The sequence below is a fragment of the Papilio machaon genome, chromosome 3, assembly GCF_912999745.1.
Source record: "Papilio machaon chromosome 3, ilPapMach1.1, whole genome shotgun sequence".
Lineage (NCBI taxonomy): Eukaryota > Metazoa > Arthropoda > Insecta > Lepidoptera > Papilionidae > Papilio > Papilio machaon.
In genome coordinates this window covers 6,120,209-6,253,238 of record NC_059988.1, presented here as the reverse complement: position 1 = coordinate 6,253,238, position 133,030 = coordinate 6,120,209, and the positions used below count along the sequence as shown (strand labels likewise).

The following is a 133,030-nucleotide window of genomic DNA, read 5'->3' as shown; positions in this document are numbered from 1 at the left end:
GATGCCCTCTCTCGTGTGTTCCGAGGGAGGGCATCATAGGGTGATGGGAGGGGGTGTTACATCCAGCCCCTCCCTACACGTGTCGAGCCCCTACCAAGGGGCTCCCCTAGCCGGGTCGTGGATAAACTAACGTAGATGCCACGGCCCGGTCAGGCGAAGGAGAACACCGCGGGGTTTAGTGGGTATTCCGGTCGCCTTCTGCGGCCGGCGAGTCCCACACGAAACCGTCCCTGCAGCCCCCGCCGCACGGACGGCGAAGTACGTAAATGCATTCCCCGCGTCAACAAAAAAAAAACAAAAACACTTTGTAACCACGTCTTGTTCCTCCGAGTATCTTCTTCAGACTGATCGTCAGACTGACGTGCAAGGGTTTATATAAGCTCAAGTCATGTCCCCACCACGTTTGAGTCAATGTGTATATTATTATTTTTTTCTGAAAATACAACCTAATTAATATTAAGAATCTCCCACCAACCTACCATTAAGTATATAGGTATATGTGACTCTTTGTCCTCTCTAGGACGATCCTGTAAGAGTCAAATGTGAAAGTTTTGATTAACAAAATAATTAAAAAATAATAGCACTTACATGATGACAGTGGCGGGTTCCTTGCGGTTGAGGCAGAATTTGATTTTTTCACTTCACAACACAACACAACAAAAACACTTTAGGGGTGCTAGGGTCGGAAACCTCCACGTTGGGCCGCCGCTTGGATTGTTCTGGGACAAGTCCCGGGAGAATGGAAGCGGTTGGTCCGGTGCACCCTGGACGGCGGCAGATGGGTTCCTTTCCTCTACGGGGGGGAGGGAAGTCATCTGTCGCTGACCAATATCTGGCCAGCTGACCCATGGAGGGGTCGTGGGATGGCGGACCTCCAAGGTCCGCGGCGAGGCGCTCTTTTAAGAGCGCCCCGCGAGTTGCCGGGTCTGCCCAGTGCACGGTCCGACTCTGTTTTCAGAGTCGACTGGTGAACTGGTGCAGACTGGCGTCGTCGCCGGCTTAGTCGGCATGGGAGCGGTGTTCTTCCCATTGTCGGTCCTGTTGGACAGCGGTCTTCGGACGTAGTTTCGGCGGGAGTATTCCGCGGCGCGGCGGTTCCCCTGGGTGTGCTAACCCGCACTCAGGGGGATGTCCTTCGGGACAACGTCGGGCAACCTGTCCCGGTAAGACTGTGTCATTTGATCATGTCTAGCGGCGTCGCCGAGACAGGGGGCTTGCCTTCATTGACAGGCCCAAGACAAGGATCAGTCACTAAAAACCCGACAGCGAAGTCGTTAAAACCTGCGGATACCAGCGGACCTCCGCAGTATGTACGCCCAGTCTGGGTACAGGGGACTCTGCCTGTCTGGAGTATCCTTTCCCCCACACTCGTGGGAACTATATGGATACAGAACACAAAAAACACAACGACGACAATGGCAACGCACAAAGGATAGAAGAGACGCACAACGATGTGGAAGCAGTCGAAGGCGGGAACAGGGCCGCGGGTGTGGCCGTCCGGGAGTTGCGGGTATCGCTCTCTCGGTGCGACTCGCCCATGGTCCTGGAGAGGAGGCAGCTGTCCGATACGGACAGTGGCAGCTGCGCCTTAGAGGCAATCGGGGGTGAGGGCAGGCGCTCAAGATCGCGCTCCCCACCTAGCCGATTTTGGCGAAAGCGGTCGCTGACGCCGGAGGAGGGATCGGCAGGCGCCAGAACAACGGCGCCGCGAAAGAGAGGCCGCGGACGCCCCATAACAACGGGGGAGTACGCCGGCCTGGCCAGAGCAAAGGCGGAGCTCAACGCCCAACGGGAGCGGGAGCTAGAGCTGCAGGCGGAGGCGGAGCTGGCGGCGCAGGTCGCGGAGAGGAGCCGGGTGCTGCGAACCCGGGCCAGGGCGGCGATGCCCGAAGGCGGCGTCCGGCGAGCACTCCGCCGAAGACCTCGCCGGCACGGTCGAGGCGGCGCTGGACGTAATTGCCAGCGTCGCCAAGAAATCGGCCAAAATGAAGTGCCAGCACATCGCCAGCGTCCGCGAGGCAGTGGCGACCATTGGCGAGGCAGTGCGAGCTCTACGAACCCGCACCGAGTCGCAGGAGGTCGCCCACCTGCAGGCCGAGCTGGCTGCGATGAGGGCGGAACTAGAGGCGGTTAAGCGGCAGGCGGCCGCCCCCCCGCAGATGACCCGGGAGGAGATCCTATTCATGGTAGACTCCCGGATCGCGGGTATTGGCGACCGCCTGCTACCCGAGCCGAGATTGCGCCCCCCGCTGGCTGCGGACGCGCATAATGCCGCCGCCGCCGCCACCGCCACCGCAGGAGCGACTAGAACCCGCCGCGAGGTGAAGCGCGCTGCCCCCGCCCCGGCCGTAGAGCCGGTGCCCGCCCCGACCCCAGTCCCCGCTGCGACATATGCCGCGGCGGCGAAAAAGGGGAAGGGGAAGGGCAAGAAGAGCCTGGCGGCCCGCAAGCCAGAGCCGGCGCCCCCCGCTCCCCAGCCCCAACCCGAAGAGGCCTGGAACGTGGTGGCGCGGAAGGCGAAGGCCCCGAAGCCAGCGGCCCCGGCCCCCGCGGCGCCCGCCGCCTCCAAGAAGAGGAAGAGGGCCCCCCCGACGGCGACTGCGTGCCCCTAAAACGGCAGCAGTAGTCGTAACATTACCCGAGGGGTCCATGACGACCTACGAGGCCGTCTTGGATAGGGCCGAGAAGTCTGTCGACCTCTCGGCCTTGGGCATAGAGGGGCTCCGGTTCCGCACGGCGAGAACCGGCGGCCGAGTCTTGGAGGTGGCTGGCGCCGACAAGGGCCAAAAGGCCGATGAACTGGCGGCCAAGCTGCGGGCGACCATCGGCGATGTGGCCCGCGTCTCCCGGCCGGAGCTCTGCGCTGAGATACGCATCTCCGGTCTGGGTGATGCGGCCACCAGCCAGGCGGTGGCAGCGCAAGTAGCGAAGTTGGGGGGTTGCCCTCCCGAAGGTGTGAAGGTGGGCGCCATAAATCGCCCATCTGGCCGCCAGGGCACCGTGTGGGTGAAATGCCCTGTCCTGGCGGCCAAAAAGATCGTCGACACTGGCCGGTTCACGGTCGGCTGGTCGACGGTGAGGGCAACCCTCCTGGAGGCGCGGCCGCAGCGCTGCTACCGCTGCCTGGTCCCCGGCCATTTGGGGGTGCAGTGCGACTGCGGCGTCGACCGCAGCGCGCTGTGCTTCCGATGTGGCCAGCCGGGCCACAAGGCCGCGTCGTGCGAGGAGGAGCCCTCCTGCGCAATTTGTGCGTCGGAGGGCGTCGAGGCCGGTCATCGTCTGGGACACAAGAAGTGCCCAGCGATGAACCGGCCCCCCAATAGAGGCGGCAAGAAAAAGACAGGCGGGGGCAATCAGGGACCCCCCGCCTCGTCGTCTACAGCAGCCGCTGACACGGAGGCGATGGACACCGCCCAGTAATAATGGCCCCCAGTGTCTCGATCCTGCAGGCGAACGTCAACCACTGCGTCGCGGCTCAAGATTTATTGATACAGACCGCGGCGCAGTGGAAGATCGACGTAGTCATAGACGCTGAGCCGTACTACGTCCGCGCCCGTGATGATTGGGCGGGCGATCGCGACGACTCGGTGGCTATCTTCGCCTGGAGACGCACGGGCCCCACACCCTTCAAAAGTATAACAAAGGGTCGCGGTTGGGTTCTTGCGTCGCTGGGCGGCATTGCAGTGATCGGGGTGTACTTCGCGCCGAGCAGGAGTTTTGCCGACTTCGAGCGGATATGCTCGCCGAAGTCGGCGCTCTTGTGGCCGATGCACACCCCACCCCTGTTGTGGACGCCGGAGACTTCAACGCCAAATCGAGTGCGTGGGCGCCGTGCGTGGGCGTCCCAAGCCGGGGACACGGCCGAGCATACGCTGAACGCGCCACACTCACTGGCGCAATAGGACGCGATCTGTCGCTGCCAGCCGTCGTTAGATCGATGGCCGGCAGCGAGCAGAGCTGGGCCGCAGTCGCCTCGTTTGCACGCGAGGTGATGGCGGCTAAGAGAGAAGCCCTGCGGGAACGCGAACGCGCCAGCGAAACGCTGCCGCCCCGCAGGGCCCCAGCGGGGGGCCGCCGGCGTACGAGGTACGCCGCGGCCCTTCAACCAATTTGAGGTGGCCACTCGCAGCAGGTCGGAGGATCTGCTGCGCCGAATGTGGCGGATGCCCTCTCTCGTGTGTTCCGAGGGAGGGCATCATAGGGTGATGGGAGGGGGTGTTACATCCAGCCCCTCCCTACACGTGTCGAGCCCCTACCAAGGGGCTCCCCTAGCCGGGTCGTGGATAAACTAACGTAGATGCCACGGCCCGGTCAGGCGAAGGAGAACACCGCGGGGTTTAGTGGGTATTCCGGTCGCCTTCTGCGGCCGGCGAGTCCCACACGAAACCGTCCCTGCAGCCCCCGCCGCACGGACGGCGAAGTACGTAAATGCATTCCCCGCGTCAACAAAAAAAAAACAAAAACACTTTGTAACCACGTCTTGTTCCTCCGAGTATCTTCTTCAGACTGATCGTCAGACTGACGTGCAAGGGTTTATATAAGCTCAAGTCATGTCCCCACCACGTTTGAGTCAATGTGTATATTATTATTTTTTTCTGAAAATACAACCTAATTAATATTAAGAATCTCCCACCAACCTACCATTAAGTATATAGGTATATGTGACTCTTTGTCCTCTCTAGGACGATCCTGTAAGAGTCAAATGTGAAAGTTTTGATTAACAAAATAATTAAAAAATAATAGTACTTACATCCCTCCAATCCTAACAAAAGAACAAAACCATTCTGCATTACCAAATAGAGATAGAAAGCAACTTCTGTACTTAGCTACATTTAACACGCTCTCACTGCGAACGGAGGAGAGTCTAAAAGAATTAATCCTAGCACTTAAAGATATCAAATGGAACATAATCGGCCTTAGTGAAGTGAGGCGTCACGGAGACAAAATAGAGGAATACGAAAACTTCATTTTATACTCCAAAGGTGAAACACTAGGAAAACATGGAGTTGGATTTCTAATTCACAAAAATGTTAAAGAATATATAGACGAAATAATAGGAATAAACGAACGCATCGCGGTACTAAATCTAACATTTAACAATGTAAGTTGGTCGATAATACAAATCTACTCTCCTACAGAGCAAGCTAGTAAAGCGGAAATCGACGCATTTTACAACAAACCTAACAATACAATAAGAGAGAACACCCACAAAAATATTGTAGTTATGGGCGATTTTAACGCACAGATAGGAGAAAGAAAACCAGGGGAAAACCTTGTACTAGGACCTTACTGCTACGGGAAAAGAACACGAAATGGTAATAAACTCCTCGAACTAGCCTACGAACATAACTTAAAAATACTAAATACCCTATACAAAAACCGCAAGCATAACAGATGGACATGGATTTCACCCGGAGGAAACTATAAGAACGAAATCGATTACATCCTTACAAATCAAAGTAGACAATTTCAAGATTGCAGGGTTATCAGTAATATCAATTTCAACAGTAATCATCGAATAATCAGAGCTAACCTAAAACTGCAAATGCCTAAAAAGCAAAGACCATACAGAACAAAACTTAACATGAACTTAGACAACGCAACACATTGTGAACTAAAAAGGCGACTCCAAAAATTTACTGAACTGGTGTCAGGATACTCTACTCAAAACAAATACGATGCATTGTACGACATAATTAATTCCTCAATCAACAAAAGTAAACAAGCCCAAACAAGAGGTAACATTTCTGATCCATTGAAAGAACTTATGGATACAAGAGCAGGACTTTTGGCAGTAACAAACAAATCGAAAGACATAAGAAATGAAATAACGAAAATAAGCAAAGAGATTAGGAAAAGATTAAGAAATGAAAGGAAAAGGCATAGACTTAAACTATTCGAAACCTATATAGCCAGGACCGGCGGTATCAAATCGGCTTTAGGCAGCTTAGTGGATAAAAAGGAGTGGATATCAAAGTAAAAAATAAATCAGGAGACAACATAACTAGACGTCAAGACATACTTGAAGTAGCTACAAAATTCTACAAAGAATTGTATTCTAGCAAATCAACGGAAAATACAATCGACTTATCAGACGACAGTGTCATTCCGGAAATACTGCCAAGAGAGGTAGAAAAAGCCATAGAAAGTCAAAAACGAAATAAAGCCCCGGGACACGACAATATAACAAACGAATTTTTAATGACATACAAAGAAGATTTGGTGCCAATTTTAACTTTCCTATTTAACGACGTGTTGACAACAGAAACTATTCCAAAACAATGGCAAAATTCAACGATTGTCCTCATTCATAAAAAAGGTGACAAGAGCGACATATCTAACTACAGGCCAATAAGCTTGATGTCAAACATCTACAAAATCTTCTCTAAAATAATCCTGAATAGAATAACCAAAAAATTGGATGAAAACCAACCAATAGAGCAAGCTGGATTTAGAAGTGATTTTTCAACGCTAGATCATATCCATGTAATCAAACAAATAATAGAAAAAAGCAATGAATATGGCACCACCTTCTACTGCTGTTTCATTGACTACTGTAAAGCATTTGATTCACTAGAACATATAGCAATCTGGCAAACCCTAAACAACCAAGGCATTGACAAGAAATATATAAGAATAATTAAAAATATATATAACGACGGTTCCGCAAAAATCAAACTTGAGCGCTAAGGTCAAGACATCGCGATAAAAAGAGGGGTGCGACAAGGAGACCCGTTGTCGCCAAAACTCTTCTCGGCGGTCGTAGAAGAGATATTCCGCTCACTAGAATGGGAAAATTACGGACTAAACATAAACGGCAAAAACTTGACTCACTTAAGGTTCGCAGACGATTTGGTTATACTTTCTTCCTCCCCGACTGAATTAACCGAGATGATAAGAGACTTAGATAAAGCAAGCCGCAAAGTAAGATTAACTATGAATGCACTGAAAACAAAAGTAATGACAAATAGCTTAAAAGAACCTATTGTAGTAAACGACACAGAAATTGAATACGTTCAGGAATATACATACCTTGGTCAAATAATCACACCAACAGGTCTAAACTCTAAAGAGGTAGAAACAAGAATAGGTAAAGCCTGGAAGAGATATTGGTCGCTGAAAGAAGTCATGAAGAATAAAGAAATGAGCGTACAAATAAAACGAAAGCTCTACAACGCTTGTGTACTTCCCGTATTAACATACGGCTGCCAAACTTGGGCACCCACAAAAGAACACTATAGAAAACTACAAGTTTGTCAAAGATCAATGGAAAGAAGCATGTTAAACATTAAAAAAACTGACAAAATCAAAAGCACATATATCACAAAAACAACTGGACTAACGAATATCATCACAACAATAAAACGACTCAAATGGAGGTGGACTGGCCACACACTACGTGGAGCGGATAAATGGAGCAAAGTCATTAATTACTGGTATCCTAAAAACGGTAAAAGGAAACGCGGAAGACAACAGAAGAGGTGGGAAGACGAAATAAGAGCTACAGCTGGAAGGACGTGGTCTAGGAGGGCAAAAATAAGGGAAGAATGGAAGGGATTGGAGGAGGCCTGTGTCCACGGGGCAAACGGATAATATATATATTATGTAAATATAAATGTACAATAAATCAATTTAAATTAATGTCACGAATATTGTATCCGAATAAAGGCTATACTATTATTATTATTATTAGTACTTACATGATGACAGTGGCGGGTTCCTTGCGGTTGAGGCAGAATTTGATTTTTTCACTTCACAACACAACACTACAAAAACACTTTGTAGCCACGTCTTGTTCCTCCGAGTATCTTCTTCAGACTGATCGTCAGACTTACGTGCAAGGGTTTATATAAGCTCAAGTCATGTCCCCATTACGTTTGAGTCAATGTGTACATTATTATTTTTTTCTGTAAATACAACCTAATTAATATTAAGAATCTCCCACCAACCTACCATTATATATGTAACTCTCTGTCCTCTCTAGGACGATCCTGTAAGAGTCAAATGTGAAAGTTTTGATTAACAAAATAATTAAAAAATAATAGTACTTACATGATGACAGTGGCGGGTTCCTTGCGGTTGAGGCAGAATTTGATTTTTTCACTTCACAACACAACACTACAAAAACACTTTGTAGCCACGTCTTGTTCCTCCGAGTATCTTCTTCAGACTGATCGTCAGACTGACGTGCAAGGGTTTATATAAGCTCGAGTCATGTCCCCACCACGTTTGAGTTAATGTGTATATTACACGACTCTGCAAAAAAATTTTCGTTCTGTGTCCTAAAGTTTATACTATTATTTTCCAGTTAGTTATGCACAAAAACGAAAAGAAAATACCTTTTTTCGGTATGAAGTTTGCTTTTGTGATAGTTATAATAATTTTTTTCCGAAGTTATCGGAAGCAAAGGTTAAAGCTGGGGTTTTTGTTGGTCCGCAAATAAGACAGATTTTCGCTTAAGAAAAATTTCCAACGTTGCTGAATCGTACTCAAAAAGCAAGTTGGAACAGTTTTAAAGCAGTAGTTTCTGGATTTTTAGGAAATAATAAAGCTGAAAACTACGAAAAGTTGGTTGAGGATATGCTTACAAATTTTAAGGCCATTGGCTGCAGGATGTCATTAAAAGTACATATGCTGCATGCTCATTTGGATAAATTTAAAAACAATATGTGAGCCTATTCCGAAGAGCAAGTAGAACGTTTCCATCAGGACATCATGAATTTTGAACAACGCTATCAAGGCCAATACAATGAAAACATGATGGGCGACTATATTTGGGGTTTATTGCGAGAAAATAGCTATGAACATAAAAGAAAAAGTAAAAGTGTGCACTTTTAAGTTATTTTCCACTTTTCTGTAAGCTAATTTGATAGTAAAACTTAATAAAAATAATAAACATTTTTATTTCAATAGTTTTATTTTCAATCAAAAATTAAAATCCGAGATTTTTAAAAATTTCGTTCAATCAGTCTTCTAAGCACAAAAGCAAAGTTTTTCATGCCATTTTTTTTTCCGTCTAATGACGACCTAAACTACCGAAATTTAATGCTTTGCAATCAAAGTCAAATTTCATGTTGACCCGTGTTATTATTTTTTTCTGAAAATACAACCTAATTAATATTAAGAGTCTCCCACCAACCACCATTAGATATGTGACTCTTTGTCCTCTCTAGGACGATCCTGTAAGAGTCAAATGTGAAAGTTTTGATTAACAAAATAATTAAAAAAATAACAGTACTTACATGATAACAGTGGCGGGTTCCTTGCGGTTGAGGTAGACTTCACTTCACAACACTACAAAAACACTTTGTAGCCACGTCTTGTTCCTCCGAGTATCTTCTTCAGACTGATCGTCAGACTTACGTGCAAGGGTTTATATAAGCTCAAGTCATGTCCCCACCACGTTTGAGTCAATGTGTATATTTTTTTTTCTGAAAATACAACCTAATTAATATTAAGAATCTCCCACCAACCTACCATTATATATGTGACTCTTTGTCCTCTCTAGGACGATCCTGTAAGAGTCAAATGTGAAAGTTTTGATTAACAAAATAATTAAAAAATAATAGCACTTACATGATGACAGTGGCGGGTTCCTTGCGGTTGAGGCAGAATTTGATTTTTTCACTTCACAACACAACACAACAAAAACACTTTAGGGGTGCTAGGGTCGGAAACCTCCACGTTGGGCCGCCGCTTGGATTGTTCTGGGACAAGTCCCGGGAGAATGGAAGCGGTTGGTCCGGTGCACCCTGGACGGCGGCAGATGGGTTCCTTTCCTCTACGGGGGGGAGGGAAGTCATCTGTCGCTGACCAATATCTGGCCAGCTGACCCATGGAGGGGTCGTGGGATGGCGGACCTCCAAGGTCCGCGGCGAGGCGCTCTTTTAAGAGCGCCCCGCGAGTTGCCGGGTCTGCCCAGTGCACGGTCCGGCTCTGTTTTCAGAGTCGACTGGTGAACTGGTGCAGACTGGCGTCGTCGCCGGCTTAGTCGGCATGGGAGCGGTGTTCTTCCCATTGTCGGTCCTGTTGGACAGCGGTCTTCGGACGTAGTTTCGGCGGGAGTATTCCGCGGCGCGGCGGTTCCCCTGGGTGTGCTAACCCGCACTCAGGGGGATGTCCTTCGGGACAACGTCGGGCAACCTGTCCCGGTAAGACTGTGTCATTTGATCATGTCTAGCGGCGTCGCCGAGACAGGGGGCTTGCCTTCATTGACAGGCCCAAGACAAGGATCAGTCACTAAAAACCCGACAGCGAAGTCGTTAAAACCTGCGGATACCAGCGGACCTCCGCAGTATGTACGCCCAGTCTGGGTACAGGGGACTCTGCCTGTCTGGAGTATCCTTTCCCCCACACTCGTGGGAACTATATGGATACAGAACACAAAAAACACAACGACGACAATGGCAACGCACAAAGGATAGAAGAGACGCACAACGATGTGGAAGCAGTCGAAGGCGGGAACAGGGCCGCGGGTGTGGCCGTCCGGGAGTTGCGGGTATCGCTCTCTCGGTGCGACTCGCCCATGGTCCTGGAGAGGAGGCAGCTGTCCGATACGGACAGTGGCAGCTGCGCCTTAGAGGCAATCGGGGGTGAGGGCAGGCGCTCAAGATCGCGCTCCCCACCTAGCCGATTTTGGCGAAAGCGGTCGCTGACGCCGGAGGAGGGATCGGCAGGCGCCAGAACAACGGCGCCGCGAAAGAGAGGCCGCGGACGCCCCATAACAACGGGGGAGTACGCCGGCCTGGCCAGAGCAAAGGCGGAGCTCAACGCCCAACGGGAGCGGGAGCTAGAGCTGCAGGCGGAGGCGGAGCTGGCGGCGCAGGTCGCGGAGAGGAGCCGGGTGCTGCGAACCCGGGCCAGGGCGGCGATGCCCGAAGGCGGCGTCCGGCGAGCACTCCGCCGAAGACCTCGCCGGCACGGTCGAGGCGGCGCTGGACGTAATTGCCAGCGTCGCCAAGAAATCGGCCAAAATGAAGTGCCAGCACATCGCCAGCGTCCGCGAGGCAGTGGCGACCATTGGCGAGGCAGTGCGAGCTCTACGAACCCGCACCGAGTCGCAGGAGGTCGCCCACCTGCAGGCCGAGCTGGCTGCGATGAGGGCGGAACTAGAGGCGGTTAAGCGGCAGGCGGCCGCCCCCCCGCAGATGACCCGGGAGGAGATCCTATTCATGGTAGACTCCCGGATCGCGGGTATTGGCGACCGCCTGCTACCCGAGCCGAGATTGCGCCCCCCGCTGGCTGCGGACGCGCATAATGCCGCCGCCGCCGCCACCGCCACCGCAGGAGCGACTAGAACCCGCCGCGAGGTGAAGCGCGCTGCCCCCGCCCCGGCCGTAGAGCCGGTGCCCGCCCCGACCCCAGTCCCCGCTGCGACATATGCCGCGGCGGCGAAAAAGGGGAAGGGGAAGGGCAAGAAGAGCCTGGCGGCCCGCAAGCCAGAGCCGGCGCCCCCCGCTCCCCAGCCCCAACCCGAAGAGGCCTGGAACGTGGTGGCGCGGAAGGCGAAGGCCCCGAAGCCAGCGGCCCCGGCCCCCGCGGCGCCCGCCGCCTCCAAGAAGAGGAAGAGGGCCCCCCCGACGGCGACTGCGTGCCCCTAAAACGGCAGCAGTAGTCGTAACATTACCCGAGGGGTCCATGACGACCTACGAGGCCGTCTTGGATAGGGCCGAGAAGTCTGTCGACCTCTCGGCCTTGGGCATAGAGGGGCTCCGGTTCCGCACGGCGAGAACCGGCGGCCGAGTCTTGGAGGTGGCTGGCGCCGACAAGGGCCAAAAGGCCGATGAACTGGCGGCCAAGCTGCGGGCGACCATCGGCGATGTGGCCCGCGTCTCCCGGCCGGAGCTCTGCGCTGAGATACGCATCTCCGGTCTGGGTGATGCGGCCACCAGCCAGGCGGTGGCAGCGCAAGTAGCGAAGTTGGGGGGTTGCCCTCCCGAAGGTGTGAAGGTGGGCGCCATAAATCGCCCACCTGGCCGCCAGGGCACCGTGTGGGTGAAATGCCCTGTCCTGGCGGCCAAAAAGATCGTCGACACTGGCCGGTTCACGGTCGGCTGGTCGACGGTGAGGGCAACCCTCCTGGAGGCGCGGCCGCAGCGCTGCTACCGCTGCCTGGTCCCCGGCCATTTGGGGGTGCAGTGCGACTGCGGCGTCGACCGCAGCGCGCTGTGCTTCCGATGTGGCCAGCCGGGCCACAAGGCCGCGTCGTGCGAGGAGGAGCCCTCCTGCGCAATTTGTGCGTCGGAGGGCGTCGAGGCCGGTCATCGTCTGGGACACAAGAAGTGCCCAGCGATGAACCGGCCCCCCAATAGAGGCGGCAAGAAAAAGACAGGCGGGGGCAATCAGGGACCCCCCGCCTCGTCGTCTACAGCAGCCGCTGACACGGAGGCGATGGACACCGCCCAGTAATAATGGCCCCCAGTGTCTCGATCCTGCAGGCGAACGTCAACCACTGCGTCGCGGCTCAAGATTTATTGATACAGACCGCGGCGCAGTGGAAGATCGACGTAGTCATAGACGCTGAGCCGTACTACGTCCGCGCCCGTGATGATTGGGCGGGCGATCGCGACGACTCGGTGGCTATCGTCGCCTGGAGACGCACGGGCCCCACACCCTTCAAAAGTATAACAAAGGGTCGCGGTTGGGTTCTTGCGTCGCTGGGCGGCATTGCAGTGATCGGGGTGTACTTCGCGCCGAGCAGGAGTTTTGCCGACTTCGAGCGGATATGCTCGCCGAAGTCGGCGCTCTTGTGGCCGATGCACACCCCACCCCTGTTGTGGACGCCGGAGACTTCAACGCCAAATCGAGTGCGTGGGCGCCGTGCGTGGGCGTCCCAAGCCGTGGACACGGCCGAGCATACGCTGAACGCGCCACACTCACTGGCGCAATAGGACGCGATCTGTCGCTGCCAGCCGTCGTTAGATCGATGGCCGGCAGCGAGCAGAGCTGGGCCGCAGTCGCCTCGTTTGCACGCGAGGTGATGGCGGCTAAGAGAGAAGCCCTGCGGGAACGCGAACGCGCCAGCGAAACGCTGCCGCCCCGCAGGGCCCCAGCGGGGGGCCGCCGGCGTACGAGGTACGCCGCGGCCCTTCAACCAATTTGAGGTGGCCACTCGCAGCAGGTCGGAGGATCTGCTGCGCCGAATGTGGCGGATGCCCTCTCTCGTGTGTTCCGAGGGAGGGCATCATAGGGTGATGGGAGGGGGTGTTACATCCAGCCCCTCCCTACACGTGTCGAGCCCCTACCAAGGGGCTCCCCTAGCCGGGTCGTGGATAAACTAACGTAGATGCCACGGCCCGGTCAGGCGAAGGAGAACACCGCGGGGTTTAGTGGGTATTCCGGTCGCCTTCTGCGGCCGGCGAGTCCCACACGAAACCGTCCCTGCAGCCCCCGCGGCACGGACGGCGAAGTACGTAAATGCATTCCCCGCGTCAACAAAAAAAAAACAAAAACACTTTGTAACCACGTCTTGTTCCTCCGAGTATCTTCTTCAGACTGATCGTCAGACTGACGTGCAAGGGTTTATATAAGCTCAAGTCATGTCCCCACCACGTTTGAGTCAATGTGTATATTATTATTTTTTTCTGAAAATACAACCTAATTAATATTAAGAATCTCCCACCAACCTACCATTAAGTATATAGGTATATGTGACTCTTTGTCCTCTCTAGGACGATCCTGTAAGAGTCAAATGTGAAAGTTTTGATTAACAAAATAATTAAAAAATAATAGTACTTACATCCCTCCAATCCTAACAAAAGAACAAAACCATTCTGCATTACCAAATAGAGATAGAAAGCAACTTCTGTACTTAGCTACATTTAACACGCTCTCACTGCGAACGGAGGAGAGTCTAAAAGAATTAATCCTAGCACTTAAAGATATCAAATGGAACATAATCGGCCTTAGTGAAGTGAGGCGTCACGGAGACAAAATAGAGGAATACGAAAACTTCATTTTATACTCCAAAGGTGAAACACTAGGAAAACATGGAGTTGGATTTCTAATTCACAAAAATGTTAAAGAATATATAGACGAAATAATAGGAATAAACGAACGCATCGCGGTACTAAATCTAACATTTAACAATGTAAGTTGGTCGATAATACAAATCTACTCTCCTACAGAGCAAGCTAGTAAAGCGGAAATCGACGCATTTTACAACAAACCTAACAATACAATAAGAGAGAACACCCACAAAAATATTGTAGTTATGGGCGATTTTAACGCACAGATAGGAGAAAGAAAACCAGGGGAAAACCTTGTACTAGGACCTTACTGCTACGGGAAAAGAACACGAAATGGTAATAAACTCCTCGAACTAGCCTACGAACATAACTTAAAAATACTAAATACCCTATACAAAAACCGCAAGCATAACAGATGGACATGGATTTCACCCGGAGGAAACTATAAGAACGAAATCGATTACATCCTTACAAATCAAAGTAGACAATTTCAAGATTGCAGGGTTATCAGTAATATCAATTTCAACAGTAATCATCGAATAATCAGAGCTAACCTAAAACTGCAAATGCCTAAAAAGCAAAGACCATACAGAACAAAACTTAACATGAACTTAGACAACGCAACACATTGTGAACTAAAAAGGCGACTCCAAAAATTTACTGAACTGGTGTCAGGATACTCTACTCAAAACAAATACGATGCATTGTACGACATAATTAATTCCTCAATCAACAAAAGTAAACAAGCCCAAACAAGAGGTAACATTTCTGATCCATTGAAAGAACTTATGGATACAAGAGCAGGACTTTTGGCAGTAACAAACAAATCGAAAGACATAAGAAATGAAATAACGAAAATAAGCAAAGAGATTAGGAAAAGATTAAGAAATGAAAGGAAAAGGCATAGACTTAAACTATTCGAAACCTATATAGCCAGGACCGGCGGTATCAAATCGGCTTTAGGCAGCTTAGTGGATAAAAAGGAGTGGATATCAAAGTAAAAAATAAATCAGGAGACAACATAACTAGACGTCAAGACATACTTGAAGTAGCTACAAAATTCTACAAAGAATTGTATTCTAGCAAATCAACGGAAAATACAATCGACTTATCAGACGACAGTGTCATTCCGGAAATACTGCCAAGAGAGGTAGAAAAAGCCATAGAAAGTCAAAAACGAAATAAAGCCCCGGGACACGACAATATAACAAACGAATTTTTAATGACATACAAAGAAGATTTGGTGCCAATTTTAACTTTCCTATTTAACGACGTGTTGACAACAGAAACTATTCCAAAACAATGGCAAAATTCAACGATTGTCCTCATTCATAAAAAAGGTGACAAGAGCGACATATCTAACTACAGGCCAATAAGCTTGATGTCAAACATCTACAAAATCTTCTCTAAAATAATCCTGAATAGAATAACCAAAAAATTGGATGAAAACCAACCAATAGAGCAAGCTGGATTTAGAAGTGATTTTTCAACGCTAGATCATATCCATGTAATCAAACAAATAATAGAAAAAAGCAATGAATATGGCACCACCTTCTACTGCTGTTTCATTGACTACTGTAAAGCATTTGATTCACTAGAACATATAGCAATCTGGCAAACCCTAAACAACCAAGGCATTGACAAGAAATATATAAGAATAATTAAAAATATATATAACGACGGTTCCGCAAAAATCAAACTTGAGCGCTAAGGTCAAGACATCGCGATAAAAATAGGGGTGCGACAAGGAGACCCGTTGTCGCCAAAACTCTTCTCGGCGGTCCTAGAAGAGATATTCCGCTCACTAGAATGGGAAAATTACGGACTAAACATAAACGGCAAAAACTTGGCTCACTTAAGGTTCGCAGACGATTTGGTTATACTTTCTTCCTCCCCGACTGAATTAACCGAGATGATAAGAGACTTAGATAAAGCAAGCCGCAAAGTAAGATTAACTATGAATGCACTGAAAACAAAAGTAATGACAAATAGCTTAAAAGAACCTATTGTAGTAAACGACACAGAAATTGAATACGTTCAGGAATATACATACCTTGGTCAAATAATCACACCAACAGGTCTAAACTCTAAAGAGGTAGAAACAAGAATAGGTAAAGCCTGGAAGAGATATTGGTCGCTGAAAGAAGTCATGAAGAATAAAGAAATGAGCGTACAAATAAAACGAAAGCTCTACAACGCTTGTGTACTTCCCGTATTAACATACGGCTGCCAAACTTGGGCACCCACAAAAGAACACTATAGAAAACTACAAGTTTGTCAAAGATCAATGGAAAGAAGCATGTTAAACATTAAAAAAACTGACAAAATCAAAAGCACATATATCACAAAAACAACTGGACTAACGAATATCATCACAACAATAAAACGACTCAAATGGAGGTGGACTGGCCACACACTACGTGGAGCGGATAAATGGAGCAAAGTCATTAATTACTGGTATCCTAAAAACGGTAAAAGGAAACGCGGAAGACAACAGAAGAGGTGGGAAGACGAAATAAGAGCTACAGCTGGAAGGACGTGGTCTAGGAGGGCAAAAATAAGGGAAGAATGGAAGGGATTGGAGGAGGCCTGTGTCCACGGGGCAAACGGATAATATATATATTATGTAAATATAAATGTACAATAAATCAATTTAAATTAATGTCACGAATATTGTATCCGAATAAAGGCTATACTATTATTATTATTATTAGTACTTACATGATGACAGTGGCGGGTTCCTTGCGGTTGAGGCAGAATTTGATTTTTTCACTTCACAACACAACACTACAAAAACACTTTGTAGCCACGTCTTGTTCCTCCGAGTATCTTCTTCAGACTGATCGTCAGACTTACGTGCAAGGGTTTATATAAGCTCAAGTCATGTCCCCATTACGTTTGAGTCAATGTGTATATTTTTTTTTTTCTGTAAATACAACCTAATTAATATTAAGAATCTCCCACCAACCTACCATTATATATGTGACTCTCTGTCCTCTCTAGGACGATCCTGTAAGAGTCAAATGTGAAAGTTTTGATTAACAAAATAATTAAAAAATAATAGTACTTACATGATGACAGTGGCGGGTTCCTTGCGGTTGAGGCAGAATTTGATTTTTTCACTTCACAACACAACACTACAAAAACACTTTGTAGCCACGTCTTGTTCCTCCGAGTATCTTCTTCAGACTGATCGTCAGACTGACGTGCAAGGGTTTATATAAGCTCAAGTCATGTCCCCACCACGTTTGAGTCAATGTGTATATTATTATTTTTTTTCTGAAAATACAACCTAATTAATATTAAGAATCTCCCACCAACCTACCATTAAGTATATAGGTATATGTGACTCTTTGTCCTCTCTAGGACGATCCTGTAAGAGTCAAATGTGAAAGTTTTGATTAACAAAATAATTAAAAAATAATAGTACTTACATGATGACAGTGGCGGGTTCCTTGCGGTTGAGGCAGAATTTGATTTTTTCACTTCACAACACAACACTACAAAAACACTTTGTAGCCACGTCTTGTTCCTCCGAGTATCTTCTTCAGACTGATCGTCAGACTGACGTGCAAGGGTTTATATAAGCTCAAGTCATGTCCCCACCACGTTTGAGTCAATGTGTATATTATTATTTTTTTCTGAAAATACAACCTAATTAATATTAAGAATCTCCCACCAACCTACCATTAAGTATATATGTGACTCTTTGTCCTCTCTAGGACGATCCTGTAAGAGTCAAATGTGAAAGTTTTGATTAACAAAATAATTAAAAAATAATAGTACTTACATGATGACAGTGGCGGGTTCCTTGCGGTTGAGGCAGAATTTGATTTTTTCACTTCACAACACAACTCTACAAAAACACTTTGTAGCCACGTCTTTTTTCTACTAAACCAAACCAAACTTTTTTCTACTACCCTACAAATTCTCCTATATCTTACATAATAAACTTTTTTCTACTACCCTATAATTACATAATAAACTTTTTTCTTCTACCCTACAAATTCTCCTATACCTTACATAATAAACTTTTTTCTACTACCCTACAATTACATAATAAACTTTTTTGTACTACCCTACAAATTCTCCTATACCTTATATAATAAACTTTTTTCTACTACCCTACAAATTCTCCTATACACTACATAATAAACTTTTTTCTACTACCCTACAAATTTTCCTATGCCTTACATAATAAACTTTTTTCTACTACCCTTCAATTACATAATAACCTTTTTTCTACTACCCTTCAATTACATAATAAACTTTTTTCTACTACCCTACAAATTCTCCTATACCTAATATAATGAACTTTTTTCTACTACCCTACATTTACATAAGAAACTTTTTTCTACTACCCTACAATTACATAATAAACTTTTTTCTACTACCCTACAATTACATAATAAACTTTTTTCTACTACCCTACAAATTCTCCTATATCTTACATAATAAACTTTTTTCTACTACCCTACAAATTCTCCTATACACTACATAATAAACTTTTTTCTACTACCCTACAATTACATAATAAACTTTTTTTTAATACCCTACAAATTCTCCTATACCTTACATAATAAACTTTTATCTACTACCCTACAAATTCTCCTATACACTACATAATAAACTTTTTTCTACTACCCTACAATTACATAATAAACCTTTTTTTAATACCCTACAAATTCTCCTATACCTTACATAATAAACTTTTATCTACTACCCTACAAATTCTCCTATACCTAACATAATAATTTTTTTCTACTACCCTACAAATTCTCCTATACCTAACATAATAATTTTTTTCTACTACCCTACAAATTCTCCTATACCTAACATAATAATTTTTTTTCTACTACCCTACAAATTCTCCTATACCTTACATAATAAACCTAACAACTCACCACCCCTAACAACCGCAACCATCAGCGCCAAAATGCAAAAATAAATGCAATGCCTTTGTTGTCTTCGCCTTTATTGCATAACTTACTAATGTGCACAAATCAATTAGTTTCATATTTTTCAGTCGTGCCGAAGGAAAAGAGTTTATTCAAAATAAAACAATTGAAAATAAGATGTGTTTTATTTAAAATAACAAATAACATATTTTCTTGCTTTATAAAAGCTTTTGTATAAATTAATTTAAAGAATTTAAAACTTATAATTACAGTATTACTACCAAAATTCCAATAATTAAGAATATTAACATTAAACTTTAGATATATGAAATATAAGTATCTAATCCGGATCATAAAAGTGTAGCAAAAAAAAATCCTTCGAAGTCCTTTCTGTTAGGGTGAAGTACAGAAAATTTGCTTCTATCCAAAAATATATATATATTTCAGAGTTCATTTAAAAAACCTGATATTTATTAGTGTATTAAGAAATACAACTTAAATTATTTTATCACGATTTTAATTAAAGTCAGATTCCATAAAATTAAAGTCTAGGCTTACAAAAAAAAAACGTTTTAATATATAAGATATAGTAAGTTTTTAAACAATATGCTGGTACAATGATAAACCAAATAATGTATTTCGTATGTCACATGATGACAATATTTATAGCATAATGATATTTTAATCTGTTTCGAACACGAGTTGGCAGCAAGAGAATAAACAACAATCACCTCTATACTGGACAGGCTATGACCCGTGGTATTTTGTGCCTCTTTGATTTTCTCCGTTTTGGTAACAGTTTTAGAAATTCAAACTAATATTAGAAACAGAATTAATAACACCAACTGGCTCTTAAATCTGAACTACGCGAAAGCCTGACCTATCCAGAGGATATTTATAGAGGTCAGTAATAAGTGGAATTGTGACTTGATTTAAAAATTCACAGGCCATCGCCATTATTTTCCAATCACATTCTCACATGAAACTTGCCCGCTTTTGTGATATATTTGACACCTTTGAATGGCTTGTATTTAGCTCCATACATATCGAGTCTGCTAACTCTGAGTCCGCTCACAGCTAGTTGAGGAATTGTGAAATGCACATTTATGCTTGGATTTGCACCTGACGTGTCCGCCCCCGCTGCTACAGATACCTACAAAAAAATATTGATAACAAAAAAATCTCTTTCAATTTAAATTTTCAACAAATTTGTTATTAATTAATAATTTTCAGAAACAAAAAAGTTACTTAAGTTGAGTAATAATTACGTAATACGTAAGTTAATTTTAAACGGTATCAAATATTAAAAAAAATCATTTCAATATTGAAGACAACGCCATCTATTTTACGTAAAAAAAAGTTTGTATAATTTTAGTAACTTTTAATAACTCTACTTAATGATTATATTAAAAATACCAAGACTACAAAAGTACTGATTGAAAGTAAATGTATTTTGTGTTTCCTGTAATTAAAAAATAACCTTTTAATATTTAACTCCTTTTATCTATTAAAATTAGTCATATCCTATGAATACTTACAGATCCTCTGATATTTGGTAGTTTGGGAAGTTCAATCTTTCCTATATCCCATAAAAGTACTTTACTGACTGGATCGTATGAGTATTTTCCTTGATTGGCTGTCAGAGAGCAATTCAACACACATTTAGGCATACAAATTTCTAACGCTACGTCTGGAAATAAATAAAAAAACGTTAAAAACAAATACCATGAATTATTCCTGTATTTTAAAATATAGCCAACAAAATTTGTTGTACCAATGGCCACACGACATAGAAGTAGGAGAACATAGGAAGGGAAAATATCCTATTTCTCTGTCCATCCTCTGTCAATTAAAAGTAGGCAACACATCAGCAATTGCTGATGTCTATTGCTGATGACTACTTGGTTGTTTCCTTACATCTCAAGTCTTACACTGTCTAGATTGTTATAATATTAAAAAAATTAGGTTTTAATGAAACAGACACTTATTTTTCATTGGTCAGTTGTATACTTACTTTCTAATGTCCGTCCCATAGTTTGCTTTGGTCCAACAGTCAAGTCTAACCTGCCTTGATCACCGTTTGAACGTAAAGTAAGATTATGCCGGACGTAAATAGGAATGGCTACGACACTTTGTGATCCAATATGGTAGGACATCAATCTAAAGTTACCATCGGGCGGAATGAAAGATAATATTCTTTCCGACTGAAATAATTAACCACATTATACTGAGACGATTTTTTTTTTTCTTTAAGTAATACAAATACAGTGTAGAGTTTAATATTAGTACAATGTAGTCAATATAATTTATCCTTACAGTTTTAATATTGCATAATTAAAAGTTGATTACTTTAGATGTATTTGAATTTGATTTATAGACGAGTTTGTGATAATTTTATTGTTCTTTTAGTTTACTTGCAACATTTAGTATTTTAAAGCTTTTTTATTTATTCATTGTTATACTCTCTGCAAACATTATGTCTCTTGGAATGTATCAAAATGATAAATACATTATGTTTTGAGACTGGATTAAGCATTCCTGCTAGCAATATCTTAAGTTACAAGCATTGAAAGGAGTTAAACTTACCTCCCATCGTTTGAACCTCACACAAGGATGGAATGAAACATCATCAAATAACCTCGGATTTACAAATGTTAATGTCAGATCTGGCATACCACTTAATTTGATGCAGCAGTCAATCTTGAAATCAAAAAAATATTATTATTTAAGACAAGAATTTACTTTATTTAATACTAGCTTTTTCCCGCGACTCCGTCCGCGCGGAATAAAAAAAAAAGAAAACGGGGTAAAAATTATCCTATGTCCGTTTCCTGGTTCTAAGCTACCTGCCCACCAATTTTCAGTCAAATCGATTCAGCCGTTCTTGAGTTATAAATGGTGTAACTAACACGACTTTCTTTTATATATATAGATAGATTTAAGGTAAGGCTTGAAATAATAAATGTGAAAAAAACTATATAAAATTAATTAAATGATATCCAAATAGAACATGTCCAATGCTACAATTTTCACAAACTAAAATAACTGGAAGGCGAGTTGGTGTTGAATGTGTTAAACATTGTGGACCCTTGTTTCTTTTCTAGCTACTATACAAGTATCTTGATAATTTCTTGTTTTGTTGTAATTTATTTATCAAATATCTTGGCGGCATAGAACATCATATGAGTTGCTGGGATACTATATAAGCTGCAGCGGATGGCCCGAGAGATACGGGGGAGGTCATAGCTGGCCTGTATTTATCAAATGAGTAAAGTTTATCATGATTTATAAAAATACTTACATATCCTTGTATTTCTGCTGAAACTGTTACACCACTTTTATCTATAATCGCATCAACTTCTTCAACAACATCAAAGTATGCTTCATTATTTGCATATTTCACACCAGAACGACGCCAAGGCACATTTGATAACTGACCGGATGGTAATATAGATGACACACTGTAATGTTTGAAAAATTTTAATTGATGTCATTGCATACAGATGTATATAATCTAACTGATCGCTCCAACATTTTTTTGATTTGATGAACTACACATAACCAGAAAAGTTTGTGATCACTACTAAATATTTTTTTAATCTTTGTTAAGTGAGATGGTTGTCTTAATTTTGACAAAATATAAACAAATTTTTCTTAATATAAAAAAGAAAATCAAGATATTAAAAATACATATCAACTTTTGCTAGTGATCGCAAACTATTTTAATTATGTATATGTTTATGATAGATTGTGTTTTCAAAAATGGTAAAACAGACTATGTTTGTGCAAATTTATTTGTGATGACTATCAAATAGTTTATGCCTCTAATAATCTTACTAATATTATAAATGCGAATGTTTGGATGTATGGATGGATGTTTGTTTTGAAGCACATTAGAAACTTACTTTGATTTTCCTGTAACTGTGTTTGCTATAGTTCTTAAAATATTTGGTGGTTTAATCAATTCTTTGAGTATATTGCTCTCAGTAGCCAATGGAAAACCATTATCCAACATTTCATCCAACAACTAAAAAAAAAACCGTTAAAACAATTCTCTACTCTATTATAACACACAAAATGTAAACACAAACTTTGTACCTCATAAACAACCACATAATTTTCTTTAATGATTGTCTCTGTACAATCTGAAAAGTAATCCTGAAAGAAAAAAGACAAAATCAACATGATTTATCTTTTTTACATGATTTTTTATAACATGTGATGGAAGTTGTATGAATAGTTTTTTATAATAAGAGAGAAGATAAAGAGTAAGCAGTTATTGATGGTCAGTTACCAGTGTTTTCTATAAACACCCACAAAAATCTTTACATAGGTGCCTTCCTTTATATAAAATCACATTCTCGTAATATGTTGTTGAGACCACAGTTTAGGAATGTCTCGGTCAAGTCAATAACAAGCAACAAATTTGATTTTATTTTTACTTATTAAAAATTTTTTTACATTTCTAAGATAAAATATAAAAACCTAACAAGTATTGTTTGCATTAAAGTTTAATTACCTGGAAAGTATCAACAACTCTGTGTAGAAATTCTATAACAAAGAGAGGGGCAACTTCCTGCTTGCTGACTGCAACAAGAGCTACGCCGCCTCTTTGTATGGATATTAAATAGTGATGAGGTGCTGCTAAAACTGGTGGCACATCCTGAAAGACATATTTTAACTTGTAAGACTCTTTGAATGTGGGTTTATACTTTTTTTTAACAAGATATTAAGTCTAAAATTGTAACATACATTAGGAGAAGCTCGCTGAGCTTCTAAATAATAGTCACAGACTGATCTTGGTATAACACTTCGCCAGTGTTTCTCAAGAAACACATCCCTGAAATCAAAATCATTTCATAAACAAAATCTCGTTTAATTTTTTTGAATAATTTTTAATCACATTCACGAAAATTAAATATGTAAATAAATAAGACGACGTGTAAGATACAATCATTTACCCAGATGGATTTATTATAAACAAGCTGTGTATCATTTTGCAGACACTGTACTATATATGTTTTTTAATTTCCTAATAAATGTGTACTTTAAACGAAAATATCTAAACACATATTATGCCGGAAAAAATCGTAAAATCCGACAAGAATCTTTTCTCAAGGCAGCTTTTTTTTTATTAACACTTGACAGGTAAAGGGAAGGGGCCGCGGCAGTTTTAGAGTTACCAGTTTACCAGTAAGCAAAAATTACAACTTCTACCGAAATTCTTCACGTTGAGTACAAAAACCAAACTATGAGCACAACGTTATGTTACTATAACAAAATGCGTTGTGAAAATTAGGGACTATTTTGCTTTCAGCGCTTACGTAGGCTAAACTATAGGAACTGAATCAAAATGATGAAAGGTTGTAGCTCTCAAATTGTAGCTCTTTAAAATAAAAGTCGGTGATAGCATATACCTGTCTTATAGTTGTCTCATAGTAATTATTTTTTTCTTTAGAAACATCAATTAAATTTATGCCCTATTTCCGACGCTGTTATTCGAGTTCAATATTACCCCTTATGTAAATAAATATGATTATTATCAAGAAAATTTAATGTAGATTATACTTGCCCTTGAAACTATATTATTCTGTCTAATAGTTTAGAAGATATCAAAAGAATAAAATTACGCAGAAACAAAAAATGCTACATTGCGTTACAATGAAAAGCACAATTATGCTTTCTGAACTTACGTAGGTCAAACTATATGACCTACATAAAAATGATGTATCTGTAGATATGTAAATGGAGTAATTGTAGGTCCTTAAATTTTCTAAATAAAAGTCCTTGGTGGCATATAAGTATCATCTATAGATGTCTCACAATAACCATGTTATTGTGAACAAAAGTCGTTTAAAATGGACACGAAAAACCGTCGTAAGCTTACGTCGCTATTATATTATATTCGATATGAATCCTTATCGAAATAAATATGTTTGAAGGCTGAAGAATTAAATGCAGATTATATTAGCCTTTCAAACTATATAATTCTGACCAATAGTTTGCACGATATCAAATGATTAAAAACTACGCGCATTCGAAAAATGCTACTGCGGCGCGCGGCTGCAAAAGGCACGCTAGTATGTATTCGTTCGTTAATTTTCAATTAGTATACCGATTTTGATAATAATTTTTTTGTTAAAAGGTTATCTGCTGCATTTTAAATTATTTTTTAATTGAAGTATACACATATTAAAAAGGAAAGACCTTTTCTTTATTAATTTGTCTTATTTCCGTCCTCTTACGTATTAAGGAAATTTCTAATCGAACTTCTAACTACAAAAATAGAGAAAAAAATAAATTTTTAAGAAAAAAGAAAGGCTTCATAAAAAAACAATTTCAAACAAATTGCACTAAAAAGTAACAAAATATTGTCGTGAAAACCCTCTAAAGTAAGAAAGTTCTCTTAGGCCGATACCGATTTGAAATAACAATAATTATGCAATATAGACATGTTACAAGAAAGAAGGTTTCAAGACATTATTTTGTTATTTTTAGTGCATTTTGTTTGAGATTGTTTTTATCATGAAACTTTATTAATTAACCAGCTGTTACCGATAAAAAGTTATTAATGTATATCACCAAGGTGAAAAGATGTACTCTCTTTTCTTCAAAGTGACACATTTTGTCCATCTCTAACATCTGTTGTACGAATGGACCGGCTTGCCCATTGCAATACCATGACCACACAGACGACAGGCATGTATAGCAATTTCGCGTTTCGTCTGACGATTGTGGTGCTGAAGGCCTCATTTTAGTCTTGTATCCCTTCTCACCTTTTTCTTATGAGGAAAGGATAGGCAGAGGATGGGGATTTGATAGAAGAGGTGACACGTAGGAAGAGGAAATATTCTCTTTTTGTGCATCTTCTCCTCAGTCAATTAAAGGTACTCTATAAATCGATGGCTTCTATGAGTAAGGGCCATTATGCAAATTGACTGCTTTTCAGAAGCTATCAAGTTTCTTGTCCGGATAGGCCCTTTAACTTCAGCAAAATAAAATTTACACCTGTAAATGTGTATTTTGTATGGTGCATGTTGTTAACTGAACTAAAAGCTTTTAAAACAAAAAAGAAAAATTGTCAATTTGTAACGTTGGCCCATATAGGACTCATTGAAAGATTCTCGTTTAATTTAAAATTTTAAATAAAACCTTTAAGTTTGAACTACTTCATTATTTTCAAATACAAATTAGAATTGTTAATAATGACAGAAAAAGATTGAATTAAAAGCCAAATATATTTTAAAATTTTATTGACCAATCCTTATGAAACTTAACGGTTGGATTTAGCAACACGCTCCAACTCATCCTTCTTTTTGATGGCATAAGAGTTTGATGAACCCTTTGCAGCATTGATAAGTTCATCAGCTACACATTCTGCAATGGTTTTGATATTTCTGAATGCGGCTTCACGCGCTCCCGTGCACAGCAACCAGATAGCCTGGTTCACACGACGAAGGGGCGAAACGTCGACAGCCTGACGACGGACGGTACCAGCGCGACCAATCCTAGTAGAATCTTCACGAGGTCCTGAGTTAATAATAGCGGTAACCAGTACCTGCAGGGGATTCTCTCCAGTCAAAAGGTGGATAATTTCAAAAGCGTGCTTTACTATACGAACTGCCATTAATTTCTTGCCATTGTTACGGCCGTGCATCATCAGAGAGTTTGTAAGACGCTCTACAATCGGGCATTGAGCTTTACGGAATCGCTTGTGAGCATACCTGCCAGCAGAGTGAGGCAGAAATTTGGCGTACTTTTCTTTAACAGATATGTAATCCTGGAGAGACATATCGGAAACCTGAACATCATAGCAGCTCCATCGTCCGAAAAGTTTGATTTCGGGAATGTCAGCCGGCTGGGGCAATGGCATGCTTTCCACAGCCATGCTGCCAACGTCCATGTTATCGTCGTTCCAGTTTTCTTCGGTCATATTTAGCGCCTAAAACAATGACAATTACTTTTTATACAATGTTTATTAATTTTTATTGATAAACACCACTAATTTAAGTGAATTCAAACCTACTTTTTGGCTAAACAGAAATTATAACCTCGTGTTGTCAAAAGTACACGGGAAAAAGGAAGTAGTTCGCATTACGAAGACATAGGAAAATTTTCGTTGGCAACACCTTTGAATGTTACCATACTTGAGCTTGACCATAATGGAAACAAAATACTTCATAACCTGAATTTACTACTAGTGGAATCTATACAATTTTATTAAAATTGAAACAATAATTTTCGATAAGCGAAAAGTAAATGAAAAATTAGTAAAATAATCATTGAATAAAAAAATTTGTCCCGGAAATAATGATTTTTGTCAAAAATATTAATGCTTAAAAAGTTTTGACTTTTATAAAATAAGGCCGATCAATTATTTTCACACATATAAATAATGTTAAAAACATTAACACAGCGCCATTTGGCCAATGCTCATTTTTTTTAAAGTCGCCAAACTGCACAGCAGTTTGAAGGCGACAGACACTCATTAACTTATACTTAACCTACTTTTTCTTATATTTTCAACTGAACAGTCCAAAAGTTACAATTAATGAGATGCTTCCAAATAAACATTTTACAACATTTACTCCCCTTTTAAGTAGTGCAACGGCCCACAGGTTATTTTCAATACAAACGGCTTTTTTAGACAATACGCACGGCCTGGTTAAAATTTTCATTGGCAACACTGATTTCAGGTTTTTAGCCATTATGATTGATTTGTTATCAATTTATATCAACATAGACAGTCGTCTTGCGCTTATCAGACTTTTAGATATAACTAGTTTTAACATTAACATTTTGAACCAAGCTATATATATTTTATCATCATTAAACTTATCTTTATATAAATACTTACCTTTATAAAGGCAGTTACATAAGTTTTGTTTTATCGATGAATTATAGGTTAGTTAGTGTTAAAATTTAAAGTAGTGAACAAAGTTCAATATAATGGCTGCTCTAAATAAAAGTAGAAATTTGTCCATCTTAAATGTTTTGTTTTATAAAGTCAATTATTGTCCGCGTGTGAACGTTAAGAGAAATCTTAATCTTCAAGAATATCATAGTAAAGACTTATTGAGAAAACATCAGGTTTCTATTCAGAATTTTCGACTTCTCGACTCTAAATTGGATTCGAAGATCTTATCGGACTTTAAAGCTAAAGAATATGTGGTGAAAGCACAAATTTTAGCTGGTGGCAGAGGAAAAGGTCATTTTGACAATGGTTTTAAGGGTGGAGTCCATTTGACTAAGAATCCATCCGAAATATTACCCTTAGCAAAAAATATGATTGGCCACAAATTAATCACCAAACAAACCCCAAAAGAGGGCATATTAGTTGATAAGGTAATGGTAGCTGAAAGTGTTAATATTATAAGAGAGACATATCTTAGTATTATTATGGAGAGAACATACAATGGTGCTGCACTGGTAGCTTCACCGGCAGGAGGCATGGATATTGAAGCTGTAGCAGAAAAAACTCCTCACTTGTTGAAGACTGTCCCTATAGATATTTATGAAGGAGTTACTGACAAAGTAGCCATTGAAATTGCAGAATTTTTAGAATTCAAAGGTGGCATGGTACAAAAGTGTGCAGAAGAAATAAAAAAATTGTGGAATCTTTTTATTAAGGTAAATTGATTTTTTATCAATTTTTACTATTATTATAGCCATGATGTATGCTTCTTAATAATTCTTGGTAATAAAATGCAAAATAATATAAAAATTTGGATATATGTTATAAACATCCTAGCTTGCACTCTTATGTAATCAATTTGATGAATCAAACTTTTAGTCATTGATAGCAGTCAAAGGAGTGGAACAAGGTCACAACATCAGTGTTTTCATCCAAGTATGATGTGGATGCCTTCAAGAGTAGAGACTAGAAAAGGCATTTCATTAACTACCATATACCATCTTTCAATTAACATTCTCCAAAACTTTGGTTTCAAGGTTGATGCTACACAACTTGAAATTAATCCTTTGGTTGAAACAGACGATGGGCGGGTTGTTGCAGTAGATGCAAAAATTAATTTTGATGACAATGCAGAATTCAGACAAAAGGAGATATTTGCTTTGGACGATGTGTCCGGTGTGGATCCTAGAGAAGTAAGTCTAACTAGTAAATTATTAAGCCTGCTCCACACCTTCAGTTTTAACTGAACATTTGAACTGTTCAGTTAAATCATATGTGTACAGCCAAATCTGAGAACTGAGTTTAACCAACAGTTAAAATTTTGCATACACACATAAATTATAACTATTTGACTGCTCAGTGAAAATCACAAGTTGGTAGCGGGCTTTAATCATCTGTTTTATTGACAACATAAATTACATCATACTGAATTGTTTTGCTACAAGAAGTGAGGTTATCCACAACAAGTGATATCTGTTATCAGTAAAACCTAATATTACTGGCACTATCTGTAATTCAAGGATATAAATATTGCAATGAATGTTCCAATGTCATATATTGTTTGAGCAAGATTTTTTCTATTTTATCTCAAATTATCTTTTGATAAAACACTATCTGTATTTTATTCAACATACAAAGTTAAAAAGCTGAGGGTGAAAGTAAGTTTAGAACAATGTTATTCCTTCAGTGGAATTACTAGAAAATTAACAATTTTCAAATAATTAACTTTGTATGTCAGGCTATTTCAAATTTATCTTATAAATGTCTTATTTAGGGCTTTTTAAGATGAGTAAGAAGTTGCGGGATACAGCTAAGAAATATTATGTTTAATAAAAAAAACATACTTTTCTATGAATCTAAATCATTGGTTAAAATACATAAATCAAATAGTGTATTCTTGATTTCTTCAGAGGGAAGCAGCATCATTGAATTTGACGTACATAGACATGGATGGTAGCATCGGTTGCATGGTTAATGGTGCTGGGTTAGCAATGGCGACGATGGACCTGATTATGTTGAGCGGAGGAAGGCCAGCAAACTTCCTAGATCTCGGTGGAGGAGTAGGCCAAGCCCAGGTGTCGGCAGCTTTGAGAATTTTGGAGTCTGATCCTAAAGTAAAGGCGATATTTGTTAATGTTTTTGCTGGTAAGTAACCTGATTATATTTATAATATACTATACATCAGTGAACACTGAATAAAGTGACATAGGTCATATACTGTTGTATACTATGAAATAGTGAATACTTTTAGTCCACTTTCCCTTCCTAACTTTTTGTTATAAGGAAATGATGGGAAAGGGACGCATAGGAATGGAAAATATTCTCTTTCTGTGCATCCCCCTGTCATCTCATGAGTGGCCAGGGATGCAATCTTTAGTCAATTAAAGGTAGGCAACGCATCTGCATTTGCAGAGTTGTCATTTACCACCTTAAGAAAATACACAGGTAATTTTCGCGTTGCCTCAAACCACTTCTGCTTGTGTGTTTGTTTCCATGGGACTATTTTTCAAGATTAAGTTGTTTGGTCAAGCGATTTCAGCGAAAAAATTACCAACTTGAAATTCTTTCTAAGGCATATTATACAGTGTTAAATTATTGTACAATTTCATTTCAGGTATTGTTAATTGTGCCACAGTCGCAAATGGCATAGTGGCGGCGTGTAAAGAGAGCCCCCCAAAATACCCACTTGTTATCAGATTGGAAGGCACAAATGCATCCGCTGCTAAAAAAATACTTGAAGAGTCCGGATTACCCTTCAAAATTATAAATGATGCAGATGAAGCAGCTAAAGCTGTGGTTAAATTGGCGCAATAATTGAATCAAATATGAAGTAATTCATGTTAAATTAAGCACAAATGACAAGATTGGGACGGTTTAAAATGGAATTATATAAAATATACAGTGAAATGCAGGTTAATAATTTACTTAGTTATTTCTTACGAATTATTATTTTTATTTAACTTTACTTTTTTATGAAAATAGTTTTGTTTTCATATAAGAGTAATTTCCACTTTAATAGTTTCCCGATGAGACTGAATTCATTCTTACTAAAAATTCATAACAGAAATTGTTTTATCTACAGATTTACTGCCATATAAATTTTAATTAGTTATAAGATATTGTATATAACACAGTAAAGTTATTTATCGTTATTTCGATGTTTTATTTTCCAATAGATTTTTATAGTAAGTTCTTACTGTAGTGTTTGTATCTATACAATAGATACAATACACTGTCTCACATACCACAATGGAAGGGACAGCTGTCAATGTTGATGTGTGAGGGTAGTTGAGTGACGAACGCGGTACGAAGCGGACGTGCGTCTGCGCTCCAGTGTGGTAGTAGTGAGTCAGTGTCTGTCCTAAATCATCTTTTAGGGATCGTAGGGTCCTACACGTTCTGTTAATAGATCCAAAAGATCACTTAGTTCACCTCTATTAAGTTCTTGCACCCGCCAGACGACCTTCATGAGCAAGAATCTGGTAAGAAACTTCTAGAATATACATAAAGGAAACTTTTATCTGAAACTAGCTTTTGTTCACGGCATTGTACGTGCGGAATTGAAAATAAATAAATAAGTAGCCTATTTGTTCTTCCAGACTATGCTTTACATCTGGGTCAAATTTCATCAAGATTCTTTTTACTGTTTTGGAGATACATAATAACAAATATCATTCCATCCGACTTTCGCATTTATAATATTAGTAAGATGTAAAGATTCATCTACTCTAAACAATCAAAGGCATATCTAATTCATTAAAAGAGATTTAAACTGTTACTATCTTACTAATGTCATAAATGCGAAAGTTTGGATGGACGGTTGTTATTTGTAATCCCACACCAACAGAATGGACCAGGATGAACAGAGATTCTTCTTAGAGTTTTTTTTTAATATTGCACTGAGTAGCGGGCAACACCTAATTATTAAATGAAATGTCAATAAAGCAATTAAAATTATTTTATTTCTAAACAATCAGCCAAAATAAAATTAAAATCTAGATCTAGAGATGAGTGCACATTTAGGCGCGGAATAAATTGAGACGTCTGCCCTGTGGGGACGTCTCGCTCTTGTTCAGCGACATATTCGCCTGGATTTCCTCGAATGTGGGCAAATGTGTGAGTTTTCCTCGCGCCGCCACCGCCGCACGCTTACTCAACATTGTAGTCGCAACACGAACTATATCATCTGCTGTTATTTTCTCTGCAAATTATATACATAACGATTGTATCCCATATAGATATATGAGCACAAAGAAGGATAAGGTGACGGTAGTGTTGCCATTTACATTTAAAGAAAATTGTATGAGACCTGTTTTCTCATATTTATTTTTGATTACTTAGTTTTAAATAAAGATTAATTAATTAGTCTTCATATTTTTAAAACGCCAATTAAATAATCTTATAACAAATATTTTATGAAATAAATCCATAGACAATAAATGACATTGACATATGTAAATCTGATGATTTGACGATTAGGAAATTAGTAAAAATAGTTACCGATTTCGTTGATGAAATATGAAGGTGGTTTCCTCTTGCCGGTTGCGAGCACCTGCCTGCCGACATCCTCAAACACAACCGGCCTCGCCTCCAGGTTCATCAGTAGCATCGACTGCAGCTGAGTTTTCGCTCTCTATAATGAATTATATATATTTATTAATATTAAAAAAACAAGCAAATGTGTTAGTTTTATATTATGTGTATCTGCAAAAAAAGGTTTAACAATTGGTATGAAATCAAAAATATGTATCGTGGGATTTACTAGTTTTAGTATAAAATTGAGAGGATAGTAAATTTTATTTATTATTTTATTGAGATAATAATTTTCGATTTTAGTCATTTATCCTTAACCTTACTGCACATATCTAAGAAGAAATTTAGTGTGTGTGTGAAGTCAACTAACCCGCACTGGGTCAGTGTAGTTGACTATGTCTTAATCACTTCTAACTTAGGGTAAGTTAGTTTTAATATTTTTTTATGTAATTATTTTTACCTCGACATAGTAATAACATTGTGATATTAGATTTAAGATTTTATGGAAGTTTACAATAAAGATAAACCAGCACCCCAGATTCCTGACCAAAAATATGTTAGGGGAATAAGAGAGGACATAGCGCTGATAAAAAAAAAATTAGGGTAGGCTATGAACCCTTCAGTGGGGACGCATAGTGAGCTGATGATAATGATGAGTATTAAATTAGTAGTTTATATATTAGACCAGTATTTATGTAGTCAGTATGTAGTGTTGCAAGAAAAGCAACCAGCCATTAGTAAGATCTAGGGTTAAAAGTGAGTGCTAAATCTAAAATGTAGGACAAAAAGTGAGGGTTAGGTGTAAGTTCGATGTCGAGGAGTACAACATACCCTGAGTTCGTTGGGGGCGACGTTGCCCGCCATTGCCGAGAGCTCGCGCGCAATGAGCAGCGCCGTGTCGTGCAGGCGGGCTGGGGGCGAGGCGGCGTGGACACAGAACACGCCCGAGTCACCGTACGCGTGATTGTACGCCGTCGCGTTAAACATCCAGTGATATCTAAACAAACACATTCTTTAATATTTTTTTATATCAAAAGGTAGCAAACGAGCAAGCGGCTACCTGAATTCGCTGAAATAACGAAGCGACCGTTGCCCATAGACATCCGCAAATGCAGACGCGTCGCCTACCTTTAATCAGCGGAGAAGGGGACGCACAGAAAGAGAATATTTCCCCTTTCTTTTGCGTCCTCTCTTCCGCCTTCCCATCTTTTCGTAATAGGAAAAGGATAGGAAGGGAAAGAGGACTCAAATTAGGCTGATCAGACGAAACGTGGAATTGCTTCCACTTCACGCCTGTCTTCTGTGTGTATTAAATCTAAATTAATCTTTCCACTAAACGACATACCGCCCCAGTGGAAATATAAAACGCGACAGTACGCCGCTTATTGTTTAGTTTCTTATTCGTGTTTCTTCTACATCGTAAGTCAGTCTCGAAGACGTTAGTGAGAACTTGATCGTGTCAAATCTACACGACTTGTTAACTGGGCCCTAAGGGAAACTCTTAGTAGGACTGTGACTGTAAGTAATAATTAAAAAGAAAGAATGACAATGATGAAGTTGATCAGTAGCCGTGGCAGGGTTGGTGGAATCAAAACTTACCTGTTGAGGACGTTAGTGTAGAGACGCGTGTACATGCCCTTGCCAGGTCCGCCAGCAGAGAAGGAGCCGCCTCCTCCCATCATCATATTGAGTACGCAGGTCGCCACAAAGTCAGGGTGACTGTGCGAACAACCTCAAACAATAACAGTACTCATTTTATTTCATTTTAAATCTTACTAATATTATAAATGCGAAAATTTGGATGGATAGACGGATGTTCTTAAGTAACTTCAAAACGGCTTATCAGATCTGGACAAAATATGACACAAAGATAAAACAAAAATGGGTAACTATTGCATAAATCTAAATTGTTATGTTCGTAATAAAACATCTTTTTTTTACACTGGGATTGTCCAGTGTGAGAAAAAAAAGTCTTTGGTTCCAAAAAAAGGCAAATTTACATTGTTACTTGATTTTTTTTTGTGTAGTACATATAAAATTGGACCCCTTATTATGTTATAACAAATAGTATTAGATTAGTTTAAACAACAAATATAAAAGCACTTACTCTCAATTCCAATAACAACATGAGATAATTCCGGCAGATCTGAGCCGGGGTACAGAGGGATTTCGCATTCCTCCTAAAACAAAAATAAAACATATTTTTATAACTAAACTAGCTGTCGCCCGCGACTCCGTTCGCGCGCAGTTAAAAAATGGGGGGGGGGGGGTTATGAAAAATAGATGTTGGCCGATTCTCAGACCTACTGAATATGCTCACAAAATTTCATGAGAATCGGTCAAGCCGTTTCGGAGGAGTACGGTGACGAAAACTGTGACACGAGAATTTTATATATTAGATTATTTTACATAAGTTATAATATAAAATACAAGTATTTGATTATGATTCCTATATATTATTCCTATTGAAAGCCTAAATTAAATAAACAGACCCACGTCAAATTTCAAACATGGCCGTTACAATATGTAACTGTTAGGGTAACTACACTAATATTATAAATGAAAAAGTTTGGATGGATGGATGTTTCTTACTACAGAGATATAGAACACCGGAAGAACAAATATGTTTATACTAGTAGTTAAGTTTTTTTTTTTTCAATATATTCCGAGCAAAAGTTAGTATATAGCTATGTACAAAATACAAAGGTTTCGTTCACCTGTACAATACCGCCGGTATACTTTGCAACTGATTTGTCTACATTTGATTTGATCAAATCATTGCTTTCAGAGTTCCACATCGGTTTCATATCTACAAAATATTTTTGCACATATTCAACAAATGGCCCGTGCTCTACCTGCAAATAGTTACAATAAAAATAAATTAAATCAAATCCTATTACAAACTCTTTCCTTATCTAAAACAATTACAGGCAGAAATCAGGTTGTGGCTTGCTCTTTTGCCATCATAGAATATATTAAAAAATGTAGGAAACTACAGAGAGACCGATTAGATGCCTAAACAAATTTATACAATTTTTCGACAAATACATTATATGTCAACTTAATCATGATTATTTTTAGATACACATCAATTTTCTTTATTTTAAAGATTATAAGTTGGCTAACAAACGGTCACTTGAATTCGACAAAATAGGATATAACTCCAGCCTGCATCAATGCATATCTATAAACAATGGCAGGATAATGAAATAAAAAATAATACTTACTCCGACAGCTGCAACAACCATTCTATCAGGTGTGTAGTGGTTCTTCAAATAATTTATAATAGTACCTCTGTCTATTTTGTGAACATTTTCTACGGGACATATCTTCGGCAAACCCAGTGTATTGCCTTTGTATGCTGCCTGTGATAAAAAGAGCAATTCTCAGTATTTAAACAACTCTATAAAACCTAAGAAAATAATTGGAGGTTAAAATTAAGTATAAGAAATTGATAAATTATAATAGCGTCGGAAATATGGCATGAATTTAATTGATGTTTCTAAAGAAAAAAAACGGTTATTGTGAGAAAACTATAAAAGATAGAATATATGCTATAGCAGACTTTTATTTAGCATAATTTATATGTAGGTCCTATAGTTTAGCCTACGTAAGCGCTGAAAGCAAAATAGTCCCTAATTTTCACAACGCATTTTGAAGCTAAAATCAAAATCTACTATCTACTAGTCATCTATTTATTTTGAAAAATTATGAAAAAATGGGACCCATCTGCAAGCACTGCCTTTCGATAAAAATATTTTTTATCAAAATCGGAGCACCAGTGGCGGATTCGCTACATAAATAAAATACATTCGAATTGATAATATCCTTCTTTTTGAAGTCGGCTAAAAATACATACTGCATGAATCATATCCATTAAAATAGTTTCTTGTTCCGGCCGCATTGAGAGTGTTTCAAGTTCAAATGCAACAGCTTGTCTGGCTGCCTCCACTTCATCAGTAGACAGCTGCGGTCTCAAGGTCACTTCCGCCAAAACCTTAAAGAAATATGTACATAACAGCTTTTCCTCCTTATTTCCCAGGTATATGTATCCCAATAAAGTTAAGTTTAAACATCAAAATTATATTAATGATTGTGATATTTATATCATTTATTATTTAATATTACTTTTTTTCTTACATCTACTTTTTTTTTCTAGATCATAAAAAAATTGTTATCGCTGAAATATTTAAGTGGTATATGAAAAAGATACCTGAGTTATAGCTTCGAGCCCTCTGGAATCGGCACTGGTGGCATAAACTGTAGTGTCACGGGAACCCTGACAGTCACAAATGCCACCATGTCTTTCCAATTCCCTCAGCATCACATCTCTTGTAGGGAATTTATGAGTGGCCTAAAATTTCAAATGTATTTATGTGTTTGTGCTTGAAAATATTGAATAAATCTCATGATGATAAAAAACAGTTGAACCTAGATAAGCAAGAATCTTGGGTAAATGAGAAACCTTTTTAATCAAGAAAAATATCACAGTCCCTTGGACTCTTGCTAATCATTGTTCCACTGTAGTAGATGTTTATGTGAACAGATTCAATGAAAAAAATAAGCATAGTTTTGTTTAAAATAAAATCACTGATATGGTTAATACTATTTGTAAAAGCCATACTTACGCCAAAACTTAATTTTTCAAGGAAATGACAGATGCCACTTGGATAATCCACTTCATATCTTGGCCCAGAATCAATTACCACTGAAAGAATTGAAACAAAAACTTTGAATAAACACCTCTAATATAGCTGAATCCAATGCAAATGACAAAGTGTAACAAACCTATCTAAACAATTTTACCTATATAAGGCTATAATCACAAACTTTTTAACAACTGATATGTTTGTCTCATCAATTTACTTACCCTAATTGTGAATAATGCAGATAGGTACATAATTATTTTGCATCTGTTATTTATATTATTACTGTTAGTTGTTCCAAATAAAAAACATATATCTTATTTTCATTGAACTCAACTAATACATACTTGTATATAATAAAGATAGTAGTTTTTTTTTTCAGCTATAGAACAATTAAATTAAAAACATTAGAAAAAAGAACTTAACCTCCTGCAGTACAAAATTGTCCAAATTTCTTTTCCGATGCAACCCTTAAACCATTGCCCAAAACTGTAACTTCAGTAAGAGCATCTTCAGATTTTGCCGATGAGTACACTATTGGTGGTAAATTTGGCACTGGCTCTGATAACGGTGGCAAAGGTGTAACTTGTCGTGCTCTATCAGAATCTTGACTAAAATGCCTCCTACTAAATCTGACACTACTTAATCTGAAATCAATGAATTTTAATTGTTACATACTTTGAAAAAAAAATCACACAGATTGTACAGATCTTAGCAAAACTATGATAATATAAGTTTTAATATTTGAATTTTTGAACCCACAAATTTTTTTTTGGTGTAGCTACAAAAAAGTGTAGCTTAACAGACAAAAAACCATGATTTTCTATATGAATAAAAGATTTTAAAACGTTTTTGAGGTATTTAAATAATGGAAAATAACTTTGAAACTTTGAAGGCCTCTAGCAACTTGATATGCCATACAAGAGTTGAAAAAGGTAAGTTGAGTAAAGGTAAGGTTATATCAGTAATAAAATTAAACAAGTTTTCAACTAAGGCATCTGTAGTACTCCGCTATAAATGTCTTTCCCAGACATCTAGTATATTGCCTCTTATCTATTATTGTAAGGCTTACACTGGTGGTCATAATTAAGATGGAATTATTATAATAGATGATTTTTCAAACTAACAAGTATAAACTGTAAGAATTTTTTGTATAAATGCATTTTAGCATAACAAAACTTTATTACACTATTGGGACATTAGTTAATATATATGGTTCCATCTGGATGGATCTGAAATTATCATACTTCTTATTGGTTGTTCATATTTAATAAAATGCTGAATGATTTATTTTACTCTTATTTAAATCTGGATTAGTATAATTCTTACACCAATTCATATTATTTGGCGCCATTTGGTGTTTTAAATATTATGTGAAGTTCTCTTCAGAAGATGATCGCATATACAAGAAAGTAATGACGTCGAATTAGGATGGGTACAAAGTTAGGGAAAGACCAAATAAATTATTGAGCTGAAAGAGTAACCCTTCTTACGGAAAATATCAGGCCGATGATGATATGAGTCCATACACAGGCTTACATCATAAAACTATCGTATTTGATAAAATAATATAGTGAGAATGTCCTGACCAAAATATTGAATTTTTCTTATTTGTATAATAGAATTTATAATATTAAAAGGAATACAATATTAAAGAATTCACTTACCCATTCTTAAAAGAAAACAACCTAGAAAAAAGAACTTTTATATCTGTGACATGAGACATGGTCTGGATAAATTGTAAAATATTTTCTAGAAAAGTATGTGAAGTTTATCATGAACATATATAAATTCGTTATTTTTGGGATAATTTCTAAAATTTTCATGAATTTTTATGGATTTTTTATTGTGGATAATTCTGCGGTATACGGCACAAATACAAATGAAATTATAATTCTGTCAAGTGACAAGTGTCATGTCAATTGAATTGACAGAAAAAAACAGGAACAGTAACATGACAGAAAACCGGTGTTACCATATGTTTCCACCCTCTACCCCAAATTCTGACGAGTTAATGTATATATCACACATCACACTGAAATATAACTCCTAGGGATAATAGATTCCCAAGTATTTAATATATAATAATTTCCAATAAATAAATGTAAGGCGTGACACTTATTGTCATCCCTCACATTCTCTTTGAAAAAACAGAGACAACAATATGTGTCAAAACAGTCGAAACCATAGCCATAGACCTTTATAATTTAGGTTTCATCATAGACCTATCAAATAGGTTTCATACTTCAGTGGGTTTCATACTTCAGTGGTCGAAACCCACAGCGAAGAGTACCTTAATAAATAAACAGAAACCAAACACATACAAACAATCATTCATTTAAGTTTCGATAAATTTATTTACCTATACAAGTATTACAAAGAGTTGACGTTTGTATTTTGTATATAATATTAAAACCATTGAAATATTATTAGGTATATACACATTTGCATTTAAAATCAAATGTTAAATTGTGCGTAAATCAGTTGTGAACCGGTTCAATTATTCATTTCACTTAAACTTGAACCAATGAGTTGCGACTCAAGAACTACATTTTCAGCTTCCAGCTCATGCCTACTAGGACCAAGTATATAACTATTCTTTATCTTAGCATGCCTATGTGAGCTGACGAGTTATTACTCTTAGTTCGCAACTCGAAATGCAAGTCATAACTCTATGCAAGAACAAAATGAGCTGAGCTGCGAGTCGGTTCACAGATCTGCTTCATACATGTGAAACGTGAGCTGAACTGCACATTACCATAATTTCAGGTTGAGTGAGCCATGACTAGCATATAATATAATCTAAGGGTAAAAAACAAATAATTTATGTCACCAAGAAAAAAAAAATAAGTGTAAATTAATGCCTAAAACCTTTAATATTTATGTTTACAATTTTAACAATAATCATAAGAAGATAGGTTCATTTCTCCATTCAATTAAGTAGCAAAATTTGATCTAGATTCTTCATAATTTTCTTGTTCTCGTTTTTTTGGTATTTCCTTTTCGTCAACGTCAATTGAAAATATATATTGCATTAATAGGAATAATGAAGCCATGATAATCTGTGAATTTTAAAATTTATTACATAAAATTTGTCTTATGCTAGCAAATTTTGAATCGTATATTATGGTTTTATCTTAGTATCCTTATAAAAGGTATTTTCTCCATTTCAAGAGGATTGCAAATGTCGTGAACGGCGGACACAGCCAGCGATTTTTAGCACAACTAACAAAGTGCGTAATGTTTTTCGCGCGTATGTAAGTTTGTTTTTATATATGTGGGTTTGTTTGTATAAAAAATCTATTGTGACGGCCTAGAGCCTACTCAACTGTACCTACCGATTTTGACAAATGAGGTTCCTTTTAATTCATATTCTTTCCCGTAGTGTCGTAGTCATAGGGCTACATCATCACAAAACACATATTTTTTAATGGACGTGAGAGATGAAATTCTAAATAATGGCTCTTTTTTTAGATGTTTCGAGTACCATTACATTTCATTTAGTTTATATTAAAAATGTTTTAAAAAAGCAGACAATACATTACGCTATTTCAACTAGAGCCTCAACAAGTGGGTATTTTATTTAAATTAAGGTTAGGTTATTAAATTGGGGACTGCGGAAGATCGAATATGTACACCAATAGATTTTTTCACAGCATCTACCTTATCATAATTTACTATAATATAATATATATATATATATATAACATATTTCGTGAACGTGATAAATGACCTATAAAGTTTATACATGATTGTGAAAACTGTATTTTAATCTGTTTTGTGTCTTAGCAGAACAGAAAACAAATAAACGTCACATAATGCTACTTTGTTTTATGAAATCCAAGATTAATTTAATGTAGCTGAAGAAATCAAATACACTAACCTCAAAAATAAATATGTACATATATTGATAAGTCTTTAATTCGTCGACAGTCAATTCCTCCCTTTTAATGTCAATATCCTCTGATATATGTATGTATGCTGAAAAATACATAAAACTAAAGTTCACATGCGATGCATATGTTATTTATAATACTAAATCTACTATATTTACGCTAGTCTATAATCTAGGCTACATCTAAGGGCCTTATCATACTAGCGGTTTGCGAACGGCTTCGAGGCGGAGCGGTCGCGCAGCGAATACGTCGCGGACGCGCAACGAATCCGCCCCGCATGCGCAGCGAATACGTCGCGGACGCGCAACGAGATCGCCACGAATAGCAGCGTGAACGTCATTTTGTACACTCTCGTACAAACGCCAGCCAAACTTAAGTCAGTTTGTATAAGATGCAACAACTCATAAAATGTAGGTTTTGACATTCGCAGGTAGGAACGAAATGTTTTAGGATTATATTTTATTAGTTTGCAAAACAACACAAAGTAGTCGCTCTCATCCAGTCGGATAATTGATACTGGATCCTCCCAAAATCGTCGATGCTTTACCATCGATGCATTACTATTTAGTAACATAACCAACAGCAGTGTTTCCTCGTCGGAATCCATTTTGTTAGTGATTGTACTATACGTCGTAAACCCGCTGACAACACGCGACGAAAACGTTGCGCGTCCGCGACGTATTTGCTGCGTAAGCGGGGCGGATTCGATGCGCGTCCGCGCATGCTACCGCTACCTCTAGTATGATAAGGCCCTAATGGTGAAAATTCTTTTCTAAATTCCAAAGTGAATGCTAATCAACTTTTAGTCCAATTTTTTGAATAAAGAAGTAATTTCAGAAATATCTATCTGGATCTATAGATATTGTAAGCATCTTAGTATTTCGAAGTAATTTTTATTTGTTTTATGTTTATTTTACATTTTTCCGATTGTCTACAAGAGGGGGATCTTTCATGGTTTGCCATCCCTGGCATAGAGCATACGGGATCGATGGGGACTTTTCAGGTTTTCATATATAATATAGGTTATGGTGTTTTGAACATTCCTACCTATCATTCACCTATCACTACTATTTTATGAAAGAAAATGTTAGTAATAAAAATAAAAAGTACCTCGGGCATAACATAGATCATATGCACCCTGAAAGAAAAACAAAGTTGAAAACTTCATTTTATCATTAAAAAAATAAAAATAAATAAGACTACATGCTAACTGGCTAGGCCACGGATTGTTTTTTGACAGCACTCGCTAGGATATTTAACCTCTCATTTCCAAAGGTAAACAGTAGTCTCTTTCCCGCTTTTTTATATTTCATATATGAGAAAGTCGGGAAAGGGAAGAGGACTACTGGATAAGGATAAGAAAGTAAAGCAGATCTTGCAGGGGAGGTCATGTACAGGATAGGGAAAATACTTCTTATGTACATTCTCTCCTCTATCCTTTAAGTGTAGGCAATCGCATCTGCAATTTTCAAACTTTGGTTCCTTCGCGTATATTGTTCAATGTTCGCTTTTGTTGGAATAAAATAACACAAAGTTTGATCTTTTGATCGGATTCGATGTATAACTTAAAATGATTACGTTTCACACACTTTATGGGTATGATTCTACCATCTAGATGCGGTCGCATCAGAAAAAAATGATTTTTCTTAAACCTCTGCCAGATGTTCTCTTATTTTTTAAGATTTCTAAATTATTTATTTACTGAACTGAAATGAACTTACCTTGATTAGGGTAAAGTTGTTAAAAAAGAGGTTTAAATATTGATCAAGCGTATTACCGGTCGGCTTTCTTTGCTCACGTAAATATGCTTCGATAGTATCTGTGGAGCATACTAATGACACCACCTGAAAATGTTGTTATTGTCAAACAAGAATATCAGCAGGGGGCTAATCTGGCGCACTTGAAACCAAACAATGATTACAAAAGGAAAAGCAAATAAATCCGATTGAATTATTACAAAACGACCTGACAATTTTAAAACGGTTAAAGATTTTACCCTGTGTAGCTGGTATGTGCGGTCACTGAGAAGCAGGACTTGGATTGCTATATCATTAGCTTACAACCCACCGTGCTAATATAACGGCAAAAGGAGATGCATAATAGAAAACCTAATTATAATTATAATTACGAGATAAATAAAGGAAGAAGGGAATTTAGACCAATAACAACAGCGTGTATTGCTTGAATGGGGAAGCGGAATAAACTTTTACAAAGACGGGCACAGCATTTCGGTCAACTACTAGGAAAAGAACATCTGGGAAGATCCGTACGAAAAAGCAACAATAAGGATTATTAAAACTAATATCTCGACAACATCCCTGGAGGAAGTTTCTATAGGTGTGAAAGGGTCGAAGAACAATAAATTTCCGGTATTGACATCATTCCTGACGAGCTTATAAAGTATGGCGGTCCAAGCAATTTACTTGCATCACATCCCTCAGTTACCCAGATCTGGAATACTGAAAAATTGCCTAGCGAGTAGAATGTGGGAACTATATGTCCATTACAGAAGAAAGTAGACGTATTAGAGTGTAAGAATTATCTAGATATTTCACTTCTATAAAGTGAATAGTTTTAGAGATTGTTCGACAAGATCATATCGAGTGAATTGCGCGCTAAAGTTCACAGAACCAAGTGTCAGCTAGCTCTAGAGAGGGGACGTAAGCGTTGATATTTGACAAGTCTAGTGCTGCGCCGATACACCGGCACAGTGTTGATTTTTGTCTCTAACAATAGATGAAGCCAGAGTACCTAAGTATGTTGTGGCGAGTAATTCTGAAGGTCGTCGAAGTTGATGGAGGTCAAAGCTCCGATGGATAGACGACGTGATTCGTGACGTGAAAAAAGTTGGCACAGCAAATTGGAAGTTTTTGGCCACGGATAGATCGAAGTGGAAAAAGTTGCTGGACTAAGCGGAGGCCTACAAAGGGCTGTAGAGGTAGAAGAAGAAGGATGCCTGGCCCGGTAAGAGGGCGTTACGATCGCTTTTAGTTGTCTCAGCAATTATGTAAAACCTCGTGTAGGTTCAATCAAATAAAGCGGCATAAACGAAGAAAAAAAAACATGATAGCTTCATAATGAAAAGAATCTTGAAACATTTTTGTGATAATAACAGGAGGGTCCTATTGAGCTATCGTAATTTAAGGTGCATTTAGACGGAGAGAGTTTATTGCATCGAAGATACCATTATCGAAATAATATAGAAAAAGTTTTTTTGGCTTCGAACATAATTTCAAATATCGAACTAAAATGAGAAATCTCGTACTCAAAACAGTTGAAACCGATTCATATGATATTCGTATGAACTTGAAAAAATGTCATACGTGATTTTATTTATGCCACACCAGATTCTCGTTAGTAAAAATCATTTTACTATGGTTTGGTTGTGAAAAGAGACGCGTGAAATCATCGCCTAGCCATCAATAAGTGACTTGCGAATCTTTTATGACATAATCGTAAATGAAAATGATTACTTGCGATAAAAATTCGAAAACAAGCGGGAAATTCTCTCCGTCAAAATGGGCCTTATGAAGATTCTTACTTATAAATATCTTGACCTGTAATTATAAATTGTTTCGTATTAATTTGTTACTTAGATTTCAAGTCGATCTAACCCAAAAACTTAAACTATAACTGGCTGAAATGGTACAATACCCACGTTAACAAAGATGGCTAAATAAACCATCAGTTTTAAAATTTCACTCCATATACTAAAGGATTTGTTTTTCAGAAACAGAGGTCTTCGATAGTGTAGTGTGAATAATTCTGCATCACGTCTGAAACATTAATTTAAGTGTAATTAACATTATGTATATTATATCATACTTGAGTGGGTACGTCGGGTAGAGAGATGAGTACGCTTGTTCCCGGTGTACTGTATCAAACGCCGAGTATCTGCTACAAGTATCATTGACAAAAAAAATAGCTATTGCCCGTTTCAGAGGTTACCCTGAATAAGTGTAGTTTTCCTTTAGGCAATATGGTGGCAAACAAGCAAACGGCCACCTGAATTCACCGAAATATGGAAGCGACCGCTACCGACGCGCCCATAAACATCCGCAATTGCAGATGCGTTGTCTACCTTAATCGACTGAGGGGCGACCAGAAAGGGGATATTTCCCCTTCATTTGAGTCCTTCTCGTTCAAATCCACTTTATCTTCTCATCGTATCCTTATTAGAAAAGAGTGGGAAGGGAAGGGTACTGAAATTAGGCCTCAGACACGCACACTCTTCAGACGAAATGCGGAATTGCTATTACTTCACACCTGTCTTCTGTGAGGTCGTGGTATTGCACCGAGTGACCCGGCCTATTTGAGCAACATATGTTGTTGCTGGCGTCTATCACTGCATTATTCGAACAGACAGATAAAATATCGTTAATAGGATGTATATCGCCATTTCCAGTGTATTTGAAGTTCTTCGTATTAATGGAATGAACGACGTAAAGCCTTGAAATAAACAAAGATCACATAACATTTCGGACTTTTACCAAAACCATTTGTTCAATCTTAGTTTTTTCGTTAAATACTAATATTCACCGTAGTTTGTGCCTTTACACTAACATATTCGTATTATGTACTTGTAAGTGAATAAACTGATGTCTTATTACGTTCACTAGCTTGATATTAGTAAAGCCATTAACTTAAGTGATACGTAATTAAATAAAAAACAATGTTAACCTCATGTTGTAGATATTAAAGAACAATACAAATATTATGGTGGGCGTACAGGAAAAACCGAAGGCGATGATAAAGGTGAGCTGAATTACTGAAATACAATCAAAAGGTTATTTAGATACCTAGATACCAGATATCTTAAGTTTACTTAGCGTAACCAAGAGTCACATATTCCAATAATGACAGCCATTAATATGAGAAAAATAAATAATGTAAGATGGCATACATCCTTGTTGTCTAATATGATTTGTCGTTAAATATAGATCACCATTTATTTTTGTTTTTTTTTGACTTAATTTAATAATGAGTGGTGCCAATCAAACGCTAATAGACTATAGAGTAACGTGTGTGGTCGACAACACTGGTACGAAGGACCAGTGTTGTCGACCACACACGTTACTAACCTAAAGCACGATTTTATTTATTCAATAACTAAAAATCTACCAGTCTTCGCAACTTTTAACTTTGGCTAGTAAGTCTTTAGATATAATTGTGTTCGCCATAAAAGCTACAATCGCCAACTCAACCGTCCATAATGTATATTTTAACCGGACGATGGAAATAGTGGGAAGGAGAAATGTATGATGACTAAAATCGGCATTCGACACGACAAATGTTTAGTGTAATTATTGTATTACCAAGAAAAATATTGATTCACAGTTAATTTACCAAGCATCATCATTTTGTTTGCTAGGATACTTTCTTTCAATCGAGGTAAAACGAATTCTCTCTCCCAGCAAGGAACGTTTTGGACGATCGCACGTTGATTATAATCAGTCGTACTGAAAAGAAGTGTAGCATGAGTTCTATCAAATTATAAATGTAAATTAAGATAGTAAGTATCAATAATACTCACAATTATTAACTTACCTCGAGTAAAGGGATAATTTTCTCAATATGACAAATCTTAAAAGTAGAACAATTGTGAATGCAATGGCAAGCTCGTTGATGCACGATGTCAACACACACGTTTCATCCAATAGAAATTTATTATCCATTTTATAACCACGCCAAAATTGAAATTCAAAAATTGCCTGTGAAATTCAAAAGAACCTATAACATTAAGCTAAAGTTCAGGTAGCGCATGACGCGTGTACAAAGTAAGTAGTCTTCCAGTGTGCAATTTGTAATGGTTATGCCCCAAACGTTATCCACAGTGGACAGTCTTTAAATTGGATCTTTTAATAGGTTGATAATAAGACGCAGTACGTTAAATGTTTGCTGTATTGTTTAATTAAACTTCTATAAATTATAACAACTATTTATATATCTCTTTTATTCAGAAACGATTTAGTAAGAAAAATTTAAAAGAAAGCAATAAAGCTTATAGCAGTATGATAAAAACTACCGAACTAATGGTCTATACGCGATAATCTTATCTTGATTGGTCACATTAAGTTAGTACATAGTACAAAAAATATACATAACTAGACCTCGACTGAATTATAAAACAGACTATGTTCTACAACTGTGCCAAATTTCATCAAGATCCGTTGAGCAGTTCCGGAGATACCTTCAAACAAACATCCATCTAAACATTCGCATTTATAATATTAGTAAGAAGTAAGATTTACCTTATGAAATCCATAGCACGCAAGTACTATCATAGGCAGAGAGAAACACATTATGTACTGGTGTTTTGTAAGCGACCGGTTGTACGATATATAGGTTCTATGATTTTCCATTCGAACTATATAACTCGCAATCTTTCTATGAATCTGTGAAATTGAAAAGATTTGTTAGAACGACCTCTGGTAATTGCGAATATTCAACTCTCATTATAACTAGTAAAGAGGTAAAATTATGGGAATTTCATACAACACGATGATTTTATAACCACAAAAATATTTTATTAATTAGAAGGGAAGAGGAAAAGGTGAAAATCGAAAAATGAACGTATAGAATAAAAAGAAAAAAGTGCAGACGTCGTTTCGTATTAAGAAGTCAAAATAATAGCTCAGATAAGATGACAATGGAAGTTGCTCTAACTGCAAGGACAATATCATAGTTGAATTATAAAAATTGATTAAAAAAATATAATAATTGCAGAAACATTTTTCACGACGATCTTGACAAACAGGTTGCGAGCGACTGTCTGACGATTATAGATAAAAATATCGGCGCGCTGTATGCGAACCTCTGCAGCCTTGAGACGGACCATAAATACAACGAAAATTCGCGTAAATATGTAAGGAGTTGGGCTTGTCGAGTACCAAAGCAAAGAGGGGTCGCGGTTGCGTTCCGCATGGAGATCCCGTGTCCACCCGTTATCGCTGTTGGCGGCCACCGTGGGGTTTTAGTCAGTGCAAACCCGACATAACTTGTCTGTCTTCCCCAGACAGATAAGTATGCGTTAGGCATTCCCTCACAGTAAAATAAAATGCGAAAAAAATATGCGAATCTCTATGACATTATTTTGCGTAACTAGCTTAGCTACTAAAATTGCTGGGTTTCGAAGATTTACGTTTCCTTGTGTACGAAGGGTCTTAGATTACAATAATTATATATAAACTTACGAAATCAATGATGAGAAGAACTGCGACGAAAACAGTCATCATGACCATCAATCTCACCATAAGTGCGTTTGGAGAAATAGTAAACAACGTTTTTCGACTTGCAAAGATAAATAAAACAAATGCATCCAATAAAATCTGTTGAAAAGATAAACTCTTTCGTATTACCAAACTTATAAGATGGAAATTATTATATAGAATATATACTCAGATACGAAAAAAATAGGTTAAAAATAGACTTAAATTCGAATGTTGTCAGTCAGACTCGGGGTTTATCGCGCATATGTTTTATGTACGTGGGTAAACAAAATAGCAATTTTATTTATGTAAAATTCGTTATGTTATTAATAATTTAATACTATAAGTTACAGCCTGTCAAGTTAAAGAAAGTCAATTATATTTGAATATTTTTTTTATTTTGTTCTCAAGTACGATATGTAAGTGTTGTTAAAGCCAACCAATTATTGGGCTGGTTGTAAAAAAGTAACGTGATAAACACAATATTTTAGGCGCACAGGCCTGGCTCTATACGAATTCTCATTTTTACAACTAAAAAAAAATATTAAAGTAAATAACCACAGGTGGGCACAGTTAATCGAAAAGTTAACTTCGTTAATCGTTAAATCGTTAATTAAAAAATTAACTTCGTTAATCGTTAAAGCGTTAAATTCTCGAAAATTTTACGAGTGTGGCGTGGCACGTAATTTAAACAAAATGACAGCACGTCTCCAAGTTTCTAATTTAACGATTAACGGACTTTTATTAACGGAAGTAGAGTTTAACGGAAGTTAACAAAAGCGTTAACACTTTTTGAAGTTAACTTAAAAGTTAATCCGTTAAGCAAAATGTTAACTTCGTTAATTAACGATTAACGGATTAACGAGTTAATGCCCAGCTCTGTAAATAACTAAAATCGCTGAACATAAATGGAACTTAACCGATAGGAATTAAGGTCCTAAACCTCCACAAAGCTTGTGATCCGTCACAGATACTATAACAAATAAAAATAATGTATAAAACTAACAATAAATAACATACTTACGACAGGAATATACCATAACAAGGTTTTAATTTTGGAACCGCGATGTATACCAATGACAAGGCCCGTTTTATTTGATTTTCGGGCTGTGTCAAGATTGAGGTGGAATTCAGGTCTGGATAAAAAAAAGGAAAATAACCGATTTAGCTAAGCAGTCATGCATAACTAATATAAACTAAATATATGTTCGATAATAATAAATTTCTATCATCATTTGATTATGGATTTCTTTCCTGCAATAAGGTTTCTATTCTCCTGGTCAGGCTATGATCCTATACCTGTATGTGTGGGTTCCAGATATTAATTAGTTATTACTGTACCTATATTAGATCTATCTGTTATGGATCTGACCAATAGTTACAAAATTACTTAATACCTATTAGAATAGGGTATTAAATACTACTCATGTATATACATGATGTTAGTACCTTATTTGATTTCTATTGAAGTTCTTATTACGCGTTTCCCATATCCAGTTAAAATATTTTTCTCTTCCAAACCAGTATGCTGTGAAAAAGATACCTACAAACGACAAAATCTTTAAAAATATATTTCAGTTCTACGAAGAAAAAATTGTCAACATTACTAACTTAATTTAGTAATGTGATATTGTTAACAAGCATTACGTCCCATCTCTTTATTAACAATAATTAGCGTTTTGAGTAACTAGTGAAAATTAGAAAATAAAATGCGCTAATTTATACGTTAGACAAAATGTATTAATAACTAACTAATTCAACTATTACTTTTGACATCGAAATCTTACTAATACTGCTATCTTACTAAATGCGAATGTTTAGATGAATAGATGGATGAATGGATGGATGTATGTTTAAAGGTGTCTTCGGAACGGCTGAACGGATCTTGATGAAATTTGGTACAGTTATGAAACATGGTCTGGAAGAACACATAGGCTACTTATAATTTAATTTTTTAATTCTACGTGGACAGAGTCGCGGGCGACAGCTAGTAATAAATAACACCACAAATTAAACAAAATGTTATTATATTATATTATCCGTTCACTTTATGCAACTCTATGTAATTCTCTGGTACCGTCATAGTTTTAGTATACAATACTAGACGGCGCGACGTGGCGGCTATACTAATCAAACAAATTTTTTGGCAATATCAGAAAATACTACTAATGTTTTATCTCAATATTATATTCAGTGGTTTAGGGATGCATAGGGAACAACCTTAGTTCATTTTTATTTATAAAAAAAACACGAATCGCCCGGCCTCGCTCGGGGGGCAAAGAATAATAGGTACGTACACTTTTCTATCATATCAGTTTAGTTTCCGGTGATGTCCTATCTATCTATTGTATAACTATATATACTTTTACTGTCTTATATATCTATAGTATAATATATAAAGAGGAAAGATTTGTATTTCATTATTGTTGTTCTTGTTTGTAACGAACAAACTAGAAAAAACTATTAGACCGATTTCAAAAATTATTTTGCAATTGGAAAGCTACATTATTAGCTTTATATTATATTACACTGTGTAATATAATATATATATAGTGACTTAAAATGGAACCGAAAAGGAATTAACATAGATGGGAAATACCTAAGCAACTTAAGATTTGCGGATGACGTAGTTCTTTTTGCAAACACATCTAACACATTAGAAGAAGTACTGAGAGAGCTAAGCAACGCTAGCAAAAACGTCGGTCTTAATACATCGAAGACAAAAATAACTACCAACGGCCCGAAAGACCCTATTACAGTAAACCAAATGCCTATTGAATACGTTGAAAATTATATATATCTCGGAAAACAAATATCTATAAAGAATACGAGGCACAAAGAAGAACTTGATAGACGAATAAAAATAGCGTGGAAAAAGTTCTGGTCATTAAAAGAAATACTGAAGTCGAAATTATCTCTCAAATTAAAGAAAAAAGTCTTAGACTCGACCATACTTCCGAGTTTGTTGTACGGCGCCCAAACATGGATCCTTGACCGTAATACTATAACGAAAATACGTTCCTGTCAACGAGCTATGGAAAGAAGCATTCTTAATATCAAAATAAGCCAAAAACTCAATAGTCGTACCATCAGACAAAGAACAAATTTAATAGATGCAGTACAGCAGGCGCGGCGCCTTAAATGGAAATGGGCGGGACACGTGATGCGCTCCGATGATGCCAGGTGGACGAAGCGAGTGACGCTATGGTCTGGTCCAGAAAGAGGCAAGAGGAAAAGAGGAAGACCCAAAGCCCGATGGACAGACGATATAGTAGAAATAGCGGGAAAAGCTTGGATGAGAACAGCTGCAAACAGAGACAAGTGGAGAAACATGGAGGAGGCCTATACCCAGCAGGGAACATGACAACCTCTTACTCATTAAAAAAAAAAAAAAAAATTGTAATAACTGTAGGATGGCATGTTAAATAAAAGGCTTATTATTATTATTATTAATATAATATAAATAGGCTATATTTGTTATGGTAGTAAATGCTCGAAAAAAATAAAGCTTTTCGTACTCTACCTTATCTAGGTATTATCTAGGTTTTACCGGTAAATCTTTGAAAAATCTAATTTTTACAGTGATATATATATACAGGGTTATTTAACAGGCAAAAAAATAGTTTCACTTATTCCCGCTACTTACTCTTATTTATAAAATAAAAAATGAAAATACACATCGAAAAATTATCCAAAAAAACTACTTATTGGTCTATTGCAATAAATATACCAATGTGCGTGCGCGCATACACAAAGATAATTCTTGTTATAGTTTTTTTTTTGGTAATTAGAAAATAACCCTGTATAAAATAATAATTATTGATATAGGCAAACTACTATATTCATTACAGCCAGCACTAGTCCTATAAACAATAGTAATAATAACAAATTTAACTCATACATTAAGAAGGCATTATTGTTATAAAAAATCGATTAATAAATAAGGGGTCGTCCATTAATTGCGTGATGTTTTAAACACCCTTTTGACCACCACCATCCTCTCCATTTAGGTGAGTGTGATATATTATGGTGTGGTTTTCACTACAGTCCTAAAGTAATATTGAAATTTTCAAAATATTAATAATTTATTCATTAAATTTAAGTCATCAGTTAGAATACAAACACACGTGATATCTTATTTTAACCCTCACCCTACTCGTGATACTTCGTGATTTTTAATGGAACCCATCTCACCGATTCGCGTCTCACGTAATTAATGGACGTTCCCTTATAAATAGTAAACGTACCCCAGAGAACGATAAATGTCGCGAAATATGGTGCATACTTATTATCCATTAAAACATTTATTTTATACCAATCACAAAAGTAAAAAAGGTGGTAAAAATAACACCCTACTATAACTTGAGTCTTATCAAAGCATTGAAAGCAAATGTCTAAATATTTATCTTCACATATCGGTGCTCTGAAAAGTAAATTTAATCCCTTCAATGTAATATTGGATACACACATCAAAAAAACTGCCAATCACTTGCACTCAAATATTTTAAAATGATCTTCGTCAAAAATTTATATAAGAAAATAAAATCTTTTATCTGATAATCTATACATACATATAAAAGGGAGTATTTTTATGTAATATCGAAAAAAATATTTCAATTTATTTGAGCCACTTTTAACGAAAAACCATTTTTAGCCGACTTCAAAAACAATATCAAACAAAATGCACTAAAAAGTAACAAAACAATGTCATGAAAACCCTCTAAAGAAAGTTCTCTTCTTTCTTGTAACATGTCTATATTGAACTTACCTCAAATCCATGTAGTTTTTATTAAAAAATATAGCTAAGAAGAGTGTTATAAGAGCCGCTAAGGACGCAATTGCTAGAAATAAATTGTAAAGTCCATAATAAGCGAAGTACAGAGCAACCTGGACAAACATGAAATATGATACATATAATACATCCCTTGTAATATGAGATATTACTTTATGGAAGAGGAAGTCGAACGATAAGTCGACGGCTACAAAGAACAGAAAATGTTGATGAGTTTAAACATACTTTCTTCATTTAAATATGTAAAAGTTATTGAATTTTCACGTTAAAACCGCTCTCCTGGAGACAAGAGATTTTGTAGATAACCGATTGTTGTTTGCGGCCGTAGAAGTATTTCATATTATTTTGAACAAAATACTGTTATCTGTAGACATCTGCTTACTTACCTTTGGTCCAAAGTATTCATGCACCACATTTAATGGCTGTTTCGTAAATATATTCGTAATTCCGACCCAATTATAAAATAGGATCTAAATAAAAAAAAATCCTCAAATGAACCAGAAGTGCAAGATATGTACACATCATCCTAATATTATAAATGCGAATGTTTAGATGGATGGTTCTATGTATGTTTGTTTCCAGAACGAACGGCTCAACGGATCTCGATGAAATTTGACATAGATGTAGAACATAGTCTGGAAGAACAAATAGGCTACGTATGATCCCGGAAATATGTACAGTTCCCGTTTACGTTTGATTCGTAGATTAACTCGATAATTCTGCAATGGGTTGTCATATTTGATTGAAAATTGAATTATTTATAAAACATAGTCTCAAATACCACATAGTACTACTATTCATTCTGTTTCTTTTTAATTTCGTGCGGAAGAAGTTGCAAAAAATCTAGTTTAAAAAAATATAAAGACTGTGACAACATCACGATATATAAAACAGTTTGTAACAATAAAACATTTAAGTGAATGTTTATCTTTGGTCCCGTGGATACAAGAGTGTATGAGTTTACCTGACGAGTATTAATACTTGTAGCGTCTTGCGTTATAAAGTACGGTCCGTCATGCAACGCGTATGCCTCTACCACAATATTGCGTTTCATTAATCTGAAATTATTTATCGAAAGTTATTTTCAGTTCTATACATTTTTAAAGTTAGTTATTAAATCGTTTCGGTGCGAATGTATTTGATTAAGCGTCGTCTTACCTTTCCAGTCCTATATAGTTTTGTCTGTCTCCAAATGGAACGTTCAGCAATGTCATATAAACTACGAGGCTTCTCTCCAAACTCGAGTATTGCAATGGTTGTGTGTACTCCTTTCTAAGAAAATTTATGTTTGTTATAAATAATTCAGCTGTCCGTACTGTTTGTTGGAAGCAGGCATATGTTATAATTGTATCTCCTTCTACGTTTATAATATATGAAATGATAAAAACCTTATTAAATTTATCCAATCGCGTTCTTTGTTTGACATTATGTGTTCAGCTCGAGCTATCTGAACGCACTTTACACCAAACGCATTTCCTAAATTATTTAGAACATCATTCGGGCAATGCACTTTAAAAAATACTAACTTCTTGTGAATCGGTAACTAAAACAAGCAAAGACAATCACAGATATGTACAAGTACAAGGTTATCATCAATAATTATGAACTATGACAGAAAAAAAGTTACTTACAACACCATTTTCGAATTCAATTTCTAATCCCGTTTTAACAATGTTGGTGAGAAACTTATTTTTCATGGGATCAGCTATAAGGTTTTCTTCATCTTTCACAACTAGGATCAGATCTATTTTACGAACTCCATCTCTGAATGTTCGTCCGGGATTATTTTTCGGAGGCACAGTACTCTCGTTGGAATCTGGTGTTGCACCGTCTACTGCTTCCTAGGGGAACAGATTTTACAATCTAAGAGATTCAAATAAATCAGCTCGAATGTTATTCCAAATGTCCAAACTACGTTAAATACCAAGGTATACAAAAAAGTTTCGGAAGCAAAATAAGTTTTGTAATCTTTTTACGAGTATTAACCACGATTTATTATACGTACTTAAATTTACGATTTTTAAAAAAGTTTTTAAATGCTCGACATAAAAAAGATCACAATTTTTATCTATTTTTATTATAAGTTGATAGATGGTAAATGAAATTCACCAAAGTTCGAGCTATTGCAATGTAGAATTTAGAACTAGCTGTCGCCCGCGACTTCGGCTGCGCGGAATCATTATCCATCCATTCATCCATCTAATTTTTTTAAATCTTTCCTGTCATAAGAACCTTCTCCTGACAATAACAAACACAACAAAAAAATGTGAAATCGGTCCAGCCGTTCACGCGTTATGGCGTGACCAAGGGATACGTTTGTATGGGAAATAGAAATGGGCTGTTCTTAGGGTTTTCCCGGAAATTATTTCGATTTTTTCTCGCCTTTTAAACCTTCCCTAGACTTCCACGAACATTGCAAAACTAAGATAAGATAAATCCGTTCAGCCGTTCTCGAGTTTTAGTAAGACTAACGAACAGCAATTCATTTTTATATATATAGATATAGACAAACCATCATCCTTTCCCTGCTCCATTCCTCTTTTCCAAGTTTATTACTCATTTCTAAATATTAAAATATATAAAAAAATTCTGATATAAATAGTATAACACAAAATCAACGATATCAATATAATATATTTTTGACAATTTTACGACGTAAAAAATGGACAGCACAGAGTTTTTGTCACTTTTCTCTAATGATAAATGGATAGGTTATTTTGCTTGTGAGCTTGTGACTGACAATTTTTGTTTCGTTGCGACTAGAATGCGCCTGTTGAAGTTTCTAACAGTTAATTTCGTCTTAGTTCAAATCCTAGCCACTGCATAATGGTTCGAAAATCGTGCGTAGTATAAAATAGGGACATGGGAAAACTAAATATAGTGTTATAGCCAATCCACTCATTTCATATTAGTGAATGTGGGTGTTTTTCTGCAATCTTTGACATGTAGATCGTGGTACGCTTTGGTGCAATTTAGCTGCCAATCAAGATTATTAGCCGACTTCAAAAAGAAGGAGGTTATCAATTCGACTGATTTTTTTTTTTTTATGTGTGTTACCGCGAATCTCCGCCCCTGGTGGTCCGATTTTGATGAAAAATATTTTAATCGAAAGGAAGTGCTTGCAGGTGGGTCCCATTTTTTTGTTTTTTTTTTTTTAAATAACTAGAAGACTAGTAGATTTTGAATATAGCTTCAAAATTTGTTGCGAAAATTAGGGACATTTTTGCTTTCAGCGCTTACGTAGGCTAAACTATAGGACCTACATAAAAATGATGTATGGCGAATTGTAGCTCTTTAAATGTGCTAAATAAAAGTCCGCGATAGCATATATCTATCTTTAATAGTTTTCTCACAATAACCATTTTTTTCTTCAGAAACATCAATTAAATTCATGCCCTATTTCCGACGCTATTATTCGAGTTCAGTATTAACCCTTATGTAAATAAACATGTTCATTATCAAGAGAATTTAATGTAGATTATATTTGCAATTGAAACTATATCATTCTGTCTAAAAGTTTAGGAGATATCGTAAGAATAAAATTACGCGGAAACGAAAAATGCTACACGAAAAGCACAATTTTGCTTTCTGGGCTTACGTAGGTCAAACTACATGACTTACATAAAAATGATGTATGGAGTAATTATAGATCCTTAAATTTGCTAAATAAAAGTCTTCGGTGGCATATATCTATCATCTATGGATGTCTCACAAAAACCATGTTATTGTGAACAAACTTCGATTAAAATGCACACGAAAAACAGCGTCGTAAGCTTACGGCGCTATTATATTATATTCGATATGAGTCCTTATCCAAATAAATATATTTGATAGCTAGAGTATTAAATGCAGATTACATTAGCCTTTAAACTATGTAATTCTGATCAATAGTTTGGGAGATATTAAATAATTAAAAACTACGCGCATTCGAAAAATGCTAGTGCGGCGCGCGGCTGGACAAAATTAAAGGCACGCTACGATGTATTAGTTCGGTAATTTTCAATTTGTATACCGATTTTGATAATTATTTCATTGTTTAAAGGATAAGTGGTTATCTGCTGCATTCTAAATTAGTTTTTGAATTGAAGTACACACATATCAAATAGGAAAGTCCTTTTCTTTATTTGTCTTATTTATGTCTTTATAAGTATTAAGGAAATTTGTAATTGAACTTCAAATTCACTAAAAATTGTGAAATAAAACAAAAATTTTAAGAAAAAAAATAGCCGACTTCAAAAAAAAACAATCTCAAACAAAATGCACTCAAAAGTAACCTAAAAAAACCAATTTCAAACAAAATGCATTCAAAAGTAACCTAAAAAAACCAATTTCAAACAAAATGCACTCAAAAGTAACATAAAAAAAAATTCAAACAAAATGCACTAAAAAGAAACAAAATAATGTCATGAAAACTCTCTAAACTCTAGTAGTTAGTAGTAGGGGCTCAGTTTTCCGCAACTCCACGACAAGCCCGTATTTTGCGTGTCTCTAAACTCTAAAGAAAGTTCTCTTCTTTCTTGTAACATGTCTATATTGTATAATTATTGTTATTTTGGAGTCGGTTTCGGCCTAAGTAGGGACATAAACGTAAGTATGTCTAATACATCTCAAATATAAAATGTCACCTATTTACTTCGAGTTTCGAGTTTAGAGAGTTTTCATGACATTATTTTGTTTCTTTTTAGTGCATTTTGTTTGAATTTTTTTTATGTTACCTTTGAGTGCATTTTGTTTGAAATTGGTTTTTTTAGGTTATGCATCAAAATATTGATAAGGAGTCTAAGGATTCAACTGCTTATTTATCTTCGAATTTTTTATTTTGTGCGGAATTATTTACTGATACGAACTCAAAATTTTATATTTTAATATTAACTTTAGATAAAAAAGATACTTTTTTAGGAACCAGTCACTGACCTGTATAATGAATAATATATGTCTATCGCCTCTTTGTAGAGATCAATGGATTCAGTAGAGATTTAGCCTTATTTGAATGTATAAAAGGATATCTGTTTTATGTTCTTGGAGATCCAAAAAGATTGTTACATTGTAAGACTGGCTGTGTAAGCAAGATATTTTTAATTATGACGTGTTTTTGTATTCAATCTTATATTCGAATATGAAAAAAGAAAAGAGACAAAATATGTTCTTGAGATAGAATTTTATTTTGAACAAAATATTGTTCGCTGTTGTAACATTAGGCTAGCCGCACACACACAATATTGTAAATGCAAGATTGTCAAAAATCTTCATCAATATTATGGCCTCGCATACTACGCAATATTATTGGCAATTTTTCATGGTAAATCTGACTTAGTCGCTCTGCAGCTAGATTCATGTGTGCACGTTTAATATAATGGATAGAAGGAAAAAAGGCGTTGCATTGAGTATTGCATTAATTTTAATAACTAAGAAAAGGCAATCAAGAAAGAAACGATGGATTAAGGACTGGATGAGAAAAAAAAGCCGAGCTAAATCACTTTAATTTAATAAATGAACTACGAGCTACAGAAGAAAATTGAAATCAATGAAAATGTTTGAAATCAACATTATATGAGAATGAGAGATAGCAGCTTCCAAAAACTATTATCTTTAGTTTCACCATACGAAACGGAAACGAAAAATGCTAGATGAAAAGCACAATTTTGCTTTCTGGGCTTACGTAGGTCAAACTATAGGACCTACATAAAAATGATGTATAGATCCTTAAATTTGCTAAATAAAAGTCATTGGTGGCATATATCTATCATCTATGGATGTCTCACAAAACCATGTTATTGTGAAAAACCGCGTCGTAAGCTTACGGCGCTATTATATTATATTTATAATATCTTCCAAACTATTGATCAGAATTACATAGTTTAAAGGCTAATGTAATCTGCATTTAATACTCTAGCCATCAAACATATTTATTTGGATAAGGATTCATATCGAATATAATATAATAGCGCCGTAAGGCTTACGGCGCTGTTTTTCGTGTGCATTTTAATCGAAGTTTGTTCACAATAACATGGTTTTTGTGAGACATCCATAGATGATAGATATATGCCACCGAAGACTTTTATTTAGCAAATTTAAGGATCTATAATTACTCCATACATCATTTTTATGTAAGTCATATAGTTTGACCTACGTAAGCCCAGAAAGCAAAATTGTGCTTTTCGTGTAGCATTTTTCGTTTCTGCGTAATTTTTAGCCGACTTCAAAAAGAAGGAGGTTATCAATTCGACTGATTTTTTTTTTTTTTATATGTGTTACCGCGAATCTCCGCCCCTGGTGGTCCGATTTTGATAAAAATTATTTTAATCGAAAGGAAGTGCTTGCAGATGGGTCCCATTTTTTTGTTTCTTTTTTTAAATAACTAGAAGACTAGTAGATTTTGAATATAGCTTCAAAATTTGTTGCGAAATTAGGGACATTTTTGCTTTCAGCGCTTACGTAGGCTAAACTATAAGACCTACATCAAAGTGATGTATGGCGAATTGTAGCTCTTTAAATGTGCTAAATAAAAGTCCGCGATAGCATATATCTATCTTTTATAGTTTTCTCACAATAACCATTTTTTTCTTTACGAAACATTAATTAAATTCATGCCCTATTTCCGACGCTATTATTCACGAAACATTAATTAAATTCATGCCCTATTTCCGACGCTATTATTCAAGTTCAGTATTAACCCTTATGTAAATAAATATGTTCATTATCAAGAGAATTTAATGTAGATTATATTTGCAGATTATATTTGTAAGAATAAAATTACGCGGAAACGAAAAATGCTACATCGCGTTACAATGAATAGCACAAATTTGCTTTCTGGGCTTACGTAGGTCAAACTATATGACTTACATAAAAATGATGTATGGAGTAATTATAGATCCTTACATTTGCTAAATAAAAGTCTTCGGTGGCATATATCTATCATCTATGGATGTCTCACAAAAACCATGTTATTGTGAACAAACTTCGATTAAAATGCACACGAAAAACAGCGCCGTAAGCCTTACGGCGCTATTATATTATATTCGATATGAATCCTTATCCAAATAAATATGTTTTATGGCAAGAGTATTAAATGCAGATTACATTAGCCTTTAAACTATGTAATTCTGATCAATAGTTTGGAAGACTTTAAATGATTAAAAACTACGCGCATTCGAAAAATGCTACTGCGGCGCGCGGCTGGACAAAATTAAAGGCACGCTACGATGTATTATAGTCCGGTCGCGGAGCACGAAGAATTTCGTACATTGAACTCGCATTACCTGTCTCTGTCACTCCCGCGTAAATACAATTAGTCTCGCTTGCACAGAAAGAAAGGCCGCCGTCCTCAGGGATTCTAAACTTTTAGTTTGTTTGTTTGCATAATAAAAATTTTATGGGCTCCGTTAGAAGGATTACCAAAAAGGTTAATTATTGGATAGTTCGAAATGAACAATCGAAACGAATATTTGAAAGACGAAAGTGCAGGCAACATCATCTATTTTATTGCCGGCTTTCCGATAGTTACTTTTTGGTTTTAAAATATTATGCAAATGAATTCTTCACTTCTCGAAATTGAACAATAGAGCAAAGTAACAGTTACTCCGAAACAGAGGAATCGGATTCTGATTTTTGATTTTTTATTATTAGATACTTGTCTAGATTTTTATTACTTGTATTATTAAATCTAAATAAATGATTTATATAATAATAATAACTATATTTTATAAGTTGGTAATTTTTCTTTCTCCTTCAAATAATTCATGTAAACCGCACTAAATACAAAATAGTTTGTAACCTCTGTCAGTAGGTAAAGAGGTCATTGTACGAAATTCTTCCTGCTCCGCGACCGGACTATAGTTCGTTAATTTTCAATTTGTATACCGATTTTGATAATTATTTCATTGTTTAAAGGATAAGTGGTTTTCTGGTGCATTCTAAATTAGTTATTGAATAGAAGTACACACATATTAAATAGGAAAGTCCTTTTCTTTATTTGTCTCATTTATGTCCTTATACGTATTAAGGAAATTTGTAATTAAACTTCAAATTCACTAAAAATTGTGAAATAAAACAAAAATTTTAAGAAAAAAAAAATAGCCGACTTCAAAAAAAAAATCTCAAACAAAATGCACTCAAAAGTAACATAAAAAAAACAATTTCAAACAAAATGCATTCAAAAGTACCTTAAAAAACAATTTCAAACAAAATACACTAAAAAGAAACAAAATAATGTCATGAAAACTTCTTTCTTTCTTCCTTCTCTCTTTCAAAAACCCTCTAAACTCTAAAGAAAGTTCTCTTCTTTCTTGTAACATGTCTATATTGTATAATTATTGTTATTTTGGAGTCGGTTTCGGCCTAAGTAGGGACATAAACGTAAGTATGTCTAATACATCTCAAATATAAAATGTATAATATTATATTTACTTCGGCCTTCTGAGCTACTGTCGCAAATCGCACACGCGTCGTGCTGGGTTAGCAGTACCTAATATTTACCGCTGAAAAATGGCTCCAGCTTTGTTTGAATAAGAGCTGTCGCCACCCGTTTTAAATACGAATAAAATGTATGTGTAAAGTGGACACACTCTCCAGTTTTGTCCAAGACTAAACTATGCTACTAGGTAGGCTACTTTAGATGGTAATTAAAAAAATCGGCGGGGTGTAATGTTATACTTTGCATGTGGTAATTTGCTTTACTACATATTTTATTTACCAAATATACTTGGTCTAAATTTAGTTAACTTATCAAACCAGCTGCCATTCATAAATTAGACAAGTCATTTTCGAGAATGACTGACGAAATTTACGAGTCATATGCCCGAATACTGAAACGTCACTTAAATATGTAAGAGCGTCTTAAATTATAAGACCACGCTTAAACTCCAATATGGAATTTTCGTAAGTCAGTTAAAGACGCATCTCAACTTTGATGCCACTCAAGTCGTACCATGCTTAAAGGCCACTCAGTATCACATTTCTTATACTGGATCGTCACTCAACGACATTTTGCTGTCAAAAGAACTGTCATGTCGACTTAAGTACGCCAACAATTTAAGAGTGGTCGCGGGCTATCTTAAAAGTGAAAATCTAAGGTGTTAACATGTCTGCTTCATCATAATCATCGCATTCGGACAAATAAAATTCTCATGTCACAATGTTCGTTCCCGTATTCCTCCGAAATGGCTTGACCGATTCTCATGAAATTTTGTGAGCATATTCAGTAGGTCTGAGAATCGGCCAAAATCTATTATTCATACCCCTATAAAGTTTTTTTTAACTGCGCACGAACGGAGTCGCGGGCGACAGCTAGTATTTATATAAAAATGCCGACTGAACGAGAATAATATATCGAAATCGCAAATAGGTTTGTAGCGACATCTGTCTGCGCCCGCTTAAACTACTTAAAAAGTGTCTTGATGACTTGATGATATTATGATTTATTAAAATTTTATTAATTTAAACTTGTCAAAACATAACGCCAGATGCTTTCCATTCTACAAAAGTATGGTCAAATTTTTTAATTTTTTTTATTTAAAAATACTTTAAACAGAAAGGATATTTTTTAACAACCTTCTTTGATTTTTGATTATTTAGTATTTTTATTTTAATTTTCTTTACTATTTGGGAATGAACACGTCTTACAACTATAGGTTGTCCAAGCCATGCTGCGTGAAACGGATACGTAAAGTGAATTTTAAGAAAACGTAATCGAGAACAAGTATTTTTTATACACTCTTTGACCGAAAACAAAGGATGTTGCCATGACGTAAAAATAATACGTCTACTTACGGAATCACGCGCTTACATGTCTTGATTTGCGTTTGTGTATACCACTTAAATTTTGACGTCTGTTAAATTGTAAGCAATGCTTACGAAAGGAGATATTTAAGTAACGTTTCAGTATTCGGGCATTTGTTTTTAGCCTCAGTAGCTGCTTTAGATAATGTTCCCATAGGAATTAACCCAGTATATATATTACTGTATTAATTAACTCGAAGTTCATGATTATATCATAATGAAAACTTTATGAACACTTGAAGACAAATATGACACTCACATAAACATACATATAAGTGCAATGTTTGTATATACTTGTATAGGAAAAGGTAAACTTTTATGCCTTTTTACTTTTGTTTACATAAAACAAATGGTGACCATATTTCATATAAAATAAAACAAACTCAAACATTATGAAAGCAATATTTTATTTATCATTGTATTCAGTAATATCCTGTAAAGCTTTTGCTTCACTTTGTTGTTGAGATCGTTTTCTTGGAATCTCTAGTTCGTCAACGTCAAATGAGAATATGAACTGCGACAGCATGAATATTGCAAACATTACAAACTAAAAAATGAAACATTTTATATTTCAAAAACTTAAACTAGCGCTCTCCTAACATCCTACAAAAGTTGGATCAAAGTCTGTGTAAACGATTTGCTTACGAACACATGGAGGACTACCATAAAATGTCGATTTGTAGATAGAAGATAATTTAAACTAGCCCATTTCTATCTATGTCATCATCATCATCATCATTAGCTGACTATACGTCCCCAGTGAGGGCCTCGGAGCCTACCCCAAGTTAGGGGTGACTATGCCATAGTCAACCAAGCTGGTTTATTTCGGGTTGGTTGACTTCACATATATAATTGAATTTCTTTTTAGATATGTGCAGGTTGCATCACGATGTTCTTCTTCACCGTAGGAATGTCGGATAAATGTACATATGTAAATTGAAAATCGAAAAACACATTGGTACATAGCGGGATTCGAACCCAGGACCTGCAGATTGCAAGTCAAGTGCTTAACCCCTGAGCAACCGACTATCTCTATCTATATATACGTTTAATAAAATTGGATGTCAGTATATCGAAATAAAAATTTAATAGTCGTATTCAATGGAAATGAAAAATTATAACAAACCTATCTTATCAGTTTAACCATTACTGACTGTAATCACAGACTTATTAAAAATAATTTAATTAGTAATTTTTAATGATAACTAACCTCAAAAACGAATATGTACATATATTGATAAGTTCTTAATTCGTCGACAGTCAACATGGTTTTATAACCTTTAAAATCGGTGAATTTATCATCTACTACATGAGCGTATCCTGAAATTTTTTGTATATTTTTTTTATTTATGTAGTTGACATCTAAAATAGAAGACCACAGATTCCTCGGTCTAAAATATGCCGATTTAACCCAACATACCAGCAACCAAATTTGCTTCGTTTGGCGTTACAGGGGTTATATGTTTAGGGAATTTTAAATGATTTTTTTAATATCTAGAAGTCTTTATTAGATGTGATTTAAATTTAAACCATTTAATACAATGAACTATATCTTTTTATAGACCGAACCCTTACGAGCCCTTAAGAGACCTAATTTAAAAATGAGCAAGTTGCCCGAAAATGTGTGTTATATTATTATCTTTTTCATAACAATTTTTTTCCAATTTACTCACCCCCCTTAGTATAATGGCGTGAAAATATATAGCATGTATGTGTGTTTACGCTTTATAATATGAGTATACAGATAATATTTATAAATGTATTGGAGCTTAACTCGAACTATTGGGAAATAATGTTAAATTTGTATTAAAATTTAGTTGAATACTACGAGGAATATAGAGATATAATAGGTTATAGAGGAGGACATAAACTATAGAGGAATAATAGGATAGGCACATACGTTTAATTATTCATTTTAATCAGTGAAGTGTCAGTGAAAGGATGGATGTTTGTTTGAAGGTACCTTCTTAACGGCTCAACGGATCTATATGTAATTTGGCATAGATGTACAACATAGTCTGGAAGAACACACAAGCTATTTTTTTTCTTTTCTTTTAATATCATGCGGACTTAGTCGCGGCAACAACTAGTTATAATTTAAATATAAACTTAAGGCTAATTAAAAGTTGTTATAGATAGATCAGTAATTGCAGATTTATAATCAGTTTTTCATTCGTTCGCGAAGAACAGCAGAACATAGTTAACAAACAAAGAGACTTGGTTTTATAAGATTTACTAGCTGTCGCCCGCGACTCCGTCCGCGCGCAGTTAAAAAAAATGAAAAATAGATGTTGGCCGATTCTCAGACCTACTGAATATGCTCACAAAATTTCATGAGAATTGGTGAAGCCGTTTCGGAGGAGTACGGGAACGAAAACTGTGACACGAGAATTTTATATATTAGATACAGGTGGTTCAGAAATGTGGAGGAATATTGTCTTGATATTCGTGTTACAAACAAAAACCACGGTATTGCAGACTTTTCGAGATATTTAAATATACATAATATATAATAAAATAACATTAAAATACTCTGGCGCCTAAACTACGCAACTTTGTATTGTTAAGTTGGGTTAATTCTCCATATTTTTGAGCAAATAATATTTATTGTGTACGTTTTCTCGTACATCCTGTAGTGCGATATTATATTTAAAAAAATTACCTCGTGTATTACAACATATCTGAAAGATTGAAAAAGATTGAAATTAATATTTTAAAAATTTTATTAGCAAAAATAATAACTAACACTAACTAACTACTAGCATTGTCTGGGAGTGTTTAAGCTCTCATCATCACTTTTGCAGTGGTAAATTGAATTGGGTTTGGCGGGAGAGGGGATGTATAGGAAAGGGGAAATATACTTCTGTACATCCTCTCCAACTTTTAAACTTTGCTTTGATCGCTAAAACAAAACCAAGTTTAATCACATCATTTACATGAAACTTTATGAATAATTTGTAACGGTTCATTATGTTTCACTCACTTCAGGTGACTGTGTTTACCATCATTAAATTAAAGGAGGAAAAAAATATGATTTGTATACTCAGTAAATATCGCTCGAATCGCCTTTTCTTATTTGGAGTAAGTAATTATTATTAGATATATTAGAAATTAGAAATATTAAAATAAATATACATAAGATGTGAAACTTTTATGCAGCGTATGTTCATGGCGAAAAAAGAGGCCCAAATAATAAAAAAGCGTTTGGTTATCACCGACCGGCCTTCTTTTCTCAACTAAATATGCTTCGATAGTATCTGAAGAGCATACTAGTGACAGAACCTGAAAATGTGTTTAAATTGTAATAAATCACGTTTCATTAATCACGAGTCGTCAACAACTGTCTTAAGACACAATTAGACGGCGATATTTCTTGCCTCGAAGCAAGTAATAAAAACAAGGCATTCCAAGGTCGCCACATTGTATGTTATTTATTTTTTACGTCGAACCTACCCAAAATTGAATAAGAACTATGACTGCCTAAAGTAGTTCAATACTCACATTTACAATGATGGCTATATAAATCATTAGTTTTAAAATTTCAGTCCATATGTCAAAGGAATTATTTTTCAGAAGCAGAGGTCTTCGGTAGTGAAGTGTACATAATTCTGCGTCACGCCTGAACAGTAATTTAAAAACAGTAATTAACACAATATGTAGCACTTGCACGTCGGGCAGACGATTACGCTTGTTTGTATAAACCGTGGTATTTTGTGGGTATTTCACATTAGTCATTTTTGCGTTGATGGTTACGGTAGGTAGGAGTAATGTGGATTCGAACTAAAAATAAAGATTGAATTAACTGTCATGAACACCAATATGCGCGTTTAATAATTTGAACTTTAGGTGGTCCGTTGCTCATTTGCCCCTTCTCCTATAAAAAAAAACGGAAAATTTGTAGGGATCAGTTAATATAAGGCTCTTCGTATGCATGGCAACCTAAATATTCGAAAGCTGGCGATTTACGCAATACGTTTGTCATACTGGATCGGACATTGCTGTACATTTTGTTCTGTAGTCGCCAAAACAAGTCGCTCGCTACTTGTTTGTCAATATCGTCTTGCGAAAAGTCGCTGCAATTTTCATGATGGTGGAGCGAATCATCAGTTGACAAACGCAAAGACTGTTTCTACATCGACTTGTATTATATAACACACTAGCTGTAGCCCGCAACAACGTCCGCGCGGAATTAAAAAAGTAGCCTATGTGTTCTTTCAGACCATGTTCTACATCTGTGCCAAACTTCACCAAGATCCATTCAGCCGTTTCGAAGATACCTTCAAACAAACATCTATCCCTGCATCCATCCATCTAAACTTTCGCATTTTTAATAAATATACAAGCTGTCGCCCGCGCGAAATTAAAAAAAAAAACATTAAGTAGGATATGTGTTCTTCCAGACTATGATCTACATCTGTGCCAAATTTTATCAAGATCCGTTGAGCCGTTCCGGAGATACCCTCAAAGAAAAATCCATCAATCTATCTAAACAATCGCATTTATAATATAAGTAAGAAGTAAAATTTTACATACACTTTAATATAAAGATTTATTACGAAATTTTATTATCATATTAAATTTCTTTGTGGGAAAGTCAAAGTATAGGGAGCTGGTTGGGGGGAGAACGGACCACAAAAGAGAATGCGGGGGGGGGTTCCCCCACTCAACATACCAGAAGTTAGAACATGATAATCTAATGTAAAAAGCCATCGTGACATGCATAAAGATTTGATAAGTAAATGTAATGAAGTAATATGTAATGAAATAGAAATTATATTAACCTCATGTCGTAAATATTGAAGAACGTTACAATTATTATGGTGGGCGGCCATGCAAAACCAAAGGCTATGATCAAGGTGAACTGCATCACTGAAATACAATACAGTACAAAGGTTTCAAATTCACTTAATTTTTGGTATATATTTTTAAAATTATATTGGTACCATTCTATACCATAACGTCTTATCCTTTACGGCTAAAAAATAATTAAATCAGTTTTATCTCAACCAATGAGTAGGTAACATTTTTAGTGTGGCAACTTTTAAAGTTTCAAAAACATAAAATACTGACTTTTTATGTCTATATATGGCTGTAATATGGTTGAAGTTATCCCCTTTTGGAAAATGTAAACATGTCATGTATTTTCTAGTGATGCAACGGATCTCTGTTTCTGTTTCCGCAAGTACGGAACTTCCGCGTGCTTTTCAACATCCGTTTTTGCTTCTGTTTCCGCTACTTTTATAACGGAGATACAAACGGAAGTTTACTACGGCTGAGTTACACCAGCACGGCGCGAGACGCGCAGTCCTTGCGCGGCCTTTCGGCACTTGTCGCATTTGTTTGTTTATGTAGTTTTTTGTAAATTTAAGCGCGTAATATTTTCTGCTGCTATTTGAAACAATCAGTTTCTCTTGCTGAGGTAAACGGTCTAGTTGTTGTCCATATAAAATTTGACAACTGGCAAAATGTGACTATTTCATACTTACGAGTTATTGAATGTACTTTTGAATAATTGATAACCATGTAATATATCATCATTATCATCAGCTCACTATACGACTTCACCGAGGGGCTTGGAGTCTACCCCAAGTAAGGGATGTCTAGGCCATAGTCAACCACGATGTTTTCCTTGACCGTAAGAACGTCGGATAAATGTACATATGGAAATAGAAAATAGAAAAACACGTTGGTACATAGCGAGATTCGAACCCAGGACCTGCAGATTGCAAGTCAAGTGCCTAACCCCTGAGCCACCGACGCCTAAAAATTATATCTATTTCTATTTTTTTTTTATAAGAGAAGGGGGCAAACGAGCAGCGGGAACACCAAGGTGTTCATCGACGCCCATGGACATCTGCAATACCAGAGGGATCGCAAATGCGTTGCCGGCCTTTGAGAAGGTGATAAGCTCGCTTCTTGAAGGACCCTAAGTCGTAGCGGTTTTTAAATACTGCCGAGGACAGACCATTCCAAAATCGCACGGTTGTGGATTGCCAGCCATCGAGATGGTGTGGATGGAACTTGGCGGTCTGTCGGGTCGTCCGATGACGGAACTCGGCGGCTGGAATTGTTACAAACAACTCTTCAGAGCACTCCCCGTGGTAAATACGGTAGAAAATGCACAGGGAACTAACGTCCCTCCGCAACGCCAAAGTGTCGAGCCGATCAGTAAGAACTCGGTCGTTGACGATTCGAATCGCTCTCTGTGTATGAGATCAAATGGAAGAAGCTGGTACTGGGGTGCTCCAGCCCAGAGATGCGAGCAGTATTCCATGTGGGGCCGAACTTGCGCTTTATAGAGCTGAAGGCGATGGCCCGGTAGGAAATACTGCTTCGCTCTGCCGAGCACACCCAGTTTTTTGGAGGCCAGCTTGGCCTTGTTTTCCAAATGACCGCGAAACTGAACGTCGTTCGATATGTCAACGCCGAGAATAATGATACTGGCTGAGGCAACCAGGGGAGTGCCCTCGAAACGAAGATCCACGACAAAGGGTTGTTTTTTAGCGGTAATGGCGCATACTTGTGTCTTTTTGGGATTGAAATCAACGAGATTTCGTCGACCCCAATCCGAAACTTCACCCAGTAGGGTCTTCAGTTCAGACACAAGTTTGGTCCGGTTCTCATCGGCAGTAGCCCGAGAAACGTTAGCGCGGGCCGTGTACAACACGTCACCTGTGCTATCGTCTGCATAACAATGGATGTTGCTAATTTGCAGCATGTCATTGATATGCAGAAGAAACAGGGTGGGCGACAGTACACAGCCCTGTGGGACACCAGCATTAATTGGTTTGGGGTCCGAGCATGCACCGTCGACAACGACCTTGATGCTCCGACCCTCCAAAAAGCTGGCAATCCAGGCGCGTAGTTTCTCGGGCAGCCCGTAGGAAGGCAGCTTCGAGAGAAGTGCTCTGTGCCATACCCGATCAAAGGCCTTGGCCACGTCCAAGCTTACCGCCAGGGCCTCCCCCTTGCCCTCGATCGCCTCCGACCATCGATGCGTGAGGTACGCAAGAAGATCACCAGCTGAGTGACGCTGTCGGAAACCGTACTGACGATCGCTAATCAGCTGATGCTCCTCTAGGTACCTTATGAGTTGGCAATTGATGGTCGTTTCCATGACTTTCGAGAACAAGGTGGTAATGGCGATCGGCCTGTAGTTGGTCGGGTCTGAGCTATCGCCTTTTTTCGGGATCGGGTGGATTATGGCAGTCTTCCATGATTTTGGGACAACGCTTAAGGAGTAGGAGAACCGGAACAGGCGCGTTAAATCCGGTGCCAACTCAGGAGCGCAAGTCCTAACCACGATGGGGGGTATCCCGTCAGGCCCACTCGACTTATGGAATTGGTGTATACTTAATAAAGAAATACATTTGTAAATATGTTTTTTTTTTCATATTATAAACACTTCTTTTTCTGCATCCGTTTCCGTTTCTTTTTCTGCTAAAATTTACTTTTGAAACTGTTTCCTTTTTTCCGTATACAGACACCTATCAGTTATATTTTAATTAGATGTAGATATTTTAACGTTGTTGTTTAATTAGGATTAAACTTAGTTTTTAAATAATTGTTTATATGTTTGAAAAAATAAACAAGATTTTATCTTCAAAAAATATTTAAAAAATACTGAGATTACAGATGACAATAACTATTAATTGACATCATACAGAATGTTGCGTATCATAGGGGTAACGTGGACATCTATAACTTCTATGGGGAAAAGATTTGGGGTAATAGACGGACTAACTCATATTATTTAAATAATGAAGTGTTCGCTACCCGTAAGAAGATTAAATAGAAAATTAATATTATTTGTCCTATAAACCTCCTCCTAAGCCAAATAATTCATTATTAGGAATTGGTGAGAGGCCTCCTTCTTTGAATTACCACCTCTTAGAATTACATATACATGTATTATTGTATTTCCAATAGAATTTTTTGTGCACAGTTAACTTACCAAGAATTTTCATTTTGTTTATTAGGATTTCTTCTTTAAATCGAGGCAAAACGAATTCTCTCTCCCAACACGGAACGTGTTGGACTATTGCACGTTGATTATAATCAGTAGTACTGAAATGTAATGTAGAATCAGTTCTATCAGCTTCTAAATGTAACTTAAATGTAAGTACAATAACATTCACATTTATTCACGTACCTCGAGTAAAGTGACAATTTTCTCAATATGACAAACCTTAAAAGTAGAACAATTGTAAATGCAAACGAAAGCTCGAAGAGGCACGATGTCATCACACACATGTTATCATATAATGAATAATTGTATTCGTCATTTGGACCATAATAGCCTGTTTTTTCCACACCGCTCCACAGTTTAAAAATTTTCTGTGAAATTAAAAATACATATATTTACTACATTCAACATACTGTTTGGTAGCCGTTAGGTTTTTTTTATATTTTTTTATAATTGAAGCAAAATAATTAATTTCTTGTGTAAAATCTAAATTAGTTGAATCAAAATTTATCATCATCTCCATGTTGTTATCTAGATTTGTAATGTGAGCGCATCAGGCTTTCGTCGACCATATCGAATCAAATCAACATTTTTTATCAATAATATGTAACATATATTAAAATTAGAGTGTCTGTTGTTAATAAAAAATATATATTTCGTGAACATGTTTTATTTACGTTACTTACAACGAAAAACCATTTTTTTAAATCTTTGTCTGTCTGTCCTCAAATAAGCGTTTGTTCTAGGTAATCTTTGAAAAGGCTGGATCGATTTTGACGGGATCTTTAGCGGAAAGTAACTGATGCGTAACTTAGTCTATTTTTTTTTAATTCCTTGTTGACGTAGTTACGGACAGCAGCTAGTTTAATAAAAAACTACATATTTACCCTTTGAAATCCAAAGTAACCAAGCATAAACATAGGCATAGGGAAACACATTATGTAAAGATGTTTTGTAAGGGAACGGCTGATCGATTCGTAATTTCTGTGATTTTCTTTTCGAACTATGAAATACGCAACCTTCCTATGAATCTGTGAAATGGAAAAGATTTAACTTGTGTGAGCGAAAGAGATTTGACCTCGAATATTTAAAAAAAATGCGCTAACTCGTTAAGTTTACTGATAAACTTTATTATTTTAAATACCAGTATAGCCAAAAAATTTAATTCGCTCCCCACTGAGGATATATTATCGTGCAGCAAGCTATCGACATAAAAGCTGTAACTCAACACATATATGTATATTGTTATGGCCAACACTCGGATCTATACAATACGACAGGTCTTTTGATCGACTTGTAAAATTGTCCCTAAAACTTTTGTGGTATTCTTGGATTCCAAATCACACCATTTCCCTGTTGCTAGTTGAGTATCCAGCCTGCGTTTTTCCAATCCACGGTCAATACCATCACAATGGACAAGTGAATTGAGGTACTTAAAATCAAAGCAGGTTAGTAGTAGCACACCATTTAAGGAGATTGGAGAAAAGTTGGTCGGACCGCCAAAATCATAGAACAAATATTCTAGTTCGGTCTGCTGATTTTAAGACGAATTGTCTTAAATTTAATATAATATTAATTTTGCCATTTTTACAACCTGCTCCATACATCGCATTCATCCTCGCCGACAAGCACGATATCATCGGCATAAAGCATATACCAGGGTCATTCTTCCTATATGTCTGATGTCAACGCATCCATTACCAGCAGGCTTACAGCCGAACCTTGGCGAAAACCCACCGAGTCGAAATGAAATAAATTGATTTGTGTCTATTCTTTTTATTTAATCGAAAAAAAAAATCTTCTTTACCCTTCCTTCTAAAAGATTGGGTTAGGGAACTAAAACTAGCACTCCGGTATCCAACTCCGACAAAACGTTTAAAAATCTTACTTCTCGCCTATCTGCTATCATTAGGTGGTATTTTACAGACCAAGCTAGGTCGAATTGTCTTAAATTTAATTGAATATTAATTTTGCCATTTTTACAATCTACTCCATACATCGCATTCATCCTCGCCGACAAGCACGATATCATCGGCATAAAGCATATACCAGGGTCATTCTTCCTATATGTTTGATGTCAACGCATCCATTACCAGCAGGCTTACAGCCGAACCTTGGCGAAAGCCCACCGAGTCGAAATGAAATAAATTGATTTGTGTCTGTCTATTCCTTTTATTTTACCGAAAATAAATAAAAAAAATCTTCCTTACCCTTCCTTCTAAAAGATTGGGTTAGGGAACTTAAACTATTGTTTCGGGGCGTATCTATGCCGGAATGCACGGCGAGAGCCCAGTGCGAGGTGCCACGAGTGTGGCCATGCTGAGGACACGGCCCAGCACACGCTGGAGTTCTGTGGGCACTGGTCGGACCAGCGCGCCGCACTCGCGGCATAAATAGGGAGGGACCTCTCGCTGTCCGCTGTCGTCAACGCGATGGTGGGTAGCGAGAGTTCCTGGAACGCTGTCGCCTCCTTTTGCGAGGAGGTGATGGCGCTGAAGGAGGCGGCAGAACGACGGCGAGAAGAGGACGCAGCCGCGCACCCTCTTCGCCGACGTCGCGATGGACGCAGGCGGCAGGCGCACACCCGCCGTCTACCTCCTTAGCGGAGAGCTCCGGGCGATGGAGGGCCCATTACCCCATCGTCCGCCGCATACCTTTTAGGTGCTAGGTGCTCCTGGCGTTATGGGTGCGCCTTATGACGCGCGTTGTGGGACTTCCTGTCCCCACAAAAGGAGAGTCTGTGAGAGTGAGCGGACAACGCCGGCTGGGTCGCGGAAAATTGCGCGAGTGTGTTCCCGTGTTGCAGCCGCAAGGCGACGTGGAGGGCCCGAGGGGTTTTTAGTGGGTATGGCCGAACGTCTTTAGGCGAGTCCCGCACTCCCTGCGCCATTGCACAGCCCGACGCAGGGGTGCGTAACTGCATTTCCCCTCATAAAAAAAGGGAACTAAAACTAGCACTCCGGTATCTAACTCCGACAAAACGTTAAAAAATCTTACTTCTCGCCTATCTGCTATCATTAGGTGGTATTTTACAGACCAAGCTAGGTCAGCAGATATCTTTGCTAGTTTATCATTTTGTATTTGTTCATAAGATGGCAAACGAGCAAGCGACTACCTGATTCGTTGAAATAGCGAAGCGACCGCTGCTCATAGACACCCGCAATTGCAGATTCGTTGCCTAGCTTTAATCGACAGAGGAGTGAAAGAACACAAATAGAATATTTCCCCATGCTATCCGACAAATCCCCATTCCATTCCCATGCCATTCCTTTATAGGAATAGGGTAGGAAAGAAAAGAGGATTCAAATTAGGCCTCCGGCACCCTTGGCACTCATGAGACGAAACGCGGAATTGCCTCCACTTCACACCTGTTTTCTGTGTGGTAGTGGTATTACACCGTGCGAGCCGACCGATTCGTGCAACAGATATTGTTGTTGCTGGCGTCTACCACTGGTAAAACTACTCTAAGAATACAATTACTATATAGAACTTACGATATCAATGACGAACAGAACTACGGAGAAACCAATCATTGTATAAATCAATCTCGGAACAACTATTTCTGGGTTAGAAATAAAGTTAGTTACGATATAGTTTCTGTCTTGCTTCTCTCTTAGTTTGAAAATGACAGCAAAAACTATGACAGCTAATAAGATCTGTTGGAGAGAAAAACAATTTTCTTATTTAAGAATATCGTGGTTCACTATCACTTATCATGGGTTTCTAAGACCAATATCAGTTTTGTCAAAGATAATCACGGAGATGACGATATTTTTATACAGAGATTTTGATGTCGGAAACCTACGGTAATTAGTTCAAGATTTTTTTGTAGATTTCAAACTATATTGAGTATGTATAACTAACTGCATGTACTCTTTTCGATTTTAGCGTGTATTGCACATCTTTTCTATACGTTTGTGCTAATGACATATTCGTTAAATGTTTGGGTCATAAATAAATAAAAATGTATCTTGAATATGTGGTTAACGTACAATTCGAGTATGGTTACAGTTTACAGTTTTTAACCTAGTTTTTCTCGGTGAAATCGTGCTTTAATTAATTATCCCGTACCGTATTATCCCAAGAGTATAATTAGACATTGTATAAATAAACAACCCTTTGACCGCCGTTGATTGATATCATGGACGACAATGTGGTAATATGTTACATAACACTATAAATATGTATCGCCACACTGCTTTCGGTATAAGTACTTGATTATTTATTGATCAAGATCGTATTTCGCAAGTCTACGCATAATAATGTTTTAATAAATTTTGTTAAAAAACTACGTCGCTTGCTAGACTCACGGTGTAAAAGTATTGACGTCCATATGTTCAAGATAAAATTTATTTGAAACACAATCTAAGTTTTAACGGTAAGGCCCGTCATGTTGGTATATGTTTGTTTTTGTATTAATGTTTATTACTTTTTTTGTTTTATGATTAAAAAATTAAAATGATCAAAAATATAGTTGTATTACGAAGACGCAGGCGTACACAGCTCTGCGTTGGGTGTCAAGTATACAACATGTCTATGGCAGTCAAAAGGTGAATATTTTCTCTAAATACTACACAGACCATCTTTTTTTAGCTATATTTATTACTATCACTAAAGAAATAAAATACTTACGAGAACAATATAGCATATTAATGTTATTATTACACCATAACGAGTTGTACCAATCAAGGTAACGCCCGTTCTTTTAGATTTTGGTGATGTATCAATATTAGCTTTGAATTCCGGTCTAAAAAATATGAAATTAAAAAAAATATCTATTAGGTGGATAGAAATCCTTGCTAGATATATATATTGTTAGGACTGTTAAGGGTAGTCTCACAAAAGGTTTTATAAGGACGCATGCGCTGCTGCTCGAGACAGTCTCTTTTAGTCTAAGATCCCGCTGCAGGATTGGTGTGCTCATCGACTTTTTGTTTAAAACCAAATTTTTATGTTTATTTATAGTTAAGAGAATATATATTTACTAGGGTGCCTATCAAAATTTGGCCGCCATTATTTTTTTAAAAAATATTTTTAATTGATTTTTGGTAAAAAATTTCGTTTATTTATTTTTTTAATAAAATAACGTCTACATAACGGTAATTAATATCAAGATTCTAAAAAATCACGGTTGCCGTTGCGCACCTGGCCGCACCTCTTTGCAGCCAGGTGTAAACAGGTATGATTTCGATAAATTTATACGTCTATAACCTATTTTTATTAATTATATGTCAAATTAAAGCTAATTTTTTTCTATTAATTATCATATAAAGTTGCTTAATTAAATCTGGCCGCAAATAAGGGTTGCTGGCTGTTAAAGATAATAAATATTTAAGGTAGAGTGAAAGAGAGTTAGCGCGTAACATCATTTGTCAGACGAGGACAGCGATTGCCGGCTGTGCGACGCTTTTAAGCCATTGCGCATGCGTCGAACGTTAGTGTTCTCAACCACCGGGGAGTAATAGAGACGACTTATAATAAATACTCCAAAAAATATGTAATTTTTTTCAAAATGACAAATTTAAAAATTGCAACAAAAAATTAATATTGATTTGATATATCGACGGTCTAGTTAGGAATTTGTCTAACTCCTTATTTTTTAGAGGGTGATTTTATAACATTTTGATGAAGCAATAATCCAATTACAAATTATTTGAATGATTCAAACTTAAATATTATATCTCTATTAGATATAAATAATTTTAAATGGTTTTTTTAAATGATAATAAATTTTGAAGTAATTGTTTTTTTTCGTACAAATAGAAGATTCTCTAAAAAGGAGTTAGATAATTTGCTAATTAGAACGTCGATATTTAATATTAATTTAAAAAATAAAAAAATAAAACCAAGGTGACTTAAGTAAAAGAAAATTTTATTGCGAAAGTATTATTCAAAAATTTTATTAGATTTTATTCAAGTATTTAATTGTCTGTTACATATTAATTAAACATTTAAGCAAATTAAAAAATTTATAAATTTATCTTATAATTCTTATATTTCCGTAACTCTTATTTAAAAATCTGAATCATCGGAGCTTTCAGTTGTACTGTCATCGGAGCTATCACTTTCATCGCTACAAATATCAGAATCGTCGTTATCGGAAGCTTTGTTCGTGGATTCACATAGCACACTATTAACTTGCGTTGGAGTTGAGTCTCCCAGGAACCATGTTGGTTTTAAAAAAACATCTAGTACCAACCAGCCATTATTTTCTGGGCTGAATTTGATGCAGTCTGGTTCAGTGGCATTTAACCACATCGAATTAACAAAGATTGTCCGCAACAATTTTTGTTTCAAAGATTTCCAGCACGGTGGAATGTGCGTCGAGTCCAAACCTTTAATTCTCTTCATAAATTTTTCATTATTTTGTTTTGAAGCGTACATTTTGTTAAATAATAAAAATCTTGCGGTATTTACACTTTGACACTTTGGTATTCCATACATAAGGCACGTAAACTCTTGGATTGCATCAATTTTGTTTTCATTGAAGATGTCAGTAGGATTCGTTAAAGTCGCAAAAACCTGTTGAATTTCTGGATTTTTAATTAATAAATTCAAGGGCCGAAGTTTCCCTTTGTTGAAAAATGCAGCTGTCCTCGTCTGACAAATGATGTTACGCGCTAACTCTCTTTCACTCTACCTTAAATATTTATTATCTTTAACAGCCAGCAACCCTTATTTGCGGCCAGATTTAATTAAGCAACTTTATATGATAATTAATAGAAAAAAATTAGCTTTAATTTGACATATAATTAATAAAAATAGGTTATAGACGTATAAATTTATCGAAATCATACCTGTTTACACCTGGCTGCAAAGAGGTGCGGCCAGGTGCGCAACGGCAACCGTGATTTTTTAGAATCTTGATATTAATTACCGTTATGTAGACGTTATTTTATTAAAAAAATAAATAAACGAAATTTTTTACCAAAAATCAATTAAAAATAGTTTTTAAAAAAATAATGGCGGCCAAATTTTGATAGGCACCCTAGTAAATATATATTCTCTTAACTATAAATAAACATAAAAATTTGGTTTTAAACAAAAAGTCGATGAGCACACCAATCCTGCAGCGGGATCTTAGACTATTTCCATCCGTCATTGCGGAACTTCTGACATTTTTGTTTATTTACGTTCGGTTTGAGGTTACTATTGCGAGGATTATTATGAAGTAAGAGTTAAATTCACTATTTCGCTGTCAGTTTATTTCTTTTAAAATACTTTTGCATCAAATATCTAACATCAGAATTGAGATAGGATCCGCGTGATTCTATCCACTTTGCTCACTCTGTGTTTGTGTTTGTATTTTCGTGAAAATAAATACAAAGCGAAAAATGTCAGATCGTTACCGTGATCATAATAATCGTCGTAGTAGTAGCAAGTTGAGTCAAGATGAGAGTCGTACCAGTGTTCGCGAATCAAGGGTAGCGTGGACCAAGCCATGTATTCTGCATGGGAATATGTGGGTAGCGAGGCTCACGCGCTGTCTGTATATTTCACAGCAGACAGGATTGTGGACACGATCTATTCAATTTGTACTGCGCTAAGATCGAACCAATATTTTTATATTTCAAGTTTTGATGCCAAATAAGTCAACATCAGACTTTTTAATTAATGTAAAAATGTGTTCTTTACTAAAGACTGAAATTCAATACCTCGATCAGTTCATTAGTGAGAGTCAGGTAAGGCCGAGTCGTGATAAGATTAAAAGCCTTTGCCTGAGTCAGATGGATGTCATTATGTCGTATTGATGCCCTTTATGAGTTCAGTTTGCTTCGTCCATGCATTGTCGAGATGCTCTGCGTTGCGTAGACTGCGGGATACCCAACTGCAGAAGTGAGATAGTGAACGAACTGTGAGACTTTTTTTTGTATCAGGAGATGATGCTTCTAGGGTATATTCAGGACTGACAAACTGCGGGTTGCCATTAATATGCTGTAGAGGACGGACTGCGGGACGCTCCTATCGACAACGGACTGCGAGACGCTTGCCCTACATGGTCTTGTGAATTAAGGCATTGAACGGACTGCGGGACGTTCAGTATCTGGCATACTGCTGGCTGCCACTGATCTCTGGTAGAGGACGTACTGCGGCACGCTTGCTCTACATGGTCATGTGTCGAATCTTTTAGAACCATAAAGAGATATGATCAAATAACTTTAGGACACCATTATTGATATAGATGCGGATTTGGTCGGATCTTGTGTCCTACTGTGTAGCTGTGTTGTGCACCGCGCCTGTCACCGAGCAGCGCGCCAGTGCAGCGCCTGTCGCCGAGCCGCGTGCCAGTGCAGCACCTGTTGACAAACAGCGCGCCAGTGCAGTGCCTGTCCGAGCAGCGCGCCAGTGCAACACCTGTCGCCGAGCAGCGCGCCAGTGCAGCGCCTGCCAACGAGCCGGGATCGAGAGACTCCATGCCATTGCTGCAGACGAATTCCTGTGTTGAAGATGCTGGAAAAACGAGCCCGAGGACGGTCTCATGTCAGGAGAGGCCGTGTTAGGACTGTTGAGGGTAGTCTCACAAAAGGTTTTACAAGGACGCTTGCGCTGCTGCTCGAGACAGTCTCTTTCCATCCGTCATTGCGGAACGTCTGACATTTTTGTTTATTTACGTTCGGTTTGAGGTTACTATTGCGAGGATTATTATGAAGTAGAGTTAAATTCACTATTTCGCTGTCAGTTTATATCTTATAATATATTGTTAGATATTTGATGCAAAAGTATTTTAAAAGAAATAAAGTAATATATAATAATATATATATATATATATATACCACTGGTGTTGTCTTTAATATTTGATTTAATTAGTGTGTGGATGGATGGATGTTGGTTTGAAGGTATCTACAGAACGGCTCAACGGATCTCAATGAAATTTGGCATAGATGTAGAACAGAGTCTGGGAGAACACGTAAGTTGCTAATTAAGTGTTTTTTTTATACGCGCGGACCAAGTCGCAGACGACAGCTAGTGTTATATAGTAATGAAGTATGGATTGTTGGTCGGTATGGATTAATACTGTATTTATGTACCTTGTTTGTTTTCTATTGTAATGCTTATTTGGCGTTTCCCATACCCAGTTCAAAATTTTTTCTTTGCCAATCCAAAACATTGTCAAAAAGATACCTGAAAACAGTAATGTCGTGTTATAATGTATAATGTTAACTTTTGTATATTAAGATGCGGGTCTAGACAATGTAACATATGTTTATCGCTATCCCTAGTAGAATCGACAAAAAGTGCCAAAGGGATAGGAAAGATGCCATTGTCACTTCCATACATTTTTGACTTTTCGATTAACGACTACGCTTATCGAATGTTACTTTGTCTAGGTCCCCTGATCAACCTACCATCAACGTGTTTCCTGATGAAAAGTATTCTTTTGAAAGACCACAATTCAACCAAATTGTAATAGAGTTTCCCAAAAATTTTGTAATCAGTAGTAACTAATATAAATAAGATTCTTATGATGCCTGCCTATGAGGGCTTTGAAAGGAGGCTGTCGAGACAATGGGGAAGGCGTAGGTATCAGCTGTGATGAAATGGCAACGCCATAGTCATTCGATTGTTGGCGCTAGGGCCTATGGTCTAACTTATTTAGACCAACACCTAGGACTAGTTTTGAAAGACCCTAATTGTACCGTAAGCTAAATCATCATCGGCTCCCTGGCCTTTTCCCACTCACGTGGTATCGGCACGTAAGGTTTTATAAAAATTAAAGTTTTGGCTTTAGTTTTACGGCCGGCCGCTTGCCTGTCGCCGACCCTACTTGGGAGGTACCCTAAGCTAAAATATAGATTAATAAATTATGCGTAGTACACGTACCCCAGAGAATAATGAATGTCGAAAAATATGGTGCATATTTATTATCCACTACGATATTTATCGAATACATATTACAAAACTTCAGTACTTTTACAACATAACAATAACCATATGGGTAAGTTCCAGGGCAATCAGAGCATATATAGTGTGGAGCCGGTTTACAAAGCGTTTCTCTGAAAAGTTAATTATATCCATTCAATATCCATTGGGTTAACATTGAATAAGTTTAAAAATAAAAAAAGTAAAATGAAATTGAAATGTGAAATTATTAACTAAAAGTTACGGAATTTGAATACAAGTAGCTTTCGAAGTCGCCTTGACGAGGCTAAGCGTTTATATGCCTATTTACTGCTGTGGCACCGCTAATAGGGTTTCTTTTATAACCCAATAAGATAAAAAAAGAAATTGTAAATAATGAAGTTTATTTTAGCTCCGTGACCAAGTTTCTCATCTTGTAACTAAGCTAGCGAGCGACACTTTTTTAGAAACGGTTCAGGGCACTTTTATATCCTTATTTCTTTACAATTGTAGATATAATTATAGGCCGGTCCATTTTTTAGGTTTTAATATTAATCCTTATCCATATTAATATATCCGTTATCAGGACAATATAATGTACATTAAATTTCCCTTTTACAGTGTACAATTCTTATGAATAGTTTAGAACATATTGATAGCTTTTTCCACAATCAAACTAAAAGGGTGTAATAATTCGTTTAACAAGAACTTACCTCGCATTCGTATAAACTTCATTTTTATATAACGCCAAATAGAGTGCTATTAGAGCCGCTACAGTCGCAATTGTTAGAAATAGATTGTAAAGTCCATAAAAGGTGAAGTATAGAGCAATCTGGACAAACATGCAATATAAATTAATAGATGTAGCTACTAACAATTATAAATACTAGGGCTGCTGCTGCGGGTAAGGCGACACACAGTTACCAGTTTGGAATAATAAATCTTCCTAATATTATGAATGCGAAAGTTTAAAGGTATGGATGGATATTTTTTGAATATATTACCGGAATGGCTGAACGGATCTTGATAATTGATGATTTGGCACAGATATAGAACATTTTCTAATAGAATATTTCTGTTAGAACTTACCTTTGGTCCAAAGTATTCTTGCACCACGTTTAATGGCTGTCTCGTAAATATATTTGTGATACCGACCCAATTATAAAATAGGATCTGAAATATTAAAAATCTTCAAATGAACCTGAATCGTGCAAGGTACAACACTGATTTGTGTCGCGTGTTAGGAGCCGAATCCATGATTGCTGAGAACTTTAGACCAACAATTCCCCAAGTGGTCCAAATGAAATTGTGAGTTCCACAGGCTACCCGGAAATGCTGCGAAAAAACTTACTACACAACTTGAAGAAAAAAGTAGTAAATTTCAAAAAGGATCTAGAAAAAAATAAGTTTAGAGATCTCTGACCTTGACCAATGCTTAGATATTAAATAAATACATATTTATAATGTAAGGATAAACAAAATGTCAAACGTAACGTCATAAATACTGGGACACAATCACGTGATATAAAATAATTTATAACAGGAAAGCATTTCAGTAATTGTGTATCTTTGGTCCAGTGCTCGTAAGAGTGTGTGATATTACCTGACGAGCATTAATACTTGTAGCGTTTTGTGGAATGTAGTAAGGTCCGTCATGCAACGCGTATGCATCTATTACTACTTTGCGATTGATTAACCTAAAATATATTTTTAATTAACAAAATGACCTGTATATATTTTGTACCACATTTGATAAAGCGGTTTTTTACCTCTCCAGTCCTATATAGTTTTGTCGGTCTCCAAATGGCAGATTCAGCAATGTCATATAAACTACGAGGCTTCTGTCCAAGCTCGAGTATTGCAATGGTTGTGTGTACTCCTTTCTAAGAAAATTTATGTTTGTTATAAATAATTCAGCTGTCCGTACTGTTTGTTGGAAGCAGGCATATGTTATAATTGTATCTCCTTCTACGTTTATAATATATGAAATGATAAAAACCTTATTAAATTTATCCAATCGCGTTCTTTGTTTGACATTATGTGTTCAGCTCGAGCTATCTGAACGCACTTTACACCAAACGCATTTCCTAAATTATTTAGAACATCATTCGGGCAATGCACTTTAAAAAATACTAACTTCTTGTGAATCGGCAACTAAAATAAGTTAAGACATGATTAACAATCGTATTTATGTATTGGGTCATTCGGTAAATCCACAACCTCTCAGGATTTTCGTAAAAAAACGAGATTTATCTCGAACAGAGTTCAAATTATTTTTGATCTCTCATTCCTATTAAGTTCAATTATTCCCATTAAGAGAATTTTTGTTTTGTAATTATCGAAAAAGGCGAAAATCTTCCGCACGTTTCTTTTGGCTACAGCTCCGCCGCCATAAACGCATATATTATTGCCCGCTCATGTGGCAATTTTGCCCTTACAAAAACAGAAAAGCATTTATAATGCACTAGTGCTAGATATTCTAGACCCATAACTGATTAAAATTAACAAATCATAACAAAAGTTATCTTATCATTTAGAAAATGTTCACATGTCATGTGTTTACAAATATATGTTTAGGTCATTTCTCACGCTACTTATCGAACATCGGTATGAATTTTCCGGTTAACCTATTACAAGGATATCGCCAATAGCTATGTGATATGGTGTAATAGGGGAAAAGTAACTTACGACACCATTTTCAAATTCAATTTCTAATCCCGTTTTAACAATGTTGGTGAGAAACTTATTTTTCATGGGATCAGCTATAAGGTTTTCTTCATCTTTCATAACTAGGATCAGATCTATTTTACGAACTCCATCTCTGAACGTTCGTCCGGGATTATTTTTCAAAGGCACAGTACTCTCGTTAGAATCTGATGTCACCCCGTCTACTGCTTCCTATATGAACAAAGTCATGACTACAGGTTACAATCTTAGAGATTCAAATAAATCTGTTAATTTGTTACTTTAAATGCTCAAAATAAGTTAAAACTTAATATTTACAGGTAAAACCTAAGTTACAGTGATGCCTACTTCGGGGATGGTCAGCCTTGTTGAAACAGAACGGTTTCAAAGGCTAGTTAGTTCATATTCCTACGACGAAAGAGAGAAAAAGAGAAGTTTTGCGATCCTTTCCTTCAATTACTGTTAGCTTGCTCATCAACTATGTACGTTTATCTTAATATATATAAATCTCGTGTCACAATGTTTGTCCTCAATGGACTCCTAAACCACTTAACCGATTATAATAAAATTCGCATACCATGTGCAGTTCGATCCAACTTGAGAGATAGGAGAGTTTAAATCTCAAATTATAGTCGCATTTTTAATTTATTGCTAATTATTATTTGTCTGTTATTATTTGACAGACAATTATCTGTTAACTCCAAATGATTCTAACAGATGTCGATACCTTTCGACTGGGTTGAGTAAGTAATCAATCGATGGCGCTGCTATGGTAAATTTTTTATTCCGCGCGGACAAAGTCGCGGGCGACAGCTAGTTTATTTATATATTTGTACCAGCTGCTTTCCGAGACTTCATCAGCTTGGAGTCAAAAAGTATTCTATAATATTCCCGCATACAACAGCTACCTTCCACTCAAAGAATCCATCAACATCAGTCCGTGCGTCATTTACATTATGAAGTTGTTTTTGGGGATCGTAATTTACTTCGAAACGCGAATTGAACGGGCTAAATTTTCATTAAATTGATCTTAAACGATAGTGAATAATCTTATTTACATTGTTTCAAAGTTTTTTGGGGATCGTAAATTATTTTGATGACCAACCAAACCTAAACCTGACCTATCAAGATTTTTATTTCAATTATGTGCGACTGTTTACATTTTGCACAATTTAAAAGACATCCTTTCCTATCGTTTTAAATCTTTTATGATAATTTGGCTCTCTATTGTAAATTATAAACTTATGTTTAATATAAAACAATTGAAATATAAAATATGCATATAACAAACCATCGTCATCAATTCCTTATTCCCAGGTTTCCCAGGTTTAACACTTTTTTAGAATTATCACTATTTAGAAATGATAATTGTATATAAAATGTCTGTACAAATAGTATTAATAAAACAAATGTAAAATAGAATAAAGTATGACGTTATATACGTTAAACGTATAAATTATATCAATATTTTTGACAATTTTATGACGTAAAAATGGCCAGTTTCCATCCAGTTACTTTGTGCATCATCTACTTAGTTCTGACTTCTGCGCTTTTCTTCAGTAAGTTTTTGTATACTGAGTGGAAGTTTTTATTGTGAAAAGACGTTTTTTTATATTTGTGATATAATCGCTAGTATTTTTTGATGTTTTATTGATGTCGCAACATTCAACAAGATTTTACACGATGCCGAGGCGTTGTGCATTAAGGTATCTATCCTCCAAAGACACGTAAGTACACAATATTACGAAAATTTCAATTGTTCCCAATCCTTCTACGAAAATCGTGAAGCCGACAATAATGAATGTTTGCAAAACTTGAATATCTTTTTCAAAGAAGGGCCTTCGTCTAATTCCTATATAGCCAAAGAATAAAATATTCCACTAAGGGAATATTCTATTAATGGTGTTGAAAAAGACGCAATAGATAATGGACAAAGAAATTATGTGTGTGGCTGAGTCCTAAAAATAATGTTTTGAAAGAATTCAATTCAAGAAGTGCATCATCATCATCATGCCAGTAATGCATACATAAAGGCAAAAGAATGTTTGTGTTTCATATTTAAAAAGGAATGTCTCAAACTGTAAAATTAAAAGATTTTTTTTGTTGACACAACAATAAACATTCCAATTTTCAGTTGGTGCAGAAATATAAATCGGATTTTGTGTGGCAAAATAATAAATAATGTTATGACGAATTGAAAGTTGTGGCTCAAACCTATTATAACAAACATAAGCATTTCGAAATAAAAAAGAAATACTAAAGGATGTTGTTTTTGTTATTAATTAAATTCACTGCAAATAGACCTACGAAAGTATAATAAAAGTAATGATCTGTGAAGTACGGCAATGTTTTAAATCTTTTTAATTTCGAAGTGCCAAAAATGTCAAAAACGAAATGCTTTTAAAATGTATTCATCATCATCATCATCTCCCTGGCCTTATCCCACTCACGTGGGGTCGGCGCACAAGGTTTTTTAAACCTTAAAGATTTAGCTTCATTTTTTACGGCCGGCCGCCTGCCTGTCACCAACCCTACTTGGGAATATCTTAACATCAAATAGAATCTTCTCTATGACCAGCTCCATATTCTTGACTCGCTTCACTCCAATAGATGAGGTCGATCTGGACATTCAAAGTGTATATTATCAAGTGTTAGATCTTTATTTTTCCATACCATATACGTTCGATATTGAGTATTCTGATGATTCGAGAAGCTTTGCTGTGTATGGTGTAAGATGCCAAATTTCTGACATCGCCTGACACGACGAACAAAAAGAAATCTGCCCATAATGTAAATATGTTCCGTATCACAACAATTATCAATTAAATAAAATCAAATAAAATATATTGTCGTCTGTAAATATTTAACATAAAAAGTATAAGTGGCCCATGTATGTATATATGTATACACACAAACATACATATAACATTAGTATATGGGGTATATCGAGAGATAACGTTAGATCTTTTAGGGTGACAAAAAAATCATTGAAGGCACTCTTAGTCTGTATAATATAATACAGTGGAATCTCTATAACTCGAACCTCGTTAAGTCGAAATCCTCAGTAAGTCGAAAAAAATTGCCATTCCCTTCCGCTGGAACCCTAAATACGCGGTATCTCGAATTATTTAGACTTTGTAACTCGAACAAAATGTTATTTCCCTACGAAGTATTGATAATACATATTTATACTCTATAACTCGAATTTCAAAAAGGAGACTCCGTAAGTCGTAGTTAGTAAAATATAATGACGTCTTACTTGGAATTCTCTGAAATATGTAATAGCAATAAAATCCAAAATGAATGTTCGGGTTTGAAAAAATCTGCAAATAGTTTAAATCAAAAGAAGATAACGGATTTTTTTAGTGTACAGTGTACTTAATTTATATGTAATTTGTATTAATATGTAACAAATATATATACTATAAAACTTAAGTTGAATTGTAATTCAAATTCGACTCTACAAATCGAAAAATACACTTAGAAATCGCGCCTCTGTAAGTCGAAATTTCAGCAGTAAGTCATATGTATCTCGAAGTTCTTGTTAAGTCGAAAACTCGTTAACTCGAATTTTTTTGCATTTCCCCTGACATTCGAGTTATAGCGATTCCACTGTATATTATTATTGTACTCTTTGATCATAATGTTTGTCTGTGATTTTTTTGCAAAACAAGTCAGTATTTTTTCAGAATAAATAATTTTGACAATCGAGTCAATAAAGAAAATAAATATATATATCTATCGACGAATTATATTTCCAAGGTTAATACTGTATTCTACAGCAGTAGACGCCAGCAACTTATGGGCAGGCTCGCCCGATGCAATACCACGACCACACAGCAGACAGACGTGATGTGGAAGTGATTCTGCGTTTCGTCTGATGTGTGATGCTAGATTTTGTCCTCTTTCCCTTCCTACCATTTTCTTAGGAGAAAAAGATATGAAGGGGATGGAGATTTGACGGGGGAAGTGACATATAGGAAGGAGAAATATTTTTTTTAAATATAAAATTTTTCTAATTCAGAAATTTATTTTTTAATTTTTTTTAATTTACAAATATTTATTTTCTGTGCATTCTCTTCTTCTATTCGTCGATTAACGGTAGGCAACGCATGTGCAATTGCGGCTGTCTATGGACAGCGGTCGCTTCGCTATTTCGACAAATTCAGGTGTCCACTTTCCGGAGGCTTAGCTTCTAAGTACACAAGGAACCTTCCTTGTTTGAAAATATTAAGATATAAGACTATTACTTCTATCCAAGTTTCTGTGTTAGGTCGCAAGAGTGCTTCGAAGCTTATGAAAATTTTTAGGTTTCTTCAATTAACTCGAAAAAGTCCCCTCATTAGATTTCAATCATATTCTAACCAGAAATTGAATTCAAAAAGAGTATATTAATTTTTTAAATAAAAATTAACTTTTTTCAGATTGTAATGTTTGCAATATTCATGCTAATGCAGTATATATTCTCAGTTGATGTCAACGAACTGGAGATTCCAAAAAAACTAATTCAACAACAACGTGAAGCGAAAACTTTGCAGGATATTACTGAATAAACTAAAATTCTTAATAAAAAATTGCTTTCATTATTCGTGCATTATTAAGGCTGCTCAAATCTCATACTATTTAGACACACAAGGGTAATTACTATTTCGGCGTGTGAGCTTGTGGTATGGCGTATCGCTACGGTCCGTACTTATACACAATAATGTTTAATACTCTAATAGTAGGCGAGCCGAAGCGGGGATTTTCGGATTTACTTGAACGTGTTAGTTAAACATGAGGAATCTTGCACCCAATCCAGTAGTTCTACCACAAATGAGATGCTCCATATAAATCTGGGCTTTTAGGGTAACTCTTAACGACCACGCTCGACTTAATCTAAAATTACCGCTTCGGCTCCCCTACTATAAGGGAACAACACATATGATTGGCAAAATAGTCAAAAGTTAAAATTGTATAAAATTAATATATTTCAAATAATAATAATAACAGGTATAATATAAACAGTTATAAATAAAAACATTTCTTTCATCTTCTATTTTGTTATTCCTTTAGCCAGATAATATCTATACGTTATGTATTTTTCGGTTCTTACTGTTTCTTTAATGTCTTTCGGACAACGAGTTATTAACCATCGTACAAGTAAAGCAAAGATAATGGTGGCATGCTGCAAAAAAAAACAATTACATATACCAATTTTTTAAGGCTTCAAGTATACAAATACAAAGGCAATAATACATTCTTACCGTGGCAACTAATATTCCCCACCATTTGTACCTCCGGGGCTGCCAATAACGATTTACCCCAATTGACTTATCGTACATTACTGGAATAAAAAATGTATTGATGATATATGATGATTGATGACATATAATGTATGATGTTGCCTCATTTGGATCAAAGCCGAAAAGACCCAATTCTTCGGTGTGTACATACAACACATGATGACGTCATTCACGTGTCGTAAAATGTTATGAATATCGTACTATCTCTTTTTGACCATGACGAAAGTATTTTCAATACTTTCGTCTTGGTCTTCCTTCTATTACTCTTGCTTCTATTAGAAAGTAATCTCCAGAACGGTTGCATGAATCTCGATAAAATTTGGTATTGATGTAGAACTCTATCTGTAAGGACAAATACACTATGATCGCAGAAATGTGTACAGTTCCCGGGGCACAATTTAATTACATACCTCTTATTAAAATTTGGCATAAGTGAAGAACATAGTGTCGAGTAACACGTGATACTTTTTTAATATGTCATGTATGGGTTTGTATTGGCTCGTGTTACAGCGATGAGTTTTACTTTTCCGAGCACCCTACTCCACCCGAAAAGCATCAATTTCCAGAGTTGTTAATAAATAATAAAGACAAAGAATTGCCTTTTTGAATTTTGAAATTGAATTGTCTTTTTGGGATACAAGAATTAAAAAAATTAAACTACTTTATTCCCTTATTAAGCCTGAATGGCTACTGTTGCATGCAAAACACTCACTGTTAACAGAACCGTTAATACCGTTACTTTTTAGAATAAACCTTGAACACCAATTTGTGATTAATCGGTATACAGCATCATTTGTGGTCTGTTATGCTATACTCCTATGTGCTATAACTAACAAATTATTCAATCAAACTTACTTGGTAACGTACAGACACCGGGCTGAAAACATAGAACATATTTTATTAAAAAAAAACATAACACTATGGGTATAAAACACAATACAAACACATAAAAAAAACTTGGACAGTGTTTCAATTCCATTATAGTTTGTCAACATACATTTCAACTCTTTTATCGCACGCTGTTGAAATTACCAAAAACCATAATAATTGAAATGTGATAATGCTTCCGAAAAGTGATCTTCATAAATAACAAAGTATTTTTTTTTTCGGAAACGGTTTTGGTAATATATATTTAAGGGTAAAACATACTTTTTATAACAATCAGCGCCGGTCAAAGGGTTAAATCATGTGCTTAAGTAACGGTGTCTTACTGTATTTTTTGAATTAAATCAGATTTGAAAAAAAGTTGAATCAAACGAACTTAGTTACGTTATAGCTCTTTGATATGCAGTAATTTACCAACAGCGCGCGGCAGAACAAATTGTTTGGCCACACGTATTTCGACAACTTAAATCATTGCGTTATCGCAATTTGGTAGTCGTAGCATTAATAAAAATAGTTTGTACTCACCTTTGACGTGACAAATTTGAAATAATTTGCGTAATTATTTTTATAAAATTTAAATTGTTTCGAAAAATTCGATTTTTGGACAATATCATAAAGTTTTCTTTCAACCAATTCAGAACTTAATGCGACGCACAAAATCTGCCAGAAAAAAAAGAGAAAGTAGCTTTAATTAAAATCTAACTTAATACTTGAAATCTTATTGTGCTAACGATTACAACGTTATTTTTTAATTACCAGAAGGTGACCCTGAACGCTATAAAACCGACACTTTCGATGTGTTACTTTTAAAATGTACAGCTTCCTACCACTGCCGATGACGAGGTGTAGGCGAGGTGAAAGCTTATATGAGCTATCGAGTATATAACACTGTATAATAGTCATTGCAAGTAGGCGATAGTTGTATTTTATTTACTCAAAACATCGACAATACCAGTGGCTTATATTATGCAAGCTGGTGCGGAACTTATGGTCCTAGCTAGGTTCAAATGAAGTTTGGAATACCACAAACGAAATGTATAAATACAAATAATCACCATCTCTGTTTTTTACTAGATTGATAATACATGTTTTATTTTGTGGCGGTTATTGCCAAAAACTCGTAGTTAGACAAGGTTTATGAGCTACGCACTCAAGTAAGTCACGGGAAGATTAAACTTTTAAAATAAAGGTTACGTTAAAGAGCGGCACAGCGTATCCAACTGCAATGATGACCTGCTGCCACCCGCCGATGCCAGTGCTATTGCGTACCAGCGGCCTCCGACACCCCTTCACCATGTGGTGGGCATGGTAACTATAATCATATCACACCTTAATTCCTATCTCCAAAGATATACTACATTAACTACTAACTTTAACATTTAATGAAATTATGGGAAATAAAATAAATCAAAAAACATGAAATTATATTTTATAATATTGCATTGTCAACAATGCATGTAAAATTTTTCACATTAATGTATCAACTGGAAGTTGGTTTACTTTTAATTACTAAATAAATTTAGTAAAATAAAATCATACCAAATGTCCCATAAATTCGAGAACAATAGTAGCACCGGACTCAATGGAAAAGCTTGTAAGAAAAATATTCCCAAAATCATCTGTAATACTAAATTTCAATATTATTATTCACATAAGTAATACTGAAGAATTACCAATTCATTTTTATTCCATAAACTTTACTTTTACTAGTTAAACTTTACAAGTGAATACTTACTCAAGTTTATGTACAACTTGTCCAAGGAGTTTTCATTAATTTTACATAATTCATATTCCCTTTCCCAAACAGGAACTCTGGAATTCTCGTTTTTGGCTACTTTATAGTCAGTTTGTATGCTGTAACACATAATGTGTCATTTGCTATCCCTAAAATCTAAGTAATTCTTACAGAAGCTTTATTATCGCGCGTTAAAAGCATTCATATAGTACAAATGCATTTCTAAGTATCTGTTTATAATGCCAGCGTTTCTAAAATGCGACGATTTTTATTACGAAGTGTTGCGTTTCGAGCGCTCAGCGAATGTAACTGGAGCGATTTAAAAATTTTCAAGTGTTCGTTGTTCGAAGGGCGCAAACGTAGTGTTTTAACGGAACGTTAAAAAAAACGCTAAATCTGTTTTACATATTTCCTGATAGGGCCAGATAAATTGGTTGTACTATAAAAGAATGGTACATTGACTTAGACAAGGTGCCTATACCAACTCAGCACCGATAACTGCTTCGACGTCACCATCATTTGTAAAAGATATCAAAAATCAACTTACGGCATCACCTGCCAAGGCAATTTACTCAAAATTTCTTTCAAGAAGATAATCACTACTACTATGACAGTCATTTCATCTCCACATCCATAGGGGCCGCAGTTCATGAATTTAATGTCATCTAATAGAGTCGGTTTACCTGAGCCTCGAAACCAGTGTCCAAAAACCTATATAAAAATGCCTTATTTACCACCTTTATTGGACTTAAAGTACACCGACAATCTCACGTTTGCCAAGACACGAAAAAACATCCTGCATATGTGATCCTGATATGTATACTTACAACAAAATATGCAGAGAAAATAATCAGGAATGTATAGCAAAGGGCGTTAAATATAATGAGTTTCCATATATAGGAACTTTCGTGTGCGGCATAAGTTCTATGGTTTTCCACATCAGTAAGGACGTTGCTTAACTTTCTGTTCACCTGAAAAATGATAAACCAAATACATACAATAACATTATTCTTTTAACAAATGGATATTTCCTACTCCAAATACAAAACACCCACCCTGGTGGTGCAATAATCGCCTTCTTTATTACATCACTTTCTAATGTGTGCAAAGGAATTAGTTTTATATTTTCCCGGAATATGACAATGATTTTTACATTCCTGGTCAACTTATTTAAGAAATAAAGTATACTTACATACTGCATGATTACAGCAAAAACAAAATTAAAAGCCGCTATACCAGCAAGTACATAATAAAAATTTCTAAATGGTTTTGTACCAACTGTGTAATAGAAAATGGCGTGTTTATAATACATTACCAAAAGCATTAATGCTACTATTACAGCGCCCTGAAAAGAAAGATCAGAGAAAAATTCTGAAATCACATTTATATAAAGTTATAACGGCACAGTTTTAACAGTGAAGGTGTGTAGCGAACATTACATGCACTTCCCATGCTATTCTAAAAGAAAAGGTTGTGAAGGGAAAGAGGACTAAAACTAGGTGATGCCGATTACACTAATCTGACGAAACGCTTTGCATATTGCTTCCACTTAGCGACTGTCTTCTTTGTGTTCGTGGTATTGCACCGGATGGTTCCGGCCCATTTGTGCAACAGATGTTAAATACAAACAAGATTTATAAAAAAATATTAGCGACGCATCACGACGTTGCACGGGTGAAACTTATTCTTACAATTAAGAGAATAAGATTAACCAAGCTCATTAAAATGTATCAATTTTTTTCCAAAACTTACATAAACCGCGTAGATAAAGATATTGTAAATTGTTAACAAAATCTGTCTGACGTAATTTCTCCTCCATGGTAAATTGTCAGGAATTATGTATTCCGGCCTGTAACGTACAATTATTGTTTGTTTTATTGGCGTTGGTATCGTCGCGACCCGGGTATCGTTAAACTGCGGCCAGAGGACCACGGCCGCCGGAGGACGGACAGTAACGTCCCTTACAAAAACGGCGGAGAAGCACTGCGATGGCCAACCCGCCTGCCAAGCGTGACGATTATGGCAAATCCCCCCCTCATGATGGCTACATATAAAGTACGGCCCCCATTACCAGGCGGCGCCGCCGTTCCTGGTTACGGAAGCGGTAGGTCCAGGGTGACGGCGGTGCAGGGGGTGGTAAGAATCTCCGGTTCGGATACGGCTACCACACAGGTCGATCTTTGGACCTGACAACACTGACAAGCGCACACTGCGGACGGACGAGAGGTTCGCGGGGCTGGAAGAGGAATTAAAAATAACGTTGGGACATTATAGGGTTATCGGAAGTCCGAAGAGAGGGGGAGGACACGATAATCCTAAAGTCCGGCAACTTGTTCTTCTTCCGGGATGGCGACCAACAGCTCCAAGGTGGTGTCAGGTTTATCGTCCACAAGTCCCTCGTGAACAATGTGGTGAAGATCGAGAGTGTGTCGACTGGCGTGGCGTACCTTATACTCAGAATAACCAAACTACCAAAACCAAAACTTCCAAAACCTACTACACCGTTGGCACGGGGGACTTCAACGCAAAACTGGGCAAACGGGACGGAGACGAGCTGCTGGTAGGCAAGTTTGGATATGGATAGCGGTACCATAGGGGCCACTTGCTAGCCGGCTTCATGGAGAAGGAGGGACTCTACATGATGAACTCCAACTTCAAGAAACAAGTGCAGAGGAAGTGGACATATACGTGGTGAAGCATACGCCATACGCCAAATGACATACATACATGATGAACATACGCCAAAGGCATGGAGCATAAGTGTGGTGGTACTGTTCTTTAAAAAGGGCGATAAAGCCTTTCTGAAGAACTACAGGCCCATCTCATTTCTGAGCCATGTCTATAAGCTGTTCTCGAGGGTAATCAGCGTGTGGCGCGTCCTGCGCGGCGCGGTGTGCCGGCCAGCCGTTCTTGCAGCGCTGCGCCTGCGTGTCCCTGACTGCGTGGTTCAGGTGCGCCGCCGCCCGCCATTGTTTCTCAAGCCCACCGCTAGGACGAATTTATTAGAAAATGCTCCTATAGTGCGGGCTATACGGCTTCTCAATATCATATCTAAAGATATAGATTTATTTAGTTGTAGCGAGCCGAAATTCACAGAGGCTGCCTACAGATGTGTGGAAGACGATGTGAGTATTGATGTTTTGATGATATCTATGTATTTGTAGGAAGAGGATCGGCCATAGTTAAAAGAATGAAGCTACTTTAAACTGTATAATAGTTTTTAGCAAAACCACAGGACTAATGACAGTTAATTAACCACTAAACTAAACTATGTTCCAACGTAACAATTCAATAAATTAGCCTTAAATAATAACCGGGTGTAATTAGTCTAGGGACCAAATTATAGCACCGGAATAATAATTAATTCGTTTCCACAAATTAACTATCCAAACCGTCTAGGTTAAGCAAGCGAAGTACAACTAGTGCACCGAGCCACGCCAGAGCCAAGACTGCCTTTCAAATAATGTTGCACGTCTTTTATAGCGGCAGAGCTAGTAGTGGGGAGAGTGGGGGCATCGAATGACGCAATCGGTGCATGTGTTTACAGTTTCGCTCAGGTGGCGCGCGGGCGCCGACATATTTTTTTATTTGTTATGTGTTATTTACTGTTATAATAAAATATGTTATCGTGTAAACTATTATGTAAAGTGAGTATAGTGTCAAATTGGTTGTATGCTGTAAGGATGCTATGCAGTTGTTTTTAAATAAATAAATAAATGTTTCGCCCACTCCAGTAACCATGGGAGGCCATACTCGAAGTTGTTGACGAGTATGTCTACCTAGGACAAACTGTCCAATTAGGTAGGTCCAACTTCGTTCGGAAAGCTGCGGGATATCCTCTCGTCCCAAGACCTACTGCAGTGTCTCAAGACGAAAGTCTTTGACCAGTGTGTGTTGCCAGTGTTGACCTACGGAACAGAAACGTGGCCCCTCACTGCGGGCAACATTAGGCGGCTCAAAGTCACAGAAAGAGCAATGGAGATGGCAATGCTCGGAATCTCTCTGTGTGATCACATCATTCCCGCATTCACATTGCCCGAAGAATTGTAAACCTTAAGTGGCGATGGGCCGGCCATATTGCCCGCAAAACGGACGGCCGATGGGCCGCAAAGTACTGGAATGGCGGCCACGTACAGATCGATGCAGCTTGGGCAGGCCTGCCGCAAGATGGACCGATGATCTGGTCAAAGTTGCGGGAGTATCCTGGGTGCAGGTTGCAAAGGACCGCTCATCGTGGCGATCTTTGGGGGAGATCTATTCCCAGCAGTGGGCGTAACGAGGCTGAATGGATGATTGTTTTATACGTATCACTTACAGTCAATGGTTCGATGACAAACATTTAAGGCCATTAGTGATCACAATTTTTTTTTCACAAAAGTTCCGAAAGTTGCTCGCTTGTTTATTCCAGGATGGCACAAATAATTAAAATCACACGAATACGAGTACTAAATCTATTTTCGTTAAATGTTCAAATAGGCATATCATTACGAAAAAAAATCACTAAATAAATAATTACTTTTAGACTTGTTTCTTTGAATAACAGTCCTATAATTTAACATTAAGTATAATTTACCTTACAGCTTTTTTAACATAAGATTGATTAATTTCCCAAAGCCAATTTAGGTAACATGTCCTGCGCTCCCATAACGGAACAAATAAAGTGCCTGCGAAATTACAAACAAGTACAAGTTTTATAAATTATTCACAATAATATTAGTAAGATTAGCACTTTCTCGTGACTTCGTCCGCGCGGAATTAAAAACAAAACATAACGAAAATAAAAAATGTCGAATAGTGAATATTCCTAATAGTGAAAGAATTTTTCAAATTGATTCAGTAGTTTCGGAGCCTTTTCAATGAAAAAAAAAACAATCAATCAAATCTTTCCTCTTTTTTTTCTTTTACATATAAATGTAGAAACATATTGTGTTGTAGCCTTAGCGGTTCGCACGGGTGGTAGTCTATAATTTACTCATCTAACAGATCAGAGCTAGACCAAATTAAACCCATATGAAGTTTCGTCAACATCAGTTAATTATTGTAGTTTCAATTCGACCTTTTGGAACATTATTCTATCATCCCTTTTACTACTATAGACTTTTAAGGTATAACTAAGCATATATTACAAAATAATAAATTAAAAATGAGAATTGCGAATCGAACTTTAAGGTCTATATCATGCTTGAAAGGAAAATAGCCATTCTGATTTCCTTAAAAATAAATAGAAATTAATATTGATCTCGTGATATATTACAACAATAATAATAATACATTACTCAAATAAACTTACTTCCAAGTCCGACCAACAAACAAAGATAAGCGTTAGGAATACTGTGAGTTACATGCATCAATCGAGCCTTCCAACAGTATTCTTCAAGTGACCTTGAAGGACACCAAGTGTGGGTGGCGCAAACACCGCAAACCTGGTCTTGAGATTTGCACGTCATAGATCTGAAAGTTTAACCGATATATTATACAGGTGTCACTAGGATGATGGGCCAAAAGCTGTTTGTCAGGTCGAGATCCTCAGTTTTTTTATAAGAGAAGGGGGCAAACGAGCGACGCGAACATCATCGACGCCCATGGACATCCGCAACACTAGGAGAATTGCAGATGCGTTGCCGGCCTTTAAGAAAGATATACGCTCGCTTCTTGAAGGACCCTAAGTCGTACTGGTTTGGAAATACCGCCGAGGACAGACCATTCCACAACGCGGCCGTGCGCGGCAAGAAATTTCGCGCGAAACGCACTGTTGTGGAATGCCAGCCGTCCAGATGGTATGGATGGTACCTGGCGGTCTGTCGAGTCGTCCGATGACGAAACTCGGCGGCAGGAATCGTTCCAAACACTCCCCGTGGTATAAACGATAAAAAATGCAGAGGGAACTGACGTCCCTCCGCAAGACCAGTGTATCAAGCCGATCGGTAAGAGCTCGGTCGTTGACGATTCGAGTCGCTCTCCGTTGTATCCGGTCAAATGGAAGAAGCTGGTAATGGGGTGCTCGATCAGTAGATATCGATTAAGACCACGGAAAGATCTGTCATCGCGCCTCCACTCCGATCTCTGTATAGAAACGAACGTCACAGGATAAAGACACCTTGAATAAAGCACAGATCCGACCACGATGGAGAACTGTTCTCACGTAAGGCGGTTCGTATGACGCTGTTTTAATGCTACCATGCTACCATCAGTCATTTATATATACGTATACGGTAGGTATCCATTATTTTATATTTCATGTACCCTGGGAACATCTAGGAGGGACCCTTACTCATATAATACTCGTTGTCGCCCGCGACTCTGTCCGCGTGGAATTAAAAAAAGTAATAAGTAGCCTATGTGTCATCAAGATCCGTTGAGCCGTTTCGGAGATACCTTCAAACAAACATCCATCCATCCATCCACCATCCATCCAATACGAATTACAGGAAATCGGATTTTAAGAAATAAACAAATGTGCTCAAATGGTCAAATGTTTTGAGAGTTATCATGAAAATGGAAATTGTACATTACATAGGTAACTTGATGATGCATGTATGTGTATACGTAATTACCGCCACGTTATTGCCGCAACTCTTTTACAAGTTTCAAAATTTATATAAAGTCAATACTCAATTATAAGAGATGAATTACTTACTTTATTTTATAGGTATCTTTTGAATTATAAGCCATTATAAATAACACTATGCTCAGAATAGAAGCGAGAAATAATGCCTTTATATAATATTCTAAGAAAGCGAAATAAAATGCAACCTGAAATAAAGACAATGGAATACATATAACTTGCAAAACAGTTGTAATCTAAAGATTTAAGGTATAATACCTAGTCAGGTCAGGTCATAAATTCTGTCACATGTTTAATATAAAATAATTGAAACAAGTATATTCATTATGTGACCATTTATATACCAATATGAACTTAACAAAACATAGATTCTTATGACACTAAAGTTTATTCAAAATGACCTCCGTGATTTTGAATACAGGCCTTCAATCTGCGCGGCCAGTCGTCTATCGCAGCACGAACGAGGTCCATGTCAATATCGGCGGCTGCCTTAATCAAGGATGTCTTGACTGACTCCAAATTGGGATGAAGCTTTGAGCACGCCTTTTCCTCCTAGTGTTATCTTGTTATCTAACGGATTCAAATCTGGACTGGAGGAGGGCCAGTCTTCGTGCCGGATGAAGTCGATTTCACGCGCCGCCAGCCAGTCTTGTGTGCTCTTCGCTCTATGAGCTGGCGCCAAATCTTGTTGGAATACCCAGTGCCTGTTATTGAACATGGTATGAGAAACAGGTTCCACAAGGTTCGTCAGGACTGTATTTTGATACACAACTGCATTCGTTTTTACGCCTTTCTCACAAAAATGTACCTCTGTTAAGCCTCAATAAGAAACTCCCAACCATACCATGAGCGAGGAAGGAAAATGACCTCGTTGGACACACGGAATACGGTTGCTCGCTTCTTCACTACTGTGTGCGTACACCTTATCATTTTGTTTGTTGTAGCTCTCTTCTACGGAAAAAATTTTTTTCACCCGAAAAAAGAATTTCCAGATATTTTTTCCCGCGTACCGCTTCAACAAAGCGCGGCATCTCATCAGTCTCAGTCCATACGACGAACGATGTCCTGTTTTTCTTCGATATGCACGAAGCCCTAAGTCTTCATTTAACACCCTTTTCACCGTGGTTCTGCTTCACCCCATCTGAAGGGCCAACAGTTCCTGCTTACGTTTGGGATTTCTTTAAATTCGCGCCCTCACAGCTTTTATCACTGCCGGAGTCCTAACAGACCGAGGGCGACCACTTCTTGACCTGTCATCTACACTAGAGTCTTCATTGTATCGTTTGATGGTACGATAAACGAGTGATATGAAAATGAGGGGCGAACATTCTTTTGGTTATATTCAAATTTTTTAGTATGTCAAAAATTTGAATTGGCGCGTAACCGCAACGATGCAACGCATTAACTGCAACACGGTCTTTTTTAAGCGTCCACTCCATATTTAAAAATGAGTAAAATTCTAAAAAGTATTAAGTTTTATTTTCGTGATCAATTCGAAATTCGAATTCAATAAACTTTTTTGTGGCCAGCATTCTAAAAGAAAAGTTTTTACTGTGTGACAATACTTGTGACCTGACTGTGTATATCATAGAAATTATAGTTAACTCACTCTTTCCCCCATATAATCGTGAATAAGGCTATAAGGTTGTCTACACATTAAAAGTTTGCCAATGTTCAACCACGTACGAGAGAGAACCTGAAATTATTCAATAACAGATTCGTAGGCTACGTCCAAATATAGCGAATGAGCAGCTTGCGAGCCGCAGCGCATCCTCCAGATGTTGACGCAGCCTTATAGAGTTAAAGTTTAGTACCTTAAAAATATACGATTAAAAAAAAACAACTTTAAAACAAAATATTACGTATATTTATAGTTTATAGTTGCATCAAATCACCGGTTAAAGTTATTGTATTGTAACGACAACCTTAACAATCACGTCAACATTGATTACTCTTTTTTGCACATCTTCCTTATGTTAAATTAAAATAGTGAGTTTCCTAGTCGTAGTACGACTATGTTACAACTTATATAAATTTTATTAAAATATTATATTGAATATTGATACAACATCGGTTACTGGACAATATGGCAGGAAATAATTTTAATATTTCTTTAACGTCACCTACCTGGCGTCCATTGATTCTAGTTGGATCTTGACTTGGAACAAAAAAGTAAGGCCCGTCGTGCAATGGAAACGCATCGAGTATGATACGATGTTTAAGTAATCTGCAAAGTGCAAGTATAATTGATACGAGTAGTACGCAAGTAAGAAATTACTTACTCTTAAACTCGTATGAACTTTTTAACCCCTACGTTCGCATATGGTCGAGAGCTAGTGGCCAAAAGATGAAGCAGCGTCACATCCTCTGGTAAATACTTTTTATTTTTATTTTAAATAAATTCTATTTAACTACGTACCTATTTAAACCTACATAGTTTTCGTAAAGGCCGAACGGCAGCATAAGCAGAATTTTATAAACAATAGTACTCCGTTCGAGGGTCGAATAATTTAGAGGTCCTTTGTTTTGTTTTCTGAAATTAATGCAGATTTTGTATTGTACAGCTTATATGCTCACGAACAGCTTAAAAAAAAATTAACCCACCTTACGAATTTGACCAACTCTCTCTCTCGTCTCTTGTCTGTACCAATGGGCAACATATCAAAATACCAACTACGAGGGTTTATGAAATCAGCATGGTTATCTTTGAAAAACCTCCGTATATTGAAAAACTCTCCATATTGGATAATAACGTGGGGAGGTGCATGTATTTTTACGAAAATCAGGTTTTTATTTTTCGCCCTCTAAAATTAAAGACAATGATGAAAAAAAAAGTCATTGCAAAAAGTATAATGACTTTTTTTTAAAGAAATAAACAGTTTCCACGACCCACCCTGTTATTAAGTGGTTGAAAGATGGTACCTTCGCGTTAGCTTAGGAAATGAATGTACCCTACTCTTAAAGGCACCCACGTTACCGCTGGAGAGGAACACTAGCTCAGGTAACTAATACCAATTCTTTTCTGTACAAGAAACGGTGATTCAAATAGCTTCGTTCAAATCCGCGGTATATAAACTATGAAAGGGTAACTACCGCATTATTTCAAGGATTGAAAAACACCAAGCGGATCACCTGTCGTATCCGCAACCGTTTTAATGATGCCATATATATGTTAAAGGTAAATATGCATATGAAAAATCTACACTAAACCTTTTCATTGTTGACTAATTAATGACTGAACAACTTCAGCACATTTCAAACAAATAGAATGTTTGTAACATAATGGAGATCGAAAATTATCCGTCATTTACCACTCGATGTTTAATGTATCCGTGTACAAATTATACCTTAAAAGATATTCGTAGTTTGTAACAAACTCTTACCACTCCTTGCTCCAATTCAATTTCGAGACCGGTCTTTACAACATTGGATAAAAAATTAACTCTCAACATTTCGACCTTACTGTCCCCGTCATCATTAATAACCAATACAAGGTCAATGCGTTTGGTGCCGTCTCTGAAATATCCAGTGAAAGCTGACACATATTGCCTCTGAAAAGGTAATAAATATTCTTTTGTATTCAAACATATCTGGAATCTACAGAACATTTTTTTAGTTTAATATCATGGCTTATTAACTGAGACAATTTCTTTTGTTTGGGTCGTAGGTGAAAAGTGGTGAATTAGGTGAAAAATGGCAAACTTGGGGAATTAGGTGAAAAATGGCAAACTTGGGAAGGGTAGGTCTACCCGTATATGACTATGACCGGACAATATATTTTGGTTTGGACCCAAAAGAATTGTGAAAGCTGCGCCTCGGTGGTAAGTTTATCGCGTCAGAAAAACTTATTTTTAAATTTTTAATTAAGAACAAGAAGTTTCAAGTACAGATGAACACAAGCTCGTATATATGGATGTAGAATTAATAATATAACGTTTTTTACAAAGCGATAATTTACGTAAAGGAAAAACTATTTTTTTTTTCAAATCTTTTTAATTATTACATACTTATTTTTTTGGTTTAACATTTTGCTCGGCCATTTTATTTCAACCGACATTAAATATAGTCATATAATGCTATACATTTTATATGAAATAGAAAACATACCTTTAGGGACATTGTTACGAAGATTACTACGAACACTTTAGGGGAAGTCTAAAATAAAATGTGTATAAAATTGAAACATTTATAAATATAATTCAACAACATATAGACAACAAATAAACAATTGAATTCGAATATAGAATTGTATTATTTTTGACACGTCTCAAACAACATTTACTTTTAAGTTTTAATTTATACAAAGTCGGTTGTACAATACAAAAAGGTTCCCTTTAGTCGCTGATCTCATTTAAGGTTAGTTCCTCGATCTCACCTAATCGATATAGACAAAAAAACTTGTGAGCCGTCATGGGACGCCTGGCAGATGTGAAACATCGCGTGTGTACAAGTAATATGCATAAAATATTAAATATTATAATTAAATAAATAATAATAATGATAATAATGACAATAATGATGATAATAATAATATTAAATAGTATTAAAATAATGTATATATATATATATGTATGTATGTATACCTCAGTATAGCGTGGCGACCCGTCGCCACGGCAAGCGTCGCCACGCCAAAAATTCGGTTTACAAGTGAGCCTATGGATGTTTCACATCAAAAACAAAATTAATATGTAGTTATAAAATTTTAAAACTAATTTTTTATGTATAACTAGCTTTTACCCGCGACTCCGTCCGCGCGGAATAAAAAATAAAAAACGGGGTAAAAATTATTCTATGTCCGTTTCCTGGTTCTAAGCTACCTGCCCACCAATTTTCAGCTAAATCAGTTCGACCGATCTTGAGTTATAAATAGTGTAACTAACACGACTTTCTTTTATATATATAGATTAAGGAGCAAACGAGAAACTCCTTGTCTTTACTGTTCACAGACGATCATCGCAATACCAGAGGAACTGCAGACGTGTTGCTGGCCTTTGAGAAAAAAGTGCTATTTGAAGGACCCTAATTCGGAAATGCCGCCTAGGATAGATAGATCATTTCACAACGCGACAGGATATTCCAAGAAAAACTGTTTGGGATTGTCAGTCATTAACTCGGTGAGGAATGTATCTGGTTGTTGTGCGATAACAGAACTCGAGGGCAGTTCTTCGAAACCCCCCCCCCCGCTCATGGTGTATGCACACTTGTCTAAAACTGACATCGCCCAAACAAGGAATTTATTTTACTTTTCCTGGCAATTCCTTTATTAATATAGCACTTTGCGTAATCAATCTAGAGTAACAAACATGTACCACTATATTGATACTAGGACTGCCCGCGTACTTTACAACCAATAAATGAACATTAGTCTAAGGACTACAGTTATTAGCAATAATTTAAAAAAAAGACATTAATATTCTCGTAACAAATTTATTAAAGGTTTAGGAATTAAAAATCAAGAAAATAATAGTTTGATTAACAATAAAAATAGATTCTTGTAACAAAAACTATAACACACATCTGAAAGCAGGAATTACAGGAAAAAGGAACAGATATAAATATGGAAGAGTCAGTGATTACTGAATACATGTATACTTGTACTGAATGTATACATAGATAACCCATAGAGTGTTTCATACAAGTTTGACGTCTAATTGAGAGTCAATTTTCGCACATGTATTGTAATTGACAACACTCGAGAAATTTACTCGCAACAAAAGCCCTCCGAGGCCTTTTACTTCGCCTCACTTTTGTACCAGATTAGGTATAGTCTATAGGTTATATATCAATTATGTACTGTTGCAAAATAAGTGACACGGAATCTCGGTAGTAAGAATAACTCCAAAAAGTTACAAAAAAGAATAAATATAAGAAAAAAAAATATTAAATAATCAAAATAACGTTAATCAGTGAAGATACATGTATTTCATTTGTTTCATTGTACATCATTAATAGATTTATATAGACAATAAATTTGGAAAATTCTATTAAATATTACGAGTTACAATAACATTATCTAACTAGCTGCCGCACGCAGAGTTGAAAAATGGTGGCCTTGCTGTAGATTTACTATCAGAGATTTATACTTAGGGTCTTCCTTAGCGACCAACTAACGTTTCTGTGTGTAGCAGTAAATTACGTTTATCAATTAGACTAAGCTGACATAATCGTTGATGATTTGTGCAAATATTCGATTGAAAGAATCTATACTGTCTTTTTTTAAATACCCTATTCTATGTATGCAAAAATATAATATTTGAAAAAAAAATCATTTCATGTCATGTGTAATCATATTCGATGTCAGAATTAAATGTGTCATGATGCTATTTCTAACATCTTTTTAATACTGCACACTTTTTCTCGTGGCTTACCAAGCTTTTTACCCTGCTCAATTTCGTACTTGTCAATTTTTTCCCACGCCTTCCAATCTACTATTTGATGATTTTTCAATATATTGTTAACCTCTTCAAATCCACCTTTAGGTGAATTATTAAAATCTTTAAAATCCTCACAGATTGCTTTAGCTACAAGGAATGCGTTGCTCATTGTGTGTAAAATAACACCAACTGGTCCTGTACCTAACCATCCAGATACATAAAGCCTACCTAAATCCTGTGGTGCATTATTTTCAATAACACGTCCTTTATCATTAACAACAAATCCATTAGAATCAAACACTATATCCTTATCAGCCTTAACACTTTTATAACCTATACTTCTAAACACTAAATCACAATCTAGAACTTCTCTTTGGTCAGTAGCAACACATTTTTTATTCTCTAAATTATCGCCAATAAGTTTATTGCATATTAATTCTATTCCACTTACGTTATTAGAATTATTGGTTAAAAATTTACTAGGACTTCGAAAGAATATAGGCTTAAAATATCTATCATTGTTTTCCACACAATTTCTAGATTCATTTAATGATTTTAACATTAGTTCTGTCAATCTTTTTCTTGGACGACTTAGCGTTGCCACGGCTTCTTCGACACCAACAAAGTCTTGCTCTCTCCAAATGGTTTTACAATTGGGAAGTTTTATCTGTTCTCTTAATTCTTTGATTGTGAATGCAACCTGTAATGGACCTCTTCTACCTATTAAGTACAACTCGTTGACTTTAGACTCTGCTAATGCGGAGAGAGCATGTTCTGTTATATCCGTTTTACGTAAAACATCTACGGGGGTGAACAGTATTCTCGCAACATCCAATGCAACGTTACCTTGACCGAGAATTGCGGCCGTTGAGACAGATAAGTCAACCTGAAAATAAAGAAAAAATTATTCACTGATATTGTAAATTCTAAAATTTGCAAGGACGAATGGGAGACTGTTTGTTATTGCGTAGTTCCAAAACGACTTAACAGATCTCGATGAAATTTGGCACAGATGTAGAACATAGTCTGGAATCTGGAAGAACTCATAGGCTCACTAAGTTCTTTTTTTAATTCAGCACGGAGGAATCGGGCATTATCATTTCTCATATCCCATTCAAGTAAAGTTGGCGTACAAGGCTTTATAAAATTTAATGTTTGTCTTAATTTTTAGTCAGTCTCCTGTCTGTCGCCAACCCTGCTTGCTTGCCTCGTATCCATGAATTTTTCATCTTGAAGTACTAGATATTTTTTATGGATGAAGTCAAGAGCAAAAGCTAATAATAAACTAAAATTTGATGACATGACATTATAAGCGGGGCTGATAACGGCGATAATATATCTAAAAATATTTATCAATTATTTTTTACGGATATAAAAGGTGAGTCATTGAATATTCAGAATGAGTCATTAATCAAGATGTTAAATCGGATAGTTATTTGGCTATGTGCAATGAAAGTAATAAATATAATATTGCAATACATTAATGTATGCAATACATATATATTAACATATAAGACACATCAGTTTTATTCAACACATACACACAAAAAAACTATTGAAAAGATTCTCAGATAAGAAAAATTTAAACAAGATCAACCTTGGTATAGTAGTTTTCAAATATCTTAGCGGCTCTTAGCTGCGCGCGACCTTGGGCCGTCAAGATACATATTTGAAAAAAGTACCACATATCTCATTTGTATACAATTTGCATAAAACAACATTGACTAGATTTTTTTTTTGAGTTTTGAATAGGCATGAGATGTATCTTCTTGTAAAAACTCTTGTGTATTGATAAATTCTGATGTATATTATTCATTTTTTAAACCCACAATTCTATTATTTATCACAGGAATAAAAACGACTAAACAAATGAGTCATACATCCAATGAGAATAATGATATCAGAAGACAGATATGAAGTAGAAGTATTAAAGCTTTATCATTTAATGAATGTGTGTGGAGAAGACCTGATAATAATCCTCTTCACCTTCCCATTTTCTTGTAAGAAAAGATCTCTCCCGTTAGTTTGGAAAGGCACATATGTATAGGAAAGGCAAATATCCTTTTTACGAACTTTTGCCCGCGACTTCGTCCACGCGGAAATAAACAAAAAATCTAAAAATAAATATAGCTCATATCACTCAGTGATAATATAGCTTTCTAATGGCAAAAGATTTTTTTATATCAGTGCTGTAGTTTTTGAGTCTATTATAGTCTATTAGTCTATAATATTTGTATAAATGATTACCTTCAAATCTTTGTCCCTTGGGTGGCCATTGTACCAGCCAACAAAGTTCCTTGCTGCCACTATATTTTGTGCATCTTCATTATCAATGCCCAAGGTTTTGTCTTCTTCAGCTCCATATGTCTATAATGAATAATTTAATATTACTGTAATTCCAATACATAAACAGCAATACAACATCTTTATGCTTTTTCACATGTGATATCATATTAATACCATTTTTAGTTAATACTATTTAGATAAGGATTACCAGAGATATGCTATTGTTAACATTATTTTTAGCATTACAGACATACAATTCCTCTCATACAATGTTCATATCTAAGTCTTACGTGTGAACTCGGAGCAAAAAAAGGCAAATTTTAAAGGGAACAAACCATCATGAATAATCTGCATTATTATTCACTATTTGGAAAACTATTTATGAATCTCTTTGATAGCTTAGGGAAAATTAGTGTAATGGAATACTTGTTTATCAATTAAAGCAATAACTTACCAAAAGAACAGCATCATAATGTTGTCTTAGTTGTAATAAACTTATATCTTTTCCTAATGTTATATTTCCATAAAAATTTACATTCGGCTTGTTTGCTACTTTTGTAAATTGATTAATCACATTTTTAACTTCTGGATGATCTGGTGCAACTCCAAAACTGTACATACAAACATTTTGTAAAATAATATCAAATATCATTTAAATAGCTTTGCTTTTAAATCAATATTTCTGTCATACTGCTAATATATTTTCTTACATTCTATATTTACTTCCACAGCATATAATTAAGCTAACATAAAGAATATAGTTGATCCTGGATAAGCAAGAAACCGAGAAACCTTTATGAGCAAGTCATTGTACGGTCCCAACAGACAAACTTCATAAGTAAGAAACTAGGGTTACAAACCTCTATAAGCAAGAAAAAATAAGCGAGAAATTGCGGTCTCTTCGGCTCTTGCTTGTTCAGGTACTATAGTAATCTCTTTAAGAACATCTTATTCCAATCTGGTAAATAATTTCTATATGATTAGTGTATAATTTATTGTTAATTTAAATAGTAAAATCAAAGTCATATCAGATGTGATGCATGCAAAAAGTAATAAATACATACCGTACTAATCCAAAGGGAACCGGTAACTTTTCAAAGATATCAATATTAATATTAGTTAGATGTTTGCTTAAATGCATCGTGGCATAAAACCCAGCTGGACCAGATCCTACGATGCAAATACGAGGAACTATATTAGCAGCAGATGAATAAATACGTTTAATCATCTTAACACTCTTAGCAATAAGCAATCGAAACGGTAATTCTTTGAGTATAAACTCAAAGCGTTAATATAACTGATGTTAAGACTGTAACACAAAATCGGTTCTTCTGAACAAATCGCTATGTGTGACTACATTACAACTTGGTAAATCAAATTTACGATTTGAATAACTACATAAAATTTACTCGAGCGTCGAATAAGAATAATCAAATTTTCTAATCAGATGATTTCGAAACTGATAACTGTTTAAGTTTGACTTGACTTTCATTTCCATTTTGACAGTTATTTTGTTTTGACGCAAGGATCTTCAGCAGTCGGGAAATATGTGAACCAACAATGTCACCTTGACAGCGTTTTAACCAATGGCGGAGCGGCAACTGCAAGATTGAATGTTGCCAGTTTTTCGAAATTCCTGAAAAATTTCAACTGTGATGGAACATACGTTATGCTTATGGTGGCGCTTACATTTAACTACGGAATATGTTAAGAACTGATTATAACTATGTTAATAAATAAAATAAAAAGTTTCCCCTGTATTTTGTTGAATAATCCTAAAACTGTATCAATTTGTATGGATAAATTTAAATAAAATAGGAAACCACGAGGGGCACTCTGGCTATAAGTTCCAATCCAAATAGTTTTGCTTTCATGATATTTGTTCAATTCAATTGAGTACAGTTTTCAACGAAATTGGGAAATGTTTGCTTCCTTGTAACGCTCAGATTCCGTAGTGGCGACACCTATCGCCTACAATTGGTGCCCTTCTAGTTGTCAATGTCATAGAACTGCCGTATGTGTCTATGTCAGGCTGCAACTGTCAGCAACTATAACATTTTATAGGTTATAATTTGGTTGTAAAGTTTGTCGTCGTTAACAACTTATAGTTGTTCTAATATAAAAATAAAATAAAATGTCGCGTAATTCCATAAGTATTGGAGACTATATTGTTATCAAAAAGCAGAATTATAAGAAACTTCATAAGTTTAATAAGGCAAATTCATGTGTAAACATTGGACGTGATAATGTAAATCTTAATGGAATAGATGGTTGTGAATATTTTTCTGTTTTTAGGATGTTACCAAGAAATAAAAAGAATCGAGAATATGATTTAGAACTAAGCCAAGAAGCTATAGATCTAAAAAATGAAATCGATGTGAAAGAATCGGGCACTGATAATAGAAACATATTTGATGATGGTCGATCCCAAAAGTTAACACCTGCAGAAATTAACGATTTAAGAAGTGACGCTAGTAGAGCATCTGATATTGTAGAAAGTCTTATAACGAATTCTAAAACATTTCATAATAAGACTGAATTTTCTCAAGAAAAGTACTTAAGGAAAAAAGAAAAAAAGTATTTTGAATACATACAAATTCTGAAGCCCAATTTAAGGATGATTACTGAGATATTATATAAATTGGACCCAAGCAAAATTCAGGGTATAAGAATAGATACATTGTCGCAAATAATAACATTGTGTAATATCAGTTCTGAAGGTACCCATTTACTTTATGATTCCGGTTCTAATGGTTTGTTGGCAGCAGCATTACTTAGTGCAATTGGAGAGCAAAGCAGTGGTAAACTAATTCATATGCATCCTGGAAATATGTCACAGAAATTAGCATTAATGGGAATGAACTTTAGTATAGAACAATTGGATAGATGCGTTTCTGTAAATGTTTACTCCGCATTAAGACAGTTCTATCAGGGATGTGATACCAACTCAAATGATGTATCTAACAAGGAAAGTATTGATGGAAATGAATTAAAAAGAAAAGCTGTAGAAAATGTAAATGGTCATATAAATAAAGTAACTAAAATTGAAGTTGATACTGATGTTAAGAATAATAAAACAAATGTATCAGACAATGATAAAGAAGATTATGAACCAAAAAAGCCAAAATGGCACTTTTTGAACATTACCGCATCAAAACTATTATCAGAAAAAGCAGACTCTTTGGTTATCGCTTGTAAAGAGGATCCACAAAATATTTTCAATGAATTATCAGACTTTGTAAAACCAGGAAGGCCATTTGTTGTGTATTATAATGTTGCAGAGCCTTTACAGAACTTGTATATGGCACTTAAATCAAAGGGTAATGTTTCAGCTCTGAAACTTACTTGCAATTGGATGAGGAACTATCAGGTATGTGAAATTACTTTACAATTATATTTAATGCTTAAATGAAATATAAGGTCAGTAACTGCGTTAGGGCAGAGCACAGTTGGGTGACCGACCAGGGCTCAGGGTGCTGGATAAAAAGGGCACCACATGTCTGTAAATTACACATTCTCACCTAATCTAACTCTTCTTAAAAGTCAAAGATCATACATGTAACTAAAATTTATTTGTATTTATCTGTCAAACCCAATTTATTTTTATATAACATAACTACAAAATATGCTTTTTTTATTCCAGATACTTCCAGAACGAACACACCCGGAAGTGACTATGGATAACGGAGGTGGCTTTTTGTTAAGTGGATATATTTTTAAATGATTATATATTTTTAATAATGTGACTAATAAAACACATGTTATATACAAAGTTTTAATGCTTTCATTTCCTTTAAAGCACAAATTATCTATACAACTAATAGAAACGGAGTGTCTGAATATAATAAGAAAAAAAAATGTTTCATGAACATGATCATCGTCATTGCTTATATAAATAAAATGTTTTGTTTGTTCCCAGTTTGTTACTATACTAAACTTACTATCTCTTTGGTTCCCAGTCACCTCCTAAATATCTGGACCTGACGGGACTCTATAGGGTCGTAGCTAGGGTTGCCAGGTCACCAATCCTAATAGCTGGACAGACCAGCCAGTTTGGCCGGACATTTAGGTAGAAAGGCCGGACACGACCGTCAGTCGACTCTCGTCGCCGGCGCTCCGCCACTCTCGTTTGCGAAATGTAAAAAGCTTAACAAAAGCCGGACACGCAATCAAAAAGCCTACCTATGTCCGGCTTTATCCGGACGCCTGGCAACGCTAGTCGTAGCTATGCGCGAAAATTATGGACCATTTTTATTAAAGAATATTACTATAGATTTTACCTACTTGAACCTCTTTGATGGCAAGCAACAAAGTAGCTGGCCATTTTTATTTACATCGTTAAGTTGGCAAAAATATGCAGAGGGTCTTTAACGATATGCGTTTTTAAACGTCATCTACAACATATGTCATAATTTATACGAGATTTGTTGAATACTTTTTAGCAAATTTTCGTGCTACGCCTTCTGATATGATTTATTCGGAATGTCTGTCATACTCTTTTACTATTTAAATTTTTATATACATTTTACTACTTCCAAATGAGTGTTAAACCTGGAAAAGAGGAAACGATGACAATGGTTTGTCCATTCTTCCGTTATTTTATATTTAATGTTTTGTTTAAATAATATTTGATTTCGTCTTATGTTCACAAGCATTCAGTAAGTATCAAATTTAAAATATAAAAACCGAAATATGTCATTAAAAGGTATCCCTCCCTTTAGGCAAGGTTCCGAAGATACTGGCAGCGTTCCCCCTTTGAATGGCTAGACCAATTCTTTGTCCGAGGTAGCTGCCAGCTCTTCGGTCTCCTGTGATGTCGACTAACCTTTTTGCTGTTTCCTTAAAAAGCCAATATAATTTGATTAAAAACATCTCAATTCTATTTTCTAAACGAGCGACCAGCCCTGTTGGCAAGGGACATACGTCTGGTCACATCAGTAGTACCCTTGCCGGGGATAGCGCGACACAAAATCTTAGATGAGGATTTATATTAAAGCTGAAAAAATAGCGCCGCAAGTAACATGCGATTTTTAATTGATTTTTGTATAGCAAAAAGTGGTTATTGAGAATGCCATTGCTAACTTTATTGTAGCATTTCATGAGATCCATAATTCTCTCATACCTCATGCAACGCTAACGGTTTAGCCCATGTAAGCCATAAAAGGCAAATAATAAGGGGTTCAGGAAGACACTATTGATACATATATCCTAAACTTTAATTGTAATGAAAAACAATACACGAATCATCCAGAGTAAATGATCTAGATGATGGTGAAAACCGTATTTAATTCGCTTCGTGGATTAGCAAAACACAGGCCAGAAAGAGGTCACGAAAAGCTACTTTGTTTAAAAAGATTTTGTATAGATTATTACTGTACAAGATAGACTTGTTCATGTTTTACTGCAAAAACCAGAGCTTTGGTGAAATATAATTCTCATTAAATTAAATCTTATTCTAATCACCATCTCCTTATGTAAAAAGTCTTAAAATTTTGTGATCTTTGGTTACATTTTTTATAACTTTTTAACACCAACGGGTAAAAGGTGTATAGATACCTAGTAAATAGTGTGATATGCCCTAAAAAGATCACATAAATTTTTGGGTTATCACCGTAACTTATTGGTAAATCTTAGGATTTGCAATAGTTTGGGCATTTAGTCTGAAATAATATGAACTGATTTATTTGAATCTCTTAGATTGTAACCTGTAGTCATGACTTTGTTCACATAGGAAGCAGTAGACGGGGTGACATCAGATACTAACGAGAGTACTGTGCCTCTGAAAAATAATCCCGGACGAACGTTCAGAGATGGAGTTCGTAAAATAGATCTGATCCTAGTTGTGAAAGATGAAGAAAACCTTATAGCTGATCCCATGAAAAATAATTTTCTTACCAACATTGTTAAAACGGGATTACAAATTGAATTTGAAAAAGGTGTGGTAAGTAACTTTTTCCGTATTAATAGTTCATTATACTCGTACATATCTACGATTACTATTTATGTTTATTTTAGTTGCCGCATAACAAGAAGTTAATATTTTTTAAAGTGCATTGCCCAAACGATCTTCTTAACAATTTGAGACATGCTTTTGGTATAAATTACGTTCAAATTGCTCGAGCGGAACACATAATGTCAGACAGAGAACGCGATTGGATAAATTTAATAAGGTATTATTCACATATTACATATTACATCTATTTATATATGTATGAATAGATGTAGTATAATTTTTTTATCCCGTCTATATAAATAGTATATAATTAATACACGAGTATGTACTTCTAACAAACAGTACGGACAGCTGAAATATTTTATAACAGTCAAAGTTTCTCGTATCTCGTAGAAAGGAGTACACACAACCATTGCAATACTCGAGCTTGGAGAGAAGCCTCATAGTTTATATGACATTGCTAAACGTTCCATTTGGAGACAGACAAAACTATATAGGAATGGAAAGGTAATACTTAATTCACTTCATATATTTTATTGCAAATTTAATACTGGCGATGATACATTTTGAAACCTGAACTTATTTTTAGGTTAATAAAACGCAAAGTAGTGATAGATGCATATGCGTTGCATGACGGACCTTACTTCATTACACAAGATGCTTCAAGTATTAATGCTCGTCAGGTAATTGCATACCGTAGGATCGTCGACCTTAGGGCCAAAGATACATATTTACTTAATTGTAGACATTTAATTAAATGTCGTTTACAAATGGGTTATTCTACCCTTTCTTCTTTTGTTTTTAATGGGACAGCAGTTAGTTACTTAAGTCCACCTTGCGTCTTTAATTCTACGTGTGTCCCGTCTATATCATTTTAAGTCTTAGTAACTATTTAACCACATCTTTGGCCTTTTTTTGATTCCTAAACGCCTTATTATGGGGATTTCTCGCAGCAGAAAGAGACATTTGGAAAAACCTAAGATGTTTTTAAAGTTTTAAAACAGACAAAATTATTGAAAAATTTGATAAAAAACATTAAAATTTTCTTTTCATATTAGATAAAGACACTTGCGGTTTTATTTACATTATGTTTTCTATTTATTGTTAAATTACATATTATAGATTTATAATATTTCAGATCCTATTTTATAATTGGGTCGGTATCACAAATATATTTACGAGACAGCCATTAAACTTGGTGCAAGAATACTTTGGACCAAAGGTAAGTTCTAACACATATATATTTAAATTTAGATTCAAATGTAATTCAAATCAGAACTTTCCTCAGATAGTTCTGTTCTGATCTGAGCAATAGTTTTGGGGGTGATTCGACCAAGATTCGTATCGTTTCAGATGTTCACGGGTAACGGTGTTTAAACAATATCAGGCTATGTATTAATATTTCATGTTTGTCCAGGTTGCTCTGTACTTCGCTTATTATGGACTTTACAATATATTTCTAGCAATTGCGTCCATAGTTGCTCTTATAACACTCTTCTTAGCTATATTTCTAAACGCAAACTACATGGATTTGAGGTTAGTTCTTGTTCTATATTTATTTGTATCGTCGCCAAGGTGTAGCGTAATAGAAATATGTCTTTTTTAATAGCATTCAAAAAGGATGTGGTTCTATATTCGTCTGTATTTCTAAATATTTGTTAGTTTTTCATTTGCACTAAAAAATAACAATACTACGTTTGTATTAACTATAAAATAAAAGAATTAACATTACATCCAAAATCGATGTGACTCTCTTTAATAGTTTTACTGATTTGTGTATCTACAATGATATTGAAGGGCTACAATTTACTTTTCAGAGCACCGATATGTAACCATTCATCATCAAACGAAAAAATATGCTTTAGTTGCTTTAATAAGACGCCAAATTATGTACTATGTTACGTGATAAAGGTTTTTAGATTTTGTAATTGGTATACAATTAATGTCTTAGTGGATAATAAGTATACACCATTTTTCGCGACATTTATCATTCTCTGGGGTACGTGTACTATGCTTAATTTGTTAGTCCAATTTATTAATGTTTTGTGTAAAAAAAAGGTAAATCAACATGTTCAAGAAGTTTTCGTTTTCAGGTATCTTTTTCACAGCCTACTGGTTTGGAAGAGAAAAATATTTAAACTGGGTATGGGAAACACGTAATAAATACTTCAATAAAAAACAAACAAGGTACCAATATGCACATGAGTAATATTTTATTCGGTAATTATATATATCCATATCAGATATATCCCATGTTAGATCCTGTATTTATTATATTATCCATAAATACTTTAATACACATTGAGGATATCCTTATCCAGAAAAAAACTACAATTAAGAAAATGGAAAAAATATCCACAATTAAATAAATGTATAATCATTTAACATTCAGTTAGATTAAGTTTGTTATGAATGAATGCTTAGCTAAATCGTTTATTTTTTCTTTTTTTTTAGACCAGAATTCAAGGGTAATCATGGCACAGCACGAAAATCAAATAAAACGGGCATTGTCATTGACAAACATTACGTTTCTAAAATTAAAATATTAATTTGTTATATTGGTATCGTAAGTATGTTATTTATTGTTAATATTGTCCATTTCTTTTGTATTTAAACCAAGAATCAAAAACTTTTTGAAGTTTTACGACATGAATTTCTATTAAGCCCAATTTGTTTCGCCATTTTCAATAGAACTACGATAGATTTTTAAGTTTAAATTTATTTGAAGTTGTGAAAATCAGAATTTTCATAGAATTTCACGGCCCATATGGCCAAAGTGTGTTTACCACCGTATTTTTTTCAACAAGCCTAATAATTGGTTTGGCATAAATAGTCTAAATATCGGACTAGCTTTTTTCTGCTACTTCGTTCTTTCAGACAATAATCTACGAGTATATATATCTGTGTGCCAAATTTCACCCAGATTCGTTTAGCCGTTTTGGTATTATCTGCAAACTAACCCTCAACCATATATATATATAAATTTCGCATTTATAAAATTTGTAAGATGTACGTGCGAAAACGTCCTCAGAATAAGTCGGGTAAAAACGAGTTCAAATTTAAGTCTCTTATTACATCTCCAAACTATGTTTTTGATCTTATAAAAAAATCATTATCCTCTCGTCAGCTGGGTAATAAAAAAGGTTATCTTTTCAACAGATTTTACTGGCTGTATTTATTTTTGCTATATTTTTAAGACTAAGAAAGATGCAAGATAGAGCCTTTATCAAAACTATACCTATGAACATTCGTAACCCAGAGAAAATTATTCCCAGATTGATTTATACCATGATTGGTTTCGCTGTAGTTCTCTTCATCATTGATCTTGTAAGTTTTGTATAATTATTTTTATCTAAAAGTAATAAGCAGAGCAATAGTCTTTCGGCAACAATATCTGTTGCCGAAAGACCTAGTCTGGATTGTGAAGAAGTGAAGGATATTTGGAGGAAGAAGGGATGAATGAAAAAACGTTTTTTTTAATTTTTTCATTTACTCCATACGTTCATTTCTGTTTTCTCTTCTTCCTCTTCTCTTCATATTTCCCATTTTATTTTTGTGGCTATTAAATTATTACTTCGTTTGAAATGTCGCAACCTTTTACCTCTTTATCAATAAATTTAATAGTGTTGAATTTTTGCAACTATCTGAGGTTAAATCTCTTTCGTTCTAAAAAAATATCTCAATTTCACTTTCTCTTCAATTTCACAGATTCATAAAAAGGCTGCGAGTTATATTGTTCGATTGGAAAATCATAGAACCTATATATCATACAACCGGTCGCTTGCAAAACATCTTTATATAATGTGTTTGCTTCTGCCTATGTTAGTACTTGGCTACTATGGATTTCATTCGGTAAATATAAAATATGTGTATCTTTGTTTAATTTAAAATGATTGTTTTTTTAAATAATTTTTCATTTTTCTACAAAAAAATTAGACTCAAAAACTTTTCCGATTTCTTGACTTGGCTACACTATAATGTAGTGTGTAAAATTGCGAAGCATTCGAGGTTCGCCCGAACGATAACTGACCGTCTATAAGTAATAGTAATTATTACGATCTGTATTAATACGTATAAGTAGTCAATCCTTTGCAGGTATATTGTCGTATTTAACTGTTACATTAAACTGATTAACTCAAACGTACCGTTATTTGCTCTTGATATAAGACAATCAAAATGGCTCAAAATAATTAAAGCAGTTTTATCTCTTCTGAAGTGTTATACTCAATTTGGAATATTCCAAACATATACATATGTGTATATGTAGAATTTGACCTACAGTGTCATTACATGTACACGCGCCATGCGCTACCTGAATTAGGGCAGGAAATGCTCAACGGCCCAAGATCATCGGTGGTCTGCGCAGTGCTCTTCCCCGCATCCCGCTACGACCCACCACCTAAAACTGTACTTAAAACAACATATTATGAAAAACATTTGTAATTTTAAAATTCACAGGCAATTTTTGAACTATGGCACGGTTATGAAAAAAATGACCAATATCTATTAGTTGATACGTGTGTGATGACATCGTGTCTCTTCGAGCTTTCATTTGCATTTACAATTGTTCTACTTCTAAGATTTGTCATATTGAGAAAATTATCACTTTACTCGAGGTAAGTGAATTTTGTGTAATGTGAATTTTTTTATTACTTATTTAAACTACATTTTGGAATTTGGTAGAACTAATGCTATATTCATTTCAGTACGACTGATTATAATCAACGTGCAATAGTGCAACACGTTCCGTGCTGGGAGAGAGAATTCGTTTTAAATCGTTTTAATGAAAATATCCTAGCAAACAAAATGACAATTCTTGGTAAATTAAAATTGTATCGATAATTTTATTGGTAATATAACCTCCTTCTTTTTGAAGTCGGCTAATAAAAATTACAATATACATGTTGTTTGCCGATTGCTACTTCAGGTCTTCTTCTTCTCGTTCCCACCATTTCCCAATAAAGGAGGGTTTTGACAGAAGAGGGGGCTTTACAGGACGGGGAATTATTCCTTTTCTGCACACTGTCTTTATCCTCCCCTGTTTATAGGCAACTATTTTGCCTATAGTATACTGTAATTATTGGAATTTGTAATTCTTAAAACTTTTTAAATTTAAAACATTTTAATTAATTTTCAGTAATGCAGTTCACCCTGATCATAGCCTTTGGTTTTGCATGTCCGCCCGCCATATTAATTGTATTGTTCTTCAATATGTACGACATGAGGTTAACATTATTTGTTATTTGACTACGTATCACTTAAGTGAACCAAATTTTTTTTTTTACTTTCAAGTACACAATTTGTATATGTTATTCTAAATGCACAAATTATGGTGAAATTGTTGTAAAAGTCTGAATAGTTATGTGATCTTTGTTTATTTCGAGGATTTACATTAATTCCCTACTTTAATACGAAAAACTTAAAAACATGGTAAATGGCGATAAACAGCCGATTAACGTTATGTTTTAATTTTATTCAATCTTTGAAACTCGAGCAACAGATAGTCTTTGTCAATTTAAATACTTAATAGCATCTAGTATTTAATATGGCACTCCGGAAACAAGCGTATTCATCTGCCTGACGTGCCAACTCGAGATCTATAAAATTTGTTCTTTATAATAATTAATCTGTTACAGGCGTGATGCAGAATTATTCACACTTCACTATCGAAGACCTCTGCTTCTGAAAAACAAATCCTTTAGTATATGGAGTGAAATTTTAAAACTTATGGTTTATTTAGCCATCGTTGTAAACGTGGGTATTGTACTATTACAGCCAGTCATCGTTTTTAATAAATTTTGGATAGGATCAATGTAAAAAAAATCAGATACAAAGTTGTGGTCTTGCGGATGACTTTCTTGCTTCTTTGGTATTGCTTCCCAATTTATAATATAAATATAATTTTCAGGTGGTGTCATTCGTATGCTCCACAGATACTATAGAAACATTTATACGTGAGCAAAGAAAGTCGACCGGTAATACGCTTGCTCAATATTTTAGCCTATTTTTTTTCAGTTATAATATTGGAATGGTAAATTTGTTTATTATTATATCTAGTTATTTAGAAATCATTTTTTTAATGATGGTAAATCCAGACACCAGAAGTGTATGAAACGTAAACATTTTTAGTTTCACGTACCTGTAAGGGAAAAACGTTGTTTTAATCAAACAATAGCATACACTATGAAACCAGTTTTAAAGTTACTTAAGTGATTGACTTTTCTTATAGGATAGAAGGGAGAATTTGCAGAAGGATATTTCTCTTTCATATACATGCCTTCATTCGCCAAATCAACTTCCCTTTTCTATCCTTAACCTTCCCGCCTCATTTTTATCCAAGAGAGATTTTAGAATTTAGAAGAGCAGGAAGGGAAATTAGTACTTTGCAAATAAGAGCTCAAATCCTACAGCTACCAAAAACAATCCGTGGCGTAGCTAGTTAGCATCTAGTGTTATTACTTTTTTGAATATCTTGGTGGTTGGCGGCTCAAGGTCGTTGGCGCGCTGCGCAGTGCCCTGCCGCCCGCATCCCGCTGCCCGCTGCCCCTAACATTGTATTCTGCGCAGCGCCTCGCGTTTACACGTTCTGAAAACAATAATACATAATATTATTTTTGTTATTTATATAATGATTTTTTCAAACTTTCAGATAAAGTGTTATTCGCGTGGTAATTATTTATTTTTTGTTATATTATATATATATATATATATTTGTTATATTTTGTTATATTATATATAAAGAACAACTTTTGAGTACATAAACACAAATAAACTTTAGTTTTTTTGTGTGTTTTCAGCATACATACATGTAGCTATGGATGTAGCCATTGGAAAGGATGAATTGACTGTCGACGAATTGAGAACTTATCAATATATTTACATATTTGTTTTTGAGGTTAGTTTATTTAATTAAGTAATTAATTATTTATTACTATCTGTTGCCAGAAACTCTACGAATGAAAAAAGCTGAATTTCTATTTTGATGTTCAGTTATTTAGTAAATAATATCGTGTATGAAAAAGAACATAGAATATAGATTAAACTAGCTTTTACCCGCGACTCCGTCCGCGCGGAATAAAAAATAGAAAACGGGGTAAAAATTATCCTATGTCCGTTTCCTGGTTCTAAGCTACCTGCCCACCAATTTTCAGTCAAATCGATTCAGCCGTTCTTGAGTTATAAATAGTGTAACTAACACGACTTTCTTTTTTATATGAAAAATAAATATATCTCACAGAAAAACATAATTTTGTGTAGCCTTCTTCCTGATTGTAATTAACCTCTGTTGAAAACTTCATCCGGAAGCGTTGAACCGTTCAGGAAGCAACGTAGTAATGTTTAGTCATATAAAGATTAGTAATATTTTTTGCTTCGGCCACACATCTTAGTTTTTGTATAACGATTATAACCTTAGCAGACGAAGCCGATATTTAAGAATAGACTCATTAAGTTCTCGCTTAATAGTTGAATTAAGGGCCTAATACAAAAGGATTTTAGAAACCGCACGCATAATGAGGTAGTTAGTTCCTTTCTCTGCAGCCCCGACCACTGTTTGCTTGAGTCATGGGATTGCACTGATGTTGGTGCACTATTTTTAATTTTACAATGATATTTTTTTCTTCAATTTTCAATTTTTGTAAAGTAAAATATATATGTTAATAAGTAAAATAAAGGTATAATCAAGTATAATGATTTAAGTAAATTATTTTTGTACGCGAGAATTGTGAATATAAGATCTTTAGTAAAATTATCCCATTTTTTTGCCTGCGTATCAAAAATTGTTTAAATTTACAGATAATCATGGCTGCAATATACGTTATAATGCAATATATATTTTCAATTGACGTTGACGAAAAGAAGATACCCAATAGACGAGAGCTAGAAAATAACAATGAATGAAATATGAAGATCAAATTCTGCCACGTAAATTACTTGAGTAGAGAAATATAACCTTCTAATTATTATTGTTAAACTCGATACAAAACATGTTTAACAGTTGTAGAACCAGCAACATCATTTGCTTTAATTTTAGTCCCCTGTACCTTATAACATAAGGATGGGAAGGGGAAGTGGATTGCGTCTGTGGGCAGCGGTCACTGCTATTTCGAAGAATTGAGGTGGACGCTTGCTCGTTTGCCACCTTGTAAATAAAATAAAAAATGTTCATTCCAGATGATTCTAGAACGAATACATCCAGAAGTGACTATAGATGGAAGTGGCTTTTTGTTAAGTGGATATATTTTTAAATGATTATACATTTTATACAAAATGACTAAATAAAACACATGTTTCATACAAAGTTTTAATGCTTTCATTTGCTCAAATGCACATATCATATAAACTAAATGCATCATACAAATTAATAAAACGAATGACAAATAGATATTTCCCACTAATCTCAAAAACTAATACAAAATGAGTGGTGGAGTTCATAGAAATAATGGTGTATATTGTGTATACGTGTTTCATATTATGTGTGTAGATAATAATTCAACAATAACTAAATTTTAACATACATAGAAAGCCCCTGATAGTTTATATAAAAAAATCAACCCATTGTGTAAGTATTTTATGGATACTGGATTTAATGGGTTGTCATATTTCCATATACTATATATTGCAAAAATCAATTGAAGTTACGGAAAATTATTTCATTTTTATATAAGAAAAATATAAAGAAAAGCAATAATTACATCTGGAATTGTTTTAACAAACATTTGATTGGATATTTTTGAGTGTTTTATAAAAAGAAAAATACATATAAAGACCTATCTATGTATGTATATATATCTTTGGATTTCAAAATTCATACAAATAATTTTTGAGTGTGTCATATAAATATTTAGTTAACTAATCTGAAAGTTATCTTCACATATAATTTAATATTTTTTACCTAAACAATATAAACGCAGATTTCATTAATTCAATATCAAATTTCGATGTTAGCTTTATACACAATATGTTTATTTATACCACTCCAAATGTTAATACAAAAGCTGTAACAAGTGTATTTTTTATCACATTTAACGATGAAAAATTTTTTTATGACAATAATAAAAATATTTTTATTCGAGAATTTTGACTCACCCAGATATTAAACAAGGATATCTGAGTCTATAAGAGGCGCTGCTATCGCAATTAATTTTGTCAGAAAATACGTTAAAGTTCATAGAAAATAACATAAAAGTAAAACCCTAACATAACAGTATGAAAAAGAACTTGTGACACTATTTTAATGTTGCCAGGATTATGTTCTTGTCGCTTTATACAGTAAGAAAAGGATCTTGATACTTTTTTGATATTGAAAGGGGGGCGCTAGTGACCTTAAAGCTACTTTAAGTTTGACTTATGCCGGGTCAGATATTCTTGTCAGTCTGTTTTAGCACCATCAGTGCTTTGTTAAAATGGCGGCAAACAATGGATTTTCAATCACGTAGAAATGGTAAAAAAAATGATATATGCGAGATCATTTATTGTCAAATATAAATTACATTAACAGGCATTATTAATACCTTGTTTCGATCAAGCGCTTAAATAATTAATCAGCGAACCTCAATTTCTACACATGGCGGCCATTAGGAGGAGAATTTTTACGTGTTTGTTTATATTTTGAAAAATTATAAAGTTTTTTGTAACTAACGAAGTTTAGCGTAATGTTTAATTTTAAATCCAATTGTTTTTAAAGATATTGTTTTGAATGTTTCATATAAACGGTTACTTGTTCCATTGATGGACGATATTTTGCGACTTAAATATATATAAAGACTTTGTATATAATTTCATGTGATAATTACAAAACTAATCAAAATTGAATTAAATAGAGTTTTATATTTTAACTGAAATATAAAGACACAGTTGAATATTATTTTTTTAAACGGGAATGTTACAAAAACGGTTACGATCCTCAATTCTGCCATTAACTTAATTAAGCATACGCAGTTTATGTAATATAAAATAATTAAATAAGTGTCCATATGTTACAGCAACTTAAAGATATATATTTTATTTATAAATACCATATAATTTCTTTAACCCTATATCTACGAAATATACATTCCAGGGGACTATAAAATTGATATATATTTCATGTTTTGAACAATTAGCACTGCATAAAGTATTTTTAAGCCCCTGTAATGTACAATTACTTTGATAATGTTCTAAATAAATGTATCTATAATCAAATTCAATGTGAAATTATATTTACACACTAGCAGTTGCCCGCGACTTCATCAGCGCGGAATAAAAAAAATCTAATAATAAATATAGACTATATCACCCGAAATGGTGTTGCTTCCTAATGGTGATATAATTTTTCAATTCGCTTCATTAGTTTCGCAACCTATTCAATGCAAACAAACAGACAAACAAACAAATCTTTCGTATTTATAATAGTATAGACGTCACTGGTTGACAATTTCATTTATTGTCTATGGATTTTGTAAAGTTTCACGATACAAACATGTCTATTTTTGATAAGTCTGTAATTACAGACTTATAAAGATGAGTGTTTAGATATGTTTGTTGTAATTTTTCTTTTCCATTGAATTTTATTATAGTAATACATTTTAGGGAATTTTCTTTGTAATAATAAAAAAAAATCAATAAAATAAATTACCACACACTAAATTGTAAACCGTTTAGTGTTTCTATTAAACTAAATCTTAAATAAACGGCTTTAAATGAGGCGACTTAGAATTTATAATAAATTTTTGATGTTTTTTTTTTTCTTTTTTGTTTTTTTTTTAAATAATTTTATTAATTTTTGAAGCTTGCACACTACTATAAAATTCATTCTAAATTTCGCTGATTTTCAGAACACGTCTTGAATTATTTACATACGCGACGTTATCTGTGAACTTTCATTGCATGTTTTCAACATTTCCTATTGCAAATAACTGAAATAATCGTTGTCTTACAACAAAGATAAGGTGTTATTTATCAAAGTAATACTTTACAGCCACCATCATATACATTTTGTCATGCACCTTTTAAATAAAGACTATTTCGTTATTTCACTATGATGTATAAAATGGAAGAAAGTAAAAAAAGCGAGACAACTGCAACTTTACATGAATTTGTTTGATAAATTGAACAAAGACCAAATTTCTACGGTAGATTCATAAATTAGAGAATAACTTTGGTATTGGTGTAGTTAAAGGCATACAGAGCTGTGTTCGTGGCAGTAGCCTGTACTGTGGCATAATATATAGCATTAATGTGGTGTCCACGTCGTCAGGGCTCCGACATCGTGCCCCGGGGACTTCGGTCGCTCAGCTATGAGGAGTCGTCATCGTACCACGTGCGGAAGTCGCAGCTCTCGTCGTAGTCATCCTGAAATTAAACGTATACAATAACAGATTGGACCGTTGGACTTGTAATCTAAAAGTACTGTCGCGGAAATCCACGGCGTTCCACTTACAGAAAAATTGCCTTGTTCCTTGCAACGAGACATACTCCGATCTTCATTACAAATAACCAATGATGTAGCAGTGAGTTCCGCAAACATCGAAATAAAAATCGTCGTCTAAATGTGTACCAAACGACTGCAACATTTTATGTGGAACACCGTCAAATTCTCCGATAGTACGCAAAATTCCTTGTAACAACGCTTGTCAAAGTTTTTTATTTCCAATTCGAAACATAGCATAAATATTAAGAATGTAATGTCATTAAACTCTTAAGAATCAATGAATACAGACCGACATCCAGGCGTGGTCGAGCACATCCTCTGCAGCAAAGCGCAGGTCGGGCTGAGGACGCAGCATGTTGGCGACCAGGTCTATGGCGCCGGCGGAGACGCGCTCCCAGTGCGGCGCGGGGAACTCCAGCCGCGCAGACAGGATCGCGTCGAACAGCTTCTCCTGGTCACCGTCCGGAGATGAGAACGGCGGGAAGCCGCACAGCAGGATGTACAGGATCACGCCCGCCGCCCACACGTCGATCTGTACATCACAGTACCACACTCATTATACATATACACATGTAGATTGATCTTCCTCGATTAAAACTCTTGAACAAGGAAATTCATCTGAAAGGTAAAAATTATTTAATCCATAATGGACACAAAGCTCTCTTTAAACGGTCATACTGAGTGTCCATATTGAATTCTTCATTTAGGTACAGTATATAATCTTTACAAAAATATTAATATAAATAAAAGTTAGGTACGTGTAAATAAGTATTATGTGTATAATTTTTTTTAAATATCTTGGCGGCCAAAGGTGATCAGCGCACTGCGCAATGCCCTCCCCCAGTATCCTACTTAACCTAAAATTGTGTTCTGCGCAGCGACTCACACGAACTTAAGACCCGACATTATATCTGAAAACATTTATACCTTTAGTCCATAACCGGTTTCGAGGAGTATTTCTGGTGCGACGTATGTGGGTGTGCCGCAGACAGCGTGCAGCGGCCGGTGTACTTCCACCGCCAGTCCAAAGTCTGCTAACTTCAGGCCGCGTATGCTGCCGTCCCCACCCACTTCCACCTGCACATCCCCACCACTTCACTTCTCTTATTTCACTCACCTCACCGTCATCTCATACCACTAACACGTTAACAGTAGATACAATCATTTTCTATAGTAGGAAATAGATCTAAAGTGACAGACGAAACAACTTATAGGCAGACAAGTCTGCTGTAAGCATGGTAGACAATGATTAGTATAATTCTATTCCTCTTCTTATCATTTCTTATAAGAAAGAGTTGGGGGGGGGGATAGGGACGTACAGAAAAGAGAAGATCTCTGTATGGCTCCTCTTCTATTATGTTGGTGATCTGGTCGTTTTACTATTTTAGCAGAATCAGATTACCGTTTGCTCCTTTGCCACCTTATACTATAAAATTTATATCCATTTAATATTTCTAATCAATTTAAGAATTCGCCGAAATAACGAAGCGACCGCTGCCCATCGACATGAGTAATTGAAGAGGATATTTCTCCTTCCTGTGCTTCCCCACCTACGTCAAATCTATTTCCCATCATTGCCTTACAAGGGTAGGAATGGAAAGGGGGAGACTAAAATTAGATCACTTGACGCCTGTCTTCTATGTTGTGGTATTACACTGGTCAATTCATATTTCACGATACGTATATTGCTACAAATCTGTTAAGCCTTCAGGAGAGGGCAGTTAGAAAAAAAAAATATTTTAAATATATGGCCATAACCGTGGTAATGATTGTTAATAAATGTTTGTTACCAATAAGTTTTCTGGTTTGATGTCGCGATGCACGATGTAGAGTGAATGAAGATACGCGATGGCGGATGTTAGATGACCAATGAGCAAGCGCGCCTGCGGCTCTGAGAACTTACACACGGCCGCGATGCTATCAAATAGGTCGCCACCTACAAATGTACAATAGTTCAATATTTTTATATATTACCAAATGTACATAATGTTAATCCTTTTCATTAGGTACATAAGTAGAAGTTAATAAAAAAATCGTTAAACATGTATGTAAACGGATCATTGAAAAGTACATAATATAGTGTTCTAGTGATCACGAAAGTGTAAACTTTAATGTATTATATGTTAGAATGAATAAAGTAGAAATTTGGATGTAGTCCGCAGAATAGCTATTGTATGTATTTGTTTTTTTCGTGTACTATTAATTGTAATTTTCTGCAAGTAGTTTGCTATAGGACTAACATGTTCATAAGAACCAAAATCTATATAAAAATAAAGATTTTTTTATATAAAACTTACAATGTAATATCGTAAAAATTTAAAAATATACCTAACTAGATTAGTTTTTATATTTTTATTTTATTAAAGTATTTATTAGTTTACTTTTTATAGTGTATGAATAAATTGCTACATATATTATTAATATTAAATTATACATGACATGATGTGAATACATAATGAAAGTATATAAAACATACCGCCTACGAGTTCCATAACGAGGAACAACCACTCGGGACAGTCTTGTTGCTCTATAAGGGAAACAATGCGTGGATGGCATAGCTTTCTCATTACACGAACCTGTTTCAAATTAAATTAAACAAAGCTAAAGATAAATATAGCACAAACTAAACATAAAAACTGCTAACAGTCACATATAATAATGCGAAATAATTCCAGTAACATCATTAAGGTCCTTCACCCTAAAGAAGGGCCCTGGAGGGCCCTAAACTAGTCTTTACAGACTATGGATATTGTTTCACGAAATTTTAAATTATTTAAATATAGCATAAGTTTATATTAAATTTTATTACATATTTTATTCAATTAATTTTTAACTATTTGATTAGATTTATAAATAATGATAAAAGTATAAATTCGTACCTCTGCTTCAACATAATGCTCTTTGCCTTTGCATTTTGCTTTGTCAATTATTTTCAGTGCATATTCCTTTCCGGTATTCTTGTCTCTGCATATTCGTACAACAGCGAAGTTGCCGTCACCTAAAGATTACCAAATTCATTAGACCAATTTGGTAACTTTACCGAATCTATATTGCGTAATTTTTAATGTATACTACAAAAAACTGTATACAAACAAAAAAAAATAAAACAATAATATATATGAAAAATAAATCACAATGTATATCGCATTTGTGTAATGTATTCTGCAGAAGTGTGTAACATAGAAAACAGGGTGAAAAGGCGCCTACAGACGTTACACTATCTATTCCACTGGACAGGCTATAAGCCGTGTTTTTTGTGCCCATTTGATTTTCATCATATTGGTGTTATCTCAGATAGTATTGGAAACTCTAATAATAGCAACAAACTATTCAACGATTATCTGTATATATTAGTGTGTACTTACCAATAATTTTGCCAACGGAGTACTTGAGAGAAAGCGGGTGAGGTAGCAGCTGTGCAGCGGCTGGCTCAGTATCCCGGCTCTCGGCGCCCCCCACACCTGCAGCAGCCGCCGCCGCACCGCTCGCCTTCACCGGCATACGGGGCTTCGGACCCGATCTGTTAAATCAATTCATTAATAGCTATCAAAAGGGATCGTTCAATAAACACACCATGTTTTAACATTTTTTTTTAAATTATTCAAACTTTCGTGAGACATTACCACAAACTAATATAGGAACGGCTAAAACTCTCACGTACATATGGCCGGTGTCGGCACCGATTAGTTTCGAGCCCATCGGGGGGCCCCTAATCAGTGCCGACACCGGACATATGTACGTGAGTATTTTAGCCGTTCCTATATTAGCTAAATTATTTGTTTGCATTGTACAAGCTTTGAAACTACTGAACAGATTTGTTTATTCTTCTTTCTATTTTTATTAGTAGTTTTTTTTTGTAATTCCGCACGGATGAAATCGTGGGCAATTTCTATTGTAGAATGGTTATTGTTTACCTGGAATTTCTTGAGATTGGGGTTTTTCTACATTGTAAGACAGCTTTGCTTTCTTCGAATTCCAATTCAAAATCTTCCTGATTAACTCTATAAAAAGTGAAGGAAAAATAAAAATCAATAAAAAAGGACTATATATTACAGCAGACGAAAGAGAATACAGCGTCTGTATGTAATATGAAAATAATAAACTACATATGTAACATAATGCTCTCCAATAACAAATGTATGAGTTACAAAGATGGCAAAATAACCTCTCATTTCCGTAGGCAAAGAAGACATCTTCATCTTCAAAGAAGTGGTGTAATGCGGAGACAGCAGTGCCCGACTGTGTGAACACTTTCCGCACACAGCCAGTGTCCAACTTTATGCATTCGGTTATTGCGGCCAGCGCATGCTCCAGTGTCGGGCTGTTCCTCTTGTTTAAAAGTAATCTGCATACCTATAGTAGATTTAATTAGAAATCAGAAATAATAAAATTTTATAAAGCTCTCTAAAGTTTTATAAAGCTGTAATGACAGAATTATTAAAAACAGACATGTTTGTATCCTTAATTAAAGTACTGAAACTTTATTGACATTGTCAGCCAGTGATCAATTCAAAGTAAATGAGATTAAGTTCGAATTTCGAACAATGAGTAGTCCATAGACAAAGTTTTTTTTAATTGTAAATAGCTTTGTGCGTATGTTCTCCATATTAACTTTAATTGTGTAACATTTCACGTTCCTCAGTTTATTCATTTTTGTAATGTGGAGGAATTTTTTTCTTCACTTGTACAAAAAAAACTAATAAATGAATACCTTTCGTGGCTTAACTCCATTCCTAATAATTGTTACTATGCGTGGTCGGACCACATTGTCACCTGCAGGACTCACTCGTGCTGTCCCATTACCAGTAGTATTGTTACTACCATTTGTCTGAAACACAATTTTTTTTTTTCATATCATTCATCATCAAATAAATTTTATATATATATATTTTTTAACATATGTTTATTTAATTAAATATGAATATAAATAACATCATTACAACAAACAGTGCAATGATAATATCATGTTTTTGTTTTGTGTCATAAGCAATGTTTGAATACCAGAAGCAATCCAAATAATGAATATTGAATGCTCCAAATACAAATTTGACCTTGATTAGAATTTCATAATAAATATTTACTGTTTTGTTATTTCATGGAGTACCTAATAAGTTATTATACATGGCATTAGATCCAATTTCCTCTAACACAAACATGGCAGTTGAGTTTTCAATACCGCTGCCAATCGCTATTGTCAAAGACAAAATGGCGAAATTCAAATAAGCACAAGCATACTGCAGCTTACAGCCTCTCCGGAAGAATATAGTGGTCAATGCATATATTACAATTAACAATTCTTTCATGAACTTAATAAGACATTTGAATTACTTTTTGTTTCTGGAAACTATATTTTAGTGAATGGAAATATTCATAGTATAAAAAACAATTAATTCAATAACAGAGCCGATTAAAAAATGATTACATTTATGTAGAATGTAGGATGCGTAGAAAAGTAACATATTGTTTGTCATTAATCTTTATTATCTATGATTAGACATTGCAACATCTGACATCAGCAATTTATAACAGAGTAATGAGTATTTCTGTAATATGACTAAGTACGAAATTATATGAAACCTATTCTGTCAACAGTTAAGTAGACAAAACAAGTACTAACAACTTAAAAATGTCCTTAATATTAAGATCTTTTTTTTTGTGTTATAAAAATTACTTTTTTTTTCTAAGCATTATTTACTTGTACAATTTTTCATGACTGATAGGCTTGTTAAAGTCTTACATTATCCAATATTAAACGATGGATAAACCTAAATACAAACACTGTAGCACATTTTAAGCCATAAAGTGCAACAGAGTGAGAACACAGTTATAATTGCAACAATTAAATTCATGCTACACTGAATATTGCAAATTATATGTTGGCAACAGTAAAATATGGATTTAAACTATGAAATATGGTAAAAATTTATTCAATAATTTCTAATATACATTTTTAAACCATCTGCCGTATTTAAAGGTTGGTTTTCCACTTGATTTTTATGTTTTGTAATGGCTGTGTGAGATAAGTATTAAAGATGTTTCAATGTAAATATCTAATTAATACTTTATCAAAATGTTAGTAACCAATTAATCCATCAAAAGCCAGATAAAAAAAACGAATCAAAAGAATTCGTCAGTAAGCTGTTGTAAGGTGCTTTAGTGGATAAATAGACTATATATAGATTATTAAACAGTGGTATTAGAAATTGTTAGTTAAATTTAAAGTACTCAAAAATCTAATAAGACATAATGCAACATTCTAAAGAAAGGAGAACTTGATATTTCATATCATTATGCATTGAATGTTAATTGTTGAAGGAACAATGAACAGCTTTAAGATACAGATTTCCGATACCATGGTTGAGGGTTCCAATCCCACCATCTCACTATTGATTAATGGGAATAAAAGAAAAAATATTAGAAAACTAAAAAAATCAGGTAATAATTGAATAAAATTAAGAGAATAATTACATACTAGTAAGTAACGGGACGGTCTATTGTTAGCTCTTGCAGGTGACGGACTGGCACTATCATTTAAAGACTCAGGGCCACTAAGTCTAAAAGATTGTGGCGTTACTGCACTAGCTTCGTAATCTAACCGTTTAAAAGGTTCACCAAAACCACTGCACACATATGATTGTCCATCCTCCAGATCATCTAATTTTCCTATCTGAAAGGAAATTAAAATAAATTATTTAAATTACATTGCATTAAAAATAAATATTTAATTAAGTAAACACTTACTTTTCTACCTTCAAGTGAATAAATTGTTCTTACACCACTCGGTAAAGTAACATTATCAACTAATGCCCTAGTCAAATCTGCAGTCAAACTATCAAATGATCTGAAACATTTATAAGAAAATAAAACAAAGTGATAAAGTTAATTTTCTTTAGAGATTTTTGTAGTTTTTAAAAAACTGCTAAACCCATGTAATATAATTAATCTGGTGATAGAATTGGCTAGTTTGAGACCCATTGGTGGTCTTTCTACAGGGTGAGTAATAAAAATACCTTAATACCTTGCAACATTAATTTATCAAAAAGTTATTGAACCCAGCATAAAACAATTTTGTATATAAGATCTACATTAAATGATAAATAAAACAACTTTACACAGTTATTCAGAAATAAACAAGTTAAAACATATCTTCAAACAGCTAAAACTTAAAAAGTGTAATAACTCGATCAAATACAAAGTGTTTAACGAGTTCTAGTCTGTCTGTCGCAAATTTGTATACAATAGGTAGATATAAAATACCTATCAAAGTGAAAGTTAAGTACATTTTCATACCAAGGAATACATTTTAATGTGTTACCTGTATCGTTCTGGCAAGACTGGAATCGTGACTCCTGAATAAAATTTGTCACCGTTTCGAAAAAACCTTATTCGTTTTGCTTTTCGTGCGGAACCCACAGTATTGCGTGGATTCGTCCTAGATTTTATTATTTTCATATCGCTTAGATCCTTTTCAAGTTCACATACAGAACTCGATCGGCTCCCACTTCGACTGAGGTTATTCTCCATTCTTTAATAGAAAGTTAATGTTAAACTAAGCCAAAAATTTGTTAACGGATAGTCCTTTACTTTAAAAGTAATCCATTAAACCTCACCCGTATTTTCTTGGCACGTCTTAGCAGAAAGTATAATTATCCAGTTAATAAAAAAACATCACTTAATCGTGTCTCATTCTATAATTTCCTCAGGAAAGCTAATATTACAAAAACTTATTGGAGTAATTGTGATCCTGTATTTCATGAAACACGGAAATCTGCGGAAATCAGCGCAGACACTACACAGATAATAAACTTTATAAACTAAAGAGATATTATTAGCTCATGATAGAAGTTATAATATTTCCAATAGAAATTAAATACATTTAAATTGTTTCTTTTGAGTATTGAACAGTCCGTTATTAAATTCCATAAATTGTATAATTTGGTTTATAGCACTGAACTTTTAAATATAATTTAAATACAAATTATTCAATAAAATATAGTCTGTTATGGCAACATCAGTAACAGGTGACGCATTTATCAATTTCGTTTTATGTCAAAAGAACAGACAAAGAGTGAGTTAAAATTGTATTTTTACACATTTTATAATATTTTTGTGCAAAATGGCATCGAGAAAAAAGGTTTTATTGAAGGTCATCATCCTTGGCGATAGTGGCGTTGGTAAAACTTCGCTCATGAATCAGTTTGTCAACAAGAAATTTTCCAATCAGTACAAGGCAACAATAGGCGCAGATTTTCTCACAAAAGAGGTAATCGTCGATGATAGGATTGTAACAATGCAAATTTGGGATACTGCTGGTCAAGAGCGTTTCCAGTCGTTGGGGATGGCCTTCTTTCGCGGAGCGGATTGTTGCGTTTTAGTATTTGACGTAACGGCCCCCAATACCTTCAAGTCCTTGGAAAGTTGGCGAGATGAATTCTTGATACAAGCCTCACCCCGTGATCCGGATAACTTCCCGTTCGTCATTTTAGGCAATAAGGTCGATTTAGAAAATCGTGGAGTATCAGCTAAGCGTGCGCAGCAGTGGTGTCAGAGCAAAAATGATCTACCTTACTTCGAAACAAGTGCCAAAGAAGCCGTGAATGTAGAACTAGCCTTCCAGACTATTGCTCGTAATGCTTTGGCTCAGGAAACTGAAGCAGAGCTGTACAATGAGTTCCCAGATCAGATCAAGCTTAATGCTAATGACAATGCTCGCAACAGAGATGGGGATAACTGTGCCTGTTAGACTTCCAAGTTAATAACTCATTTATCAGCAATATAATAGTGTCACCATTTTTATAAAATTACTTTAATAGATTGTAATATTATTGTATAAGTTATATTTTCTTTGTGGACATAACTATATACATGTGAAATTGTAAAAGGGTAATACAAATCACATGATTTCTTTGCTGTTTCTTTGTTATGCACATATCAATTGTGTAATGCACATAGCTAAATTAATTGAGTTTTTTTTTCTAGTGTAGAGGCACTATCATACTCAAAGTACAACTTATACTTTATGTTTCACAATAGTATAATTATGCCACAAATCTTTTAACACTAACATCATATTCTTTAACTATATTTAGCATATTTAATGGGTGTAAACCACTTATAACATTTAGAAAAAATTGGTTTTCATTCCAAGTTGTAGAATTCTGATCAACAGTTAATATACAGTTGGTTGTTTATAAATGACATTGTTACACAATGATAAAACTTGTGCTAATATGACTCATGTCATTTATTTCAAGTTTGAAATGAATAAGCAACTGAGTCTTTCTAGTGCATTACATTTGTTTATTTCATATCTATATTCAATAATCTATAAAGTTTTAATTATAAAAATATTAATCCATCACTATTTGTAATGTTTTATGTTGACTGTGGGTTTTTATTGCTAAAACAAATGTAC

The 133,030-nt window shown here is 35.8% G+C and overlaps 14 protein-coding genes and 4 long non-coding RNA genes across 19 annotated transcripts; 6 read left to right on the top strand and 12 right to left on the bottom strand.

The window, feature by feature from the left end:
* Positions 1-3,422: 3,422 nt before the first annotated feature.
* On the top strand, positions 3,423-3,902 carry LOC123723555. The gene has a single exon (XM_045686624.1). The coding sequence runs from the start codon at positions 3,423-3,425 to the stop codon at positions 3,900-3,902; it is 480 nt and encodes a 159-aa protein (XP_045542580.1).
* An 8,508-nt stretch (positions 3,903-12,410) lies between these two features.
* LOC123723554 lies at positions 12,411-12,890 on the top strand. Its single transcript, XM_045686623.1, has one exon. The coding sequence runs from the start codon at positions 12,411-12,413 to the stop codon at positions 12,888-12,890; it is 480 nt and encodes a 159-aa protein (XP_045542579.1).
* Positions 12,891-19,418: 6,528 nt separating this feature from the next.
* Positions 19,419-24,021, bottom strand: LOC106720427 (AP-3 complex subunit mu-1). The gene is made up of 10 exons (XM_014515125.2): positions 23,827-24,021; positions 23,618-23,705; positions 23,385-23,528; positions 22,964-23,023; positions 22,771-22,892; positions 22,167-22,326; positions 21,452-21,565; positions 20,880-21,069; positions 20,404-20,555; positions 19,419-20,018 (listed from the first exon to the last, which is right to left on the bottom strand). The coding sequence occupies exons 1-10, from the start codon at positions 23,859-23,861 to the stop codon at positions 19,833-19,835; spliced, it is 1,251 nt and encodes a 416-aa protein (XP_014370611.2). The 5' UTR covers positions 23,862-24,021; the 3' UTR covers positions 19,419-19,832.
* Positions 24,022-26,101: 2,080 nt separating this feature from the next.
* On the bottom strand, positions 26,102-26,988 carry LOC106720447 (40S ribosomal protein S5). Its single transcript, XM_014515152.2, has 2 exons — positions 26,892-26,988; positions 26,102-26,807 (listed from the first exon to the last, which is right to left on the bottom strand). Exon 2 carries the CDS (start codon positions 26,796-26,798, stop codon positions 26,139-26,141), a length of 660 nt encoding a protein of 219 aa, XP_014370638.1. The 5' UTR covers positions 26,799-26,807; positions 26,892-26,988; the 3' UTR covers positions 26,102-26,138.
* Positions 26,989-27,735: 747 nt separating this feature from the next.
* On the top strand, positions 27,736-30,686 carry LOC106720446 (succinate--CoA ligase [GDP-forming] subunit beta, mitochondrial). The gene is made up of 4 exons (XM_014515150.2): positions 27,736-28,495; positions 28,817-28,972; positions 29,690-29,924; positions 30,394-30,686. The coding sequence occupies exons 1-4, from the start codon at positions 27,815-27,817 to the stop codon at positions 30,591-30,593; spliced, it is 1,272 nt and encodes a 423-aa protein (XP_014370636.2). The 5' UTR covers positions 27,736-27,814; the 3' UTR covers positions 30,594-30,686.
* Positions 30,687-31,734: 1,048 nt separating this feature from the next.
* On the bottom strand, positions 31,735-38,794 carry LOC106720444 (mitochondrial-processing peptidase subunit alpha). Its single transcript, XM_014515148.2, has 12 exons — positions 38,626-38,794; positions 37,385-37,605; positions 36,941-37,020; positions 36,526-36,666; positions 36,172-36,309; positions 35,540-35,677; positions 35,030-35,167; positions 34,420-34,492; positions 33,912-34,044; positions 33,144-33,309; positions 32,280-32,412; positions 31,735-31,980 (listed from the first exon to the last, which is right to left on the bottom strand). The coding sequence occupies exons 1-12, from the start codon at positions 38,682-38,684 to the stop codon at positions 31,799-31,801; spliced, it is 1,602 nt and encodes a 533-aa protein (XP_014370634.2). The 5' UTR covers positions 38,685-38,794; the 3' UTR covers positions 31,735-31,798.
* Positions 38,795-39,828: 1,034 nt separating this feature from the next.
* On the bottom strand, positions 39,829-52,375 carry LOC106720395 (anoctamin-7-like). Its single transcript, XM_014515086.2, has 13 exons — positions 52,310-52,375; positions 49,512-49,605; positions 49,087-49,198; positions 48,048-48,182; positions 47,106-47,249; positions 46,402-46,565; positions 46,201-46,313; positions 45,535-45,622; positions 44,513-44,630; positions 42,576-42,698; positions 41,965-41,992; positions 40,842-40,939; positions 39,829-40,020 (listed from the first exon to the last, which is right to left on the bottom strand). The coding sequence occupies exons 1-13, from the start codon at positions 52,356-52,358 to the stop codon at positions 39,895-39,897; spliced, it is 1,392 nt and encodes a 463-aa protein (XP_014370572.2). The 5' UTR covers positions 52,359-52,375; the 3' UTR covers positions 39,829-39,894.
* Positions 52,376-53,273: 898 nt separating this feature from the next.
* LOC106720402 lies at positions 53,274-54,516 on the bottom strand. The gene is made up of 5 exons (XR_006756772.1): positions 54,486-54,516; positions 54,243-54,397; positions 54,013-54,126; positions 53,819-53,912; positions 53,274-53,324 (listed from the first exon to the last, which is right to left on the bottom strand). It is a non-coding gene; the product is annotated as an uncharacterized LOC106720402 (long non-coding RNA).
* Positions 54,517-67,417: 12,901 nt separating this feature from the next.
* Positions 67,418-70,838, bottom strand: LOC123723516. Its single transcript, XR_006756774.1, has 3 exons — positions 70,784-70,838; positions 70,586-70,698; positions 67,418-67,500 (listed from the first exon to the last, which is right to left on the bottom strand). It is a non-coding gene; the product is annotated as an uncharacterized LOC123723516 (long non-coding RNA).
* Positions 70,839-70,905: 67 nt separating this feature from the next.
* Positions 70,906-74,247, bottom strand: LOC106720449. The gene is made up of 3 exons (XR_001357457.2): positions 74,092-74,247; positions 71,485-71,628; positions 70,906-70,968 (listed from the first exon to the last, which is right to left on the bottom strand). It is a non-coding gene; the product is annotated as an uncharacterized LOC106720449 (long non-coding RNA).
* A 579-nt stretch (positions 74,248-74,826) lies between these two features.
* On the bottom strand, positions 74,827-84,512 carry LOC106720414 (anoctamin-5-like). Its single transcript, XM_014515112.2, has 11 exons — positions 84,414-84,512; positions 83,126-83,335; positions 82,437-82,591; positions 82,207-82,320; positions 82,041-82,134; positions 81,527-81,610; positions 81,151-81,269; positions 80,420-80,592; positions 79,627-79,720; positions 75,230-75,344; positions 74,827-74,847 (listed from the first exon to the last, which is right to left on the bottom strand). The coding sequence occupies exons 1-11, from the start codon at positions 84,420-84,422 to the stop codon at positions 74,827-74,829; spliced, it is 1,188 nt and encodes a 395-aa protein (XP_014370598.2). The 5' UTR covers positions 84,423-84,512.
* A 3,623-nt stretch (positions 84,513-88,135) lies between these two features.
* Positions 88,136-89,305, bottom strand: LOC106720448. Its single transcript, XR_006756773.1, has 3 exons — positions 89,263-89,305; positions 88,369-88,448; positions 88,136-88,289 (listed from the first exon to the last, which is right to left on the bottom strand). It is a non-coding gene; the product is annotated as an uncharacterized LOC106720448 (long non-coding RNA).
* A 2,689-nt stretch (positions 89,306-91,994) lies between these two features.
* LOC106720417 (anoctamin-5-like) lies at positions 91,995-101,780 on the bottom strand. The gene is made up of 12 exons (XM_045686619.1): positions 101,700-101,780; positions 100,976-101,143; positions 100,197-100,396; positions 100,012-100,125; positions 99,720-99,819; positions 99,202-99,288; positions 97,665-97,780; positions 96,318-96,478; positions 95,601-95,691; positions 92,780-92,876; positions 92,224-92,372; positions 91,995-91,998 (listed from the first exon to the last, which is right to left on the bottom strand). The coding sequence occupies exons 1-12, from the start codon at positions 101,709-101,711 to the stop codon at positions 91,995-91,997; spliced, it is 1,299 nt and encodes a 432-aa protein (XP_045542575.1). The 5' UTR covers positions 101,712-101,780.
* Positions 101,781-103,566: 1,786 nt separating this feature from the next.
* Positions 103,567-107,782, bottom strand: LOC106720445 (NADPH:adrenodoxin oxidoreductase, mitochondrial). The gene is made up of 4 exons (XM_014515149.2): positions 107,317-107,782; positions 106,707-106,863; positions 106,214-106,333; positions 103,567-104,852 (listed from the first exon to the last, which is right to left on the bottom strand). Exons 1-4 carry the CDS (start codon positions 107,478-107,480, stop codon positions 103,905-103,907), a joined length of 1,389 nt encoding a protein of 462 aa, XP_014370635.2. The 5' UTR covers positions 107,481-107,782; the 3' UTR covers positions 103,567-103,904.
* A 567-nt stretch (positions 107,783-108,349) lies between these two features.
* Positions 108,350-110,002, top strand: LOC106720433 (tRNA (adenine(58)-N(1))-methyltransferase non-catalytic subunit TRM6). Of its 2 annotated transcripts, XM_014515136.2 has the most exons (3): positions 108,395-108,467; positions 108,548-109,622; positions 109,896-110,002. In XM_014515136.2, exons 2-3 carry the CDS (start codon positions 108,549-108,551, stop codon positions 109,974-109,976), a joined length of 1,155 nt encoding a protein of 384 aa, XP_014370622.2. In that variant the 5' UTR covers positions 108,395-108,467; position 108,548; the 3' UTR covers positions 109,977-110,002. The 2 variants fall into 2 exon arrangements, with proteins under 2 accessions (XP_014370621.2, XP_014370622.2); XM_014515135.2 differs by having other exon boundaries at positions 108,350-109,622.
* Positions 110,003-110,653: 651 nt separating this feature from the next.
* Positions 110,654-120,405, top strand: LOC106720418 (anoctamin-5-like). Its single transcript, XM_045686429.1, has 20 exons — positions 110,654-110,829; positions 111,984-112,193; positions 112,268-112,422; positions 112,599-112,712; positions 112,795-112,888; positions 113,344-113,427; positions 113,623-113,741; positions 114,023-114,204; positions 114,299-114,392; positions 114,660-114,771; positions 115,365-115,532; positions 115,914-116,057; positions 116,664-116,821; positions 116,912-117,024; positions 117,842-117,959; positions 118,114-118,180; positions 118,855-118,873; positions 119,003-119,100; positions 120,000-120,128; positions 120,378-120,405. The coding sequence occupies exons 1-15, from the start codon at positions 110,791-110,793 to the stop codon at positions 117,889-117,891; spliced, it is 1,836 nt and encodes a 611-aa protein (XP_045542385.1). The 5' UTR covers positions 110,654-110,790; the 3' UTR covers positions 117,892-117,959; positions 118,114-118,180; positions 118,855-118,873; positions 119,003-119,100; positions 120,000-120,128; positions 120,378-120,405.
* A 2,440-nt stretch (positions 120,406-122,845) lies between these two features.
* Positions 122,846-131,397, bottom strand: LOC106720419 (serine/threonine-protein kinase GA29083). The gene is made up of 14 exons (XM_045686428.1): positions 131,226-131,397; positions 130,931-131,140; positions 130,357-130,456; positions 130,088-130,282; positions 128,327-128,443; positions 127,781-127,968; positions 127,530-127,616; positions 126,981-127,135; positions 126,495-126,613; positions 126,092-126,191; positions 125,406-125,551; positions 124,543-124,692; positions 123,905-124,147; positions 122,846-123,536 (listed from the first exon to the last, which is right to left on the bottom strand). Exons 2-14 carry the CDS (start codon positions 131,137-131,139, stop codon positions 123,480-123,482), a joined length of 1,866 nt encoding a protein of 621 aa, XP_045542384.1. The 5' UTR covers position 131,140; positions 131,226-131,397; the 3' UTR covers positions 122,846-123,479.
* A 234-nt stretch (positions 131,398-131,631) lies between these two features.
* Positions 131,632-132,675, top strand: LOC106720453 (ras-related protein Rab-7a). Its single transcript, XM_014515165.2, has one exon. The coding sequence runs from the start codon at positions 131,732-131,734 to the stop codon at positions 132,356-132,358; it is 627 nt and encodes a 208-aa protein (XP_014370651.1). The 5' UTR covers positions 131,632-131,731; the 3' UTR covers positions 132,359-132,675.
* Positions 132,676-133,030: the final 355 nt, after the last annotated feature.

What these genes read in the sequence shown, in the direction of transcription:
- LOC123723555 (XM_045686624.1), top strand. Translation starts at nt 3,423, where the DNA reads ATGGCCCCCAGTGTCTCGATCCTGCAGGCGAACGTCAACCACTGCGTC.
- LOC123723554 (XM_045686623.1), top strand. Translation starts at nt 12,411, where the DNA reads ATGGCCCCCAGTGTCTCGATCCTGCAGGCGAACGTCAACCACTGCGTC.
- LOC106720427 (XM_014515125.2), bottom strand. Translation starts at nt 23,861, where the DNA reads ATGATACACAGCTTGTTTATAATAAATCCATCTGG. An exon ending in ACAGTTACAGGAAAATCAAA is followed by an intron (nt 22,327 to 22,770) that starts GTAAGTTTCTAA and finishes CAAACATTACAG; the next exon opens with TGTGTCATCTATATTACCAT. An exon ending in TACCAAATATCAGAGGATCT is followed by an intron (nt 20,019 to 20,403) that starts GTAAGTATTCAT and finishes ATTTTTTTGTAG; the next exon opens with GTATCTGTAGCAGCGGGGGC.
- LOC106720447 (XM_014515152.2), bottom strand. Translation starts at nt 26,798, where the DNA reads ATGACCGAAGAAAACTGGAACGACGATAACATGGACGTTGGCAGCATG.
- LOC106720446 (XM_014515150.2), top strand. Translation starts at nt 27,815, where the DNA reads ATGGCTGCTCTAAATAAAAGTAGAAATTTGTCCATCTTAAATGTTTTG. An exon ending in CCGGTGTGGATCCTAGAGAA is followed by an intron (nt 28,973 to 29,689) that starts GTAAGTCTAACT and finishes TGATTTCTTCAG; the next exon opens with AGGGAAGCAGCATCATTGAA. An exon ending in ATTTGTTAATGTTTTTGCTG is followed by an intron (nt 29,925 to 30,393) that starts GTAAGTAACCTG and finishes ATTTCATTTCAG; the next exon opens with GTATTGTTAATTGTGCCACA.
- LOC106720444 (XM_014515148.2), bottom strand. Translation starts at nt 38,684, where the DNA reads ATGTCTCATGTCACAGATATAAAAGTTCTTTTTTCTAGGTTGTTTTCT. An exon ending in GGCTCGAAGCTATAACTCAG is followed by an intron (nt 36,310 to 36,525) that starts GTATCTTTTTCA and finishes TATTTCTTTAAG; the next exon opens with GTTTTGGCGGAAGTGACCTT. An exon ending in TACACTAACGTCCTCAACAG is followed by an intron (nt 33,310 to 33,911) that starts GTAAGTTTTGAT and finishes GTGTTTGTTTAG; the next exon opens with ATATCACTGGATGTTTAACG.
- LOC106720395 (XM_014515086.2), bottom strand. Translation starts at nt 52,358, where the DNA reads ATGGATAATAAGTATGCACCATATTTCGCGACATTTATCGTTCTCTGG. An exon ending in AAATTATCCCTTTACTCGAG is followed by an intron (nt 46,314 to 46,401) that starts GTAAGTTAATAA and finishes ACTTCTTTTCAG; the next exon opens with TACGACTGATTATAATCAAC. An exon ending in TGATCTATGTTATGCCCGAG is followed by an intron (nt 40,940 to 41,964) that starts GTACTTTTTATT and finishes TGTATTTTTCAG; the next exon opens with CATACATACATATATCAGAG.
- LOC106720414 (XM_014515112.2), bottom strand. An exon ending in AACTATATAGGACTGGAGAG is followed by an intron (nt 82,135 to 82,206) that starts GTAAAAAACCGC and finishes AATATATTTTAG; the next exon opens with GTTAATCAATCGCAAAGTAG. An exon ending in CAAGTATTAATGCTCGTCAG is followed by an intron (nt 81,611 to 82,040) that starts GTAATATCACAC and finishes TTAATATTTCAG; the next exon opens with ATCCTATTTTATAATTGGGT.
- LOC106720417 (XM_045686619.1), bottom strand. An exon ending in TTTGTTGGTCGGACTTGGAA is followed by an intron (nt 95,692 to 96,317) that starts GTAAGTTTATTT and finishes GTAATTTCGCAG; the next exon opens with GCACTTTATTTGTTCCGTTA. An exon ending in TATGTTAAAAAAGCTGTAAG is followed by an intron (nt 92,877 to 95,600) that starts GTAAATTATACT and finishes TGTACGTTACAG; the next exon opens with GCCGGAATACATAATTCCTG.
- LOC106720445 (XM_014515149.2), bottom strand. Translation starts at nt 107,480, where the DNA reads ATGATTAAACGTATTTATTCATCTGCTGCTAATATAGTTCCTCGTATT. An exon ending in ATTATGATGCTGTTCTTTTG is followed by an intron (nt 106,334 to 106,706) that starts GTAAGTTATTGC and finishes TATTCATTATAG; the next exon opens with ACATATGGAGCTGAAGAAGA. An exon ending in CAAGGGACAAAGATTTGAAG is followed by an intron (nt 104,853 to 106,213) that starts GTAATCATTTAT and finishes CTTTATTTTCAG; the next exon opens with GTTGACTTATCTGTCTCAAC.
- LOC106720433 (XM_014515135.2), top strand. Translation starts at nt 108,387, where the DNA reads ATGTCGCGTAATTCCATAAGTATTGGAGACTATATTGTTATCAAAAAG. An exon ending in ATTGGATGAGGAACTATCAG is followed by an intron (nt 109,623 to 109,895) that starts GTATGTGAAATT and finishes TTTTTATTCCAG; the next exon opens with ATACTTCCAGAACGAACACA.
- LOC106720418 (XM_045686429.1), top strand. Translation starts at nt 110,791, where the DNA reads ATGAGTGTTAAACCTGGAAAAGAGGAAACGATGACAATG. An exon ending in CAAGTATTAATGCTCGTCAG is followed by an intron (nt 112,889 to 113,343) that starts GTAATTGCATAC and finishes ATAATATTTCAG; the next exon opens with ATCCTATTTTATAATTGGGT. An exon ending in GACATTTATCATTCTCTGGG is followed by an intron (nt 114,205 to 114,298) that starts GTACGTGTACTA and finishes TTTCGTTTTCAG; the next exon opens with GTATCTTTTTCACAGCCTAC.
- LOC106720419 (XM_045686428.1), bottom strand. Translation starts at nt 131,139, where the DNA reads ATGGAGAATAACCTCAGTCGAAGTGGGAGCCGATCGAGTTCTGTATGT. An exon ending in GTCTTGCCAGAACGATACAG is followed by an intron (nt 130,457 to 130,930) that starts GTAACACATTAA and finishes TAAATGTTTCAG; the next exon opens with ATCATTTGATAGTTTGACTG. An exon ending in ATTCACTTGAAGGTAGAAAA is followed by an intron (nt 130,283 to 130,356) that starts GTAAGTGTTTAC and finishes ATTTCCTTTCAG; the next exon opens with ATAGGAAAATTAGATGATCT.
- LOC106720453 (XM_014515165.2), top strand. Translation starts at nt 131,732, where the DNA reads ATGGCATCGAGAAAAAAGGTTTTATTGAAGGTCATCATCCTTGGCGAT.